Raw genomic sequence first — 144,179 nt, 5'->3', positions numbered from 1 at the left:
ATGTGTCACCCATGTAGAAGCTTGGTGAACTGCAACTACACTTAGGCTCAATATAAACAATTCCCTCCCCTCTCCCCGATGCCATTTCCCCACAACACGGTGGAGAGGTTAGTGCCATCTGACTTCCCAAGGATCCTTGATAGATGCCATTTCCCAAGGATCCATCTGATAGATGCCATTTCCCCACAACACGGTGGAGAGGTTAGTGCCATCTGACTTCCCAAGGATCCCTGATAGATGCCATTTCCCCACAACACGGTGGACAGGTTAGTGCCATCTGACTTCCCAAGGATCCCTGATAGATGCCATTTCCCCACAACACGGTGGACAGGTTAGTGCCATCTGACTTCCCAAGGATCCCTGATAGATGCCATTTCCCCACAACACGGTGGAGAGGTTAGTGTGCCATCCCTGACATTTCACCAGGTTAGTGCCATCTGATCCCTGATAGATGCCATTTCCCCCCACAACTGACAAGGATCCCTGATAGGAGAGGTTAGTGCCATCCCTGACATTTCAACCAGGTTAGTGCCATCTGATCCCTGATAGATGCCATTTCCCCACAACACGGTGGACAGGTTAGTGCCATCTGACTTCTCAAGGATCCTTGATAGCAAGACTATTTTACTTTCAGTTACGTCCATCAACTTCAAAACAGCCGTAAAAACAATATTTTTGGTAATTAAAAACCGATTTCACAGTGATTTAGATGGTACATTTTTGGTAATTAAAAACCGATTTCACAGTGATTTAGATGGTACAATGATTCCCTACACTATTCAGTGCTTGTTTTCTCACATATACTGAAATTGAGCATGGAATTTCAGTAACCAGGAAATGACAAAGCGATTTCTACATTGGCCGCTTGTCTCAGTCTGCCATTGTTCGTTGTGCTCGATGAGGAGATGACCACGCCTTTTAGTGACGTCGATGTAAAAGGGAGGGTGCAGTTTCCCATCTGGCTTTCATTGTCAAATAGCAAGTCTGTATTTTAGAATGCTATTTTGTATTGGCCCAAAATGTAAAAAATTGTGTGAAACACTATCATTCCATTATTAACTTAGATATATTATTATGGACATTTTCTGAAATTACAATGCAAAAACTCTACATGTAGTTGCTTGAAATAGCATTATTCATTGAAATCGCACACGTCACTGAAATAGCATTATTCACTGAAATAGCATTATTCACTGAAATAGCATTATTCACTGAAATAGCATTATTCACTGAAATAGCACACACCACTGAAATAGCACACTTCAGTGAAATAGCACGTGTCACTGAAATAGCATTATTCACTGAAATAGCACGTGTCACTGAAATAGCACACTTCAGTGAAATAGCACTATTCACTGAAATAGCATTATTCACTGAAATAGCATTATTCACTGAAATAGCATTATTCAATGAAATAGCATTATTCACTGAAATAGCACGCGTCACTGAAATAGCACGTGTCACTGAAATAGCACGTGTCACTGAAATAGCACACTTCAGTGAAATAGCACGTGTCACTGAAATAGCATTATTCACTGAAATATATTATTATATTATTATATAAATAGCACATGCAGCCATTGACATAACTAAATCCACAGCAGTAAAGACTGAGTTTCAAGCATGACACTATGTATTACTTTTAAGGCTAGGATTTTGCATCAACTCCAAACAGTCAAATCAATGTACTTAGCCGATATCTCTTCACACCAACAATTACTGATGCATAACTCTTTATATACACCAACCACATACATGCTACTGTAGATTCAAATGGGTCATATATACACCCACCTCCATTCAATGGGCCATATATACACCTACCTCCAGACAGATGATTCAATGGGCCATATGTACACCTACCTCCAGACAGATGATTCAATGGGCCATATGTACACCTACCTCCAGACAGATGATTCAATGGGCCATATGTACACCTACCTCCATTCAATGGGCCATATGTACACCTACCTCCAGACAGATGATTCAATGGGCCATATGTACACCTACCTCCATTCAGTGGGCCATATGTACACCTACCTCCAGACAGATGATTCAATGGGCCATATGTACACCTACCTCCATTCAATGGGCCATATGTACACCTACCTCCATTCAATGGGCCATATGTACACCTACCTCCATTCAATGGGCCATATATACACCTACCTCCATTCAATGGGCCATATGTACACCTACCTCCAGACAGATGATTCAATGGGCCATATGTACACCTACCTCCAGACAGATGATTCAATGGGCCATATGTACACCTACCTCCAGACAGATGATTCAATGGGCCATATGTACACCTACCTCCAGACAGATGATTCAATGGGCCATATGTACACCTACCTTCAGACAGATGATTCAATGGGCCATATGTACACCTACCTCCAGACAGATGATTCAATGGGCCATATGTACACCTACCTCCATTCAATGGGCCATATGTACACCTACCTCCCAGATGATTCAATGGGACAGATGATTCAATGGGCCATATGTACACCTACCTCCAGACAGATGATTCAATGGGCCATATGTACACCTACCTCCAGACAGATGATTCAATGGGCCATATGTACACCTACCTCCATTCAATGGGCCATATGTACACCTACCTCCATTCAATGGGCCATATGTACACCTACCTCCAGACAGATGATTCAATGGGCCATATGTACACCTACCTCCAGACAGATGATTCAATGGGCCATATGTACACCTACCTCCAGACAGATGATTCAATGGGCCATATGTACACCTACCTCCAGACAGTTGATATACAGAGAATACAGTTCATTCTTGTCTGATTCCTCCAAGATGTTGCTCTGTTCAACTGCTGTCAGGTGCTGCTGCAGGTAGTCTTTCACGTCATCAAAGCTTCAAAAACAAACATGAATTTAATCAAACAGTGAGGGGCATTTGAACAATTTTGATATATTTAAAATCATGAATGAAAGAGTAGTCTAGCAGTACTAGTCTCATAATCACCTGTATTTGAGCAGGAGTTTGAGAACAACCGACCGAACTACTGGGTTTTTGTCAACAGAGTCGTCAAAGGGGGAGAGGGCCTTGGTCAGAATCTGACGATGAGCTGGCAAAGAGGAAGAGGATTATGAGGACAACAACACACAACAAGACAAACACAGTGGCCCACACCCCCATCTCCACCCACTCACCACCTCTGATGATGGGCACAGAGTGGACCTCCACCATGAGGAAGGAGAGCAGGTGGAGGATGATGGCCCTGCAGGGGGGAGAGTTGTCCTTGAAGCAAACTGTTGAGACCAGGTCTATGAAGAAGGCGTTGCACTGCTTCCTGAAGCGGGCGTTCTGGTTGATGAGAACTCTGTATAATAATATGATTGACACAACCGTGACCAACAATGCAATGAACCCACACATACTGTATGTTAATAATTCAATTCCGTTACAATATTGATGGGTTCTGACTCTAAACTTGAAATCATGTTTATTATCAGGTATCCTTTTGAAATATTGAGTGCAAGAGTCTGGTTTCTACACCAGAAGTTTTGATTTATTTTACCTTAATTTAACTAGGCAAGTCAGTTAATCGTCCATGAGTTTTTACAAGGTTCATTTAGAACCTAACAGTATGAAAGCATTTAAAACTGGTGAGCCTAAAATGCATACACAAAAACGATATTAGGTAATTAATGAATGGCAGGGAAATGAATGAATGAATTGAAGCTTAATCAACAATAAAACATTCAAATAAGATTAAATCACAATAAAGTGAGTTATTTCCATGAGGTTATCTTCTTCACATAACAAACAGAGCCATCAGTATGTCTAATAACCTTAGTCATGTACTAATCAACATGAGAGGGTCCGCCCTCACCTTATGTCTTCAGAGGGCCTGAGAGTGAAGTCGTCTGGCACAGCCTGCATGCAGAGAGGACAGAACATCTGACCTGGGACCAGCCACTGTCTGATGCAGGTCAGGCAGTAGATGTGGTCACACGGCAGGCTCAGGGGGTCATGGGGGTCGCTCATACACACAGGGCATGGCTGGAGGCCAAACCTGGACACGGACAAGATAGCGAGTTATGCAAGTTAAGCATACAGCATGCAGGGCATTGAGCTTGTTAAATTATAGAGCTAGACACTATACACTATAATTAAGGCTCTGAGTTTTTCTTTGTTATGTGAATGTGACCAGGAAAAACTCCAGGTGCTTGTATATACCCACTATAAGTAAGGCCCTGAGGTTTGAGTGATCAGAGTCTAATCATGATCCAGCCATATGCTTCCTTTGTGGTATAATACCAGCCAATCTCTGCTTTGCTGGATCAGGATTCTAATAGAAATATACTTCCAGACAGATGAGGAAGGAAAGGGAATCCATACCTGAAAATGCGCTCCATTGCTCCGTCTTTGCAGGCTTTCAGTATACCGATCACCGCCTCAAACGGCTTCTTCATTTTCAGGTCAGAGTCCTTCTCCAGGATCTTGATAGAACAAATGACATTTTGAAAGGAAAGGAAAAATGACACTGAACAAAAAGATAAACTCAACATGTAAAGTGTTGGCCCTATGTTTCATGAGCGCAAATAAAAGATTGCAGACATTTCCCATTTGCACAAAAAGCGTATGTCTCCCAAATTTTGGGCACGAATTTGTTTGCATCCCTGTTAGTGAGCATTTACCCTTTACCAAGAAAATCCATCCACCTAACAGATGTGGCATATCAAGAAGCTGATTAAACAGCATGATCATTACACAGGTACACCTTGTGCTGGGGTCAATAAACCTGCACATTTTAGAGCGGCCTAATGTCATACAACACAATGGCACATATGTCTACAATTTTGAGGGAGCGTGCAATTGGCATGCTGATTGCAGGAATGTCCACCAGAGCTGTTGCCAGAAAATGTCATGTTCATTTCTCTACCACACGCCTCCTCCAAACTTGTTTTAGAGAATTTGGCAGTACATTAAAAAACAGCCGTAGACCACATGTATGGTATGGTGTGGGTGAGCGGTTTACTGATGTCAACGTTGTGAATAGTGCCCAAGTCGTTTGTGAAGCATCACAGCACAGTTGAAAAATATATGGCAAATAGAAATCCAAAAAGGATGGTGTTGAGAGATAGATGGGAGGGGTTGAATGTTCAGGTTGAATTTAAATATATATATATATATTTCACCTTTATTTAACCAGGTAGGCTAGTTAAGAACAAGTTCTCATTTACAACTGCGACCTGGCCAAGATAAAGCATAGCAGCGTGAACAGACAACACAGAGTTACACATGGAGTAAACAATAAACAAGTCAATAACACAGTAGAAAAAGAAAACAAGAGTCTATATTCATTGTGTGCAAAAGGCATGAGGAGGTAGGCGAATAATTACAATTTAGCAGATTAACACTGGAGTGATAAATGATCAAATGGTCATGTACAGGTAGAGATACTGGTGTGCAAAAGAGCCAAAAAGTAAATAAATAAAAACAGTATGGGGCTGAGGTAGGTAAATTTGGTGGGCTATTTACCGATAGACTATGTACAGCTGCATGCGATCGGTTAGCTGCTCAGATAGCAGATGTTTAAAGTTGGTGAGGGAGATAAAAGTCTCCAACTTCAGCGATTTATGCAATTCGTTCCAGTCACAGGCAGCAGAGAACTGGAAGGAAAGGCTGTCAAATGAGGTGTTGGCTTTAGGGATGGCTTTACTTAAAAATCATACAATGTGATTTTCTGGATTTTTGTTTTAGATTGCGTCTGTCACAGTTGAAGTGTACCTATGATAAAAATTACAGACCTCTACATGCTTTGTAAGTAGGAAAACCTGCAAAATCAGCAGTGTATCAAATACTTGTTCTCCCCACTGTATAGATTTACCCCAAAAATATATGGGGGATTGGAAATGATGCAGACAATTACATTGATGGAACCAATATTCTTTCCTCAATATTAAGCAGATCCACCCCTTTAAAAAGGCATAAGCTACAGACAATGTACACAATTGCATTTTATCAATGGCAATTTCAATGTACACAGATACCGTGACGAGATCCTGAGGCCCATTGTCATGCCATTCATCTGCCGCAATCACCTCATGTGTCAGCATGATAATGCACGGCCCCATGTCATTAGGATCTGCACACAATTCCTGGAAGCTGAAAATGTCCCATTTATTCCATGGCCTGAATAATCACCAGACATGTCACCTATTGAGCATGTTTGAGATGCTCTGGATCAACGGGTACAACAGCGTGTTCAAGTTCTGGCCAATATCCAGCAACTTCACACAGTCATTGAAGAGGAGTGGGACAACATTCCACAATCAACAGCCTGATCAACTCTATGCAAAGAAGATGTCTCACTGCATGAGGCAAATGGTGGCCACACCAGATACTGACTGGTTTTCTGATCCACACATTTTTTTAAGGTGTCTGTGATCAAGAGAGTCATATCTGTATTCCCAGTCATGTGAAATCCATAGATGAAATTAATTTATTTCAATAGACAGATTTCCTTATGTGAACTGAAACTCAGTAAAATCTTTGAAATTGTTGCATATTGCATTTATATTTTAGTTCAGTATATTATTCTGATAATAGCCCAGGCAAATCAGAGGAGTGGTGTGGTTACCTGTTACACTGAAGGGCACCATTTTATTTAACTAGGCAAGTCAGTTAAGAACAAATTCTTATTTACAATGACGGCCTACACTGGTCAAACCTGGGCCAATTGTGCGCCGCCCTATGGGACTCCCAATCACGGCCGGTTGTGATACAGCCTGGATTCGAACCAGGGTGTGTGTAGTGAAGCCTCTAGCACGGAGATGCAGTGCCTTTGACCGCTGTGCCACTATACAGTACTATACATACACTAAAAGGAGGATTCCCAGACAGATTAAGCCCAATCCTGGGTTTAAATCATTTTTGATGGAGATTCTCAATTGACATCATTATTCCTATAGATATGACCCCAGACCACACTGACCTGGCACAACCCTCTGGTGTGCTCCAAGACCAGAGGCTTCAGCTTCTTCTCCACCTCCTCGATGCCCAGTAACATGTGCTCCACAAACAGAGACAGGGTGACGACGCGGTTCCACCCAGTCCTACAGAAACCACAGAAAAAACAAGTCACAACAAAAAATACAACTTCCATTCTGTTGTTCTAAAGTTTTAGCAGCTACCAAATAATACAAAACTGCCCTTCAGATGACGGGACAGCTTTACACTTCTTTTAAATCAAAATGAAATAAAGGGACAATGCAACAAACAGAACATAACAGTTGATAAATAGAGTCAGTTTATATACTGGCCATGTCAATGTCACTGTGTCAACCTTGCCATTCAAGTTCCTGTCATTGAGATTGAATAGAATCCCTGTTAACTCACTGAACTCTGTGGACCATGGCCAGGCTCCTGTCCTTATAGTGTCTCAGATTCTCCTCAGAGCAGACCAGCTCGATGGGGACCTGGAGCCTCTTGACCTGTCTGAGCCAGACCAGCCGCTGGCCGTCTGTGTCCAGAGCCTGGGGCTCCAGGTACTCTACACAGGCCACGGCCGCATACACGTCCAGCACCTGGGGAGTTAACGCATGCTTTGAGGGGTAACGCAGTCTCGTGTCGCTAGACATTGCATTATCACATTGGCTCTTTTTTCCTGGCAGAGGAGAAAATGGATGCCAGGCACACAAGGCTATGGTCAATGCAACATGACACAATGCAGAGGAATATACTTAAGATATCCTTGTTCCTGAAAATGTTTTATATTAACACAAGTATTCGTGCCAATACAACACAAGCCACAAAGCATAAAGGAGTGATATTACAGCAAGCATCTCCCCTACGCTTGAGCTAAAACACAAATATTTGCCTTCCATTTAATCTCTAACAGCATTCAAAAGACTGGAAGAAAACAAATGTATCATTGCTTGAAATAAAATGAAGAATCCCTTTAACGCTGAACTGGCCTGCTATACTAGACTTCAGTGGAGGCTGCTGAGTGGAGGACGGCTCATAATAATGTGTGCTGCTCCTGGTTTTCATTTCAAGATGTTCACACCTAGAAGCCTCGCGCTCTGCTTGCGCTGGCCCACAGTTAGGACTCCAGTGCAGCAGGTATAGAACATAGTGTTTTCCCAACGTCCCAGTGAAGCTTCCCAGTAATACTGACCAGTTCATCCCCCTCTCTGGCATGCGTGTTCACCCGGAGGACCTGGGCCAACTGGGGCTCCATGCTGATCATCCTGGACAGGTTCTGCAGGCGGTTCTTAAACTCATGGTAGGCAGCGTGGACCCAGGGCAGCGAGGTCACTTCCTTCCCCATGACGTCATCGTGACGCAGCCGCAGCTCGTTCACACAACAGGTCAAGGCACCGCGAAGGAGCTGGATGATTGGTTAGGATGTATGGATGTGTACACACACACAAACTAATAATTAACACCTTGAAATAACAATTCAATTCATCTTTATTTAGGCAGGACTCTCCAGCCAGGAACAGACATCAATGTTTTCCAATGATTGCTGGGATCCATAAAAACAGACTAATGACATAATTTTATAAATGTTGACAGTAAAACAATGAAACTCATTACCTGCAGATCCTCCTGACAGGTCACATTCATGGTCATGGAGATGAAATCCTGCAGGTACCTGTGGAAGAACTCAGCCTGCATCTCCGGGTTTGCCTCTGAGATGTAGCGGCCCAGTGGGGTCTTCCTAAAGAACTCCTCAAACTGGCCCTGAGTGTGACCTGAACATCCCAGAAACACCATAACTAGGTTAAATGAAGAGAACATAACATCATTCCTAGATAGAGACCTAGTACTGAAGAATTATTGAACACAACACATAGACTACAACCAGGGATGTAGCAGTAAAACAATGCTGAACGTTGGTCAAAACGTAATGCCCTATTCATTAAATAAATTAACGATCCTCCAATACAACCTCTGGTTACAACATAACAGGGTTCCCAAACTGGAGGCCTTAAGGTTTTCTGATAAAAAAAATAGAATACTTTTTTATTTTTGTTGTTAGACATAAGACTGTAAAAACACCAGGACATCAGCTCCAAGTGATTTAAATGTAAGAAATCTGTTCCAAAGCATTCCCACGCATAACAGAGAGAGACGTGATTGTATACAAGTGATTTAAATGTAAGAAATCTGTTCCAAAGCATTCCCACGCATAACAGAGAGAGACGTGATTGTATACAAGTGATTTAAATGGAAGAAATCTGTTCCAAAGCATTCCCACGCATAACAGAGAGAGACGTGATTGTATACAAATGTAAGCAAGGTTTGAAATGATTATGTATTAGTCAAACATATCTGTTTGGGCTTTTTGCAGTCTACAAATGATTTGTAATTATGTTCCTGCCCCCCAACAAAAAAAGAAAATGGGCCCTCGGCTGAATCTAGTTGATGATCCCTGACATATAAGTTAGACGTATGAGGTATTGTCATAACCCACTACCTTCATGCTGGAGAGCATGGACCCAGAGTTCATCCAGGTAGTCCCTGATCCTCCAGCTGAAGGGCATGATACAGCCGATGTTCTTGTCCAGCCCAATGTAGTTCTGGACCAGGATGGTCTTTGACTCTGAACTGGGACAGGAAGGGAGGGGTTAATATAGAGTGGCAAGAGAAAGGGAGTTGTTGATTCACTGACATTCTAGAATCAGAGCTGACAGAAGACAACATCTCTAGTCTTGAACACAGAAATATAATTACTAGAAGGGACAAAGCCCCTCAGACCATGGTACTTTGAGTGGAATACTCAATATGGCCGCCGGTCCACCCATTGTAGAACAACAACTTGATTAGAAATGGCTGTTCTTGTCATTTTATTTCTATGCTCTCTAGTCCAACAGCATAACCATTGCTGTGACAGTACAGTACTTACTTGCGGTCCAGTTTTGTGTAGGGAACCTCGAGTAGTTTGTCGTTCCCAAAGATGTCCAACCAGAGTTTCTTAACCGCCTCTCCAGAGTTGGAGTCCTGCAGAATGTCCAGGTTGCGGTCGCGGTCGATGACAGAGACCAGCTGGGCCAAGAAGGGAATAACCACAGCCTGCACCCTTTTCCATAGGGTGTGTCTGGTACAAAAAAGTAGAAAATCTGTTTAGTAGAGCCGTTTATGGGCAATATGGTACAAGGCTAAATGTATGGTTATTTGGCCAATCAAAAATATCTTATGTCCCTTTTAAAGAGTTATCTTTAAAGTCCCTTTGAATTTACAATGAGGATTTGTACTGGCATAAGAGGTTTTGAAATCATAGTGGTCACTCACCTGAATGTCCCTCCTTCCTGCAGTGCGTCAATGTTGGACGCCTCCTTGATGACCCAGTTATTTGAGGACAGTTTGAGCGTGTTGTCATCATGGGTCGACAGCAACGAGTGAAGACGTCTCTTCACGGTCCTCAGAAATTCAGCTGTTCAAGAACATTCATAGTCTGAGTATGATCATTGAGAATGGAATGCATGTCAATGATGACCCATTGTTGTGCTGTATCCATGCAAGCTTGGATACAGAGAAGTATGGAGAGAAGTATGGAGATCGCTTGTAGAGTCTCTCAATTTTCAAACTTCTCCGGCGCTAACACGCACTACTGCTTAGATTTAGCACGCCAATGGGTAAACAGTTATTAAGAATTGGCCTAAACAGCAATAATAACAGATTTATTTTATATAGCACTTATTACTACAAGAAGAATCTCCAAGTCGCTTTAAAAATCTAAAAATAAACCATTAGTACTATAGTAGTTATCCTACCTCTTATTTGTTGGTTGTCAGTCAGGAGTGTGAGCAGGATCTCCACTCTCCTGGTACTACGGACTCCGCCCTCCAGCTGGTCTCTGAGCATGCCCACTGCGCTCTGCACACAGCTACGTACCAGCGCCGTGGTGTCCACAACACTCCCCCAGCTCTGCAGTAGGAACATGGTCAAGACATATGAAACACGAGGAAAACAACATGGTTTATGTACAGTAAAACAACAAGGGTTATGTACACATGATATGTAAATGGTGCTACAAACAGGATTGTTTTGAATTTTTGCAGTATTACTGTAATTTTTACAAGAGGAAGTCCATCATACAGAATGCCAAAACAATATTGTAGCAAATAATAACACATAAATATTAAAGGGCAGGGTAGCCTAGTGGTTAGAGCATTGGACTAGTAACCAAAAGGTTGCAAGTTCAAATCCCCGAGCTGACAAGGTACAAAATCTGTCGTTCTGCCCCTGAACAGGCAGTTAACCCACTGTTCCTAGGCCGTCATTGAAAATAAGAATTGTTCTTAACTGACTTGCCTAGGTAAATAAAGGTTAAAAATAAAAAATAAAAAATGTTAAAGTCTAACATCCAAAAGTGCATCCTCTTTTAAAGCATTAGATTGTATCTCAGTTTATAATGCTAAATAGTGTAGACCTGTCATATAGGACCTTTCAACCAAAACTATGATGATTTCTACACTGTTTGTGCAATTTCAGTGCTTGTTTTGTCACAAACTGAAATTGAGTGTGGAATTTTAGCAACCAGGAAATTACATTTGCGATTTGTACTAAATAACACAGCCACGAAGTCCCATTTTGACAACGGATGCCCCTCTGGCGAAGAGAAATCAATAGACAAATATCACAGCCAATCACAACACTGGCGGGTAAGTAATGGTGTAAAACTCACTGTTTGGTCTTCATGTTCCAATTCCTGTTGCTCTGTCTCAGTGTACATGTCATCTACCTCCATCGCTGTGCATAAACATACAAGGCTCTTTTAACTATGTCAACAGGTCATTTTTTCTGAAGAAGTGTATCAGTACGAAGACATTTTGTCATGATCATCAATACGAGTCTTAAAGGTCATTCACCTTCAGGCTCATCCTTTTTCTCCTCAAACAGTTGACTGATGGTAAGGTTTCTCAAGGCTTTGATATCTGACACAATATCTTTCGATCTTCTGAGGTCATCAATATGAACCGACCTCCAGGGATCTATATTGGATTTCGAAAAAATAATAACTTCATAAACGTTTTTTTTTTACAAAAGTTTTCAATCTCAGATGATCTTTTGAGTACGTATCCCATTTCAACATGTTCTAAAGTTGTAAAATGTTTGAACGAACGATAACTTCACCTCCATGAAATCCGACATAGGATGTCCCTCCTTCCATTCTTGGCAATTTAGTGATGAAGTAGACGAAGACCTTGCCTCCCATCTCCACTTGTCTTGATTTGTTGATTTCATTGATGGCAGAATATCTGAAATGAATTAGATAAATTATTAGATATAATCAGATTTCGGTTTTAAAATATATTTATTTCATTACATGTATTCCAGACTTCACTTACTTGGCGGAGGCAATGAGATTTGCACTGTGAGACGCTTCATCAAAATCTGACTGAATAATCAGTATTTTGTTGCCAGATGTATTCTCTCTCCCATTTCCAGATGTGAGGAAATGACTAAGAAGAGAGCAATGTTTTTAACCTGACCAAAAGGTTTCAACTCAACGGCTAATGGACAATCAATAAAGCATGATGAGGATGAACTAAGAGGTGTCAAACCTGATCTTCTTGAGGAAGGAGTGCTCAGTGTCAAACTGCTGAAGAGAGAGAAGCTCGACATTGTTCACGACCTCTTCCAGTGGTCCAACATCTGATGCTGTTAAAAGTCTGGAAAAGGTCGTCACCTTGGAAAGTAAAAAAAAAAATATAGGACTATATAATCAAACGATTAATAAGAGTAATATATTTTCATGTCCCAAAGTTGCCAGAGTTTTCAGAAATCCTGGTTGGAGAATTCCCTCCTGATTACGGGAATCCCCCAATCAATATTTCAGAAAAAACTAAGAATTATTGGAATATTGAAAGCCTACATTTGATTGTGGTCATTAAAAAAAAATATATATAACAAATTGTTACCTCTGTGAAGGAGGAATGGCACTGCTCGTCCTGTTGAGTGTGAGAGAAGATGAAGTCGGCCAAAGAGCTGTGCTTCTGGTCCTCAAAGTAGATCCTGGCCAGATGTTCACTCTCCACCCTGGGGAGAACAGTGCAGTCCAGCCGAACCACCGAGTCTGGAGTGGCACAGTTCAGAAGGATCAGTTTGGCCTCGTCCAAGACTCTTCTTTGGGGGTCGGAGATATCAGTCTCTCCCCTTTGCTTCTCTGTCATTTGGAGGACCACCGAAGCACACGTGTCGGAATGGTAGCCAATGAAAACGTCAGGAGGTAGGTACTTGTATGTCTGGGGGGCCATGGTGTGTTGGTTATTGAGGGCCACAAACTGCCCAACCCATTTCTCCAACTCCACAACAACTGCTCTTTGTTCCTCCTTGAGAACTGTATGGATGTCCAAATAGTGCTTCTCAAGCCTGTTGATGAGAGGGATTGGAAACTGTTTGTAGACCACCTCTTTCTCCTCAATGACAATGAGCCTGAAGTCTTTGTGTACTCTGCATTTGACACGATGTGTCCCCAGTCCCAGGTCAACGTACTTCTGTCCTCCCAAGCAGACATAGTACTGGTTCAGAGCATCGTAGAGACTTTCGTAGAGGTTCTGCAAGTTCAGGAGCACAACGGTTCGACCGGTTTCCATGCAGATCTTGACTCGGTTGATGTTGCGGCAGATCTGGGTGTACTCTTGGTCTTTGGGGAAGCTAGACCCGAAGATAATCTCTGGCTGGCAGCTCTCGGAGAAGAAAGTCTGCTGCAGGATCTGTAGTGCTGCATAGTTCTTGGTCAGAACTAGCAAGTAGCGGCACTCATCCTCCTGGCCAATCGCAGAAATGTTTTGTCTGACAAGATCGATGGTGCTGATGCTCTCCAGATTCAGGTTGATCTGTATCTTCTGGAGCCTTTGGGTGAAGACTGTGACTGCATCCACGTCGTCCCTGCCACTGAAGTTCCTGAGAACCGCCTCCACAATCTTCTCTGCACTAGGCCTCTGTTCGGAAACCTTGGTCACTGCGAAAATCATCTTGATCAAGCTGTAGTAGTCACGCAAACCAAAGAAACCTTTCCCTTGTTTACGGCAAATGTTTAGGTAGGCCCTGGCAAAGGGTTGGAAGAAATCCCTGACCTTCTCCAAAATCATTGTGTCAGACGAGCATATGCCTTTAGCGCTCTCAATAAGCTCTTTCTCGTCGGGGTCGCAACGTGAGACGAAAATGCCTCTATTCATCTTCGCAGGATCCAAAGCCCAGTTGGAGATGCCGATGAATCCAACCTTTTTGTGCGGTAGCGGCTCATCATCGATGCATCCCTCTTCTAGCAGAGGATGGAGGGTTTTCAGGGGCATTTTGGGAGAATCCTCAGCCAAGCCAATCTCATCCAGCACCACCACAGATATATACTCCTTCAGATTCTTCCCCTCCTGGAAGCGACCACATTGCTTGAATGTGTTGATGATGCCCTCCGGTGTGGAGTGAGGGCTGCACTGGAAGGACACCAGGTGAATCTGCTTAAGCCTTTTGTAGAGGTCAGAGTGTGCGGCTTGCCCCTGCATGGCGTCTGCCACCAATGTTTTAGACAGAGATTTTGAACTCCCAGGTTTCCCCACCAAGAAGAGGGGGATTCTCAGCTCTATACAGACCACCATCATGAATACATTCTCTTTCAGAGCGTTGTTTCGTGCAATAGTTTCGCCCAAGGGCACTCCGCTCAGAAGGAGATCCTGCATGAGGGAGATCTCCTGCATCACTTTTAATGGGGTGTAGGTTTCAGTGAGGTATTTGCAGATTCTCTGTCTGTACTTGTCCTTGTTTTCCAAACAGGCATGGTAGCATATTCCCAGAGCCATCACTACAGACCACAAGACTGGGTCTCTTGCTTCTGGCTCCCTCTGGTTCCTCTCACTCCTCTCTGCGTTTTGATTTCTCTGATACTGATTTAGCTCAGCAAGCAGCATTGCATGGTTTTTGTAGAACCACACAAAGGCTTGCATGCAACGTTCTACATCCCTCAGACTTACGAAGCTACATTCGTCTTTCCTTGTCCGCATGTACCTCTGCGAAGCAGACAGGACATCCGCGATCAACCTGGTGTATACTATATCAATTGTGTTGGTCTCAATCACCCTCTGGACAATCTGCTGGATGTACATTTTTTCAGTGTGATCATTGAGCTGGCCAAAGTCCCACACCAGAGGTATCATGCTGGGGGGCAAGGCCTGGACTCTGTACACCAACTGGCGGAGAGGGATGGAGCCCAGCTTCTCATCAGTCTCTTCAGCTCGGACTCGATATCCAAGTCCAGCAGATTCCAACCTCTGAATCATCTCGTCAGTGTGTTTTCTGTACGGGTTGCATGCGGCGATGATCTGCAAGCCGCAATGGGGCACCAAACACTCTCCCTCCACTGTATTATCGCAGAGGACTTCCTTGATACTGCTGATGGCTTCCGTGGTGTTGGCTTCGTCAAAGAAGAGGACAGAGTCAAAGTTGTAGTCTTGTTTGTTGGTGAACGCAATGGCTTCTGCTTCCCGGATTTTGGCGTAGATCATGTCTGAGCTGGTTCCACCATGAACTTTGACTAGCTTCATGTTTTCCGTGGCCACTCCGCTCCTCCTAAGCTCACATAGGAATTTAATGAGCCTTGTCTTCCCACAGCCTGTCTCGCCCATGATGATGACTGGGATGCCACACCTGAAACGCATGTGGATGGCCAGCATCTTCAGTATATTGTCAGTGGTGAGCTCATACGTTTCATCAGGATCAAGAGGCCACTGGATTCCCAAGACATTGCAAAGGCGTTCAATCTTCTCCCCTCTGGGCAGTTGGTCAAAGTCGATATTGAAAGGGACTCTCTGTAGCTTTAGACCCTCATACAGCTCTCTGGTCATGATGTCTCTTTTGATCACCCTTCTTGTGGCTGGATCGATGGCGTCAACAGAGTTCTGTTCGTTGGGCTGAAGATGGAAGCCAATGAAGGTCATGGACACATGGTCATCGTTGAAGAAGATGTACGGATGTGGTTCTGACTCCCATCTCTTCCTGATCCGGAAGGGTGCCAAGTCTTCATCGCTGACTCCAGTCAGGTCCATTTGCTGCCTCCCGGGGCTCTGGTCAGAGATGCTGAGGGACGGTGTGGCAAAGTCCTTGGCCATCAGAATCATGAAGTCCACCACAAAGTTCTTGAATCCCTGGAGGGTGTCCCCGGTGAAAGAGGCATCACAAAAGACTGACGTCTCACAGTCTCGTAGTTGAAGGTTTAGGAACCATGCGAAATTCCTTAACTCGGCCCACGATGGGTCCATTATGCCACAGAACATAAAGAGCATCTGCAGACATTCTACATAGGTGCCTTCCACCCCATTGTACATGAAGGTGTCCAGGTCGATTTGATTATGGAAACGGGTCAGATACTGGTAGGGTCGTTGGTATGCTTCACTCCTGAACTCTTTGTCATCCATGAATGGGTCTTCAAGCTTTACAAAGGAGGGGTCCTCCCGCATCCTCATTTCCAGATCTAGAACCTCTTTTGGTGGGCGGCAGAAGACATTTGGGAACACATCCAGGAATGTGGAGTTGGCACTTGCATTCTGTATATAAATAAAGTGTGAGGAACGAAAGTGTGAGTGTTCTTTTTCTCTTATCACAATGAAAATGTATGGGATTTAACACCAAGAGACTAAATATTTACCGTTCTTGGGCCATTTCTGGGCAAGTTTACTGTTGACTGTAGGATCTCAATGACATAAAGCTGTTTGTTGCTGCATTTCCACATCCTTCCCTCAGAATCCATCAAATATCCCAAGACCAACAGTTTAAAGAGAAACTCATAGAGGCCTTTCCGCACCTGTTGATAAAACATGTTTAAAAAATAATTTAATCAAAATATCACTAAATGAATCTAATTGGTAAACATTCTATCAAAACATATTTAAATTATCACTAAACAAATTATAATGGCCAATAGGCTACAGTATATTTACCGAAGATGTGACATCGAAGTGGAAGATGATGAGCTCTTTCGACTTGGGGGTATTCAGCAGAGACTGAAGAATAACATTCTCATCAACCCTTGGTTCGATCAAGCGGATGCATTTCAGCAGTGACGGCTTCTTGGTGGAGTGTTTCAGTTTTTCATACAGCCTCTTGATGTAAAGGGACTTACCTGAAAGTGTGAAGATCATGTCATTATTTTAAGCATAAATCCAGCGGATCAGTAGGATATATCAAACCACCAATTCAATGATCAACACAGGAGTTTACATAAACTGAAGGCCAAATATACTCACCAACTCCAGCTCTACTGGATGACACAACTCCAACAAACATCCTGTCCTTGAACACAGCAGCAGCACTGCTCTGATCTGACGGGACCGTGTAGTGTTTGTTGAGGTACCTCTGGATGCTGCTCAGGGGTTCCTGGGGCACCATGTGTAACCTGTACTGGCTGAAGGCTGAGGGAAGGTAGGCATGCTCTCTGTCCGAGCTGCAGATGATCACGAGCCTGTAGTCCTTCCTGCTCTGCATTTTAATTCGCTGGAAAAAGCTCTCCACCTTGGAGCTGACTTCGTAGCTAAGCTGATCGCCATAGAGCATGGTGTAAATCTTCTCTCCTCTGTAGCCGGCAGTGAGGCAGCGTCTGAGGAACAGCTCCACCTGCTCGTAAGGCGTGGAGGAGTTGCACAGTAGGACCTCATCGTATGTGGGCAGCGGCTCGTGTTTGCTGCTCATGTAAATGGAGATGCAAGACGTCAGGATCTCGTCGTGTGGGGAAACTATGAGGTTTGGACTTCCGATAGCCAGGCCCTTGGGCATCAATCTTTCAATGCTTTTGTATTTCTTCTCATCAGTCATGTCTCCTTCATTCTCATCACCTATGTTGGCCAGAATTTCTAGCAGTTTTCCGAAGCTTCGGACATCGAGAGTGTCTGGGAGGAAAGAATTCATGTCTCTCATGTAGGCGTTCCACATCAAGTCCAACTTTCCTGAGCCGCTAATGTGCTCCACAAGACTTGGAAGATTGTCTGAAGAGAGATTCAACTCTCCAATGAAATCCAGACCTCCCTGTACACCGCTCGGCACCTCAACAAAAGTCTGGAAGTCAATGTCCTCATTTTGCACAGGTGGGTTAGTGAGGATCTCGTATTGCAGTGTGTGCCAGGTTTGCCTAAGATCGGAAGCTGTGCAGTTGGGTTTGACAAAGGAGAGCATCATGAGAACTTGGTCCTCCAAATTCGACACATTCTGCTGAGTCAGCTTACAGCACAGGTACACAATCTGCTCGGCGGTGTAGTAGTTCAGGTAGTAATTGTGGGATCTCTGTTTGTCCATGAAGTCGTTCCAGTACTTCAGACACTTCTCCATCTTCCTGCACAGCTCAGGAAGCTGCTCCACGATGCTGCCCTCCACCATAATCACACTGACAACGCTGCCAAGGTTGAAGTCCATGATGATGCCGGCGTCTTGGCTGAGGGAACTACAGTTGATGTTGGCCTCCCAGTGTCTGAACAGGGGGTTCCCTGCCGTGAACAGGGCAATGAATGCCACAGCTAGCCTCTGGACACTGGCGAAAACCTGAGGAAAAGAACACAAAGTGAATCCTTGTTTATAACATCCCATTCCAAATGCTCCTCTCTTCTATAACTATATGACTACCAAGCTCACCCTGAAGAAGATGCTTCAACCTTAACTGACATGCATGGTTAAATAAAAGGTTCAATTAAAGAAAGAAAAATAGTACAGTACCTCTGCAAACTGGTCCACCTCACACTGGCCCTGGTCCCCTTTCCCAGACATGAGCATGAGTTTGTTCTGCAGTTCCCTCAAGTCCTCCAGGGAGTAACGGCGCATCTCATGGCCCTCGTCGTGCTCCTCTGGGATCTGCAGTTTCAGGGCCGTGTCCAGGCTCAACTGGAAGGACAAAAGACAAAAATTATGCTGAAGCATGGCACTGTAGAACTATGACAAACATTCTAATCCACTGAAGTATCATTCTACACGCTGGAGTTTTAACCAAACTTCAAAGTGTCGGTAAGCAGTTGGAACAAAGTTCTGGCTAAAATGAACATGAGTAACAGATGATAATTCTAAAGATGGTTGAAACTAACAACTGTATATTCGATGGATTGTTGTTCAGGCCTACCTTCTTTTGGTTCTGGGCACTGATGATGTAGATTCCTTTCCTGTTGATGGCTGATGCTAAGGAGAGAGAGGATAGTTCCACAGATCCATGGCTGTCCTTCACAGTCTTCAACCACTCCAGGTGGCGTGCTGTGTCACGCTGCAATACGGACATTCACAGTCAGGTAGTTTTCCACTTTTAAAGGGATAGTTATATTTTTGAAGTGTTGGCTTATTTAAGGTAGGTTGAAAGTAAGTTAAATATCATAAAACGTCCTCACCAGCTTCTTTGGGAGGTTGTTGTCATTGTCCAATGCCCTCCACAGCTTCTTCAGCACCTCCTTAAAGGCCTGGAAACCGGAGTCTGGCTTCAATTCGTACAGCATCGGAGAGTAACCCAGGACAGCATCATGGAAGCAGGCCACGCGGTCCACGTCGAGGTCATTCTCCCCAGCAGAGATGGAAGCCAGGTCAACAAACACTTTAAGCTCGTTTATATCTGGAATAGAGCACAACAGACTGATTAATCCAATAGCACTACATTTATCCCACAATAGGTAATTGTGCAGACAAGCAGTTCAGATACAGTATAAAAAATAACATGAGACCTCATGATAATCACATGAAACATAATTACACAAAACATGTCTGTCTATTTTCAATAGATACAGTTAGTGACTGATTACTGACAGGTTACTCTCTTGAAGGTAAAGATGATCACCCCGTGTACCTTCAAGAGCCTCTTTAACCCAGATGACAAAGTTTTTCCTGAGGCCGAGCTCCTGGAGACACAGTCTGCGGGGCTCTGTGATGTCCACCAGAACCAGCTTTGTCTGCATCAGGTCATTGTCAATACGATCCAGGTGCTCCCTCTTAAAGTCCTCATGTGTCTGACAACAGAGAAATACAGAATTTGTTTGAGTATTGTTTGTTCTACCAGTACTTGGCTGAATACTTGGTTCTGATTGGCTGAAAGGTTTAATACACAGTTTAGTTCCATACAGAAAAACGCCACGGGTGTCAGCTCAAATGTAAATTACCTTTTAAAATGCAAGTGTAGCGCGACGTCCGCGCGATGCAGTTTGTTAGCTAGCTAGCATTAATTTGTAAAACCAACTTTTCACGAGCACTGACATTTTCAGCAGTGGTGGCCAGGACAGTGATGGCTAGAAAGCAGATACAATGTTGCCTAGTGGCAAAAGCAAACTTGCTAACATTTTCTATGTTTGAGCGGTAGCTTAGGACAGTTGGCTGGCTAGAATAAGTTTATTACCAAGGTAACTAGCTAGCTAGCAACGTCAGTGAATGTGCACAAAACAAGATGACATTTGTTTTAAACCTGTGATAAATAAATGAAACGGCAATTCACACCAACTCACAACTTCTAGCAGTGTCTGCAGGACTTGGAAGTTGCCTTGAAGGTTGAGCGTCTGCTTGACCAACATGATGACCTGAGCAGACTCCACAGCCAGGTGAAGCTCGTGGTACTGCTCAATCTGGTGCACCCTTCTCTGGATCCACTGTTTGTTATCCGACTTGTCGTTTCTGCACATGATATCCAAGTCCTGCGCCAGCTCTTCGTACTTGCCCCTGTAAGCCTTGAAGAGAGTATCGACCTCTTCGAGCCGAAGGCTGCCGTTCTTCAGGCATTTGTAGATCTTATCGTACTTCGCGTAGCAAGGAAGAAAAATATCGCTGTGTATCTCGACTGGTCCTACAAAGTAGTCAACCGATTCCTCAGGGTCATAGTCTTCATCATATGCATCTCTTCTGGCAAGGTCTCGGGCCTGTTTCTCCCAGCACAACTTGAAGATGTAGCTGTCTTTAAATCTGTGCAGAACCTCTGCCATCTCTCTCACGTCCTCCTCAAGTTCGAAGAAGGTGACTACACCGGCCGTTGGAGAAGAGAGTTGGTCAAATGGATGGACCTCCATGAATTGGTCAAGGGTCATTGCTTCGATGTTGGTCTGTAGTCTTGCTTCCAAGCCTTCAAATTGAACTGCAACAGAGGGATAAAGCATGAAAACAATTAGGACCGCTGATCAGACTGGCCGAACGCAACCTTCCCTGGAAAGATTTTACTTTCATTCACCCATTTGACTTCTCACAAACACAGACCTGCTTAGGAGCTTTGTGTGGACCTTTGACTGAATACACACAAACAAACACACCTACCTACGACATGTTCCTGTAGTTTGCGGCTCATGGTAAGCAGGACTTCCACCAGCTCCTTCTCATGGTAGACAGCTTTCACCTCCTCCTGCCTACACATTAGCAGCCTTTTCATGGGGGCGCTGTCCTTATAGCGCTCATTCTCCGAAAGACAGTCTGCATTTAGATCAAAAACACACATTACATAAAGCAAACAGCACTAAGACTAATGAAAGATTACAGCCTTTATCTATATTATGAAATCCTTTCATATGAACAAAGAACTTGGGTTGCAAAATTATGGAAATGTTCCAAAAGTTGTATTCTTTAAAAACAATGTTTTATCCCGGTTGAGGAATTCTCAGAGGAAAGAATCTTCCAACTAGGATTTCTGAAAAAGATGAACATGTAATGGACGTTTTCCACCCTAAAAAACACAACCTTTCATTACCTATTTTCAGCAGCTCTGTGAAAGTATCCCTCTTCTCCAAGACGGAATTGAGCAGTTTGATCCGGATGTTTCCGTGGACCAGCTGGTTGGAGATGGCAGTGAAGGTTGAGATAGCTATGGCCATCCTGTCCCTGGCTTCTTCAGAGAGCTGCTCAATCAGCTTTTCATCTGCACCTAAAACCACATATGATTTACATTACAATATGGGGTAAAAGTAGCTGGATACTGAAACAAGATGGGTTAAATGGTTGAGACAGTTACAGGACTCTCAATTTGAAACCAGAAAAGTCTCATTGATATCACAAAAACTATTAAACACCACATACAATTGAACTCAAAAAAAACATCACCAGGGTTGGGACAGAGTGATGGCCAAAGACGGCCAGAGTCTTTCGGGACCATACGGCAGCCAAAATCATCAAGAAATCAGACCATACACTAAAACAGGTAAATAGACTGATTAAAGAACAGTAAATAGACTGATGGAAGAACAGTAAATAGACTGATGGAAGAACAGTAAATAGACTGATTAAAGAACAGTAAATAGACTGATGGAAGAACAGTAAATAGACTGATGGAAGAACAGTAAATAGACTGATGGAAGTACAGTAAATAGACTGATTAAAGAACAGTAAATAGACTGATGGAAGAACAGTAAATAGACTGATGGAAGAACAGTAAATAGACTGATTAAAGAACAGTAAATAGACTGATTAAAGAACAGTAAATAGACTGATGGAAGAACAGTAAATAGACTGATTAAAGAACAGTAAATAGACTGATGGAAGAACAGTAAATAGACTGATGGAAGAACAGTAAATAGACTGATGGAAGAACAGTAAATAGACTGATGGAAGAACAGTAAATAGACTGATGGAAGAACAGTAAATAGACTGATGGAAGAACAGTAAATAGACTGATTAAAGAACAGTAAATAGACTGATGGAAGAACAGTAAATAGACTGATGGAAGAACAGTAAATAGACTGATGGAAGAACAGTAAATAGACTGATTAAAGAACAGTAAATAGACTGATGGAAGAACAGTAAATAGACTGATGGAAGAACAGTAAATAGACTGATGGAAGAACAGTAAATAGACTGATTAAATACTGATTAAATAACAGTAAATAGACTGATGGAAGAACAGTAAATAGACTGATGGAAGAACAGTAAATAGACTGATGGAAGAACAGTAAATAGACTGATTAAAGAACAGTAAATAGACTGATGGAAGAACAGTAAATAGACTGATGGAAGAACAGTAAATAGACTGATTAAAGAACAGTAAATAGACTGATGGAAGAACAGTAAATAGACTGATGGAAGAACAGTAAATAGACTGATGGAAGAACAGTAAATAGACTGATTAAATAACAGTAAATAGACTGATGGAAGAACAGTAAATAGACTGATGGAAGAACAGTAAATAGACTGATTAAAGAACAGTAAATAGACTGATGGAAGAACAGTAAATAGACTGATGGAAGTACCGTGTAGCTGGAAGATGTTCTTGGCGGCTGTCCAGGAGAGCAGGTGTTGAAAGACCACGTCGTCGTCTTCGTGGTAATCACCACGCTCATCTCTCGGCCAGGACTTCTGGATGATGGTTGAGATGAGTTTGCCAAACTTATAGTTGATCTTCAACCGGTCAAAGAGTTTACCCTCAGACTTGCTCTGTGTGAGAAGAAAAAACATTGAAGAGATTGAGATCTGTACAGGATATGAATTACTAAAATAAGAGATTAGGTTTATGTCTTAGCCAACTTCTTCATCAAGGTTTATTTTCCATTTCATTCAGAAGCGGTTGAGTTTAATATGGGCTCATACCTGCTTATAAAATATAAAAAGTTTGGACACACCTACTCATTCATTTTTCTTACATTGTAAAATAATAGTGAAGACATCAAAACTATGAAATAACATTTAGAATCATGTAGTAACCAAAATAGTGTTAAACAAATCAAAATATATTTTAAAGTAGAGATTCTTCAAAGTAGCCACCCTTTGCCTTGATGACAGCTTTGCACACTCTTGACATTCTCTCAACCAGCTTCTCCTGGAATGCTTTTCCAACAGTCTTGAAGGAGTTCCCACATATGCTGAGCACTTGTTGGCTTCTTTTCCTTCACTCTGCGGTCCAACTCATCCCAAACCATCTCAATAGGGTGGAGATCGGGTGATTGTGGAGGCCAGGTCATCTGATACAGCACTCCATCACTCTCCTTGGTCAAATCGCCCTTACACAACCTGGGGGTGTGTTTTGGTACATTGTCCTGTTGAAAAACAAATGATCGCTGCAGTATGCTGTGGTAGCCATGCTGGTTAAGTGTGCCTTGAATTCTAAATAAATCACAGACAGTGTCACCAGCAAAGCACCCCCACACCTCCGCCTCCATGCTCATGGTGGTAACCACACACGCGGAGATCAACCATTCACCTACTCTGCATCTCAAAAAGACACGGCGGTTGGAACCAAAAATCTCACATTTGGACAGAATTCCACCGGTCTCATGTTTCTTGGCCCAAGCAAGTCTCTTCTTCTTACTGGTGTCCTTTAGTAGTGGTTTCTTTGCAGCAATTCAACCAAGAAGGCCTGATTCCCGCAGTCTCCTCTGAACAGTTGATGTTGAGATGTGTCTGTTACTGGAACTATGTGAAGCATTTATTTGGGCTGCAATTGGAGGTGCAGTTAACTGTAATGAACGTATCCTGTGCAGCAGAGGTAACTCTGAGTCTTCCTTTCCTGTGGCGGTCCTCATGAGAGCCAGTTTCATCATAGCGCTTGAAGGTTTTCCGGATTGACTGACCTTCGTGTCTTAAAGTAATGATGGACTGTCATTTCTCTTTGCTTATTTGAGCAGTTCTTGTCAAATATGGACTTGGAATTTGACCAAATAGGGCCATCTTCTATATACCCCCCTACCTTGTCACAACACAACCGATTGGCTTAAACGCATTAAGGAAAGAAATTCCACAAATGAACTTTTATCAAGGCATACCTGTTAATTGAAATGCATTCCAGGTGACTACCTCATGAAGCTGGTTGAGAGAATGCCAAGAGTGTGCAAAGCAGTCATCAAGGCAAAGGGTTGCTACTGTGAAGAATCCCCAAAATATTTAGATTTTTGTTTTGACACTTTTTTGGTTACTTCATGATTCCTAGTAGTTTTGATGTCTTCAGTATTATTCTACAATGTAGAAAATAGTGCAAATAAAGAAAGACCCTGGAATGAGTAGTTTTGTCCAAACTTGACTGGTACTGTATATTGAATCTGTATTTAGGTCAAGTGTAACCAGTCTACTTACCTGGCACAGTGAGGTGACAGCTTCTAGGGCACATTTCTCGATAGTCTTGGCTACGTGAGGGTGAGATTCATTCAGGACCTCAATCTTGGAACAGTAGATCTCTATCTGATCCAGAGGAGACTCCTAGAAGTGCAGAAAAGGTATTTCAGTCATTTCACCAATGGATATCAGAGTCTGGTCTCAATTCTACTGTATGTGTGGAAGTTTCATACCTGTTTCAATTTGCCCTCCAAGTCCCTAGTGAACGTTTGTCTCCATTCTTGTGTGAAATCGTCATTGGCGAACTTGAGAGAGATTATGTTGTTCCACATCTGGCAAATAAAAAAAGAGCATTGTCAGTAAAAAAAGACATTATAGAACTACACATGAAAAAAGAAAAATCAAGGTCACGATTTGCACAACAAAAATGAATAATTTTCTCACCTCTATCTCTGTGGTGACATTTACACTGAGGTACAAGGTGGTCACACTCCTGGCTAGCAACCGATCTCTGAAGGTTGTGCCGATCCAGGATCTGACGATCACCATCGCCTCGGATAGCAGATCCAGCTCCTTGGCATGCATATGCTCTCTTTCCACGTCCTTAGTTGCCTTGAAAGGAATGATAAGTTATTTCCATCCTTTTTTGGAAATGTCTCAACCATAGAAATACAACTACTAGAATGGACAAAGACCCTCAAACCACAGCAATTTGTCTGGAACACTCATGGGTACACTCAATATGGCCACCGGTCCACCCATGACAGAAAATTGACTTAAATAGGAATGTCCGTTCTAGTAAATATTTTTCTATGGTCTGAACTAGTCAGCTGTACATGCACCAAAACTCTGGTATTTCTCCTTTTAGAGCTTGTTCTCCATCTTCTTTTTAAATAGTGAACCAACATGTTTTGAAACTATTATTTCCCCGACTTGATCAAAACTCGTTTTTCTCATGCTCTCTCTTATCGCTCTGCAGCAGACATATAGTGAGCAATATGTTTATAACATAGAATCGCAATAAAGAATCATGATACATATAGAATCCCGATACATATCGTATCGGCACCTATGTATTATGATAATATAGTATTGTGACATCCCTGAAAATTCCCTGAAATAGAAGATAGTGGTCAGATTCAAAGACATCTTTCTTATTGTATTTTCTGTTTAATAAATAACCTTGTTATCTAGAGAGTCAGTACATACATACTGTTGGCCAACCGCTTATCTTGGGCAAAGTCTAAATGAGTCATCAGACATTTTCTACTTGAACTCCACATACCTGTGACTCAAAGGCCCGGGCAAACTCCGATATTGAGACAACCATGTTCATGCATGCCACAGGGATGTCTGTGAAGTTCTGCGTGTAGGTTGAAGTGGATCGGACTCCTTTGCAGATCTTCTCAAAAAGCTTCACTGCAGTTGCCAAGCACTCTCTGCCATACGCCTCACTAAAACAACTGCAACCACAAAAAAACAGTGGACGTTGTACAATAACTATCATCAAAGATCAAAAGGAAACGAGTGAACCAGATGAGTTACAGTAAGTCAATCACCTGTATTTCTCCTCGATGAGATTGCTTTGAATATGTGAGAGAGTGTCCGACACATACTGCAGGGCAGAAAAAAACACTTTGTTAAAAAACACGTTGATTTGAAACTTTCAATGCTCTATAATACTTTTAAAAACATTCTGGGTTTATTGGATAGAGATAGAGGAGAGAGGATGCTGAAAAAGCTGTGGGCCGGATTCAAACCCATGCTGCAGGAGTATATGATATGTACTCCTATATCTACACTCCTCTGTTCTGGAGGCAGCTAAACTACCATAGCCCACTCCTACAGGGTATTACTTCTTCAACTAGTTATAAAAACAACTGATTGGATTTAGCTATATAGCACACTTACCAGTAGCTCAATGGGCTTTACATACTGTGCCTTAAGAAAGTATTCACACCTGACTTGACTTTTTCCACGTTTTGTTGTGTTACAGCCTGAATTTAAATTATGATTACATTCAGATTGTCACTGGCCTACACATAATACCCCATAATATCAAAGTGGAATGATGTCAAATGTTTCACTAATTCATTAAAAATACAAAGCTGAAATATCTTGAGTCAATAAGTACAACCTTTGTGTTATGGCAAGCCTAAATAAATTACAGTAATAATTTGCTTAACAAGACACATTTAAATAATCAGCTGAAATGGAATGGAGGTAAACATCCTAGATTAAAAACTTGTTCTGTCTACTTTCCACCAGACACTGGTAAATTAATTCACCTTTTCAGCAGGACAACAACCTAAAACACAAGGCCAAATCTACACTGGAGTTGCTTACCAAGAAGACAGTGAATGTTCCGGAGTCGCCGAGTTACAGCTTTGACTTAAATCTACTTTCAAATCAATGGCAGGACCAGAACATGGTCGTCTAGCAGTGATCAACAACACATTTGACAGAGCTTGAAGAGATTTGAAAAGAATAAATGGGCAAATGTTACACAATCCAGGTGTGAAAAACTCCCAGAAAGACTCACAGTTGTAATTGCTGCCAAATGTGATTCTAACATGTATTGACTCTTGGGGTTTAATACTGTAATATATTTTTATATTTTTTTTTACAAAATGTTAGAATATTTTGTGTAGATCGTTAACAAGTAAAGTAAATCCATTTTAATCTCACTTTGCAACACAACAAAATGTGGAGTAAATCAAGGGGTGTGAATACTTTCTGTAGGCAATGTAGTCAGGGGGGAAACTAGTGTCCAGCTCACTTGCTTGTTGCTGTAGGTGACATCTTGAGGGGCCCTCAGAGTGAAGACTTGGAGCAGGTCCAGCAGTTCCACGTTGATGAGTATGCTGCATTCCACCAAGTCCTCTATGGTCATCAGACACATCCAGGACCGAGACACTAGTCTGTCCACCTCAACCAGATGGCCATTGTTTTTCATGAGATTCAACATCGCTCTAAAAAAAAAAAAATTAAAAGAGGGAAAAAAGATGGAATATCATCAATAAAATATCTAAATGATATACAGTGTTTTCAGAAAGTATTCAGACCCCTCCACTAGTTCCACATTTTGTTACATTACAACTTTATTTAAAAAATGATTAAATAAAAAAAATTCAAACTCAGCAATGAACACACAATAACCCATAATGACAAAGCGAAAACAGGTTTAGAATGTGTTTTTTTTACAAATGTATTAAAAACAGAAATACCTTACTTACATAAGTATTCAGACCCTTTGCTATGAGACTAGAAAATTGAACTCAGGTGCATCCTGTTTCTGTTGATCATCCTTGAGATGTTTCTATAACTTGATTGGAGTCCACATGTGGTAAATTAAATTGATTGGACATGATTTGGAAAGGCACACACCTGTCTATACAAGGTCCCACAGTTGACAGTGCATGTCAGAGCAAAAACCAAGCCATGAGGTTTTTTTAAATCCTCAGCAATCTACACACAATACCCCATAATGGCAAAGCGAAAACATGTTTTTAGAATTTTTGGGGTCACTTAGAAATCACTTAGAAATGTCCTTGTCCTTGTCCTTGTTTTTGAAAGAAAAGCACATTTTTGTCCATTAAAATAACATCAAATTGATCAGAAATACAGTATAGACATTGTTAATGTTGTAAATGACTATTGTAGCTAGAAACCGCAGATTGTTAATAGAATATCTACATAGGCGTACAGAGGCACATTATCAGCAACCATCACTCCTGTGTTCTAATTTATCATTTTAAAAGTCTAATTGATCATTAGAAAACCCTTTTGCGATTATGTTAGCATGGATGATAATGAAATAGTACCAGACAAAAAAAAGTGTTTTTCTTTCAAAAACAAGGAAATGTCTAAGTGACCCCAAACTTTTGAACAGTAGTGGGTTTTTTTTGTTGTAAATTTGCAAAATTCAAAAAGGCACTCGCACATCTGAGCAATCTAATTTGCAGGTTCATGGCAACAATTGAACAACAGGAAGGAAAAGGGAAACACACTGCTCTTGATAGTATCACTGATATATAATAAGCTTACGTATCGGCCTCACAGCCTTCTTCAGAGCTTTTGTAAAAAAAATAACATTTGCACCCTTATGTAGACCTGGTCCCACCCACATCCGTTCCACACATCGAATGGGGTTGGAGGCAAAGGAAAAACAAATAAGTGCTACCAAATATATCAATATGCATTTGTACATTTGCAAAAATTCTAAAAACCTGTTTTCGCTTTGCCATTATGTGGTATTGTGTGTAGATTTCTGAGGATTTTCAAAAACATTTTATCAATGTAACGTAACAAAATGTGGAAAAAGTGAAGGGGTCTGAATACTTACCCGGCGGCAATATGTATAATATATATATATCATTTTTAGGAAATTCTACAGGGTATTTAATTTCTTTGTTTGTTTACCAAAAAAGGAACAGGACATAAATACGAAAGGCCAAACCTTTAGCGTAATCTAGTGAGACAATAAGAATGATTTTCTAATACCACAGGGAGAATGGAAGTACTGTACCTCCTGTCCTGGCTGTTGTGTGTCATGTGGTCTGCTTTGAGGCCTTGGAGGCCCGCCCAGGACTGCTCGTACTTGAGGGTGACTGTGGTAGATATGGGTGTGAACGGTTTGGAGGATCCCTTGAGGAGGTGGAGCAGGGGGAGCACCAAAATCCACCGGGGCCCTTCAGTCTTCACACTGTTGATCAGAGCCACCAACATGTCTGGCAGGCTAGTGCAGAGAAAAATACAACAGGTTTATTTTCACACAAAAAGAAATGCATCAGCATTAACTCAGCGTCAACTCATCCACTAACTCAGCATCAACTCATCCACTAACTCAGCATCAACTCATCCACTAACTCAGCATCAACTCATCCACTAACTCAGCATCAACTCATCCACTAACAAGCACTTTGTTAGAAACTGTTTTGAGAAGATGTGTATAAAATATATTACTCAGTTTGACTAATACAAATGATTACATCTTGTATAAAAATAAACAATAATCATAATGTCTGCAATAGGCAAAAAATAAGCAGAAATCCTGACGCCAAAACCCACTTTTTGAGACCGGAGACGGCTTGGGCGAAGTCGGTCCAGTACTGCAGAAAGGAGTCTTTGGGCAGCTTGGGCAAGCACAGGGCACTGCAGAGCCGGGTGGACTCTCCGTGGTCCAGCTTGAGGCCGAACTTCTTCCACACGTACAGCATGACCACAGCTGCCCTCATGGGGTCCTGGATGAAGCAGCTCTTCCCCTCACCCTCCTTCTGCAGCTGAGGAACAACGTTATCCAGCATGAACTGCTTCAGCAGCTTCCTGACCTTGGGGAGGCAGAACAAACAGTGAATGTTAACAGATTTGTTTTGGGGACGGTTGCACACTGCAACTCAACACTCATCCATTTGCTTTTTCCTTCCACATACAAAAGAAATGTACAATAAGACAACCAAATGAAAAATACATGTGAAAAAACAACATCAATCATTATAGAAATGATCATTCCCACACACAATATTACCTCTATACATTTACAGCATTGTGCAGCGTCCACACGTTTATTGGGCAGAGTTAAAATCATATGAGTGGGTGTCATCTTTTCTACAAGTCAAGCAAATAGACACAGCGAAATGCTTGCTCTCATTTCCCTTCTAACAGCAACAAAATAACTGGGATAAATCAAAAGAGGGGAGGCAGGGCAGGAGACAGCAAAACAAGCAAAGGCCAAACAGACATTAACAATTTCACTTACATCTTTTTCGTCGTAGTCTAAGGAGTACCATTTCTTGTGTGTCTCCTCATAGACAAACGGGTTCCCGTAGATCTGGTAAAACTGATTCAGCTGATTGAGGAAACTCTTGAAGTTAATGTCAGTCCAGCTCCTGAGGAGGTCAAATATACTCTCCAGCATAACTTTCCCAGCAATTTCTCGGCCTTCAATGACACTTTTCCTTTGTTCCGGCCATAAAGCGTCTTTTAGCCGCTTGAGCACATTCTTGGATGGCTCCACACAGATGATGTCATCATACTGATGCCAGTCCCCTGAAACCAAACAAAATCATTGCTTAATATATTTGCATACATTTTAAACAATTTCCTCACATGTAAGACAGTGTGAGCAAAATAGACGAGCAATACCAAATAGATGTATGATAAAAATCAACAAGGTTTTGAACTTACATGAAGAAAATGGAACATTTTAAAATCAGTGACTTACAATAAAGAACTGCTATAGAAGTTGTTATAGCAACTGCACCCACCTTCTTCATTAAGCAGATGGGATTTGACAAAAAGACATCTGTTGGTGGTGGGGTAGTTAGAATCCAGTTTGTATATGTACTCATACTCGTACTTTTGCTTTTTAAGCTTGTAGACGAGGTACTTGTATGGTATGGACACAGTTGCATTAGATTTGCTTGTGATCAAGCTCCCTTCGACTAGGAACCCATGCTCTCCAAGATCCCTGTAGGATGTAATGCATTGGTTTATCCTCTGTTACACATCATATACATTTAACCCCCACCACGAGTAGGTTGTTTTCTATGTGAGATAGATGGGAACAACGTTGAACATTATAAGCAGGTTCCTATTGAATAAATATTCAACATATTTGGCTAAACTGTCTTGACGGCTGATACATGTATATAAAAACCTACTTAGACACAGTGAGCTCAACGGAATCGGTTTTCCAGTTCCCAATGTCCCCCCCAGCCCTGATGAAGATGCGATCCTCGTCCGGGTTCAGCTTGAAATCCTTCGAGAGGACAGCGTGGAAATAGATTGTGAGTCTCTCACTTGCAGAGACCTGTTTTTTCCCTGGAGGAATCCTGCAATTGGACCAAACAAAATGAATCAGAGTATAATCATGAGTATTGTATTAGCCAAGTGGCGGTATGCGTGATCGGTACTGATAAAAGGGATTTAAAATGTGCTGATCCATGGTCGAATGTGTAACACTCCCGGGCACAAGCACCTCCCCCACCAGAGACTGGGGTTCAATCCCCATCTCCACCCTTCCTCATACAGTGCACTCAGAAAGTATTCACACCCCTTTACCTTTTCCACATTTGGTTGTGTTACAGCACAAATTTAAAATGGATTCAATTGAGATTATGTCACTGATCCACACACACACACACACACACACACACACACACACACACACACACACACACACACACACACACACACACACACACACACACACACACACACACACACACACACACACACACACACACACACACACACACAATGTCAAAGTGGAATTTTGTTTGTAGAAAACAATAAAACATGTAAAGCTGAAATGTCTTGAGTCAGTAAGTATTCAAACCTTTTGTTATGGAAAGCCTAATTAATTTCAGGAGTAAAAAATATGCTTAAATTGCATGTACTCATTCCATGTTCAATAATAGTGGTGGTCATGATTTCTGTACCACACAATTGAGTACTGAATTTCAAACACAGATTCAACCACAAAGACTTGGGAGGTTTTTCAATGCACAGTGGTGGAAGCATCATTTTATGGGTATGCTTGTCATCGGCAAGTACTAGGGAGTTTTTGGGGATAAAAAGAAACAGGTGGCGCAGTGGTCCAAGGTACTGCATCGCAGTGCTAGCTGTGACACCAGAGACTCTGCGTTCGAGCCCAGGCTCTGTCGCAGCCGACCGCGACCAGGAGGTCCATGGGTCCTTGGGTTGTGTTTCGGAGGACATGACTCTCGACCTTCGCCTCTCCCAAGTCTGTACGGGAGTTGCAGCGATGAGACAAGACTGTAACTACTACCAATTGGATACCATGAAATTGGGGTGGAAAAAGGGGGAATAACATTATACCAAGACGCCATTGAATGTTCCTGAGTGACCTTGTTACATTTCGCTTAAATCATCTTTAAAATGTATGGCAAGCCTTGAAAATGGCTGTCTAGCAAGTAACGATCAACTCGACAGAGCTTGACAAGTGAAATGCTCTTAGAGACTTACCCATAAAGATTCACAGCTGAAATCGCCACCAACAGCGCTTCTACAAATTATTAACTTAGGGGTGTGAATAATTATGTAAATGAAAAATTTCTGTATTTACTTTTCAATCAATTTGCAAAAATTCTAAAAACATTATTACGTCATTATGGGGTATTGTTTGTAGATTGTTGAGACAAATACATGTATTTAAACCATTTTGAATTCAGGCTGGAAGACAACAACATGTAGAATAAGTCAAGGAGTATGAATACTTACTTTGCTTCTGTACTTGTAGTTAGAGTGGATTTCCTCTCTCAGAAACGTGTTTGGAAATAAACACAACATTGTGTACACAGACAACAGTGGATAGTAGCGCTGTGCGAGTCTGTATGTGTTTTTGAAAGTGCTTTTGTGCAGCTATAGATGTTGATCAATGCAAGAAACGTGTGCCTTTTAGGTTCTTCGTGTTATAATTGTGTGATTTCTGTTATGAACAACACAAGACTTGTAAATACCTTTTTGGCGGTGGAACATCCTGACCCTTGGTTTCAGAGTCTTCCCTTTTGTTGTCTTTCTGTTTCTCTTTCTTGACGCCTGGGTTCTGTGGTGTAGAGGAGGAGGCATCTCCCCCCCCACGGGAAGGCTGCTGCTGGACCTCCATGTTCTCCACCTTCACCTGTGGGTCCACACTGGAGCCTCTGCTCTCCACCTGGCATGAGGGGAAACAGACAGTTTGAGGATCAGTCTGCTCTCCACCTGGCCAGAGGTCAACCAAGGTACTCTTTGAAGAGACGGTCTCTCAGTACCTTGATTGACCTCCCTTGCACCCTACACCTAGGGGGAAAACAGAACACCTTACTACCTTACTCATCTTTCTCGTGTGAATACTGGAACTTATATTTTCTTACTAGCACGGATTTCACTGATACCTGCTTTTATGAGGAAGGTTTCACTTGAAATGACTCTGATATGTGCTTGTTATACCAATCTTAATTGAATGTGCTGATTGTAAGTCAAATGTTAAAATGTAAATAGTGTGTTTGAGGGGATGAGTTTGAGCAGGGTGAAGCACAGAATATAATTGCTCAAGACTAAAATTAGGTGATTTTTAGATCAGTGGTTCTGCGCAATCTGACGACAATGTGGTTGATCTCAAACACACACCACGTCAGGGAAGGAAACAAGCTCCCCCCACACCCTTAGGCAAAATAAACTCCATCAGCCATAATAACCTAGTCTAAGCAGTATTTTTGACAAATCTAGTTCATTAGCACACATGGTGGCAAATGTTGCCATAATACAGGTTTATAATACGGGCTATATTAAGTTAGGGTTACCCTATGGAAATAAATACTAGCCCGTATCATAGCAACACAAATATATTTGATTGAAAAAGAAAACCTGCTTCTCCTGAGTGGCGCAGCGGTCTAAGGGACCGCATCGCAGACCCGGGTTCATATTCCGGGCTGCGCCACAACCAGCCGTGGCCTGGAGTCCCAGAGGACGGCGCACAATTGGCCCAGTGTACAAAACATTAGGAATACCTTATATTGTGCCCTTAGAACAGCCTCAATTTGTCAGGGCATGGACTCTACAAGGTGTTAAAATGTCCAGCAGCCTTGCAGTTCTTGACACAGTCAAAACCGATGCGCCTGGCACCTCCTACTATACCCAAAGGCACTTCAATATTTTGTCTTGCCCATTCACCCTCTGAACGGCACACATACACACTCCATGTCACAATTGTCTCAAGGTTGAAGTGGATTTAACAAGTGAAGTCAATAAGGGATCATAGCTTTCACATGGATTCATCTGGTCAGTCTATGTCATGGAAAGAGCATGTTTTGTACACTCAGTGTATTTTGTAGTGTCAAGCAGCTACATTACCTCTGATTTCTTCTGAGTGCCAAACACCATCTTATTACCAGCGGTGGTTTGCTTCGAATCCTGGTTCTGCTGATCATCTGTCCCTTTCTGTTTGTCTTGTCTGGTCTGGTTCTGCTTAGCATTCTGGTTCACGTTCGCATTCTGGTTCAGGTTCGTCTGCTTTGAGTTGGCCACGTCTTTCTTGTTCTTAGTGCTCTTTGCGTCAGCAGCCTTTGGAGCTTTCTGGTCAGCGGTCTTTGCGTCAGCAGCCGTTGGAGCTTTCTGGTCAGCGGTCTTTGCGTCAGCATCCTTTGGAGATTTCTGTTCAGCGGTCTTTGCGTCAGCATCCTTTGGAGATTTCTGTTCAGCGGTCTTTGCGTCAGCACCCTTTGGAGCTTTCTGTTCAGCGGTCTTTGCGTCAGCATCCTTTGGAGATTTCTGGTCAGCGGTCTTTGCGTCAGCATCCTTTGGAGCTTTCTGGTCAGCGGTCTTTGCGTCAGCAGCCTTTGGAGCTTTCTGGTCAGCGGTCTTTGCGTCAGCAGCCTTTGGAGCTTTCTGGTCAGCGGTCTTTGCGTCAGCATCCTTTGGAGCTTTCTGGTCAGTGGTCTTCGCCGATACCACTGAGGCTGACTGAAGAGGGGGGATGGTGGTGGTGGTGGATTTGCCAGCCGAGTCGGTGAGAGAGGCAGGAGTGTCATTCGGAGCCGACTTGGAGGTCTGTTTTGTAGGTGACTGAGATCGGTCTTTGTCTTCACTGCGCTGTTGATCTTTCCCTTCGGCAGAAAGGCTCTCTGCGCTGGTCTCAGGCTGTGACGAGGTAGTGCTTGGAGGATCTTGATTGTCAGACGTGTTCCCAGATGGACTGATTGTACTGGGTGCTGCGGATGATGCTGATGCACTGGCTGGTTTCTCCACTAAGGCAGACGTGTCATAAAGTGAGTTGGGTGTCTCGTCCATGGCACTGGCATCGCTGTCGGAGGACTCTGCAACGTCCTGTTTCCTGCTATTCCCATGGCTGTCCATAAGGGAGATGTCAGACAGGTCAGAGGTTAGCTGGTCAGAGTCCTTCTTCTTCTTGGTCCTCTTCCTCTTTTTTCTCTGATTAAGCCAAAGGTTGAAAAAAGAGAACAAACCTTAGTATATCCACTCTTCTCTCAATCAACATTACTTACATTTTGTGTCTTATTAGGATTCCTATTAGCTGTTGCAGGAGCAGCAGCTACTCTTCCTGGGGGCCTACAAGCTAGGTGGTCAGTTTCTATACCTGGACAGTATTATTGACACAGTTTAGTGACTGATAAAACAACAATCTTCAGATAAAAATATTTTCAAACACAGAATCAATTTTAAAAATCAGAAATTAGAACGAGGAAGTTCTCAAAAACATGTTGGTTTTAATATCCACCTTTTTCTTAGGGTTGCTGTTGGGCTCTTCATTGGCCCGCTTCGGAGAAGTGTTAGTTTCCCGGTTATTCAGGGTTGACACATCACTCTCCATTTCAGTCTTCTCATTCACACTCTCCAGTGATGGATCTAACGGCTTAGGTGAACTTCCAGAAGTGTTGTCTGCATTTCAAAAACAAACAAAAAAATCATCAGTTGCATTAGTGCTTGTGAATTACATTGTCAACTTGATCAGAACTCCCTCAGTTGTCTGGTGTAGGCCAATGTTCACTCAAAACATTTTCGGCACTGAGCAAATTTCAGGTCTAGTGAGCACAAACTTGAACATTGGTGCGCGTTTACTGTGAACACTGAGGCTTAACTGCTTTAAGTTACAGTTAACAATTGAGAAAAATGCATCCCATAACATTTTAACATGGAAATAGCTGTACTATCATTCAGACTACAGAAGCAGCAAATGTGTGGTGTTCAATGTAGGCCTTCATTCCATGAGACTGAAAAAAAACATGCAGGGCTTGACATGAACCTGTTTATCCACTTGTCCTTCAGACAAGGAGGAGCCTGAAAAGGCTGTGTTGCTTGATGCAAGAAACCACTTTACAAAATACAACTCATTATTATTCCCATGCCATTTATTACAGAGAATCAGACAAAATTTGCTACACTCTGCCTACTTAGCTTATTCAAGACCATGTCAAAATACAACACTGCCCCTTTAAGACATAAAAAAAATGATCTTTACATAACTTGATTTTCAAAAATGGCTAGAAATGCACACATTTTGTGCTCTTGTAGGAAGCAACCACTCCCCATTGTTGACTAGAAATTAGCTACAACTGGGCTAATAACTCACTAACTAGAAAAGAATATGAACAAATGTGCACAGGTGGCTACATGCAGCTCTCACTTTGATTTCAAAACAAGCATATCTACTCAAGATAGCGGATGTTGTCCAGTTCTAGGTGAATTGCACAGATCCATATATGTCAATGGCTATTTGCATTTAGGCCTACTAAAGTGCTGATTGGTTATGACACACTGGTCTGTGTAGAGTACGGGCATAAGTTCTGCATTTCAGTGCAATCAAATCCTTCTCCAATGTGCACTGCCTAAAAGAAAATATCTCGCACTAACTCTTGCATGGTTCATTTTGTTTCGGTATGTTACATTGAAAGTGTCTAATATAGTGTTGATTTGAGCACAAGTCCCACGTTGATAGTGTTAACTAAAGAGGGAAACTCTTTAGAAAGTTGAGTGAAGTTCAATCTCGTGCTTTTCTGTGCGCACTGGTATTTCATCTGCATGGCAGTAAGAGGGGAGCTGCACACAGCTTAGAAGGAACATTGGTGTAGGCTATTGGGGCTCCCGAGTGGCGCAGAGATCTAAGGCACTGCATCTCAGTGCTAGAGGCGTCACTACAGACACCCTGGTTCGAATGCAGGCTGTATCACATCCGGCCGTGATTGGGAATCCCAAAGGGCGGTGCACAATTGGACCAGCTTCGTCCGGGTTTGGCCAGTGTAGGCCGTCATTGTTATTTACAATGTGTAATTGTATTGATTTAAATAAGCAAGTCAGTTAATAACAGGCTGACTACACCGCTTGTTGCAAAATAAATGTAGAAATCTATATTATTAAATGATTGTGCGCGCGCTAACAAGCGTCTGCGTTGCCAAGGGCTAACAGGCGGACTACACCGCTCGTGTCGCGTCCACAAGCGCTGCAAAATAAATGTAGAAATCTATATTATTCAGTTATTGCACCCACACCACTCCCGCACGCCAACGAGTGTCTGCATTGCCAAGGGCTAAAATAGAAGTTAGTTATATTTCTGACGCAGATCGCACTGCAAGTCCTGCCTCTCCCATCTCCTCATTGGTTTATAGAAGCAGGTACCATCTCCTCATTGGTTATACCCACGTGGGTGACTGAAAGATGAATGAGGTCAGTGGCGGTAACGCACCTCATTTATGAAAGTTGCCAATCACAATATAAAGTCAAGTGAAGAAAAAGCCTGGAATGGAGGAGGGATGACTAGAAACTATTCAGTTGACCGTTTTGTGTGTGGATTCATTGGCGAAGTAGAGGACCTTGTGCATTTCAGGTAAAATAACAACCCAATGTTTATATCCCAGGACAAATTAGCTAGCAAGTGCAAGCTGGTCAGCTAAATTGCCATGAATGTTTATTGCTTTTCAACCTGTCCCCAAATTAATATAGTTGGTTCAGAGTTTGTTTTGATATTTTAACCTGCGTGTCGTGATCGCGTTTGGTGTGGGGCGAGAAAATCCATTTATACAAGATGGCAGCCGGTTTGGCTGCCATCTTGCAAATATAAATTCTTATTAACAATGACGGCCTACCCCGGCCAAACCCAAATGATGCTGGGTCAATTGTGCGACACCCTATGGGACTCTCAATCACAGCCGGATGTGATACGGCTTGGAGTCGAACCAGGGACATCTCTTGCACCGAGATGCAGTTCCGTAGACCACTGTGCCACTTGGGAGACCTTAACTGACTAGCCTAGTTAAATAAAAGGTTCAATTTAAAATATATCCCCCTCTTTCTTCATTCACCATTACAGTTGTAAAATAAATCATATTTTGATGGTGTGTATTATTTGTATACTGCATCCTGATTGGCCATATGTTAATGAGGGCCTGTGGGAATGTAGGGTTCATGAGGAAAGCATCTCTCTCTCATGTGGCTTGCAAGTTAGCAATAAATGTGCCTTCATAAAGATACAGAGTTTGTAGTTATTTTACTCAAATACAGACAAGTTTGATTACATGACAGGAGGGTCGGAGTCAGATTTTTATTTATTTTTAATGACGACTGTATACAGGCAATTCCACGGTAACCGAGTGACAATGACAGATTTTTCATTTTTAAATGTATGTCAAACAAAAACCAATGATTGCAAAGTAAAACAAACCATACAACTCTATGCACAAGAATTACTTTTAACCATTTCCACAGACATTTTTACAAAACCCCATTTACTTTCTTCAAGTAAAACAGTAAGAAAATGTATATTTATATAACATTACAGGGCAGTACTGACCAGGCTCCTTGGTGACTGGTGGTGCAGCTAGTTGATGGCCACACTGGCTGCAGAATCTAGCCGTTTTCTCAAACGCAACATGGCCACAACCTGTGCACTTCATCTTGAAGTTTCAATGGCGTCTGTATTTCAGAGGGAACACTGTATGACAGAAATCGGGACAAAATATATATTTCACTTAAACGTTCTTGAATTTCAATTAAATATGAGAAACAACTAACCAGCTAAAGGTATAGTCACTTCCTTAAACTAAAGCCAGTCAAATATATTCTAGGATCTGTTTTGTGGCAGACTATAATAACTGCCCCATACATACAGTACGTTATCTTCAGTCCAGGCTATATATTCTGTTAACGTTATGGCTCTACCCCCAAACATATTTTTCATGTAGCTAATAAGTGAACTAGAAATTGCTTTTCCTTCCTAAATATTTTTTCAAAGTAGTTATAATATATAACATTGCAACCGAGCTAGCTCCTGTTTACCTTGGGAAAAGCCGAAAGTTGTCAGTATAGTGTTGGTGTTCCTGAAAGCGCAACTCTGCCCACCCAGCGATTGATACATTATCCAGTCCGAAACGAATCCTCTGCTACCCAGCCGATAACCACTTCCTCTTTCGTTTCTGGAGAACTACACAACAGCCTAGTGCCTGGATAATTAACTAGTCAACTGTATTACAATTGACGAATGCAAGAGCTCCTCGGAAATGACGATGAAATGCACTGACATTATCAATAACAAGCTTTCTAGCTGGCCTGGCGAGGCTCTGTTCAGCTATTGATTACAATCCACTCGACAAAGAGTGTAATGTTAGCTGAAACGACTGGTACCCAGATAGCGGCTAACAGCTAAACAAAAGCCCGGATGGTTAACATATAGCTAGCTTTCTCCCAAATAACGTTAAACGATTGAAAATGAATGCCAAAACCCCGTCACCGACATGACAACGTACAGCGGTTTGTTCTGTACTGCTATCTGACATTTACATCATTATTATGACAATGACACCAACCATTTACTGCCTCGATTCAAGCAGTGTGGTAAATAGCCTACACAGTTGTTAGCAACGTAGTAGCCATATTGAGTTGCCCGGCAAAGCTGTCCACACCACCTGACCTCAGTGCTCGTCTCTTGGCTCCGGGAATGTGGACAGGTCTCTCGGGGAGAAAAGGCTACCTCCGTGCTAACGTTGGCTAACGCTAGGTAATTGAAAATAGCTTTGCTACTGTATACATTTACCTGTGTTAATCACACGAGGGTCTGTTTTACCATTCCACGAAATGGGTGAAGTAGAATTACACTTTCGTTTTGTGAGAAATGGGCGTCAACAAGCTAATCCGTGTCCACTGTCCAACTATTTTATTTCAGTGAGTTCCCAATTTATCATATGTATGGCAAGCGAGGGCAGCTACATGGTGGGGGTTTTCCGAATGACATGGCATGTTCTTGCCCTTAAACTGTCCAACTGTAAAGGTCATATAATGTTTTGCCATTCTTCTTTCCCCCAAGTGAATTAATAAATGTTAATTGATTAATCAAGAACTGATAGCAGTTGCTGTATGTTTGGGCCCCGTGCCCATTAATTAAAGCAAACTTTTCTGGTTATTTGTCATCAACTTGCATGCCAAGTTAAATTTTGCAATGCTTTAACCACATTTGACATTTGCTTTTTTGTGCAATTATTTAATCATAGAATTTGAATGAGATTCAAGGTAATATGATATCTGACTTAATTGCATGAACATTATAATAACAATGTATTTTTTAGGCACAAGTCCTCCTCTACTGTAATGGTGAGGGTGAACACTGAGCAGCATCCACTTAAGACAGTGGATCTCACAGATCACGTTTCTAGCCCAGGGATTTCCCCATACACCCTGCGTGGATGGGGGTACTCTGTGTGCAGCTCCCCCAGACGTTTTCTCTACAATCACTGTGACTCAGCTGTCTCTACACCACCCTAATAGGCTACTACTACTACTGCACCCCCAGCCAAGTGGCCAGAGCAGGCTCTAAAGTGAGAACGTTACACAATGCTGGCATTACAGTAAATCTGCTCGTCGACACTGATGGGAAGTGAAGAGGAGTTTTTCTAACAAATAGGCATTGATTTATTAATGTACCTATTACTAGTATGGAAAAATCTGAACATTGCATCTTAATTGTGGGCAATTCCAGGATAACAGAGTTTATTTTTTTTTATTTATTTTACCTTTATTTAACCAGGCAAGTCAGTTAAGAACACATTCTTATTTTAAATGACGGCCTGCAGCGTTCGCCAAGAGGAAGTAGGTGGTAAACAGAAACTGCCTGTTCAGGGGCAGAACGACAGATTTGTACCTTGGGGGTTTGAACTCGCAACCTTCCGGTTACTAGTCCAACGCTCTAACCACTAGGCTACGCTGCCACCCCCGTAAACAGAAAGCAATGATTGACAAGTTAAACAACCTGTACAACTGGATGCACAAGGACTCTACTTTCAACCATTTCCACTGAATATTTGACAAACATACATTTACTTTAAGAACAGTGGAGATGCAAAGTTTGGTAACATCATTGCTGTTTGTGCTGTCATTCTTTTACTGTCATTCGAGTACCAGAATGATGAGGGTGGGGGACGAGGGAAAACTAATCTAGCTTTGTGTTTTATAACCACATGATGAGTTATCGAAAGAAGAGGTTGACCAGGTTCTTTGCCCTGACATTCTGCTGGACAGCCGGGCCATGGAGAAGATGCGTCCAATCTGCTCATCTTGAATGGAGGCTTGGTGGTCCAGCTCGACGCCATCCTGCAGGGTCACGAGGACACAGGTAAGCATGTGTTATTGACTGGGGTTCGAACTAAATCCTAGGCATTCATCTTCAGGGCTGGTATTGATAAAGCATGTCAGAGTGCTTGTGCTGGTCTAGGATCAGTTTTATCTTGGATCATAATGAGTAAGAATATATGGACAGGGAGGGATCTGATTCTAGATCAGCACTCCTCTGAGGCGCTTTATTAATACAGGTCCTGGTCTGAAAATATCCTCTGTCCTTGGTTCAGCACGATGTCATGAGTCATAATGTTAAGTCAAGTCCCTCCCAAACTTTTGCATTTTATATATTTTTTCAGAATGTGAGACTGGCAACTTCCTGTGAGTTGGAATAGTAGACTACACAAGACTCAATTACGAAATGTGTTTGTGCATCAGCAGTTCTACTCTTATGTCAGTCGCAGATAGTCGATTAGCCCATGTCAGCTAACATTCTTTACATTGCTAAGTTAGGGATTGGAAAGTTGGGGATTGGAAAGGCTTTTTGCAGCAGCGTTCGCCAAGAGGAAGTAGGTGGACTGTAAGAGGCAGGAGGTATATTTGAGACCCTCAGAAGGAAGAGATGGAACAGCAGGAAGGTGAGAATGTTCTCTATGGACGCACGAAGGAAGAGAGCAAGGTGGTTCAAGAAAAGAGGTGACGAAGATAAGAGTAGGTCCAGAAAAGAGAGAAAGAAAAGAGGTATCAAAAAGTAAGGAGGGAGGTAGAATAAGAAAAAGGGGATGAGCCAGACACTCAGGAGAACACTACTGCAAGGCTGAGGAAAGGGAACACAATGGGAACATTCAGCCCTACCTCTCTCAGTAGCACCCTGGTAAGATTGGGCTGTAAATGGACTGTGACCAGGGTCACCTCTCCTTCTTCTCTGTGTCCAGAGCCAGGGACTTCCGCGGTTTCGAGAAGGTGCCTTTCTATCCCCTGCACCCGGCCGTCTCGCTCAGGGAGCCGGAGAGCAGGATGACCTTCAGATGATGAGGTTATGGGTCAAGGGGTTATGCCATGGTGATGCTTCAGCTCAGAAAATGGAGAGTAGTCCTGGAAGTGGAATTATTAGAAAGAACATTCCATTCAAGTCGTATGTTCTGTGATGGATCTATTTCTATGAGGAAATCTGTCATTTAAGAGGGTTTCAGAGGAGAGTTTCTATGTCATCCCCTGTAGGTCACAGAAGGAGTGCACATGGAGAGTTGATGGATTAATGTTTGGATTTGCATAAACAAATACAACCTAAATAAATGAGATTGATACGCTTCATGTATTTATTTACATTTTTACTTAAGACTAAAGTATAATGGCTAAGGATAGCTATAAAGTACATACGATGAAATTAAAGTACTTTTTTCTGCAGTGGGTTAAATCAGGGTGTTAAGGGATTTTTTTTAAAATCTATAATGACTAATTATGTATACATTTCAATCAGGATGTACTAATCAGAATACTATTATGTTACTGTATATGTACTAATCAGAATACTATTATGTTACTGTATATGTACTAATCAGAATACTATTATGTTACTGTATATGTATGAATTTTCTTTCTTGATCCCAGTACTGAATATAATGTGTGTGAATGTGGTCAAGAGTTAGAACAATGACTATCTGTTCCTTGGTACAAATTAATCAGACTGGCTAGAATGCTTATCTACACGAGAAAACCTTGACTCGTAAATTATATTAAATTGGTAGGGAGACTGATGTGGGAAGGCTTGAGATACAGCCTTTGTACTGGAACGGAGATGGCACGGGTTGGGGCTGAAACTAAGGACGTCATCTTCAGTTTATAACCTGTGGTAAACTGTATCGTATTCGGTACTCTCGTGAATAAAGGCTGCTATTTGACTTTAAGACCGGGCTCTGTCTATTTCTATAAAATAAGGGTCATACAAATTCTTATGAATTGACAGAGTGTTTCATTTGAATTGGGAATTAAAATAGAGGAATTAAATTCCTTTAATACAGGGCCACGGTGTTTCTTGGTAGTCTTAAACAAATCTACTTTGAAACAGAAGTATATACATCACACACGGTTATGGGCTTAAAAACAGAAGACACCTGTACCATGTCACATATAGAGTTTAAATTTATTCAGTTTTGCATCTCAAGTTTACACTTTATATACATCATAGATGACTGAAATATAACCAAGTCATCTTTAAATAGAACACCGGATTATAATGTTTAAAATTATGAAATTAAAAAAAATATTTACATTCTACCAATAAGGGTGCTTTTGGTTGTTTGACTGCAGGAAAGGGTTATAAATGTCAAATGCATTGCCAGATGCATATGACCAGGTGAAATACATTGAAAAGGTAAAACAAAAGAAACAATGTCTCAAAATATTGGAGTCTTTATTCTTATGGAATATTTAAATGATTCGACTGCAGATATCCAAGGTGGCCATCTGCATTGTCTCCGGTGTACTGCAGATATCATACTCTCTTCCTCTGTTCACAGCTGTGGGTTCATTCATCATGCAAAGGCTCTGTTCTGACCTCTAGTGGAGTCTAATAGATCCTCAGGGTCCATTGTGTGAGGTTCACCATCTCAACATGCCTGACGACACAAGGTAACTGAAATCTTCAGCTGTTCTGTTTGCTACGTACTTCAGTCAGACGGACACAGTTGATGTCAAAATTAGGTCATCAGCAATTGGATAATCTCTAACCAATCAGAGTATCAAAGCCAATGAAGAATTTTAAAAGCGCCTTTGAGGGCTTCCACCATTTTAATGTAATCAACTGGATGGGACTTCCAACATTTATTGGCTGATCCCTCCTGGTGGCCATGTTGGAGTCATGTCCAACCGGGTCATCAGGAGGGATCAGCCAAACTGAAGAAGAAAATGAACTACTTCAAAATGAAGATAGCCTAAATGGTGCTGCACATGCTGTCACAGACGCTATGTCACAGATAAAAGGATGAGTCCTCTATCAATACGCTTTACCCACGTGTGTATTGGCTCTGGCCCAACCCATCAGTTTCTGGGACCAATCAGAGTGGTTAGAATGTGTTTGTATTGTCAGGAATTGTACTCCGATCCAGACTCAGAAGACACTAACATCTGTGGGCGTGGCATAGCGTTTGGCCGGATCAAGGAGTTTGGTTAGCCAGGCAACATCTCAACTACTGCCTGAAACCAAAATAAAGTCTTAGTTAAAGAAAGTATGAATGGGTCAATGTACACTGTAAAAAACAGATTTACTTCTGAAAATATCTGCCTTACGTTTATGGTAATGGAACTGTGTGATCATAATGTTTGTTTTATTTTAAAACACCAAAGCAAAGACTATGCTTAGCCAGGCAGCCCAATTCTGATTTTTTCACATCAGATCTTTTTCAGAGCTGATCTGATATGATTGGTAAAAAAAAACAATTAGTGAAGGGAAAAAAACATCAGAATTTGGGCTGCCTGTCTAAACGCAGCCAAAGTGACACAAAGTCTTAGTTGAGATGTGTTACCTGAACACAGTGCTGTAGATGACTGGGTCATCCTGGGCCTGTTTCCCCCTAGGAGTGGGTCTACAAACAAGAACACAGTCATTATCATGGTTGTGGAATTCTATTGTTGTTATCATTATCTTTTACATTATAATTGTTCTTATTCAAATCATTGTTGATTAAGACTGGTGTATACTAGGTCTAAAATCATGGCTGTAGACCATTAGAATATGAAGAAGTGTCGTTGGCAAAAACTACATTCCCTTTATACGCAGGCCTGTCATTGGGACGGTCATTGTCCTTGTTGCAGAGAGGATATAACAGGTTGGTACCTGGATACTACACTGTAGAGGTCCTCCTTGGCTTGTTGGTCCCTGAACATGTGGAAACAGAAACACACATTGTTATTGGTTATCACAAAAAAATGGAAATAAAATGTTCATATTAAGTGTATTTCTTTAAAGTAGCTGTCTTACCATATAGAGATGGCCGTAGTTTCCTCCTTCTGCTGTTCTCTAACAGAGGACGTGAACACAAACACAGTGCAGTTGGTTAAGGTAACATCACCCATTGATTTGTGTATTGTTTAATCAATTATCACTTTACTTACATGTTTGCCCTTTGCTTGGTGTTGATGTGCACTGTTGTATAGCTGACATCTTCCTGTTGCGATGGTTCCTCCTCTCTCCACTCTTCTGTCAGACTACAGTCTGATGTGAGACTGGTTACATGCACTTCTGTGGTCTAGACACAGTGAGATAGAGAAAATACTTGCAGTGAACAGCAGAACTTTCTGCACAATAGTTAAAAAATATTTGGGCAAAACAAAGTTCACCTACGATATTTCCACTTCCTTATTGTAAATGATCACACTTTCACATCAATTTCCACTGTGAATCTGCCAGTACACTTGCTCCTACCCACACACAGACATATACAATTACAGTCTATACTGGTTGCAGGATTTTCTGCTTGTTTCTCTCTCACCACGAACATTGTGGGTGTTTTTGTGGTGAAGACTCTAGGCATGCTGATGGCTGTAGCATAAATAGTGACTGCCTGCATTTTGTTCTGTACATGTGGCACATAGCTGTGGCACACTGTGCTGCAACTGCATTGGGTTCAAACATTGACCCTGCATGACTATCATCACAATTAGTTTGAGGATAAGGATGGAAGAATTATTGTTTGGTTGCAACACAAAAGCACAAATATGACATACGTGCATAGCCCAAAATAAATAGCTGGGAACAAATAGCTGGGAACAAATAGCTGGGAACAAATAGCTGGGAACAAATAGCTGGTAACAAATAGCTGGGAACAAATAGCTGGTAACAAATAGTTGGGAACAAATAGCTGGTAACAAATAGTTGGGAACAAATAGCTGGGAACAAATAGCTGGTAACAAATAGCTGGGAACAAATAGTTGGTAACATAGCTGGGAACAAATAGCTGGTAACAAATAGCTGGGAACAAATAGCTGGGAACAAATAGTTGGTAACAAATAGCTGGGAACAAATAGCTGGGAACAAATAGCTGGTAACAAATAGCTGGGAACAAATAGTTGGTAACAAATAGCTGGGAACAAATAACTGGTAACAAATAGTTGGGAACAAATAGCTGGTAACAAATAGCTGGTAACAAATAGCTGGGAACAAATAGCTGGGAACAAATAGTTGGGAACAAATAGCTGGGAACAAATAGCTGGGAACAAATAGTTGGGAACAAATAGCTGGGAACAAATAGCTGGGAACAAATAGCTGGTAACAAATAGCTGGGAACAAGTAGTTGGGAACAAATAGCTGGGAACAAATAGCCGAAAACACATAGTTGGGAACAAATAGTTGGAAACAAATAGCTGGGAACAAATACTTGGGAACAAATAGCCGGGAACAAATAGCTGAAACACATAGTTGGGAAAAAATAGCTGGGAAAAAATAGCTGAAACACATAGCTGGGAAAAAAATAGTTGGGAACAAATAGCTAAAACACATAGTTGGGAACAAATAGCCGGGAACAAATAGCTGAAACACATAGCTGGGAACAAATAGCCGGGAACAAATAGCTTAAACACAGTTGGGAACAAATAGTTGGGAACAAATAGTTGGGAACAAATAGCTGGTAACAAATAGGTGGGAACAAATAGCTGGGAACAAATAGCTGGTAACAAATAGGTGGGAACAAATAGCTGGGAACAAATAGTTGGGAACAAATAGTTGGGAACAAATAGCTGAAACACATAGTTGGGAACAAATAGCCGGGAACAAATAGCTGAAACACATAGCTGGGAAAAAATAGCTGAAACACATAGTTGGGAACAAATAGCCGGGAACAAATTGCTGAAACACATAGTTGGGAACAAATATTAATAGCCGGGAACAAATAGCTGAAACACATAGTTGGGAACAAATAGCCAGGAACAAATAGCTGGTAACAAATAGGTGGGAACAAATAGCTGGGAACAAATAGCTGGGAACAAATAGCTGGGAACAAATAGTTGGGAACAAATAGCCAGGAACAAATAGCTGAAACACATAGCTGGGAACAAATAGCTGAAACACATAGTTGGGAACAAATATTTGGGAACAAATAGCTGAAACACATAGTTGGGAACAAATAGCTGGGAACACATAGTTGGGAACAAATAGCTGGGAACACATAGTTGGGAACAAATAGTTGGGAACAAATAGCTGGGAACAAATAGCTGAAACACATAGTTGGGAACAAATAGCCAGGAACAAATAGCTGAAAACATAGTTGGGAACAAATGGTTTAAAACATATTGTCACCTGTCTGTTCTCTTCTGTGTGTGGTTTTGGTGCTGTAGTCTTTTTCCTGAGGACACACACATAGGCAGCATGATTTTGACTCATTTAGAATGCATAGTAAATCAGCTAAAAATATTAGTTTGAGGAAATAGTGGGTAAAACGTACCTGTGAGCAACAAGATGCCAAGCAACCATAGGCACAATGACAATCATTGGCACAACAGCAAGAACTGCAATAAGTATTGTGAGTGTCACAGCTACCATCCCCTTTGCATGATCTGCATATGAACACAAAAGCATTATAATTTAAAACACATTTAAATAATTTAGCAGACGCTCTTGTCCAAAGTTACTTACAATCAGTGCATTCATCTTAAGATATCTAGGTGAGACAACCACATATCACAGTCATAGTAAACTCATTTTTCCTCAATAAAGAAGTTATAAGAAAAGTCAGTGCTATTAGGAAAAGACAAGTGCATTTGTTTTTGCATTTAAGTTGTTCAGATTTCTGATTGTTGGAATTGTTACTCTTTGTAACCCGTTGTGGTTACAAAATGTTATTGTACTTTACCTTTGACTTTCAGAGATAGAATAGTGGAATTCTGTCTTCCATGCTCATTGCTGACGACACAGAAGTATTTCCCACTATTACCAGTGAGAGTAACATTAAACTGTAGCTCAGCCTGATATACCATTTCCAGACAACTGTCTCCATCTATTTTAAACCAAGTGTAGTTCAATGTTGGGTTAGCATTGCTGCTGCAGGTCAAAGTAACATCACTACCCTCCAAAACTTCAGACGACGGCCAAACTGAGACTGAGGTATTCCTAGGGCCATCTGAAAGAGATCAGACCACATCATCAGGTGTTCTTCCATCCGTGACTTTTTAGAAAACAGTGTTACTTGTTAATAAAACCTTCCTTTACTCACATTCAACATTGACCCTGATAACATCAGAAAGTGGTCTGTTGTAATGCTTTGGCGAACATGAGTAGTTTCCAGAGTCTTGAAAGGATATGTCACGGAGGTAAAGAGTTGAGGACTCCTCTTGCAGGGGTTTTCTGTTCTTGAACCACATAACTGCAGATGAACAGTTGTACATACAGGTCAGATTCACACAATCCCCTTCTTTTATTGGTTCGTGTACTTTGGGTGTTGTCATCGAAATGAACAACTCTAAAAGTGGAGAAAAAAACAACTGTAAATGTCCTAATCTATTGACAATGCAATGGTGACCTAAGAACATTTCACTTTTGAAGCAAAGGATGGAAAACAGACTTACCAGAAACATTCACGTTTGTAGCGTTCTTTCCCGTCCAGTTGCCGTTGTTAGTTTCAAATCTGAATGCATATTCTCCACTGTCTCTCTGCTCTACTTGGTGGATTTGCAAAGAACAATTATGAACTGTGTTACCAACGTACTCAAATTTGGTGCCGGTATGAGTTCTATTATTACTCTCAGTGATGAAAGGGCCATCAAAAAACTGTTTCCTCCCTTGACTCCACATGACTTTTTCCACTGTTAGGTTCTTGTTATCAAGCTTCTCAGGATAGTGAAATGTGCATGAAATGACAACAGAAGAGCCTCTTACGGCACAGATCTCTTTCGGTTGATATGCCACAAGCCAGTCGGTGCACAAAACCCCTGAAACAAAGATCTATGTTTTATTGATTTACACTCCCCTATGTATTTATGGCATCTTGCCAAATTATTCATACTCCTTGAATTGCTTCAAAAAAAATTGTGCTACAAAGTGGGATGAAAATTGAGTTAATTGTCACTTTTTGGTCAACAATATTCTCAAAGAAATGGAAGAAAAATTAAATAATTTTTTAAAGATTAATAAAAATGTCATAACTAAAATATCATTGTTGCATAAGTATTCCGCCCCTTTGTTTAAGTTCAGATTGAGTCAAATTTGGCTAAACAAATCACGTAATAAGTTACATGGACTCACTCTGAGTGAAAAAATAGGGGTTGACATGATTTTTGAATGACAAACCCTTCCTCTGTCCCAATGCATACAACATCTGTAAGGTCCCTCAGTCAAGTATTGGATTTCAAGCACAGATTCAACTACAAAGACCAGGGAGCTTTTGGAAAGCCTCATAAAGAATGGCAGTGATTGGTAACAATAAATCAGACATTGAATATATCTTTAAGCATGGTCAAGTTAATCATTATGCTGTGGATGATGGAATAAACCACCCAGACACAACAAAGATAGAGTTGTCCTTCTGAACTGAGCTGCAGGACAGGAAGGAAACTTTTCAGGGATGTTACCATGAGGCCATTTTTTATTTATTTTTTATTTTACCTTTATTTAACTAGGCAAGTCGGTTGAGAACAAGTTCTTATTTTCAATGACGGCCTGGGAACAGTGGGTTAACTGCCTGTTTAGGGCAGAACAACAGTTCGGGGATTTGACCTTCCGATTACTAGTCCAACGCTCTAACCACTAGGCTACCCTGCCGCCCCATTGGTGACAGTTACAGAACTTGCAGAATTAGTAAAATAATAATTGGCTAATATTTCACAATCCAGGTGGCTAAAGCTCTGAGAGACTTACCCAAGAAGACACATAGTTGTAATTGCTGTCAAAGGTGTTTATAACATGTATTGACTCAAGGAGATTAACACTTATATGAATAAAATAAATTCCACTTTGACATGTTATTTTGTTTAGATTGTTGACAAAAAAAAGGTTCAATAAAATAAATGTTAATCCTGCTTTGTAGTACCAATCCAAGGGGTATGAATACCTTTTCAAGGCACTGTATTTAGACAGTGAAGCTCTATACCAGAATTTGGGTCTGAGATCAAATGTTTTATGTTTTATGTGAGTTGACAATACAGAATGTCGCCTTTTATTTGAAGGTATTTTCATATATATATTTTACCATTTAGAAATGAATGCACTTCATGTATCTAGTCCCCCAATTTTAAGGTGTCAAGTATTTGGACAAATGAACTTATAGCGCAATATTGTAGAATTTTGAGGTCACTTTTTCTTATCTACACTTTTATTGTAAATAGACTATGTTTCTGAACACTTCTACATAAATCTGGATACTACCATGATTATGGATAGTCCTGAATGAATTGTGAATAATGATGAGTGAGAAAGTTACAAGTGCACAGATATCATACCCCCAAGACATGCTAACCCTTACAATAACCGGGAAGGAGTGGTATGATATTTATGTGTCTGTAACTGTCTCACTCATCATTATTCACGATTCTTTCAGGACTATCCGTAATCCTGGTAGCATCCACATTAATGTAGATGTGTTTAGAAACATATTCTATTCTTATTTACAATAAAAGTGACTCCAACATGACACAATACATTGTATACCACTAATTATAAATTACTTCCTAGTGTTATTTTTTTATTTCCTTCGTCGTTCTTACCTGGCAAAATGAGTAGAGCCAGAGCTATTTCCATACAGATGGGTTGTGTCAGCCCAACACTCATCTCTGTAGCCAAACAGAAATCTCTCTAAGGTCCTTCACTTGAGTCAGAGTTCTTAATATAGCAGTCAGAAATGCAGAGTGAACCTCAGTCATCTAGTTTAAAACACAGACGTTTAGTGTCAATTCATTTTGGGGCTTGGAGTTACTCATCAGAAGCTGCGCTGCAAAAAGGCAAACTGTCTTTGCAAGTGTCATCAAAAGACAAAACGTCTGCGTGTATCAGCAAGCTAATGAGCTGAGTGAGAGTCCTGTTGACATCAGAGACACTCTCCGCAACCAAATCAGGTCATTTTACCACAGGCACAACGTACCACCGACAGTGCCTTCGGAAAGTATTCATACCCCTTGACTTCTTACACATTTTGTTTTGTTACAGCTTGAATTCAAAATGGATTAAATTAGATTGTTTAGTCACCCATCTACACACAATAACCTATAATGACAAAGTGAAAACATTTATTTAGAAATTGTTGCTAATTTATTGTAAATTAAATACAGAAATGTCTAACATAAGTATGCACACCCCATAGTCGATACATGTTAGAATCACCTACAGCTGTGAGTCTTTCTGGTAAGTCTCTAAGAGCTTTGCACACCTGAATTACACAATATTTGCACATTATTTTTTTTTAAATTCTTCAAGCTCTGTCAAGTTGGTTGTTGATCATTGCTAGACAGCAGTTTTCAAGTCTTGTCACAGATTTTCAAGCCAAGTTAAGTCAAAACTGTAGCTAGGCCACTCAGGAACATTCAATGTTGTCTTGGTAAGCAATAATGGTGTATCTTTGGCCTTGTGTTTAGGTTGTTGTCCTGCTGAAAGGTGAATTTGTCTCCCAGTGTCTGTTGGAAAGCAGACTGAACCAGGTTTTCCTCTAGGATTTTGCCTATTCTAGTTCTTTTTATCCTAAGAAAATCCCTAGTCCTTGCCGATGACAAACATATCCATAACATGATGCAGCTACCACCATGCTTGAATATGAAGAGTGGTACTCAGGGATGTGTTGTATTGGATTTGTCCCAAACATAACATTTTGTATGCAGGACATAAAGTTAATTATTCGGCACATTTGTTGCAGTTGTACTTTACTGCCTTATTGCAAACGGGATGCATGATTTGGAATATTTGTATTATGTACAGACTTCCTTCTTTTCACTATGTCATTTATGTTAGTATTGTGGAGGAAGTACAATGCTTTTGATCCATCCTCAGTTTTCACCGATCACAGCCATTGAACTCTAACTTTTATTTAGGAAGGATGCCTGTATCTTTGTAGTGACTGGGTGTATTGATACACCATCCAAAGTGTAATTCATAACTTCACCATGCTCAAAGGGATATTCAATGTCTACTTATGTTTTGTGCCCTTCTGTGCCCTTCTCTGGGGGGCATTGGAAAACCTTGCTGGTCTTTGTGGTTGAATCTGTTTGAAATTCACTGCTCAACTAAGGGACCTTACAATTATCTGTATGTGTGGGGTATAGTGTGGGGTACAGTCATAAAATAAATAGCGTTAAACATTATTATTGCAGAGTGAGTCCATGCAACAGAAGACATTTTTTTACTCCTGAATTTATTTAGGTTTGCCATACCAAAGGAGTTGAATACTAATTGAAACAAGACATTTGAGCTTTTCATTTGTAATTAGTTTGTAATTAACTTTGACATGATGAGGTATTGTGTGTAGGCTAGTGACACAAAACCTCAGTCAATTTAACACAACATAATGTGGAAATAGTCAAGTGGTGTGAATACTTTCTGAATGCACTGTAAGTCATTTCCAATGATACTATATGTTAGCCATGAACAGAGACCTGTGGAGGTTGAGGGTGTTGACCCAGATTATACCCTCAGCTAAGTGCAAAAAAGTAGGCCTGCCAATCACAACTTCTGCTGTGGTCCAGACCAAATAAGGAGAATATTGTTACACTGAAGTGATTGTGTGTGTGATATTCTACATTGTCCACATGGTGGCAGACTACTGTGTATGACTCACATTTCCAGAAGTAAATTATTCCCAAATATATGCGTTATTCTACACAGAAGATGCATAGAATAAACCAACTATATGAACATGCACCATACATTTGTGAAACCTAAAATTAATAGACAAAACAGAGAATAGTTTATACTACAATTGAAAAAACTCAAACTGAGAAATCTAATTTTTTTAAAGGTTTACTGTAGGCTAGGTAGGCTATATGCTAAACTTCACAGTGGGCTTCCAATAAAATAAAAACATAACATTAATAAAAACACTGCTCAAAAAAATAAAGGGAACACTTAAACAACAATGTAACTCTAAATCAATCACCCTTCTATGAAATCAAACTGTCCTCTTAGGAAACAACACTGATTGACAATACATTTCACATGCTGTTGTGCAAATGGAATAGACAACAGGTGGAAATTATAGGCGTTTAGCAAGACACCCCCAATAAAGGAGTGGTTCTGCAGGTGGGGACCACAGACCACTTATCAGTTCCTATGCTTCCTGGCTGATGTTTTGGTCACTTTTGAATGCTGGCGGTGCTTTCACTCTAGTGGTAGCATGAGACGGAGTCTACAACCCACACAAGTGGCTCAGGTAGTGCAGTTCATCCAGGATGGCACATCAATGCGAGATGTGGCAAAAAGGTTTGCTGTGTCTGTCAGTGTAGTGTCCAGAGCATGGAGGCTCTACCAGGAGACAGGCCAGTACATCAGGAGACGTGAAGGAGGCCGTAGGAGGGAAACAACCCAGCAGCAGGACCGCTACCTCGGCCTTTGTGCAAGGAGGAGCAGGAGAAGCACTGCCAGAGCCCTGCAAAATGACATCCAGCAGGCCACAAATATGCATGTGTCTGCTCAAACGGTCAGAAACAGACTCCATGGGGGTGGTATGAGGGCCCGACATCCACAGGTGGGGGTTGTGCTTACAGCCCAACACCGTGCAGGACGTTCGGCATTTGCCAGAGAACACCAAGATTGGCAAATTTGCCACTGGCGCCCTGTGCTCTTCACAGATGAAAGCAGGTTCACACTGAGCACATGTGACAGACGTGACAGTCCGGAGACGCCGTGGAGAACGTTCTGCTGCCTGCAACATCCTCCAGCATGACCGGTTTGGCGGTGGGTCAGTCATGGTGTGGGGTGGCATTTCTTTGGGGGGCCGCACAGCCCTCCATGTGCTCGCCAGAGGTAGCCTGACTGCATTAGGTACCGAGATGAGATCCTCAGACCCCTTGTGAAGGTGGTCCTTCTGTAGCTCAGTTGGTAGAGCATGGCGCTTGTAACGCCAGGGTAGTGGGTTCGATTCCCGGGATCACCCATACGTAGAATGTATGCACACATGACTGTAAGTCGCTTTGGATAAAAGCGTCTGCTAAATGGCATATTATTATTATTATATTTGTGAGACCATATGCTGGTGCGGTTGGCCCTGGGTTCCTCCTAATGCAAGACAATGCTAGACCTCATGTGGCTGGAGTGTGTCAGCAGTTCCTGCAAGAGGAAAGCATTGATGCTATGGACTGGCCCGCCCGTTCCCCAGACCTGAATCCAATTGAGCACATCTGGGACATCATGTCTCGCTCCATCCACCAACGCCACGTTGCACTGTCCAGGAGTTGTCCAGGAGTTGGCGGATGCTTTAGTCCAGGTCTGGGAGGAGATCCCTCAGGAGACCATACGGAGCATCAGGAGCATGCCCAGGCATTGTAGGGAGGTCATACAGGCACGTGGAGGCCACACACACTACTGAGCCTCATTGTGACTTGTTTTAAGGACATTACATCAAAGTTTAATTTTGAGTGTGACTCCAAATCCAGACCTCCCTGGGTTGATAAATTTGATTTCCATTGATAATTTTTGTGTGATTTTGTTGTCAGCACATTCAACTATGTAAAGAAAAAAGTATTTAATAAGAATATTTCATTAATTCAGATCTAGGAAGTGTTATTTTAGTGTTCCCTTTATTTTTTTGAGCAGCATTGTGAATTGTAAACCTTGTAAATCGTCAGAATATTAGTGGTTAAAGTGTTTTGATGTGTGCAGAACCTGACGTTACTACTCTTCAGCAGTTTTATAAACAAATAGATTCGCTTAATCTAAATTAAACGTCAGATCATGTCTGACACCATACCCCCCTTCAGACTCCACAAGCCTACGTCCCTGGCTCTCCAACGCGTAAAACGGATCAATCCACACAAGATTCTATCAAGCGGAATATGAATCACCCACTATCGTAGCCTAGTTGACGAAATTTAAATACGATCACGAGGTCACTATATAAGAGAGGACAGTAAGAAAAAAAACATATACCAAGTTGTCATTGGGGTGAAGTAATAGGGAGAAAGGAGCGCAATAACGGGAACTTCACACAGTGTTCGACATGGAGAGGTCCGTTAAACTTGCTTTAGTAATTGTAGCCATTTCCATGCTGGTTTCTTGCAACCCAACCGAAGCATGGTACAAGCAGGTTTCCGGCCCAAGCTACTACTCGGTGGGCAGAGCATCGGGTTTGCTGTCCGGGATCCGGAGATCACCATATGTTAGGAGGTCCGAGACCGATTCGGTGGCGGACAGCAGAGAGTCTACGGTGAACACCATCCTCTCGGAACCGAGCAGTCGACTGAATTCGGTCCTGAAATCTATGGTAAGAGGCTATATTTGACATTACTTATGTCCAATTGAGCAATGCGCATTGGAAACAGGCACTTCCTGTGGTGCGTAAAAGTGCTTAAAGGTGCGTAAAAGTTAATCATTGCTCATGCCACAAGAATAATCAACAGTGCAATTATGTTTTTTTTGGTAGACTATTATATTTCAAACAGTTTTGACACCCTGAAACTGGATCATGAAGGAGCTGTCCATTCAGCACCAGCGCACCACCAAGTAGCCTACAGCCTCATTATACAGTCAAGTTTGGACTAGATTAGAAAAGGACATACTATAATCAGTTTAAAGTCATTGTGTTTTCAAAATCCACATTTTGGGGAAATTAATCTCAAACAGCCACAGGTCTTGAACATCAACGAACTTTCTCGTTAATGTTGCATTATGTTGATTAAAATGTCTTGTTTTTTTCCAGGCTATTTGTATCAAAGATATCACACCGAATCTGCAGAGCTGCGAACTTGTTCAGGATGGCTCAAGGTTATTTCAATGTAAAGCAGACGTGTTCGTATCGCTCGACTCATTGGACTGTGTGGAAGCATGATCAGCACCGCGAACGTGGATGAACTGATAATGTTCGATGGAACCGAATGTTTCTTATTTTCACATATGACACAAATGATGTTGTGTGAATGTCTGTTTTAGCATACTGCCATGCGCAGTCTGACTACTACTTCCCCTAACGGGTAAGAGCCTATTTGTCTGTTAAATCATATTATGTAATGCATAGCAATGTACATATGTATTCATTTTTGTTTAATGAATAAATACATCTTATATTGCACTCAAATTATTTTGCCCTTTCGGTCAAAATTCACCCTGCTTCACACATTTGTACAATTCTCATCCAGACACCTATTTGTATGTAAATGTTTTAAGACACATTTTAGTCAACTCAAATAGGTCATAATGCAAACCACTCAAGCTTGGCATACATCTGCTGCTATCTTAAAATAATTCTCAAAGACCAGAAGGCCTGTACAATATTTTATTGAATTAAAACACGTCATCACCAACATGATTATTGAAAAAAATTCCAAAATGAGGAATGTCCATCCATATTAGTAAATATTACCTATGTTAAATTATATAAAAACAAATATCCATCAATAAAATGTAGAAAGTCTTATAGCAACGAGACCGCCTCCAAGTTCTCCTTGACGATGGTGTCCATGACGACGTGGAAGACCACCCGTACGTTGTGGGTGTCCGTGGCGGTGGTGTAGTGGTGGAAGACACGGTTGTTGGGGGTCCTGTTGCATGCCACAAACATGGCAGTGATGTGACGCGAGGCAGCATCCACGTCCCAGTCGGCTCCTGTATAAGGGGACGTAGCAGAGAAGTCCCCTCAGTTAGTGACATATACCCAATTGAGTTAAGTATACAAGTTGAATTTCAAGTTCAATCTCCCACAACTGCCTGATGGGCTGGCCCATGTTTAAGTGAATTTAGTTTTTTGTGCTGTGATCATTTGGCTAATGAAGGGGGCCTCAAAAAAATTAAAAGCTGGTGTTACAAATTATCTGGCAAATATATTTTCTCAGTCCACCCCTGTCCATCTCTATAGGCTTGTAGCTTATTCCAGATCATCATCATCATCATCATCAACTCCATCACTCGATTACAAAGACTGCCTCTGGTACAAGAGTGCTGTAAGGAAACATGATTAGTAGCAATCATGCGTCAATGGGGTTTGCTGTCCTAAAAATGAAAATAACGGCAGAGTGTCTGCTGAGCCTTGCTCCTAGATTTTTTTTAAATGTAAAGGACTCACAGTATTAGTTAGGTGTGTGCATGTTTCAAAAGAACAACCCCTTGATGTCAACTGAATCACCTCCATTTTAATTACCACACCTCCAGTTCTGAGGGATGAGAGTGAAATATAGAAGACTGTTACTGAGCCCTGAGGACCAGAGAGGCTGTGTATAAGTGAGGTGTTATCGGTCTGCCATGATAACCCCCCTGGCAAGACATTCTGGCTCCCGAGTGGCTGTGTCTGAAATGGTGCCGTATAGACCTCTGGTCAGAAGTAGTGCACCATGTAGAGAATAGGGTGCACTTTAAACCCCAGCCATTGTCTTGTACCTTGATACTCCCATTGGGAATTCTAAGAGTAGGATTCCCCTCGTGCTGCAGGGAAAAGTGCAGTAGTTCCAGTCTAAAGAATGTGCCAGTGTAAACCAGAATGTGGATACTGGATGTATGTTGGAGGGGGATTCCCATAGAAAACACAGTAACACAGGAAAGCCTGCAAAGAAGGGATTATCCATATGGAGAAACCAGTCCCAGCTTTAAAATGACATGCAGCTTATAGCCTCTCTAAACACTATATAAATGTATAACGCATGTCATGCTCTATAAAGGGTTCATACAAGTGGCATAACTGTGTGACAACCACCAATGTCAAATATACCATGACCCACTGTTAAAATATTACAAACCTGTGCTTTATAAAAGGGTGGCAGAAGCACAGCTTAATAAATCATTAAATTGAGGCTTCACAAAGCATTTAGAAACTTGTCATGCATCTTGGTAGAGCATTGCAATGTCAGGATAGTGGGTTTGGGGACCAGCCATATGGTAAAATGTATGCACGCATGACTAAGTCCCTTTGGATGCAAACTTCAATGGCAAAATTATTATATTTCACTAAAACACTTCTAGGACGGCCCAACCGTTTTCCCTCTTGGGTGCATAGCCGATATTGACTTCGACATTCCGCAAAATGACAGGCTCTAAAGTCCTGTCATGCACAGAAAATGTTAGTGAAGCCTTTTAAAACCATTTCAAATTTGCCCAATTCTGGGGGTTTGTCTTTCCAAATTCCACAATTCTTTCCTGGTTTTCCCCTTGTTTTTTTCTCACACTTTAATACAAAACATTGGACTGCTTAAAACAATGCTTAAACCGAATCAGGGGGTACATTTTGAGCTCTAAAATATATAATCATAAAACCAGACATATACAGTGCCTTTCGGAAAGTATTCAGACCCCTTGACTTTCCACATTTCGGTAGGTTACATCTTTATTAAAAAATGTATTAAAGTGTTTTTTCCCCCTGATCAATACACACAGACAAACCAAAACAGGATTTTAGAAATGTTTGCCAACACTCCCACTGTCTGCAGACTTCTTTTCTCTTGTTTTATTTAATAGGATGTTGGTGGGCGGAGTGTTTTGGCACCTCTCATTATCACAATCTATGCACACATCCACTCTCACACATCCCATTGTTACTTGGCTATAGATGACTTTATTTAATAAATATATGTTCATTATTTCTGTCATGACGTTGGCCTGTTGGGGGAGATTTATGACCCCAATAAATACCTTTCCCCTTTTTCCCCCTCTCTACCGATGTGACTATTGAAAATCCCTTTGTTAACAGAGAGTCTGGGAACATCAAATGGTGGGAAACGGAACCCTATTTGGGTAATCTAACCAGTTGAAAATATGCGTTGGTACTTAAAGAATATGTCAGATCAGTTGGAGTCTGAGACATTATTACTGATGATAGGACGAAAAACTATCTTGGAAAGTCTACACATTCTAGTTATCAGATTCACATGGAATTGTTGTGCAATTTAAATGTTTAAATATGAAATGTAATTTTAGCTCCTAAGTGAGAGAAATGGTTTTCATGAGTGAACTATGCTCAACTCAGTGGCCCCGCCCATGTGAACAGACACCGGTTGTAAACTATGAAACACGGCCCTCTCTCCCAACCCTATATAAGCCCCTTTACGAAAATGTAACTTCCTGTTCCAAGGACGTGAGAACTTGCGGTCCCCGTGTTAAAAAGAACAAGGTCACCTACAGAACTAAGCCAACCTCAGCGTGAGCTCTGGTTGAACGACAAGAACATAACGAAATTAACATCGAATTTCAACGTGAAGATTACTGTCAACACGCCGAAAGGATGAAATTCGACTATACCAGCCAGAATATAGCATGAGCTTAAAAGTATGGCAACTTGGTATGAACTTTGAACTCTTATTCACTAAAGAAGTGATACCCTCTCCGTCCGCTAAACATGGGCTAGAAGAGGACAGACAGAGTAAAAGCATCTATATCCACAGTAAAATGAGTCCTATATCGACATAACCTAGAAGGCCACTCAGCAAGGAAGAAACCACTGCTCCAAAACCGACATAAAAAAAAGCCAGACTACGGTTTGCAACTGCACACGAGAACAGAGATCGTACTTTTTGGAGAAATGTCCTCTGGTCTGATGAAACAAAAATAGAACTGTTTGGCCATAATGACCCTCGTTATGTTTGGAGGAAAAAGGGGGAGGCTTGCAAGCCGAAGAACACCATCCCAACCGTGAAGCACGGGGGTGGCAGCATCATGTTGTGGGGGTGCTTTGCTGCAGGAGGGACTGGTGCACTTCACAAAATGGATGGCATCATGACGAAGAAAAAAATATGTGGATATATTGAAGCAAATTCTAAAGACATCAGCCAAGAAGTTAAAGCTTGGTCGCAAATGGGTCTTCCAAATGGACAATGACCCCAAAGAATACTTCCAAAGTTGTGGCAAAATGGCTTAAGGACAACAAAGTCAAGGGATTGGAGAGGCCATCACAAAGCCCTGACCTCAATCCCATAGAAAAAGTGTGTGCGAGAAAGGAGGCCTACAAACCTGACTCAGTTACACCAGCTCTCTCAGGAGGAATGGGCCAAAATTCACCCAATTTATTATGGGAAGCTTGTGGAAGGCTAACCGTAACGTTTGACCCAAGTTAAACAATTTAAAGGCAATGCTACCAAATACTAATTGAGTGAATGTAAACGTCTGACCCACTGGGAATGTGATATAAGAAAGAAAAGCTGAAATAAATCATTCTCTATTGTTATTCTGACATTTCACATTCTTAAAATAAAGTGGTGATCCTAACTGACCTAAGACGGGGCATTTATACCAGGATTAAATGTCAAGAATTGTGAATAACTGGGTTTAAATGTTTTTGGCTAAGGTGTATGTAAACTTCAACTGTACCAGAAGAATATACACGTGAAGAGGTCATTTTATTCTCTTCACAGCTTTATCTAAAAGCAATGGCGTTCACTAAATCATTTTAGGAATAAAACAGATGGATTATTTGAGGAATAATGCAAAAGGCATCATTTCTTTGACAAGTACAATTCCACGTTTTTGGTTTGACTGACTTGGACAACAGCAAAAACTCACTAGAATTGATACCAATATTATTATTTTACCTTTGTAAACAGGGAAGTAGAGTCGCAAATGCCTTCCTGAGTTTAAGATCTTCTCCTGGAAGAGGTCACTTTTGTTCATTAACAGAATCTGAAAAAGATTTGATGACAATACAAAAATGTATCATAGATAGATAGATAGATAGACTAGAGCTTCACTGCACAAGCATAAATGGCTAAATCAATGTCAACATTTGAACAATTTCTGAGGACAAAGATAATAAAATCAATAAAGCTGCATGTCTAAAAGTAAAACTTTAAACACTATCCCATACATTCCTTCTACGGTGTCACTCCTGACCTATACCAACTCACATGACACACAATATCTTCCTAGAAGAGAACCAAAAACACTGATATAGTTTTTCAATTTAGGGTCCACAGCTGGTGTCAAACCTGTGAAAAGCACAGTAACAAATAAACAGTGCATTCAGACCTTTCCCTTTTCCCACCGTTATGTTAAAGCCTTATTCTAAAAGGATTTTAAAAGGGTTTATCCTCCATCTACACACTACCCCATAATGACAAACTGAACAGGTTTAGAAATGTTTACATATATTTTTCTTTTTATAAATATTAAAGTATTCAGAGCCTTTGCTATGAGACTCGAAATTGAGCTCAGGTGCATCCTGTTTCCAGTCCACCTGTGGAAAATTCAATTGGACATGATTTGGAAAGGCACACACCGGTCTTTATAAAAGGTCCCACAGTTGACAGTTCAAGTCAGAGCAAAAGCCAAGCAATGAGGTCGAAGACAGAATTGTGTTGAGGTACAGATCTAGGGAAGGGTACCAAAACATTTCTGCAGCATTGAAGGTCCCAAAGAACAGTGGCCTCAATCATTCTTAAAATGGAAGAAGTTAGGAACCACCAAGACTGTTCCTAGAGCTGGCCGCCCGGCCAAACTGAGACCGAGAACCCGATGGTCATTCTGACAGAGCTCCAGAGTTCCTTTGTGGAGATGGGAGAACCTTCCAGAAGAACAACCATCTCTGCACCACTCTGCAATCAGGCCTTTATGGTAGAGTGGCCAGACAGAAGCCACTTCTCAGTGAAAAGCACATGACAAGCCCGCTAGGAGTTTGCCAAAAGGCTCGTAAAGGACTCTCTGGTCTGATGAACCAAGATTGAACTCTTTGGCCTGAATGCCAAGCATCATGTCTGGAGAAAATCTAGCACCATCCCTACGGTGAAGCTTGGTTGTGGCAGAATCATGCTGTGAGGATGTTTTTCAGTGGCAGTGACTGGGAGACTAATCAGGATCGAGGAAAAGATGAACAGATCAAAGTACAGAGATCCTTGATGAAATCCTGAGCGCTCTGGAGCAGGTTCTCAGACTGGAGCCAAGGTTCACCTTTCAACAGGACATCGAGCCTAAGCACACAGCCAAGACAACGCAGGAGTGGCTTCAGGACAAGTCTGAATGTTCTTGAGTGGCCCAGCCAGAGCCTGGACTTGAACCCGATCGAACATCTCTGGAGAGACCTGGAAATAGCTGTGACAGAGCTTGAGAGGATCTGCAGAGAATAAATGGGAGAAACTCCCCAAATACAGGTGTGCAAAGCTTGCAGAGTCATACACAAGCAGATTGGAGGCTGTGATCACTGCCAAAGGAGCTTAAACAAAGTCCTGAGTGAAGAGTCTGAATACTTATGTAAATGCGATTTCAGTTTATTTTTAATACATTTGCAAAAATGTAAAAAACAGTTTTTGCTTTCTCATTATGGGGTAGTGTGTGTTGAGTGATGTGGGGGGGGGACAATTTATTCATTTTTAGAGTAAGGCTGTAATGTAACAAAATGTGGAAAAAGTCAAGGGGACTGAATACTTTCCAAACGCACATCATTAGCTTGTAAGAGAGAAAGAGATACCAGTAACATAACCTAAAAATGTGAAAGACAAGAGAAATGAGTTTGGAGGTTGGCCTTGCCCTACGACAGAGACAGACACCAAAAATAAGACTTCACTGAGTTACAGTTCATAAGGAAATCAGTCTTGAAATGCCTTCATTAGGCACAAATCTATGGATTTCACATGTTAGTCACAGATACCATAAAAAAATGTGGGCGTGGCTCAGAAAACCAGTTAGTATCTGGTTCGAGCACCATTTGCCTCATGCAGAGTGACAAATCTCCTTTACATAGAGTTGATCAGGCTGTTGATTGCAGCTTGTGGAATGTTGTCCCACTCCTCTTCAATGGCTGTGTAAAGTTGCTGGATATTGGCAGGAACTGGAACACGCTGTTGTACACAATCCACAGCATCCCAAACATGCTTAATGGGTGACATGTTTGAGTATGCAGACCATGGAAGAACTGGGACATTTTCAGCTTCTAGGAATTGTGTACAGATCCTTGCAACATGGGGCCGCGCATCATCATGCCGAAACGTGAGGTGATGGCGGCAGATTAATGGCATGACAATGGGCCTCAGGATCTCGTCATGGTATCTGTGCATTCAAATTGCCATCGATAAAATGCAATTGTCTTTGTTGTCTATAGCTTTTGCCTGCTCATACCATAAACCCTCCACCACCATAGGGCACTGTTCACAACATTGACATCAGCAAACGCTCACCCACACAATGCCATACACGTGGTTTGCAGTTGAGGCTGGTTGGACGCACTGCCAAATTCTATAACGTTGGAGTTGGCTTATGGTAGAAAAATTAACATTCAATTCTCTGGCAACAGCTCTGGTGGACATTCCTACCGTCAGCATGCCAATTGCACACTCGATCAAAACTTGAGACATCTTTGGCATCGCGTTGTGTGACAAAACTGCACTTTTTAGAGTGGCCTTTTATTGTCCACAGCACAAGATGCACGTGTATAATGATCATGCTGTTTAATCAGCTTCTTGGATATGCCACACCTGTAGATGGATTATCTTGGTAAAGGAGAAATACTCACTGTAAATACATTTGTACACAACATATGAGAAAAAAGATTTTTGTGCACATGGAAATTTCTGGGATTTTTTATTTCAGTTCATGAAACTTGGGACCAACTCTTTACATGTTGCGTTTATATTTGAGTGTAATTAACGACAGAAAACACTCGATGACTGAAAACTGATTATGACTCACACATCCACAGTCCAAACGTCTTTTAAAACCTTTTACAGTCTAAACGAGACAAATTAAAACAAGCTCGTTACACGCTTTTTATAAACAGTCCTCCTGGCCTCAGAGCTGAACTGAGATCACCTCAATTATGACCCGTGTGTGGTAATTGCCTGTGTCTGAGGCAATTAGAGGCAGTTGTGCCGCCTGCGGCTGGCTGGGCAGAGGTGGTTAGCAGGAGGCACTCTGGGGACTCCATGGGCTTTTAATTACATCCACTGGGCTGCCCTCAGCAGGTCACAGCGTTGTGCTTTTATTTAACCTTTATTTATACATCTCAGTCAATGAAACACCATGATGCGATGGCAACATGTTTGAACGCTGTGGAAAGTTCAGAAGGAGCCGTGTCATGTGGAACAGGAAGGCCTCTGACGTGTAGAATAAGGAATCACGTCAGCTCCATATGTGATATGCCTGAACGTGGCCCTGGGCTCTGCCGCACCGCATAGACAGCCCCAACATCAAGCACGTGACATTGGGAGTACAGGAAGATGTTTCCTCTAAAACCACATAATTGAAATAAGGTAAGAATTGAGTGGTAGGCTAATCTGATGCTAGATCTGTCAACAAGGGCAACTTCTACCTGCAGCTGAATGTGGGTAACTGGAAGTGGCCAGAGGAGAAACCATCACGAACGTGGACAAAGTCATTTGTAACCTTGATTGAGTGTGTAATGGTTTTACTTAAGAGTGACAATGTTTGGGAAAGGCAATCAGTTCGGAGGACTGTGTTATGGCAGACATTTGTTAAGTAGGTGTTGTCAGACAATCTCCATGTGAAAACTTACCAATGAGGTACTTCTGAAAACTATGTTGGTGCAGATGGAGGTAAAGAGTTCAAGGCTCTCTTGTAGCCGGTTCTAAGAGGGAGAAAGAGAGAACAGAGAGAGATTTGAACAGAGCGAGACAGATAAAAGGGGTGGAGGGTTTAAGAAAATCAATGATACTGGACATAAAAGATCTAAACAAAGTTTCACTCAATCTGTCAGATACTACTTCAAATATTAGATGATACCATACACAGCTTTAGGCCATTCTACTGGTGTGTTACATTGTTCTGACGTAGAGAAGGTACTGTAGGGTACACCACATCCCCCTCTACTTTTTAATCAAAGCTGAGACTGAACAGCTCCAACTCCCTTACCTTCTGCTATATGGTATCTACTATCTATTACCATAGAGCGGTCCTCCGTCAGGGTCATGTCGTAGTCACTGAGCGCCACAACAAACAGCACGGCCCGGACACAGTCAAAGTAGCTGAGCCACTTCCTCCTCTTGGTCCGCTGGCCGCCCACATCATACATCCTGTAGGTAGGCAGACAGACAACTTTATTCACAACTTGGAGACATGAGGTGACAACACAAATTAACAGGCTACAGCTTCTGGTGTCAATCATTTAATTTCCAAAGACTTGTAAAATATGTACATCACCCTCCACGGGGGATATTGTAAGTTTGAGGTTGAAAAGGTTGAAAGCACTGAAGCAAAACACCATAAATAGTGTATGAACAGTGGACAGACTTCATGTAACTGATGTAAAGCTGAAGAAAGATTTGACAGATTGGTACAGTCACTTGGGGAGAGAGTTATTGGCAGCAGTGGCCAGATGCAACATGTGGTAAGAAAAACAATATTTATTTAATGTCGTTGTTAACAGAACTTCAATTTCACTAATTATATCCTGTGTCATCTTGAAATGTGATCAACATCAATGAAGCAAAGTAACTTACAGATCCATTCAAATGCATGAAAATAGTTCAGAATGTTGAACATAATTGACTGGAAAAATAAACAACTTCACACCCGCCCGTCACAAATGTTTCCAACTTCCACATTTCATTGATTTGTCCTTCTGTCCACACAAGGTGTCAGGCACAAGGGAAATGAGTTCCAAAATCAATGGGATTCTGGAAGACGCTGTCGTACACGTCAATCCAAAGCATCCCAAACGTGCTCATGACGACATGTCTGGTGAGTATGCAGGCCAAGGAAGAACTGGGACATTTCTCATCTTCCAGGAATTGTGTACAGATGCTTGTGACATGGGGCTGTGCATTATCATGGCGAAACATGAGGTGGAGTTATGGCAAGACAATATCAGGATCTCGTCACAGTATCTCTGTACATTCAAATTGCCATCGATAAAATGCAATTGTGTTCGTTATCCGTAGCTTACGTCTGCCCATACCATAAACCCACCACCACCATAGGGCACTATTCACAACGATGACATCAGCAAACCGCTCGCCCACATGACTACAAGCATTTCGCTACACTCGCATTAACATCTGCTAACCATGTGTATGTGACAAATAAAATTTGATTTGATTTGATGCCATATATTTGGTCTGCGGTTGTGAGGCTGGCTGGACGTGCTGCCAAATTATCTAAAATGATGTTGGAGGCAGCTTATGGAAGAGAAATGAACATTGAATTCTCTGACAACAGCTCTGGGTGGACATTCCTGCAGTGAGCATGCCAATTGCACCCTTCCTCAAATGTTGAGACATCTGTGGCATTGAATTGAGACAAAACCGTACATTTTAAAGTGGCCTTTTATTGTCCCCAGCACAAGGTGGACCTGTGTAATGATTATTCTGTTTAATCAGCTTCTTGATATGCCACACCTGTCAGGTGGATGGATTCTTTTGGCAAAGGAGAAACGCTCACTAACAGGGATGTAAACAAATATGTGCACTCAATGAGAAAGAAGCTTTTTGTGCATATGAAACATTTCTGTTCAGAGTATATTACACCCAGCGACACCAGCAAACACTGGAGCACAGGAATAGGCCTACTGTACTCCAGTCTCTAGGGAGGAACAACAAGATAGTAGCAGTCTGGTCCCTTATTGTATGTGCTGTAACCAACAACTGAGGATTGTCTAAAGCACAGAGTAGGAGTAGAGCATTCTGGGTAAAACATTTAAACTCTCGAACTGGAAAAGTAGTATTCCATGTTGAATCCCTGTGAAGCTCAGGGTCTTGGTGGCACAGGTCATTGTGATAGTGACCAACCTGCATCTGACTGTCGCCAGGAGTGTGATTACACTACCCTTGTCAGATAAACTTACGTCGTGTCTCTGGGGTCACATTCTGTTTTAAAACCGGGCAGCGCAAAGACAGCCTGGTCCCATACGGCATACAGCCTGGTCCCATACGGCATACAGCCTGGTCCCATACGGCATACAGCCTGGTCCCATACGGCATACAGCCTGGTCCCATACGGCATACAGCCTGGTCCCATACGGCATACAGCCTGGTCCCATACGGCATACAGCCTGGTCCCATACGGCATACAGCCTGGTCCCATACGGCATACAGCCTGGTCCCATACGGCATACAGCCTGGTCCCATACGGCATACAGCCTGGTCCCATACGGCATACAACTCTTCCATAGGTGTCATGTCATACAATGAACAAACACACATCACAGAGAGGAGTTAGCTAATTACTGGACTACCAGGCTACAGCAGCAATCCCTGAGATAAGTCATTGAGGTAGAGTATTTTTGGAACCATTACAAGACTGCTACATGACTGGGTCTCTGATACACATTCATAAAAGTTTTGCTTGTTGTGATCAGAAAAAAATTAAAGTTGACATTTAATGTTGCTGAAGTTCTGTTTCACAACCAACGGTATCCACGTCTAATACCTGGTAGTGTCATTGATCATGGTTCTACGTGGAATACACAAGAGTGGAGCTGAAGCATGATGACATGACGTGTTCAGAAGGCTGGAGACAAGGAGAATCAGCACAAGGAGAATCAGCACAAGGAGAATCAGCAAGGAGAGAAGGGGTGTGGAGGGGATTTAGTGGCCATTAGGAGGAAACCTCTTGCTATTCCTTCTCTCTCAGAAGCGCAGAGAGAGCGAGTGCATGAGCGAGGGACATCAATATCTCATGGGTCCGATTCATTCCTCAGTATGCCGCCTCCCTTGCAGCTGTGAGGGGGTGTCTGCTAGCACTCCTCAGGCACCCCTCGCTAAGTCGTGAGAAGGGCCAGATGGGGCCACCATGGGACATTAGAGCCCAGAGAGTAGGGAAATCAGCAGGGCTGGTTTATAACCCAACCCCTTCCCACCCTGGAGATCAGCATGCTCCTTTTGTGTACCAAGACACTTTGAGAAAAGTCCAACAAATGATTCTGAAAATCACAAGGCATACTCAACTGTTTACTACACTGAAACATACATTTGTTTTTCAGTCAAACAGAAGCCCCGCTCTTGGTTTGCTATAAAGCTGAAGGATAGAGGTGGTGAAATGTAACCACTCAAATTCATAGATGGAACTTGAGCTGCACAAATGCATCCCCACGTTTTTGTGAAATTGTTTTTCAATGGGCACAGTCATTTTGCAAGCGGGGAATAATATTTCACCCTCGGCTCTACAGTACTCATTACAATGGCAAACTCCACCTTCACTGCCCACGTAGTTTCCCCTGGCTATTATTCACATGTGAAACATTTGGCTACATTCATCATTCAATAAGACCAATTGAATAAAAACATTTGACTGGGAGGTTAGAGGCATTGATATTGCATGGAGATTTCAAGAAACGTCATGCAGATGTAAGGGGATTTGATTTAAAACGCATACATTTCATTATTGAAGAAATTAAACCGAGGGGGGTTTGGAAATTAGGGGTTTGATTTAAAACGCATACATTTCATTATTGAAGAAATTAAACCGAGGGAGGTTTGGAAAAGTAAAAAGAAATACATGGTTCCATAGAAACACAAAACTAAAACTATATATTAGCATATTACCAATAGAGTACAAAAATTCCTTAATTTTCTTAGCTACCTTCATCCATTTATGCAATGTTGTGCCCTTTGTCCATGGCATCACATTGTGGGAACAAAGTTATATGGCTGCGGTATGATTCACTAAGTTTCACCCACCCCTCCATGTCAGCCAAGCCAAGCCAAGCCAAGCCAAGCCAAGCCAAGCCAAAAAAAAGAACAAAGATTAATTCATGGCTCTGAGGAAGGTGTCTGACAAGCCAAATGTCTTCATTTCTGTTTGCCCCTGTAGTACATATTAAAATCACGGTAGACATCCGAGAGATCCTTTTATTTTTCGAGGAATAGTCACGTCATGCCCAACGGTCATTTTTGTAGTCACACTGGGGTGGAGCACGTCTGGGAACGCTTGTAGTTATGAATTCAAGCCTCTGGAAAACAGTACTGCATGTTGGGAAAGTGGTTCCCATCGGTTAGAACTAGAATACATGACATTCTCTTATGACGTGATAGTGATTCACCGACAATCTTCCTGCACAGTTCTCCTCTCTGTCCATCAGGAGACCAAGAAGCCAGGAAAACGGTGACAACTTGTCTGAAGCCATTTTTACAATCACACACAGCTGAAACACCAGACTTAGAGGCTTTTCATACACATACGTGATGCGAAGAGGGGACATCGTCTTGATACTACAACAGTTTACTAGAAATGAGTTAATACAGAATATTCTATTGGTTTGAGATGAAGCACTATGGACATTCATAATAATGCTCATTTGAAAATGGTCATACTCAAGGAACCACAAGATGACGATCAGAGGAAGTTGGCAAGCAGAATTATTTTTGAAATATCACCCCGTCGCCTGTAATCATGTAGTGTTGTCAGTATGACACAGACCCGCTCTAAACAGCCATACCACAAACCCATTCACAACACCACCCACAGATATAACACGATGACACTGAACTGAGAATGTATGATCACACAGAATATTTTCTCAAGGTATCAATGGGTGTCATGGTCTTATGACATATGGCGTCATTATAACAGAGTTGTTAGTTATACTCTGAAGTAAGACATTTAGAAAGCACGATGAATGTATTGAACAAGATTCATGGGTAGATGAATTATGGACTGGTTTAGACAAGGCAATTCTCACATGAGCCAGTGAAAACCATTCCTTACCTGAAAACCATGTGATTGACTGGAAACTGAGTCTCGATGATTCCGGAGGTTCGCACTCTCACCCGCAGGACGTCCGTCTCAGTGGGAATGTATCTGGGAGAGATGATCCGACTTATGTTCTCAAAGAAACTGGGAAAGGCAGATGGAGGAAACGACAGTCAAAAGAAACAAAAACAGCTTTAAGACTGTAAATGGTTTAACTGAAGAACAATGTTGATTTAAAAAATAATACCAACATTGTGAATTATGTTCAAAATTATATTTTATTGATGCATTAATCAGTGCATAACGGAGTAAAAATAAAATTACTACATTGAGATTACACTCCAAATGTTTGCAGTCACTTAGAAATGTCCTTGTTTATGATAGAAAAGCTCAACTGGCAGCTTCATTAAATAGTACCCTCAAAACACCAGTCTCAATATCAACAGTGAAGAGGCGACTCCAGGATGCTGGCCTTCTAGGCAAAGTTCCTTCTCAAACAAGACACTAATGTACTTGTCCTCTTGCTCAGTTGTGCACTGGGGCCTCCCAATCCTCTTTTGCTGTTCTGTGAAGGGAGTAGTACGCAGCATTGTACAATATCTTCAGTTTCTCGCATGGAATAGCCTTCATTTGTCAGAACAAGAATAGACTGACGAGTTCCGAAGTCAGTCAGTCTTTGTTTCTGGCCATTTTGAGCCTGTAATCAAACCCACAAATGCTGATGCTCCAGATACTCTAGTCTAAAGAAGGCCAGTTTAATTGCTTCTTTAAATCGGAACAGTTTTCACCTGTGCTAACATAATTGCAAAAGGGTTTAATGATCAATTAGCCTTTTAAAATTAGAAACTCGGATTAGTTAACACAACGTGCCATTGGAACACAGTGATGGTTGCTGATAATGGGCCTCTGTACGCCTATGTAGATATTCCATTTAAAAAGATCTGCCGTTTCCAGCTACAATAGTCATTTGAACGGTAGTGTATGCAAAAATGATGAGTTGTATGAGTATATGGTCTCCGAGGCAGTTTAATGAGTAACTTGTACTGAGCGACAGAGAGACAGATGGGAGAGAAATAACTAAATTAAGCAGTCATTTGGGAGTGTGGGAGATCAGAGGACAGTCCAAGTGGCTAGCTAGGTGGGATCCACCACCAGAGGACAGTCCACCAAGTGTCTAGCTAGGTGGGTTCCACCACCAGAGGACAGACCAAGTGTCTAGCTAGGTGGGTTCCACCACCAGAGGACAGTCCAAGTGGCTAGCTAGGTGGGTTCCACCACCAGAGGACAGTCCAAGTGGCTAGCTAGGTGGGTTCCACCACCAGAGGACAGTCCAAGTGGCTAGCTAGGTGGGTTCCACCACCAGAGGACAGTCCAAGTGGCTAGCTAGGTGGGTTCCACCACCAGAGGACAGTCCACCAAGTGTCTAGCTAGGTGGGATCCACCACCAGAGGACAGTCCACCAAGTGTCTAGCTAGGTGGGATCCACCACCAGAGGACAGTCCACCAAGTGTCTAGCTAGGTGGGATCCACCACCAGAGGACAGTCCAGTGGCTAGCTAAGTGGGTTCAGAGGACAGCTAGGTGGGTTCCACCACCAGAGGAGTGGACAGGTGGGTTCCACCACCAGAGGACAGTGTCTAGCTAGGTGGGTTCCACCACCAGAGGACAGTCCAAGTGTCTAGCTAGGTGGGTTCCACCACCAGAGGACAGTCCAAGTGGCTAGCTAGGTGGGTTCCACCACCAGAGGACAGTCCAAGTGGCTAGCTAGGTGGGTTCCACCACCAGAGGACAGTCCAAGTGGCTAGCTAGGTGGGTTCCACCACCAGAGGACAGTCCAAGTGGCTCGCTAGGTGGGTTCCACCACCAGAGGACAGTCCAAGTGGCTAGCTAGGTGGGTTCCACCACCAGAGGACAGTCCAGTGGCTAGCTAGGTGGGTTCCACCACCAGAGGACAGTCCAAGTGGCTAGCTAGGTGGGTTCCACCACCAGAGGACAGTCCAAGGTGGGTTCCACCACCAGAGGACTCCAAGCTAGGTGGGTTCCACCACCAGAGGACAGTGGGTTCCACCACCAGAGGACAGTCCAAGTGGCTAGGTGGGTTCCACCACCAGAGGACAGTCCAAGTGGTGGGTTCCACCACCAGAGGACAGTCCAAGTGGCTAGCTAGGTGGGTTCCACCACCAGAGGACAGTCCAAGTGGCTAGCTAGGTGGGTTCCACCACCAGAGGACAGTCCCAAGGTGGGTCCACCACCAGAGGACAGTCCAAGTGGCTAGGTGGGTTCCACCACCAGAGGACAGTCCAAGTGGCTAGCTAGGTGGGTTCCACCACCAGAGGACAGTCCAAGTGGCTAGCTAGGTGGGTTCCACCACCAGAGGACAGTCCAAGTGGCTAGCTAGGTGGGTTCCACCACCAGAGGACAGTCCAAGTGGCTAGCTAGGTGGGTTCCACCACCAGAGGACAGTCCAAGTGGCTAGCTAGGTGGGTTCCACCACCAGAGGACAGTCCCAAGTGGCTAGCTAGGTCCACCACCAGAGGGATCCACCACCAGAGGACAGTCCACCAAAGTGGCTGGCTCCACCACCAGAGGACTATGTGGGATCCACCACCAGAGGACAGTCCAAGTGGCTAGCTAGGTGGGTTCCACCATCAGAGGACAGTCCAAGTGGCTAGCTAGGTGGGATCCACCGCCAGAGGACAATCCACCAAGTGGCTAGCTAGGTGGGATCCACCGCCAGGGGACAGTCCACCAAGTGGCTAGCTAGGTGGGATCCACCACCAGAGGACAGTCCACCAAGTGGCTAGCTAGGTGGGTTCCACCACCAGAGGACAGTCCAAGTGGCTAGCTAGGTGGGATCCACCACCAGAGGACAGTCCACCAAGTGGCTAGCTAGGTGGGATCCACCACCAGAGGACAGTCCACCAAGTGTCTAGCTAGGTGGGATCCACCACCAGAGGACCAGCATTCTAATCTAGGTGATCAGACAAACGTCCACACAAAAATAATTCTGTGAGAGATTCTTTGTGTTGAACGTGTTCATGGAAAACTTACTTCATCCGTAGGATCCACGGGGACTTGAGTCAGAAGATGTCCATAGTGATAAGGGATCGTCAAAAACATCCAAAACTGTGATGGTGTTAAAACACACCAAGCCTTAGGGAAATGACCCGTCTTTACAATTATAAAGCATGTTCCGTGTCAACACACCTTCACTCATTGTATGCAAATCAGGTTCATGAGCTATCATATCAATGCAAGCTTCTTACTGGAATACTTTGAAGGTATAACGTCATAGCTGTGTTACCATAGTCTGACTGTTTGAGCAGAGCTCTAAAAGCAAAGTCCTTTCCATAAGAGAGAAAACTCATCATTAGAACACGTCAAAACAACAAGTCACTTCTCATGCCACAATAAAAAGGTACAGACAACCATTAGAAGAGAAAGGCCAAATGAGTAGTGTTGATCTAAGGGGGAGGAATAACATGACATATTGGAGCTGACCTTTTGATCACACAGCAATTAGCACTTTTCACAAAGCAACACACACAAGCTGGCGCAGTAGAGAATGTCACGAAGCGCTGTAAAGTGATACCTCCAGGGTGAGACGGAGAGGTTCCCGCCAACCACCTTCCTACCCACCCACCCACGCTGCACTACTCCGCCACGAGCCAGGCATTCCAGACATTCCGGTCCAGTCTCATTGTGTCACCCACCAAGGATGCACGCACACCCATCCCCTCCCTCCCTCCATTCCAATTGTGCAAGTTCTCCCACTTAAAAAGATGAGGCCTGTAATTTTCATCATAGGTACACTTCAACTATGACAGACAAAATGAGAAAAAAAAATCCCGAAAATCACATTGTAGGATTTTTAATTTATTTATTTGCAAATTGTGGAAAATAGGTATTTGGTCAATAACAAAAGTTTTCCACCATAATTTGCAAATAAATAAATTTAAAAATCCTACAATGTGATTTTCTGATTTTTTTTTCTCATTTTGTCTGTCACAGTTGAAGTGTACCTATGATGAAAATTACAGGCCTCTCATCTTTTGAAATGGGAGAACTTGCACAATTGGATGTTGGAGGGCCAGGAGGAGGCACTCTTACCTTGGTCTAAAAAATATCAATGTCCCAAGACAGTGACCGAGACATTGCACTGAGTAGGGATCAGTCTTTTGAATGGAATATTAGACGGGTGTCCTGACTCTGTCTTCACTAAATATTCCCGTGGCACTTATTGTTAAGAGTAGGGGGGGGGATTAACCCCGGTGTCCTGGCTAAATTTACAATCTGGCCCTCATTCTATCATGGCCACCTAATCATCCCAAGCTTCCAATTGGCTCATTAATTCCCCCCCTTCTCTCCCATGTAACTATTCCCCAGATCATTGCTGTAAATGAGAATGTTCAGTCAACTTACCTGGTAAAATAAGGGCACATTATATTAAATAGATTTTTTATCAAATAAAACTCACAACATCAGTATGAAAAATAACTAAAGAGAGCAGAATGCTACTGCCATTAACCCAAACCCACATCATCATAATCCACACTTCACTTGAACAACACCCCATTCAGCAAAGGTAATGTCCCTGAAAACAAGGCATAAAGAGGCACTAAATTGAGATTTGATGACACTTGAAACAAAATGTCGTAAAAACCCGCCGCGCTTCACATGAAGCGCCAAATTGCGTCCTCCCCAAGGACGTGGTGCTATGTCCCATCATATCACATGCTTAGAAACGCCTCTGATCAACCCCCACAAGAGAGGATGTGTGTCTATGCCACCAGAACAACAATAAAAACTATTCTGAGCATAACCTCAGTTCAGGGCAGGGGCCTGTTTTAGGAACATGTAAAACGCACACATACCTCCAACTACAGAGAATGACGCCATGGTGTTTAAGTAGCCATCTACATAAGCAGTCTACTATACAGGAGTATATTCAAAAAGAGGACAAATCGAGAATAAACTGGTGCAGATTAAATTGGAGCTGGGTAACGCCACAATACATGTGGATCCACCGCCAACCCCTCGGGCTGGCAAACCCATACATAGCCCCCCAATGCCACCTTACCCATACATAGCCCCCCAATGCCACCTTACCCATACATAGCCCCCCAATGCCACCTTACCCATACATAGCCCCCCAATGCCACCTTACCCATACATAGCCCCCAATGCCACCTTACCCATACATAGCCCCCAATGCCACCTTACCCAATGCCATACATAGCCCCCAATGCCACCTTACCCATACATAGCCCCCAATGCCACCTTACCCATACATAGCCCCCAATGCCACCTTACCCATACATAGCCCCCAATGCCACCTTACCCATACATAGCCCCCCAATGCCACCTTACCCATACATAGCCCCTAATGCCACCTTACCCATACATAGCCCCTAATGCCACCTTACCCATACATAGCCCCCTAATGCCACCTTACCCATACATAGCCCCCTAATGCCACCTTACCCATACATAGCCCCCTAATGCCACCTTACCCATACATAGCCCCCTAATGCCACCTTACCCATACATAGCCCCCTAATGCCACCTTACCCATACATAGCCCCCTAATGCCACCTTACCCATACATAGCCCCCTAATGCCACCTTACCCATACATAGCCCTCTAATGCCACCTTACCCATACATAGCCCTCTAATGCCACCTTACCCATACATAGCCCTCTAATGCCACCTTACCCATACATAGTCCTCTAATGCCACCTTACCCATACATAGTCCTCTAATGCCACCTTACCCATACATAGTCCTCTAATGCCACCTTACTGACAACTGCCCAACAGGTGGTGGGTAAAGTAAAGCTGAATTGCTGTGAAGCAGAACACTTGGCCGCTGCTTAGTTCATAACGCAGACAGTCAGGAATCTTTTAACCAATTATCCCAATCACAACACGCCAGTTATCATCTCCTCACTTGCTCACTAGACACACAAGCATTTCAAACTTAATTCTCATGTCTTTTTTTCCCCATGTCCTTTAACCAACCACGTTTACAAAGATATTCCGCAGGCATGACATTATAATGAACGACCAATTAAAAATGTCAATTCAGCAAAATGTCAGGAGAATAATTTCCTGTGACGGATGTATTTTTTGCTACAGTCCCATTATGTGTATAATCGAGGAGGAAGTAAGCAAAGGCTTCCCTTGTAAGACCTGGGAGGATCCACACGGTCCAGTCAGTCTGAATGAGGTGGGACGGCGCAGATAGAACACGCGTCACGACACCAGTAGCACGGTTCTTCATTTCCCATGGCAAAGAAGAAAAGCAGCCATGAGACAGACTATTACACTCTGAGCCTTAAAGAACCTGCTTTATGTCATATGCTTCCTGCTATACCTTCAATTATAGGATGCGAGTGACGACAGTGAAAAAGACAACACTGCCCCCACCTCGCTCTCCAACAGAGGTTGATTCAAATAGAAATTGATACCAAAACGCAGCATTTCTATAAACTTCCACTGTTTCATCATGAAATTCAGTGCGCTCCGTATGTTGGTTCCTTGCCATGCTCATACTTCAGAGAACTGTGATACTGAGTACAGTGACAACACTACATGTAAGTTACTCACTAGAGCGCCGAGTCGTTGAGTTGGAACTCGTAGCCCCTGGCAGCTGCAGCTTTCACACCCTGGTCGGCCCAGAGAGCACAGAAAGACAGGGCCACAGACTGCAGCAGCTCCCCGTCCTCCCCGAAACACTGGCCACAGGACAGCACAGAGCGGGCATGGGCCTGCATGGGGACAACAGGAAGAGGGCTTCATGGTCACCGATACTCCAGGGCAGTGGTTCCCAAACTTTTTATAGTCCCGTACCCCTTCAAACATCCATCTCCAGCTGCGTACCCCCTCTAGCACCAGGGACAGCGCACCCTCAAAATGTTTTTTTTTGCCATTATTGTAAGCCTGCCCCCCACACACACACAAAATGATACATTAAAACATAAGAATGAGTGTGAGTTGTCGTCACAACCCGGCTCGTGGGAAGTGACAAACAGCTCTTATAGGACCAGGGAACAAATAATAATCAATAATTTTGCTCTTTATTTAACCATCTTACATATAAAACCTTATTTGTTCATCAAAAATTGTGAACAGGTTAATGAGAAGGGTGTGCTTGAAAGGATGCACATAACTCTGCAATGTTGGGTTGTACTGGAGAGAGTCTCAGTCTTAAATCATTTTCCACACACAGTCTGTGCCTGTATTTAGTTCTCATGCTAGTGAGGGCCGAGAAGCCACTCTCACATAGGTACGTGGTTGAAAAGGGCATCAGTGACTTAACATTGCGATTTGCCAAGGCAGGATACTCTGAGCGCAGCCCTATCCAAAGATCTGGCAGTGGCATGTGATTAAAATCCATTTTCATAGAACTGCTTGTTGTAATTTCAATGAGGCTTTCTTGTTCAGTTTATCAGTAAGTGGACTGGAGGCAGGGCATGAAAGTTGTTTGTATCATCCGTATCGTGAAAGAACCTGCGTAATTATTCACCCAACTCACTCAGGTGCTTCGCTATATAACATTTGATAATGTCCGTAAGCTTGAGTTCATTTGCACACAACAAAAAAATCATACAATAATGGAAAAGACCTGTGTTGTCCTTGTTAATGCAGACAGAGAACAGCTCCAACTAGTTAATTATAGTCCCTTTAATCCTAGACTCAGATCATTCAGGTGAGAAAAAACATCACCCAGACAGGCCAGTCGTATGAGAAACTCTTCTTCGTGCAAGCGGTCAGACAAGTGAAAATTATGGTCAGTAAAGAAAACTTTAAGCTTGTCTCTCAATTTAAAAAAACAAGCGTGTCAATACTTTGCCTCTTGATAACCAGCGCACTTCTGTATGTTGTAAAAGCGTTACATGGTCGTCGCCCATATCTTTGAATAGTGCAGAAAATACGAGAGTTCAGGGGCTTTGCTTTAACAAAATTAACCATTTTCACTGTAGTGTCCAAAACACCTTTCAAGCTGTCAGGCATTCCCTTGGCAGCAAGAGCCTCTCGGTTGATGCTGTAGTGTACCCAAGTAGCGTCGGGAGCAACTGCTTGCACGAGCGTTACCACTCCTCTGTCTCCCTGTCATGGCTTTTGCACCATCAGTACAGATGCCAACATGAGCAGCAGCTACATACGACCGTTAATGGAATTCCTGCAAGAGAATAACGGTTAATGTGATTGGATGTTAATTATTTGACTAGGCTACCTGTATTTGACATTGTGTTGTTATTTTGCTGAACAATAGATTGTTTAATTTTATTTTTAGCAGTGAAACAAGGCTAATCAGGCGAGACAAAAAAAGAAAACTCATCCAAATGTATAGACCCCATTGGAAAATATAAATGGACTGTTTGAAAATGTGAATAAAATAAAATGTCAATCACATTTTTATTTGGCATACCCCCGATGGCATTGCTCTAGTTATATGATGAATATGTGCTGTCTTGGGTCTTGTTAATTAGGAAATGAAAGACATATGCTATTTTTATTTGAGTTTTGCTATGTGAAATTAGTGTTTCTTATTGGACTAGTCCAGGTACTCCCTCTCGGTTTCAGTCTTTTCTTCCATTTGGTCCTAATGAACAACCCAACTAAATCATAATGACAGATGTAGAAGATAAATTCCAGTCCCTGTGTCCACTTGTCGTTATTAGTGAGGTCAAGAAAGATGTGTGAGGCAAAGAGGCCTTTAAACTTCAATATATGGCTTGTGATCGTGTTAGGGACGTAGCTAGGAGAATACCAGAGCAAGGCTGACATCTAACGTGACATCTGAGCTCTACAGTTTCAGAAGGAGGAAGCTATGACTCAGGGCAGTAATATAAGTCTAAAACTGGGCTGACCAGTTACACTGTATGATCCTGTTAGTTCAACATGTGTTAAATGGGGGTACAGAATGTGTTGCATCATTACCAGAGGGTGTGAATAGAGACCATATTTCAATAATGTGGGCTGTATCCGTTTGATAGAAGACCACAAATAGTCTTCTGGCTAGTACCCTCTGCTAGTTGTGGTTTATGTATCCGTTTGATAGAAGACCACAAATAGTCTTCTGGCTAGTACCCTCTGCTAGTTGTGGTTTATGTATCTGTTGCCTGGAGTAACTACGTATTTTAAATGGTCAAATCAAAAGGTTCTAACAAGGTGGTCAGTAAGTATGACATGATGCTCCAAGACTAGCTACTAGCTCTTCTCCCTCACCCTGTTCTTCTTGTTGGCCAGATTAATCCTCAGCAGTCCCATGCCGCGCAGCACAAACTTCATGGAGGTCAGGAGGTTATCCAACACTGCAGCCTGTGACGGGAGGAGTTTTATTTCGGTATACATGACAGCTAAAATATGAAGTGTGAATACATCAAGACAGACATGTAAATCAATAAATGTTCGCTAATGGAGAAAGTTCAGTAGTCTGATGGAATCACTCATGGAGGGCTCAGTTTAAATACTTTGGATGGTGAGCCAGAGAGGGAGGGAGAGAGAGGGGTGACTATTGAGCACTGGGACTGGGCTATTCTTCACAACACTGCAGATAGAACAAAAATAATGATTCCCTATTCTACCAGACAGATATTCATGCCTGTTCTAAGTGAATGTAAAATGTTCAATAACGTAACACCCACCTTTACAGACCCCTAGCCAAGGACTGTACACAGTAAAAAAAAACATGGTTTGAACAGTATACAGCTACCATTAACCACACCTAACCTCTTCTACCTCCATGGTCTGATTGGGAGGAGGTAGAATCACCTTTCCCAAACCCCAGCTCCCATACCATACATCCAGACGCAACAACTCCCTCCCTAATCTCCCAAGTGGAGTCACTATCAGCTACATCAGGGCCCTGTCCAGCCAACACACTATTCGATTAAGCATCAGTAAGAGCATTTTCTTACATAATGGAAGCATACAGTATTAATGGAGGGCAGTATGTGTTGATCATGGTATCGTGACTGTTGAATACAGCCTTTTTAAGCCAACATCATAACAGGCTATGGACCTGTCTGGGTTCTTTAGAATAGTGAGAATGTAGTGTAACAAAGACAAGAATCCCCTTTAAAGAAAAAAAACATGGCAGAGATTCTCAAATGTGTTGTGACAAGGAGGGTAAAGTGTACAGCACCTTGAAGCAAATAAGCTCTGGCTTGGAGAAGCCATGACTGTGGATGATCTTCATCTGCTTGACCATGGTACTCTTACCACTCTCTGTAGCACCTGGAACAAAGTAGTCATCACATCAGTGCAATCTAATGGGAACTTAAATCACAAAACACATTAAATATATTCTGCAATGACATGGTTGGCCATATTTGTGATTTGTAACCAACCTGGTCTCAGAGCATTTCATATTGTTCTGTACATACATCCGAGACACCGCATTTACTATGATATGTTGCTTTTCGTATGGTATGTATTAATTTGTGGATGCCTATCACCCATTTACTATGATATGTTGCGTTTCGTATGGTATGTATTAATTTGTGGATGCCTATCACCCATTTCCTATGATATGTTAAGAATGACCATTTCTATTACATGTTATGAATTCATAAAAAGCATGCAATATGTTAGGAATCTACAAAACATTTGATATGTTATGAATTCCAGGTAGGTGGCTAAGGTTAGCTAGCTCGCTAACGTTAGAGGTAAGTTAAGGAATTAGGTTAAAGGGTTAGGGGAAGGGTTAGCTAGCTCGCTAACATTAGAGGTAAGTTAAGGAATTAGGTTAAAGGGTTAGGGGAAGGGTTAGCTAGCTCGCTAACGTTAGAGGTAAGTTAAGGAATTAGGTTAAAGGGTTAGGGGAAGGGGAAGGGTTAGCTAGCTCGCTAACGTTAGAGGTAAGTTAAGGAATTAGGTTAAAGGGTTAGGGGAAGGGTTAGCTAGCTCGCTAACGTTAGAGGTAAGTTAAGGAATTAGGTTAAAGGGTTAGGGGAAGGGTTAGCTAGCTCGCTAACGTTAGAGGTAAGTTAAGGAATTAGGTTAAAGGGTTAGGGGAAGGGTTAGCTAGCTCGCTAACATTAGAGGTAAGTTAAGGAATTAGGTTAAAGGGTTAGGGGAAGGGTTAGCTAGCTCGCTAACATTAGAGGTAAGTTTAGGAATTAGGTTAAAGGAAGTGTTAGGGAAAGGGTTAGGTAACATGCTAGTAGTTGCAAAGTATCAAGTAGTTCAAAAGTTGACAATTAGCTAAAATGCTAAAGTTGTACATGCTGAGATTCTAAATTATCTATCAACCGTTTGCATTATAAGGTTAGGGTTAAGTTTAGGAGTTCGGTTAAAGGGGTAAGGTTAGGCAAATGGGTAGCTAAAATGGTTAAGGTCAGGGTCAGTGGTGGAAAAATACCCAACGTTCATACTTGAGTAAAAGTAAAGATAACTTAATAGAAAATGACTCAAGAGTATTTGGTTTTAAATAGGCTTAATTATCAAAAAATAAATGTAATTGCTGTAACTATTTGGGTGACCTGGCCAAATTCACACTGTAGAAATAGGAGTTATAGTTCTATTACTCTACTTGAACGCATGTCTAAGAAGCGGTAGATCTGTTCTATGTGCACAATTTCTTTTGAGTCTTCAAAAGATTATGGAAAATATATTTCAAAAGGGTTTAGATGGTTGAATGATTCTCTACACTAGAGCAGCTTATTTTGTTACAAACTGAAATTAGGCAAACTACACAACTACAAAAAAACACAACAAAGTGTTGGTCCCATGTTTCATGAGCTGAAGTAAAAGATCCCAGAAATGTTCCATTTACACAAAAAGCTTATTTCGATGGAATTTAGTACATCCCTGTTAATGAGCATGTCTCCTTTGCCAAGACAATCCATCCACCTGACAGATGTGGCATATCAAGAAGCTGATTAAACAGCATCATTACACAGGTTCCCCTTGTGCTGGGGACAATACAATGGCACAAAAAAAAGTGCAGTTTTTGACACACAACAATGCCACAGATGTCGCAAGTTGAGGGGAAAGGGAGGATATTTTGTCAGTTGTCCAACAATGTATTCAACTAAAATATGTCCTCCACATTTAACCCAACCACTCTGAATCAGAGAGGTGTGGGGGGCTGCCATAATCGTCAAAGTCTTTGGCACCCAGGGAACAGTGGGTTAACTACCTTGCTCAGGGGCAGAACGGCAGATTTTTACCTTGACAGCTTGTAGACTCGATCCAGCAACCTTCCGGTTACTGGCCCAACGCTCTAACCACAAGTCATCCAATTGGGAGGGAGCGTGAAATTGGCATGCTGACTGCAGGAATGTCCACCAGAGCTGTTGCCAGAGAATGTAATGGTAATTTCTCTACCATAAGCCACCTCCTACAATGTTTTAAGAGAATTTGGCAGTATGTCCACCTGGCCTCACAACTGCAGACCACATGTAACCACGCCAGGCCAGGACTTCCACATCCAGCTTCTTCACCTGCGGGATCGTCTGAGACCAGCCACCCGGACAACTGATTAATTTGTAGGTTTGCACAATCTATGAATTTCTGCACAAACTGCCAGAAACTGTCTCAGGGAAGCTCAACAGCATGCTCATCGCCCTCACCGGGGCCTTGACCTGACTGCAGTTCAGCACCGTAACCTACTTCAGTGGGCAAATGCTCACCTTCGATGGCCACTGGCACGATGGAATTGTATGCTTTTCACGGATGAATCCCAGTTTCAACTGTACCGGGCAGATGGTAGACAGTGTGTGGGTGAGCAGTTTGCAGTTGTCAACATTGGGAACAGAGTGCCCCAGTGGTGGGGTTATGGTATGGGCAGTCATAAGCTATGGACAACAAACACGATTGCAATTTATCGATGGCAATTTGAATATGAAGAGATCCCGAGGCCCATTGTCATACCATTCATCCGCTACCATCACCTCATGTTTCAACATGATACTGCACGGCCCCATGTAGCAAGGATCTTTACACAATTTCTGGGAGCTGAAAATGACTCAGTTCTTCCATGGCCTGCATACTCACCAGACTTTACTCACCAGAAATGTCACCCATTGAGCATGTTCGTGATGCTCTGGATCAACAGCATGTTCATGTTCCCACCAATATTCAGCAACTTCGCACAGCCATTGAAGGGGAGTGGGACAACATTCCACAATCAACAGCCTGATCAACTCTAAGCACTGCATAAGGCAAATGATGATCACACCAGATACTGACTGGTTCTGATCCACGCCCCTACCTTTCTTTAAGGTATCCGTGACCAATGGCTGCAGATCTGTATTCCCAGTCATGCGAAATCCGTAGATTAGGACCTAATGAATTTATTTAAATTGACTGATTTCCTTATATGAACTGTAACTCAGTAAAATCTTTGAAATGGTTGCATATCGCATTCATATTTTTGTTCGGTGTATTAGAGTTTTAGCAACCAATGGCAGGGTGATTTCTGCAGTGTAACTAAGTATCAAAAGTATAAATAATTTTAAATTCCTCATATTAAGCAAACACAGCACCAACACTTTTACATTTACAAATAAAGTATTTGTGTTTAGTGAGTTCACCAGATCAGAGGCAGGAGATGACCAGGGATGTTCTCTTGATAATTGGACACTTTTCTTGTCCTGCTAAACATTCGAAACGTAACGAGTACTTTTGGGTGTCAGGGAACATGTACGGGGTAAAAAGTGCATCATTTCCTTTAGGAATGTAGTGGAGTAAAAGTAGTCAAAAATATAAATAGTGAAGTACAGATACCACAAACTACAGCAGGAGGGCCTACTTGAAAGTATATTTTCTTAAGTACTTCACATAATTGGGAAGGGTTAGTTAACACGCTAAGTAGTTGCAAAGTAGATAAAAGTAGTTCAAAAGTAGCCTAAATTATAATTATCCACTGTGTTTCTAGAAATGTGTGTTATACCCACCCAGACAAACTCCTTTCATTTTGGCATTAAGTAACCATCGGTCTCAAGTAACCATACCAAAGATAACATTGCATATTTAGGAGTCTCGGATTTCCATACATAATAATACGAAATTGTGTGAGACACGGTTGTTGCAACACACACAAACTTACCAAGTAGCAATATTTTGATCACGTTCACCTCAAGCTTGGCTTGTTCAAACAAATCTCGTTCTATATTAGAGCTTTGAATTTTCGCCCTTTTCTCATCCTCAGTAACGTCGGGTACGGGGTGAATGCAAATTGATCTCACGCACATCTAGGTTTGAAAAGTAAACTTTAGTCGAAGATACAGTATGTTCTATTAGAATGTCGCATAACGACTGTCCGGAGATGTTTGCTTGAAAAACAAATGAGGGGTACACGTTAACACAAACAAAAACAACATTTTGATATACCTGCAGAGGGGCTGGCAGAATATTGAAAAAGCGGAACATCTTTGCTACAAACTGGGGCTGAAAATTCAACACGCGATAAAGATAAATTAGGTAAACCTCAAGAACATTGAATATGTCCAATTAATTTCTATAGATTATACTACTCACTGGTCAAATCTTGCCGCTAACTGACCTAACAGATAACACCTGTGGATTATTAGTGGAGTAGACCCGTGCTCATATCATGAAGATACCAATCACGAGCGCGAGACTGAAGCAGAATTTAATTAAAGCCTACAAATACCTATTACAGTGTTCTATAACTAAGTTGATCGCTTTATTTAAACAAACACATGCATAGTGCTTTATAATACATTACGTGCTCTTGTAAACAAACATTATATAGCCTCAACATGGTTAAAACTAGAATGTTTGCATCATAGATGGTCATTCCTTTCATCCATAGCTGTCTACGAATTTGAGTGGTAACATTTCTCCAGCCTCATTCCTCAGCTTTTTACGAAAACAGGGGCGGGGATGTGTTTTGTTATTGTTTTAACTGCTGATTGCCACTGTAACGCCTCGATCACACGGATATAATGTTTGTGTTTTGGGACACCATAAGTACATTCATTTACAATGGAACTGTGTGTTTACCTTGGAGCATTGCGTTGCAGTGTGTCCTGTGTGGTGCATACATTGGATTTGGCGAACATATGCATCAAATTGTATGCGTAGACGGTTTGAAATGGTAGCAGGTGAATATAGAATTTTTGTTGCACACATCCAGATGATGCTGCGTACCATTTTTCGCAAAACGATGTAGGTGTGATCGAGGTGTTTAAAAACGAATTACAGTAGGTGTGATCCTGGCGTAAAGGCAAACACTCTACGCATTGTGCCAATAGAAACGGTGTAAATTGTAACCTGACTCATATAGCGAGGATCGCTACTCCAACCCCTCACATGTCCAGGCCCGTGAGCTCCGATGACCTCACATCCGCCATCCCACTTCTGACACCAGTGTAGCAGACATTGGTCTCAGACTGGCGTGAAACTCTATGCATTGCGTCAATAGGGTTAACTGAATTGGTGGGAATTGTAAAGTGGCTCATATAGCAGGATCGCTACAGTATAAGGCCTAATGTGTCTAAAAACTACATTGTCTGTGTTTCCAAACAAGTATAGATACAATAATACATTATAGCCTTATAACTCATTATAGTTCATTATCAATAAAAACATCATACAGAGTTTATCACCACTTCTGAGTTATTCCCTTTCCCTTCCCTATTATAGATGCTTACACTGAGTGTACAAAACATTAGGAACACCTTCTGAGTTATTCCCTTTCCCTTCCCTATTATAGATGCTTACACTGAGTGTACAAAACATTAGGAACACCTGCTGAGTTATTCCCTTTCCCTTCCCTATTATAGATGCTTACACTGAGTGTACAAAACATTAGGAACACCTGCTGAGTTATTCCCTTTCCCTTCCCTATTATAGATGTTTACACTGAGTGTACAAAACATCAGGAACACCTGCTGAGTTATTCCCTTTCCCTTCCCTATTATAGATGCTTACACTGAGTGTACAAAACATTAGGAACACCTGCTGAGTTATTCCCTTTCCCTTCCCTATTATAGATGCTTACACTGAGTGTACAAAACATTAGGAACACCTGCTGAGTTATTCCCTTTCCCTTCCCTATTATAGATGCTTACACTGAGTGTACAAAACATTAGGAACACCTGCTGAGTTATTCCCTTTCCCTTCCCTATTATAGATGCTTACACTGAGTGTACAAAACATTAGGATATTATAATATAAAGCATTGTACAAATGTTGTCCTACTTCATAGAAAGTGTTCATTCTCCACTGTATATTCAATATATCACTTTTCTGTATGAGGATATACTGCACACTAATTAGGCTCTGGCTAATAAAAAATGGTCAAAGTAATGAACTGACATTTCCTGACTTTGTAGTGTGAAGTGATTGATAGATGCAATTTGACCCTAATTTAGGCTGATCAAAGGTTCACTTATCTGTCCAACACATGACCTCATACTCTTTAATGAATGATGATGATTACCTTTATAATTCCTTTACCTATAAAGATCATTTTACTCAAACTATCTTCAAGTATTTTGCTAATTAGTCCACTGTAGATATGGTGCAAGACCCTAAGTTGTCAAGATAGAGCACTTTTAGTAAAATGCTAAAAGTGTGATGATGCAAATCGCACCATCATCACACTTTTATTTTTATCTAAAGTTCTCTATCTTGACAACTTATGGCTCTATTCAATCTGTATTGCAGAAGCGTTACAGATTGCCTGATCGAAATTCACAGGTAATTTCCGATTGAGCCAACATATGCAGCTTGTACCGTGAACTTTGCCTTTAAATTGCAACCACGCTGTAACACTGAATTTCAGTGATACTGATTGAATAGAGACCTTAACTGCTGATATGCATGGTCTAATTATCAAAATACCAAAAAAAAAAAAAAATTGTGGTAAATTGATCCTTTAAGAACAACGAGGCAGCGAAAATGATTGCCCTAACACAACTTCTATTAGTAAAATCATTTATTTAAATAAGGAGACAAGGTCAAGATGACCAACACAGTTTTTTAGATGGAGTTGTTATTATTGACAATGATAATATACTGTACCAAATTCCACAGCGTTTGTCATTTAGAAGATCAGAGTTGTCAATAACATACATAGGAGATCACTGTAGCCTATACAGTACATTGAATACATTCCAACTTTATAGACAGACAATATTTTATATGCTTTTGAAACATATGAAACCAAGTTTATGTTGAGGTGGTCTGACTGAAAAATATACATGTATGAAAAATATAGTATTTAATCCGATTAACGTTTTGAAATTATGATTTCTTATCCAGAGGTTTGATTAAGACTTTTGATCGTATGACAGTAAAAGGTCATTAGTTTATCTAAGTTAACAGCACCGTACATATTTCATCATCTCCTATCGTTTAAAATAATTTGCCATTAAAAGCATCTGGTGAAAACTCAGTTCAGTGCTCTACCAGAATGTACAAGGATAAGTTGTGTCTTTTACAGAGGAGGAGGGACCTGCTGTGGTTAAAACTCAGTTCAGTGCTCTACCAGAATGTACAAGGGTAAGTCGTGTCTTTTACAGAGGAAGAGGGACCTGCTGTGGTTAAAACTTAGTTCAGTGCTCTACCAGAATGTACAAGGATGTCTTGTCTTTTACAGAGGAAGAGGGACCTGCTGTGGTTAAAACAAGAACTGCGCTCAAAGGTTGGACAATGGGTCCTGGAATAATAGTTTGCATTTGTTATAGTGGAGAACCGTTCTATCTATATTATAGATTCATTCTATAACATAGAACAGTTCCAGTCAGTACGTTCTGGTAGTATTATCTACATGAGATCCCATAGGTTGGCCCATCTACACAAAATATGCTATATAGAACCGAAAAAGGTTCTTCAGCTGTCCCCATAGGATAACCCTTTGAAGTACCCTTTTTGGTTCCAGGTAGAAACTTTTTTGGTTGACAAAACGGTTTTACCTGGACTCAAAATGGAACCAAAAAGGGTTCTACTTGGAACCCAAAAGGGTTCTCCTATGGGCACAGCCGAATAAGCCTTTTGGAACCCTTTTTTCTAAGAGTCTAATATTCAATTCCGTTTCTCTTCTAGAAACAGATTAAATCTGTCCGAAAGCTGAGGGTAGTCTTTGATAGAAAGCTGTGGGTAGTCTCTGATAGAAAGCTACGGGTAGTCTCTGATAGAAAGCTGAGGGTAGTCTCTGATAGAAAGCTGAGGGTAGTCTCTGATAGAAAGCTGAGGGTAGTCTCTGATAGAAAGCTGAGGGTAGTCGCTGATAGAAAGCTGAGGGTAGTCTCTGATAGAAAGCTGAGGGTAGTCTCTGATAGAAAGCTGAGGGTAGTCTCTGATAGAAAGCTGAGGGTAGTCTCTGATAGAAAGCTGAGGGTAGTCTCTGATAGAAAGCTGAGGGTGGTCTCTGATAGAAAGCTGAGGGTAGTCTCTGATAGAAAGCTGAGGGTGGTCTCTGATAGAAAGCTGAGGGTAGTCTCTGATAGAAAGCTGAGGGTAGTTTCTGATAGAACGCTGAGGGTAGTATCTGATAGAAAGCTGAGGGTAGTCTCTGATAGAAAGCTGAGGGTAGTCTGTGATAGAACGCTGAGGGTAGTCTCTGATAGAAAGCTGAGCGTAGTCTCTGATAGAAAGCTGAGGGTAGTCTCTGATAGAAAGCTGAGGGTAGTCTCTGATAGAAAGCTTGAATCATTAATGACCTCAGCTTTTCCCAAGGTAAAATCGACCAATAGGCTCTCACAGAGATGGTACATTTTCAAACCCACCCCTGAACACCTCTAGTGGTTTCAACATCTTCCAGAGAGTTCTCCTGGTTAATATTAATTTATAATAAATACATACAGTACATATATACAGAGATAGATAAGATAGGACTGTAAGTTGTGAGGGGATCAGCCTATTGCCACGATGACAGCAGCAACAGAATGACTGAGAATGACAACGGCTGCATCTGAAATGACTTCCTATTCCCTATTTAATGCATTACTGTTGACCATCAGGTCCCTGTTAAACACTATATAGGAAAAACGGTGCCATTTTGGATGCATCCAATGTGTTGGTTGTTCAACAATCGCTGTGCGAGGAGCAGCAGAGGTGGTTGGATGGGTCTCCAAAGCAACAAGCCCAAGCATCGGCCGACAGACTTCAACCTAACCACACTATTTCTCACAGAAATGAATCATTCATAATTCTCCTGTTTAAATAAAGCTCAATCAACCCCAAGAAAAATAACTTGCGGTATGATAATTATTTAGAAAACAAATATTAGTCTGGCTTTAACTTGCACAGCCAGATTTGTTTAGAGACACACCTGTCTGGTTCCACAAGACTAGGCTGGGACTTCTGGTTCCCTGTCTGGCTGGCTATAACCCAGTGACTTCTGGTTCCTTGTCTGGTTATAACTCAGTGACTATGTTGGGCCTTCTGGTTCCTTGTCTGGTTATAACTCAGTAACCATGTTGGGCCTTCTGGCTCCTTGTCTGGTTATAACTCAGTGACTATGTTGGGCCTTCTGGTTCCTTGTCTGGCTATAACCCAGTAACCATGTTGGGCCTTCTGGTTCCCTGTCTGGTTATAACTCAGTGACTATGTTGGGCCTTCTGGTTCCTTGTCTGGCTATAACCCAGTGACTTCTGGTTCCTTGTCTGGTTATAACTCAGTGACTATGTTGGGCCTTCTGGTTCCTTGTCTGGTTATAACTCAGTGACTATGTTGGGCCTTCTGGTTCCTTGTCTGGTTATAACTCAGTGACTATGTTGGGCCTTCTGGTTCCTTGTCTGGTTATAACTCAGTAACCATGTTGGGCCTTCTGGTTCCTTGTCTGGTTATAACTCAGTGACTATGTTGGGCCTTCTGGTTCCTTGTCTGGTTATAACTCAGTAACCATGTTGGGCCTTCTGGTTCCTTGTCTGGTTATAATTCAGTGACTATGTTGGGCCTTCTGGTTCCCTGTCTGGTTATAACTCAGTAACCATGTTGGGCCTTCTGGTTCCCTGTCTGGTTATAACTCAGTGACTATGTTGGGCCTTCTGGTTCCCTGTCTGGTTATAACTCAGTAACCATGTTGGGCCTTCTGGTTCCCTGTCTGGTTATAACTCAGTGACTATGTTGGTCCTTCTGGTTCCTTGTCTGGTTATAACTCAGTGACTATGTTGGGCCTTCTGGTTCTCTGTCTGGTTATAACTCAGTGACTATGTTGGGCCTTCTGGTTCCTTGTCTGGTTATAACTCAGTGACTATGTTGGGCCTTCTGGTTCCTTGTCTGGTTATAACTCAGTGACTATGTTGGGCCTTCTGGTTCCTTGTCTGGTTATAACTCAGTGACTATGTTGGGCCTTCTGGTTCTCTGACTGGTTATAACTCAGTGACTATGTTGGGCCTTCTGGTTCCCTGTCTGGTTATAACTCAGTGACTATGTTGGGCCTTCTGGTTCCCTGTCTGGTTATAACTCGTGAGAAAGGGAGACAGTATGAGGTCTATACTGTTAAGGTGGTTTGTCAAACCATAAGAAATAAAGAACATGTAAATGCATACAGATATTAAGACAAATAAAACAGCCTCACCTAACATGTTACCATGTGGAACCTACAACAGAACTCCCATTGTAAGAATACTGCATGTTGATAACAAAGGCTCGCTGTCTGGCTGTCGGTAAGGAAACTGTGTGACCTGGAGGGTGTTGGTTGGGAGTTGGAACCCAGATGAGGTGGATTGACTGCGCTGCATTGGTGGTGGGGGTTAGATGTATTAGGTTTAGTCCGTCTCAGATTGACCCTAAGGGTGGTCAATGGTTCCTTGTGGTGGGAGTGCTCCTTCGGGCCTGTTGTCCTAAAGCACAGCCTGGGCCCTCTCCTTGCCCTTCTCCTCCTCTCTTCTCTTCATGGCCTGGATCACAGCCATCTCTTTGGCCTCTTTCTTCTGGTTCCTGGCCTCGAACAGCAGCCTACATTGCAGGGGACACAGAGGGGAGGTTTCAATAGTGTGCAGAGGGCTATTGGTTAAAACCATCATGGTAACGCATGGAATATTTACCCTTCTGTGATTTAGAGTATAGTATCATTGGAATGTGTTGGTAGCGCATGATGCTTGCAACGCTAGGATTGTGGGTTCGATTCCCGGGACGACCTGTACGCAAAATGTATGCGTGCCTGACTGTAAGTCGCTTTGGATAAAACAATCTGCTAAATGGCAGAGTGTTATTATATCATGTTATAGTGGGAGCTGAAAAACGCATACCCAAAATGCTGTGCAGGTTCAGACAAATGGTTCATACACTTACAAAGTAGAGAAAGGTTACTGGGAGTAATATAGTGTGTGACTTTCTTTACTTTCCCCCAATATTATCATGATGACGTGACCTTAGCATCATTTAAACTACAGCGATGTCATGATGACGTGACCTTGGCATCATTAAAACTACAGAGATATTATCATAATGATGTTACCTTAGCATCATTGAAACTACAGAGATATTATCATGATGACGTGACCTTAGCATCATTGAAACTACAGAGATATTATCATAATGACGTGACCTTAGCATCATTAAAACTACAGAGATATTATCATAATGATGTGCCCTTAGCATCATTGAAACTACAGAGATATTATCATGATGACGTGACCTTACAACTACAGAGATATTATCATAATGATGTGCATCCCTACAGAGATATTATCATAGCCTTACAACTACAGAGATATTATCATAATTGCCTTACAACTACAGATATTATCATAATGATATTAGCATCATTGAAATTACAGAGATATTATCATGATGACGTGACCTTACAACTACAGAGATATTATCATAATGACGTGACCTTAAAACTACAGAGATATTATCATAATGACGTGGCCTTACAACTACAGAGATATTATCATAATGACGTGACCTTAGCATCATTGAAATTACAGAGATATTATCATGATGACGTGACCTTACAACTACAGAGATATTATCATAATGACGTGATCTTAAAACTACAGAGATATTATCATAATGACGTGACCTTACAACTACAGAGATATTATCATAATGACGTGACCTTAGCATCATTGAAATTACAGAGATATTATATTATCTTAAAACTACAGAGATATTATCATAATGACGTGACCTTACAACTACAGAGATATTATTATCGTGATAGCATCATTGAAATTACAGAGATATTATCATAATGACGTGACCTTAAAACTACAGAGATATTATCATAATGACGTGACCTTACAACTACAGAGATATTATCATAATGACGTGACCTTAGCATCATTGAAATTACAGAGATATTATCATGATGATGTGACCTTACAACAACAGAGATATTATCACGATGATGTGACATACCAGGTTCTCACTCCTTCCTGCCCTCACCTGTTTTTGATGATCCTCTGAACAATACTATCAGTGGTGAGGCTGTTCATACTGTCCACAGTGTGCAGTATTCCTTTCTTCCTGGGCTCCTGCATTCAGAGAAACACAGTCCACACTTAAACATTCACTTAGACATTTCACGCTTAGGATAAAAGTTTGCAAAAAACGGTTATATGTTATTATATACAATACTGTATATTATATCAGTCTTCCAAATACATTGTAACCACTTAATAACCAAGTAACAAAGGCTTTTTAAATGAAGAAGTTCATCCCTACATTTTTCTTTGAGATTGCCTTGATGGGAAAAGTACTGTAAGCCCCATGATAAATTGTTCTACATTTCTCGTTTACTAAAGTGGTGGCTATTATCCCCTTTGGTTTTCTGCTAGTCATACACTACTCTTTCAAAGAGCATCTTATATGGTGGCAGGTAGTCTAGCGGTGAAGTGCATGGGCCAGTAATCGAAAGGTTGCTGGTTCAAATCTCTGAGCTGACTAGGTGAAAAATCTGTTGATGTGCCTTTGAGCAAGTCACTTTACCCTAATTGCTCTGGATAAGAGTGTCTGCTAAATTACAGTGGGGCAAAAAAAGTATTTAGTCAGCCACCAATTGTGCAAGTTCTCCCACTTAAAAAGATGAGAGAGTCCTGTAATTTTCATCAAAGGTACACTTTAACTATGACAGACAAAATGAGAAGAAAAAAATCCAGAAAATCACATTGCAGGATTTTTTATGAATTTATTTGCAAATTATGGTGGAAAATAAGTATTTGGTCACCTACAAACAAGCAAGATTTCTGGCTCTCAGAGACCTGTACAAACTGCTACTTTAAGAGGCTCCTCTGTCCTCCACTCGTTACCTGTATTAATGGCACCTGTTTGAACTTGTTATCAGTATAAAAGACACCTGTCCACAACCTCAAACAGTCACACTTCAAACTCCACTATGGCCAAGACCAAACAGCTGTCAAAGGACACCAGAAACAAAATTGTAGACCTGCACCAGGCTGGGAAGACTGAATCTGCAATAGGTAAGCAGCTTGGTTTGAAGAAATCAACTGTGGGAGCAATTATTAGGAAATGGAAGACATACAAGGCCACTGATAATCTCCCTCGATCTGGGGCTCCACGCAAGATCTCACCCCGTGGGGTCAAAATGATCACAAGAACGGTGAGCAAAAATCCCAGAACCACATGGGGGAACCTAGTGAATGACCTGCAGAGAGCTGGGACCAAAGTAACAAAGCCTACCATCAGTAACACACTACGCCACCAGGGACTCAAATCCTGCAGTGCCAGACGTGTCCCCCTGCTGAAGCCCGTCTGAAGTTTGCTAGAGAGCATTTGGATGATCCAGAAGAAGATTGGGAGAATGTCATATGGTCAGACGATACCAAAATATAACTTTTTGGTAAAAACTCAACTCATCGTGTTTGGAGGACAAAGAATGCTGAGTTGCATCCAAAGAACACCATACCTACTGTGAAGCATGGGGGTGGAAACATCATGCTTTGGGGTTGTTTTTCTGCAAAGGGACCAGGACGACTGATCCGTGTAAAGGAAAGAATGAATGGGGCCATGCATCGTGGGATTTTGAGTGAAAACCTCCTTCCATCAGCAAGGGCATTGAAGATAAAACGTGGCTGGGTCTTTCAGCATGACAATGATCCCAAACACACCGCCCGGGCAACGAAGGAGTGGCTTCGTAAGAAGCATTTCAAGGTCCTGGAGTGGCCTAGCCAGTCTCTAGATCTCAATCCCATAGAAAATCTTTGGAGGGAGTTGAAAGTCCGTGTTGCCCAGCAACAGTCCCAAAACATCACTGCTCTAGAGGAGATCTGCATGGAGGAATGGGCCAAAATACCATCAACAGTGTGTGAAAACCTTGTGAAGACTTACAGAAAACGTTTGACCTCTGTCATTGCCAACAAAGGGTAATTAACAAAGTATTGAGATAAACTTTTGTTATTGACCAAATACTTATTTTCCACCATAATTTGCAAATAAATTCATTAGAAATCCTACAATGTGATTTTCTGGATTTTTTTTCTCATTTTGTCTGTCATAGTTGAAGTGTACCTATGATGAAAATTACAGGCCTCTCTCATCTTTTTAAGTGGGAGAACTTGCACAATTGGTGGCTGACTAAATACTTTTTTCCCCCAATGTACGTGAATGTAAAACATACCAAGTCCCCATGGCCTTGTAGTTTGTATCAATTGGAGTGCACCAGCACATTGTTTTTTAGTAACATAGTTGTGTCAGAAAAAGGCACAGGGTACTCACAGCATAGGGGTCCGACCCGTCTTTGTCAGGATGCACCTCTGTCTTCCCATGACACACAAGGTCCACCTGCAGAAGTAGACCATGCATGATGAGACCCAACACTAACCCACTGTAGATACCATGCATGATGAGACCCAACACTAACCCACTGTAGATACCATGCATGATGAGACCCAACACTAACCCACTGTAGATACCATGCATGATGAGACCCAACACTAACCCACTGTAGATACCATGCAGGGTGAGACCCAACACTAACCCACTGTAGATACCATGCAGGGTGAGACCCAACACTAACCCACTGTAGATACCATGCAGGGTAAGACCCAACACTAACCAAATCAAATCAAATTGTTATATCCTTATATATATCCTTCCTGTTTGGCCCTGTCCGGGGTCGTCCTCGGATGGGGCCACAGTGTCTCCTGACCCCTCCTGTCTCAGCCTCCAGTATTTATGCTGCAGTAGTTTGTGTCGGGGGGCTAGGGTCAGTTTGCTATATCTGGAGTACTTCTCCTGTCCTATTCGGTGTCCTGTGTGAATCTAAGTGTGCGTTCTCTAATTCTCTCCTTCTTTCTTTCTCTCTCTCGGAGGACCTGAGCCCTAGGACCATGCCCCAGGACTACCTGACATGATGACTCCTTGCTGTCCCCAGTCCACCTGGCCATGCTGCTGCTCCAGTTTCAACTGACCTGAGCCCTAAGACCATGCCCCAGGACTACCTGACATGATGACTCCTTGCTGTCCCCAGTCCACCTGGCCATGCTGCTGCTCCAGTTTCAACTGTTCTGCCTTATTATTATTTGACCATGCTGGTCATTTATGAACATTTGAACATCTTGGCCATGTTCTGTTATAATCTCCACCCGGCACAGCCAGAAGAGGACTGGCCACCCCACATATGCTCTCTCTAATTCTCTCTTTCTTTCTCTCTCTCGGAGGACCTGAGCCCAAGGGCCGTGCCCCAGGACGACCTGACATGATGACTCCTTGCTGTCCCCAGTCCACCTGACTGTGCTGCTGCTCCAGTTTCAACTGTTCTGCCTTATTATTATTCGACCATGCTGGTCATTTATGAACATTTGAACATCTTGGCCATGTTCTGTTATAATCTCCACCCGGCACAGTCAGAAGAGGACTGGCCACCCCACATAGCCTGGTTCCTCTCTCGGTTTCTTCCTAGGTTTTGGCCTTTCTAGGGAGTTTTTCCTAGCCACTGTGCTTCTACACCTGCATTGCTTGCTGTTTGGGGTTTTAGGCTGGGTTTCTGTACAGCACTTTGAGATATCAGCTGATGTACGAAGGGCTATATAAATAAATTTGATTTGATTTGATTTGACCCAACACTAACCCACTGTAGATACCATGCATGATGAGACCCAACACTAACCCACTGTAGATACCATGCATGATGGGACCCAACACTAACCCACTGTAGATACCATGCATGATGAGACCCAACACTAACCCACTGTAGATACCATGCAGGGTGAGACCCAACACTAACCCACTGTAAATAGCATACAGGATGAGACCCAAAATTAACCCACTGTAGATAGTAGATACCATGCATGATGAGACCCAACACTAACCCACTGTAGATACCATGCATGATGAGACCCAACACTAACCCACTGTAGATACCATGCATGATGAGACCCAACACTAACCCACTGTAGATACCATGCAGGGTGAGACCCAACACTAACCCACTGTAAATAGCATGCAGGATGAGACCCAAAATTAACCCACTGTAGATAGTAGATACCATGCATGATGAGACCCAACACTAACCCACTGTAGATACTATGCATGATGAGACCCAACACTAACCCACTGTAGATACCATGAGGGTGAGACCCAATGCTAACCCACTGTAGATACCATGCAGGTTGAGACCCAACACTAACCCACTGTGGCCAGCAGCATACCACCCTGCATACCACTGCTGGCTTGCTTCTGAAGCTAAGCAGGGTTGGTCCTGGTCAGTCCCTGGATGGGAGATCAGATGCTGCTGGAAGTGGTGTTGGAGGGCCAGTAGGAGGCACTATTTCCTCTGGTCTAAAAAAAAATATCTCAATTCCCCAGCACAGTGATTGGGGACATTGCCCTGTGTAGGGTGCCGTCTTTCGGATGGGACATTAAACGGGTGTCCTGACTCTCTGAGGTCATTAAAGATCCCATGGCACTTATCGTAAGAGTAGGGGTGTTAACCCCGGTGTCCTGGCTAGATTCCCAATCTGGCCCTCAAACCATCACGATCACCTAATAAACCCCAGTTTACAATTGGCTCATTCATCCCCCTCCTCTCCCCTGTAACTATTCCCCAGGTCGTTGCTGCAAATGGGAATGTGTTCTCAGTCAACTTACCTGGTAAAATAATGGATAAATAAATAAATACCATGCAGGATGAGACCCAAAACTAACCCACTGTAGATACCATGCAGGATGAGACCCAACACTAACCCACTGTAGATACCATGCAGGATGAGACCCAACACTAACCCACTGTAGATACCATGCAGGATGAGACCCAACACTAACCCACTGTAGATACCATGCAGGGTGAGACCCAACATTAACCCACTGTAGATACCATGCAGGATGAGACCCAACACTAACCCACTGTAGATACCATGCAGGGTGAGACCCAACACTAACCCACTGTAGATTCCATGCAGGGTGAGACCCAACACTAACCCACTGTAGATTCCATGCAGGGTGAGACCCAACACTAACCCACTGGAGACACCATGCAGGATGAGACCCAACACTAACCCACTGTAGATACCATGCAGGGTGAGACCCCAACACTAACCCACTGTAGATAGTAGATACCATGCAGGGTGAGACCCAACACTAACCCACTGTAGATACCATGCATGATTTGACCCAACACTAACCCACTGTAGATACCATGCAGGATGGGACCCAACACTAACCCACTGTAGATACCATGCAGGATGAGACCCAACACTAACCCACTGTAGATACCATGCAGGGTGAGACCCAACACTAACCCACTGGAGACACCATGCAGGATGAGACCCAACACTAACCCACTGTAGATTCCATGCAGGGTGAGACCCAACACTAACCCACTGGAGATACCATGCATGATGAGACCCAACACTAACCCACTGTAGATAGTAGATACCATGCAGGATGAGACCCAACACTAACCCACTGTAGATACCATGCATGATGAGACCCAACACTAACCCACTGTAGATAGTAGATACCATGCAGGATGAGACCCAACACTAACCCACTGTAGATACCATGCATGATGAGACCCAACACTAACCCACTGTAGATAGTAGATACCATGCAGGATGAGACCCAACACTAACCCACTGTAGATACCATGCAGGATGAGACCCAACACTAACCCACTGTAGATACCATGCATGATTTGACCCAACACTAACCCACTGTAGATACCATGCAGGATGGGACCCAACACTAACCCACTGTAGATACCATGCATGATGGGACCCAACACTAACCCACTGTAGATACCATGCAGGATGGGACCCAAAACTAACCCACTGTAGATACCATGCATGATGAGACCCAACACTAACCCACTGTAGATACCATGCAGGATGGGACCCAACACTAACCCACTGTAGATACCATGCAGGATGAGACCCAAAACTAACCTTGCGAGTTTCCACAAATGTTAGCCTGTTCAAATGGCTCTGCAGAACAAGTGTAGTGTCTTGAGCCCTTACCTTGAAGTGGTCTAGTAACTCTCTCGTGACTGCGTAAGGCGCACCAATCACCACCTCAGAGACATACTGCAGACAGAAACAGAACAGAAGCACATTAGATTAATATACTCATCACTTGTCATTATTTTACTTGACCTTTATTTTAACAGTCCAATTGAGACCAAGGTCTCTTTCACAAGGGAGCCCTGCATACACACAATTTACAAAATAACACTTACAACAGAGATGTACAGTATCTCTTATGGAAGAGAAGGAGAGAGAACTTACCCGACAGGCCAGCACACTGAGTGTTCTCTCATGGACGTTCATAATGGGGTAATTCTTCCCTTTGTAGCGATTCACCTCCTGAAAAATTCACACAAAACCCAAAAGTAAGAATAAGATGATGCAAATGTCCACTATCAGTGTCAGGATGTCATTTGACAGTGGGTTGGTTATAGGCATTGTGGGTTTTAAAAGGCCATTTTTGATTGAGTTGAAATATGCAGCGTTTACCGTGAATGGGATCACTGAGAACATTGAGGGAACATTGCCTTTGAAAGCCACATCACCAGGCGGGAAATTGGTCAATAGACCAATAACAAAGAGTTCCAAACCTCTCTGTCAATAACAGCTACTTTTACATGTTCCTCTCCCCACTGAGACCACTCCTAGACAGTCCTTGCAAAATTCTTGCTTGAGAAATAGTTTTTTGGTAAAAAGCCATTTTTGTCCATTTTAATGCACAATTATTACAGTAATTGTTACCCATAATTTATACTTATTGATATATAAATGGCTGTATTCGACCTACAAATCCCAGCCTAAATTATCTATTTTACAGCTCAACTGAGGAGACAATAGACCAAAGTGTAACCCCACTATAACATATGACTTGTCAGACTCACCTGGTCAAAGTGTAACCCCACTATAACATATGACTTGTCAGACTCACCTGGTCAAAGTGTAACCCCACTATAACATATGACTTGTCAGACTCACCTGGTCAAAGTGTAACCCCACTATAACATATGACTTGTCAGACTCACCTGGTCAAAGTGTAACCCCACTATAACATATGACTTGTCAGACTCACCTGGTCAAAGTGTAACCCCACTATAACAGACTCAGACTCACCTGGTCAAAGTGTAACCCCACTATAACATATGACTTGTCAGACTCACCTGGTCAAAGTGTAACCCCACTATAACATATGACTTGTCAGACTCACCTGGTCAAAGTGTAACCCCACTATAACATATGGCTTGTCAGACTCACCTGGTCAAAGTGTAACCCCACTATAACATATGGCTGTCAGACTCACCTGGTCAAAGTGTAACCCCACTATAACATATGACTTGTCAGACTCACCTGGTCAAAGTGTAACCCCACTATAACATATGACTTGTCAGACTCACCTGGTCAAAGTGTAACCCCACTATAACATATGACTTGTCAGACTCACCTGGTCAAAGTGTAACCCCACTATAACATATGGCTTGTCAGACTCACCTGGTCAAAGTGTAACCCCACTATAACATATGGACTTGTCAGACTCACCTGGTCAAAGTGTAACCCCACTATAACATATGACTTGTCAGACTCACCTGGTCAAAGTGTAACCCCACTATAACATATGGCTTGTCAGACTCACCTGGTCAAAGTGTAACCCCACTATAACATATGACTTGTCAGACTCACCTGGTCAAAGTGTAACCCCACTATAACATATGACTTGTCAGACTCACCTGGTCAAAGTGTAACCCCACTATAACATATGGCTTGTCAGACTCACCTGGTCAAAGTGTAACCCCACTATAACATATGGCTTGTCAGACTCACCTGGTCAAAGTGTAACCCCACTATAACATATGACTTGTCAGACTCACCTGGTCAAAGTGTAACCCCACTATAACATATGACTTGTCACCTGGTCAAAGTGTAACCCCACTATAACATATGACTTGTCAGACTCACCTGGTCAAAGTGTAACCCCACTATAACATATGGCTTGTCAGACTCACCTGGTCAAAGTGTAACCCCACTATAACATATGGCTTGTCAGACTCACCTGGTCAAAGTGTAACCCCACTATAACATATGGCTTGTCAGACTCACCTGGTCAAAGTGTAACCCCACTATAACATATGGCTTGTCTGAAAGCCTGGAAACCGCCTCCAGGAAGTCCACATGGCCAATATCTGAGAAGACATTGGTCAAGGCCGACAACAACAACTATAGTATCTACAAACTAGGCCTCTGAGTCTAGTCTATAATTTCAAACCTCTCCACACACTGTAGATGACTGGGCCCAGGTGTTTTGGCTGACCACAGGACTAGAAATATAGAACATCTACGTCAAATAAGTGTAGTGCAGCTAGGTAGTGTAACAGTATAGCTTCCATCCCTCACCCCTACCTGGGCTTGAAGCAGGGACCCTCTGCACACATCAACAACTGCCTCTCACGAAGCATCGTTACCCATCGCTCCACAAAAGCCACCGCCCTTGCTGAGCAAGGGGAACAACTACTTCCAAGGTCTCAGAGCGAGTGACGTCATCGATTGAAACGCTATTAGAGCGCACCCCGCTAACTAGCGAGCCATTTCACATCGGTTACACTAGCATGAGGGGTATTTGTCTTTCTATGGCACAGTTTTTCTTGGTCAGGTCACATGGTCAGAAAAGAACAACTCTTTGCTCTAACATGGTAGGTATGAGTGTATAGAGTCACCTGACATTGATGTGTCCTACCATCAGGGCCTTCAAAGCTGTCAGAGAAGGCCTTAGTAACAAGTCAAACCGTTCTTATGTACATGTAACTGCCAAAATAAAGGAAAACCCTGACTAAATGAGGGATACAAAGTATATTGAAAGCAGGTGCTTCCTCAAAGGTGTGGTTCCTGAGTTCATTCAGCAATTAACATCCCATCATGCCTAGGGTGATGAAAAAAATGCTGGGTAAGCCATTATTTTTGGCTACCATGGCAATGCCACCATAGGATGACAATGTCCCCATCTACAGGGCACAAGTGGTCGCTGAATGAGCAGGGAAACGATGTAAACCATATGCCATGGCTGTCTCAGTCACCAGATCTCAACCCAATTGAACACTTATGGGACATTCTGGAGCGACGTCTGAGAGGGGAATGAAGCTGTTCTGGCTCGTGGTGGCCCAACACCCGATTAAGACACTTTATGTTAGTGTTTCCTTTATTTTAGCAGTTACCTGTATCAACACACTTCATATTATAGATATGGTCAGGAAAATCTCCTGGCACCAGACATGGTAAATATGAGGAGGCTGGTGGAGGGAGACATCACCATGCAGGATTCCAGCCATGGAATGGTATCAAACACATGCAATTGAAAGTAGTGCGTTCATGGAGCCACCAGACAGAGGATACGGAAGAGGTCGAAGGCTCCAGCCACATAGATGATGGTGTCCCCAGGCTGAGGCTCCTGTCCTGAGGCAAACTGGATAATCTTCTGGGACGTCTGGAGGAACTGGGACACCCCCGTCCACGGACTGTGGCCCTTAGGACCCTGCAACACCCATAATGCACAAAGTATAAATACAGTGTAGCACTTGACAAACCACAACTAAATGTTCATTCCAAGCCAGCAAAGGAATGATATCATTACACTGAGTAATAGATGATGCTGTATGATATTCCTTACAGAGGCTATACAGGTGGAACCTCTGAGGGAGCTATTGTGCCAAAAGATTTAAAGTCCCCTAAATGAAATGAAGTATTGTCCATAAATGTGTTCATTGGGCAGAAAGGGGAACAACACACCATGCCAGTATGTGGCAGCTTGACTTATTAAAATCCTATAGCATTTGGTATTCAAAGTTGGTATTCAATATTCACTATGGTCTTTTCTCATAGGAGAAAATGATCCCACTGCGCCACCCAGTGGCCAAATGAGTAAAACCCCATCTGAGATCCCTCTTCTTGAACATCCAGTAGCCAGTCAGCACTGTGAGGTATATCTCAATGTCCGTCAGAGCCCCCAACACATTTATTCAACACTGGCCAAATATATTTTTTCTCTCTCTTTCAACGTTTGAAAAAGAGAACATTTGTTACGTAACAGTGATCATTCCGTTCTCTTTCCCCATTTGGAATCTAAACGTTGTTCAAATGTAGATCCTCTGATCACTTTCTGCATTCAGAGGGAACAGAGCTGGTATTCATTACCACCTGGCCAGGCCCACAGTTTTGATTATCAACTGGGCACCACAATAACACCCTTTGTTTCAGAGAGAGAGTTGGCGAGAGTTGGGGGGGTACTAAAGCTGTAGCAGAGAAAGTCTACCCAGGATTTGGACACAAATAGTAGACGATGACAAAGCAGTTGCTATGGTCAAGTGCACTCTTTTTTAAAGGGCACTTCTTTATTTAAATGATCAAAAACAGACAGCTGTGCATTTCACAGAGTGAGCCTTTGTGGGATTTAAAAAAAAAACTTTTCTTAAAGTGGTACATGTATGAGAGTAGACATGGGACCTACCTTGCCAAAGTTGTCTGTGTGCTGTTGATAGTCTGAATGGCCCTGAGGGGACATAGGAGAGGAAACAGGCTTCAGTTCATCTATTATTCAACTGTAACAATAGGAGCTCGGAGACATGACAGATAGGAGCATATCATTACTTCTACATTTTTGATGTCAACAGGAGACTAAGTGGAAATTCAACTGAAGTGGAAGAACTCCTAACCTATGAGGGGTTTCTATACTCACTATGGTAACCTATGAGGGGTTTCTATATTCACTATGGTAACCTATGAGGGGTTTCTATACTCACCATGGTAACCTATGAGGGGTTTCTATACTCACCATGGTAACCTATGAGGGGTTTCTATACTCACCATGGTAACCTATGAGGGGTTTCTATACTCACCATGGTAACCTATGAGGGGTTTCTATACTCACCATGGTAACCTATGAGGGGTTTCTATACTCACCATGGTAACCTATGAGGGGTTTCTATACTCACCATGATAACCTATGAGGGGTTTCTATACTCACCATGGTAACCTATGAGGGGTTTCTATACTCACCATGGTAACCTATGAGGGGTTTCTATACTCACCATGATAACCTATGAGGGGTTTCTATACTCACCATGGTAACCTATGAGGGGTTTCTATACTCACCATGGTAACCTATGAGGGGTTTCTATACTCACCATGGTAACCTATGAGGGGTTTCTATACTCACCATGGTAACCTATGAGGGGTTTCTATACTCACTATGGTAACCTATGAGGGGTTTCTATACTCACCATGGTAACCTATGAGGGGTTTCTATACTCACCATGGTAACCTATGAGGGGTTTCTATACTCACTATGGTAACCTATGAGGGGTTTCTATACTCACTATGGTAACCTATGAGGGGTTTCTATACTCACTATGGTAACCTATGAGGGGTTTCTATACTCACTATGGTAACCTATGAGGGGTTTCTATACTCACCATGGTAACCTATGAGGGGTTTCTATACTCACTATGGTAACCTATGAGGGGTTTCTATACTCACTATGGTAACCTATGAGGGGTTTCTATACTCACTATGGTAACCTATGAGGGGTTTCTATACTCACCATGGTAACCTATGAGGGGTTTCTATACTCACCATGGTAACCTATGAGGGGTTTCTATACTCACCATGGTAACCTATGAGGGGTTTCTATACTCACCATGGTAACCTATGAGGGGTTTCTATACTCACCATGGTAACCTATGAGGGGTTTCTATACTCACCATGGTAACCTATGAGGGGTTTCTATACTCACCATGGTAACCTATGAGGGGTTTCTATACTCACTATGGTAACCTATGAGGGGTTTCTATACTCACTATGGTAACCTATGAGGGGTTTCTATACTCACCATGGTAACCTATGAGGGGTTTCTATACTCACCATGGTAACATATGAGGGGTTTCTATACTCACCATGGTAACCTATGAGGGGTTTCTATACTCACTATGGTAACCTATGAGGGGTTTCTATACTCACTATGGTAACCTATGAGGGGTTTCTATACTCACTATGGTAACCTATGAGGGGTTTCTATACTCATCATGGTAACCTATGAGGGGTTTCTATACTCACCATGGTAACCTATGAGGGGTTTCTATACTCACCATGGTAACCTATGAGGGGTTTCTATACTCACCATGGTAACCTATGAGGGGTTTCTATACTCACCATGGTAACCTATGAGGGGTTTCTATACTCACCATGGTAACCTATGAGGGGTTTCTATACTCACCATGGTAACCTATGAGGGGTTTCTATACTCACTATGGTAACCTATGAGGGGTTTCTATACTCACCATGGTAACCTATGAGGGGTTTCTATACTCACCATGGTAACCTATGAGGGGTTTCTATACTCACCATGGTAACCTATGAGGGGTTTCTATACTCACCATGGTAACCTATGAGGGGTTTCTATACTCACCATGGTAACCTATGAGGGGTTTCTATACTCACCATGGTAACATATGAGGGGTTTCTATACTCACTATGGTAACCTATGAGGGGTTTCTATACTCACCATGGTAACCTATGAGGGGTTTCTATACTCACTATGGTAACCTATGAGGGGTTTCTATATTCACCATGGTAACCTATGAGGGGTTTCTATACTCACTATGGTAACCTATGAGGGGTTTCTATACTCACTATGGTAACCTATGAGGGGTTTCTATACTCACTATGGTAACCTATGAGGGGTTTCTATACTCACCATGGTAACCTATGAGGGGTTTCTATACTCACTATGGTAACCTATGAGGGGTTTCTATACTCACCATGGTAACCTATGAGGGGTTTCTATACTCACTATGGTAACCTATGAGGGGTTTCTATACTCACTATGTTGCTGTGGTGGGCTTTGGTCATCAGTAGCATGCGACCGACCAGGTCTGTGGTAGAAACTCCCTGGGTTCGCTTGCACTCCCTGGAACCACACCAGGCCATGAGATAAAATTGTACAATTATAAACAGAGCATAACAACAGCAATAATAATATGATAATATATAAAATAATATAAAATATACTATAGAAAATATAAACGCAAAATGCAACAATTTCAAAAATTTTGCAGCTTCAATTCATATAAGGAAATCAGTCAATTGAAATACATTCATTAGGCCCTAATCTATGCATATGACATGACTGGGAATACAGATATGCATCTGTTGGTCACAGATACCTTTTTTTAAAGTAGGGTCATGAATCAGAAAACCAGTCAGTATGTGGTGTGACCACCATTTGCCTCATGCAGCACAACACATCTCCTTCACATAGAGTTTATCAGGCTGTTGAATGTGGCCTGTGGAATGTTGTCCCACTCCTCTTCAATGGCTGTGTGAAGTTGCTGGATATTGTCGGGAACTAGAACGCGTCGTATATGTCGATCCAGAGCATCCCAAACATGCTCAATGGGTGACATGTCTGGTGAGTATGCAGGCCATAGAAGAAATGGGACATTTTCAGCATCCAGGAATTGTGTAACAGATCCTTGCAACATGGCGCTGTGCATTATCATGCTGACATATGAGGTGATGGCGTCGGATGAAAGGCACGACAATGGGCCTCAGGATCTCATCACAGTATATGTGTTCATTCAAATTGCCGTCGATAAAATGCAATTGTGTTCATTGTCTGCAGCTTATGCCTGCCCATACCATAACCCCACCATGGGGCACTCCTTTCACAGACGCACTGCCAAATTCTCTAAAACGACGTGGCTTATGGTATAGAAATTAACATTCAATTCTCTGGCAACAGCTCTGGTGGACATTCCTGCCATTACCATGCCAATTGCACACTCCCTCTAAACTTGAGGCATCTGTGGCATTGTGTTGTGTGACAAAACTGCACATTTTAGAGTGGCCTTTTATTGTCCCTAGCACAACGTGCACCTGTGTAATGATCATGCTGTGTAATCAGCTTCTTCATATGCCATACCTGTCAGGTGGATGAATTTTCTTAGCAAATGAGAAATGCTCACTAACAGGATATAAACAAAATGGAGCTCAAGATTTGAGAGAAATAAGCTTTTTGTGCAAATGGAACATTTCTGGGATTGTTTATTTCAGTTCATGAAACATGGGACCAACACTTTACATGTTGCCTTTATATTTTTGTTCAGTGTATATTATTAACGACAGCTTTAGTTCAAGGTTCATTCCTGCTTGAGTAACTCTCACCTGTACCTCCCTGACCTCTTCACCTCTTCGTAAGTGTCCTTCCCATCCACTGTTAGTGTGATGTCATCTGAAATGACACATTCAACATGTCTGCTATATTCTGATCAAGTTGACAGACATGAGATACTTTACAGGAGGTCAAGGGGCAAGATAGAACCATTAGATACTGGGAAAACACAAAACAGGATATTACCCCCAAAAATATTAAAACTAAATCAAATAAGTGTATTGGTCGCGTAAACAGTTCAGCAGATGTTATAGCGGATGCAGTGAAATGCTTGTGTTACTAGTTCCTCACAGTGTTACTATGTTAATATAATATGTTAATGGGTTAATAAGTTACTATGTTACTATGTCACTGTGCTATTATGTTACTATGTTACTGTGTTACTATGTTACTATGTTACTGTGTCACTGTGCTATTATGTTACTATGTTACTGTGTTACTATGTTACTATGTTACTATGCTACTGTGTCACTGTGCTATTATGTTACTATGCTACTATGTTACTATGTTACTGTGTTACTATGTTACTATGTTACTGTGTCACTGTGCTATTATGTTACTATGTTACTGTGTTACTATGTTACTATGTTACTGTGCTATTATGTTACTATGTTACTATGTTACTATGTTACTATGTTACTATGTTACTATGTCACTGTGCTATTATGTTACTATGTTACTGTGTTACTATGTTACTATGTTACTATGTTACTGTGTCACTGTGCTATTATGTTACTATGTTACTGTGTTACTATGTTACTATGTTACTATGCTACTGTGTCACTGTGCTATTATGTTACTATGCTACTATGTTACTATGTTACTGTGTTACTATGTTACTGTGTCACTGTGCTATTATGTTACTATGTTACTGTGTTACTATGTTACTATGTTACTGTGTCACTGTGCTATTATGTTACTATGTTACTGTGTTACTATGTTACTATGTTACTATGCTACTGTGTCACTGTGCTATTATGTTACTATGCTACTGTGTTACTATGTTACTATGTTACTGTGTCACTGTGCTATTATGTTACTATGTTACTGTGTTACTATGTTACTATGTTACTGTGTCACTGTGCTAATATGTTACTATGTTACTGTGTTACTATGTTACTATGTTACTGTGTCACTGTGCTATTATGTTACTATATTACTGTGTTACTATGTTACTATGTTACTGTGTCACTGTGCTAATATGTTACTATGTTACTATGTTACTATGTTACTATGTTACTGTGTCACTGTGCTATTATGTTACTATGTTACTATGTTACTATGTTACTGTGTCACTGTGCTAATATGTTACTATGTTACTGTGTCACTGTGCTAATATGTTACTATGTTACTGTGTCACTGTGCTAATATGTTACTATGTTACTATGTTACTATGTTACTGTGTCACTGTGCTAATATGTTACTATGTTACTATGTTACTATGTTACTGTGTCACTGTGCTAATATGTTACTATGTTACTGTGTCACTGTGCTAATATGTTACTATGTTACTGTGTCACTGTGCTAATATGTTACTATGTTACTATGTTACTATGTTACTATGTTACTGTGTCACTGTGCTATTATGTTACTATGTTACTATGTTACTATGTTACTGTGTCACTGTGCTAATATGTTACTATGTTACTATGTTACTATGTTACTGTGTCACTGTGCTATTATGTTACTATGCTACTGTGTTACTATGTTACTATGTTACTGTGTCACTGTGCTAATATGTTACTATGTTACTATGTTACTATGTTACTATGTTACTATGTTACTATGTTACTGTGTTACTGTGTCACTGTGCTAATATGTTACTATGTTACTATGTTACTATGTTACTATGTTACTGTGTCACTGTGCTATTATGTTACTATGCTACTGTGTTACTATGTTACTATGTTACTGTGTCACTATGCTAATATGTTACTATGTTACTATGTTACTATGTTACTATGTTACTGTGTCACTGTGCTAATATGTTACTATGTTACTATGTTACTATGTTACTATGTTACTGTGTCACTGTGCTATTATGTTACTATGTTACTATGTTACTATGTTACTGTGTCACTGTGCTATTATGTTACTATGTTACTATGTTACTATGTTACTGTGTCACTGTGCTAATATGTTACTATGTTACTGTGTCACTGTGCTAATATGTTACTATGTTACTGTGTCACTGTGCTATTATGTTACTATGTTACTATGTTACTATGTTACTGTGTCACTGTGCTAATATGTTACTATGTTACTGTGTTGCTATGTTACTATGTTACTGTGTCACTGTGCTAATATGTTACTATGTTACTATGTTACTGTGTCACTGTGCTATTATGTTACTATGTTACTATGTTACTGTGTCACTGTGCTAATATGTTACTATGTTACTGTGTCACTGTGCTAATATGTTACTATGTTACTATGTTACTATGTTACTGTGTCACTGTGCTAATATGTTACTATGTTATTATGTTACTGTGTTAGTATGTTACTGGGTTACTATGTTAATATGTCACTGTGTTAGTATGTTACTGTGTTACTACTGTTACCATGTTACTGTGTTACTATGTTACTGTGTTAATATGTTACTATGTTACTATGTTACTGTGTTAGTATGTTACTATGTCACTGTGCTAATATGTTACTATGTTACTGTGTTACTATGTTACTATGTCACTGTGCTATTATGTTACTATGTTACTGTGTCACTGTGCTAATATGTTACTGTGTTACTGTGCTAATATGTTACTGTGTTACTGTGTTACTGTGTTACTATGTTACTATGTCACTGTGCTAATATGTTACTATGTTAGTATGTTACTGTGTCACTGTGCTAATATGTTACTGTGTTACTGTGCTAATATGTTACTGTGTTACTGTGTTACTGTGTTACTATGTTACTGTGTTACTGTGTTAGTATGTTACTATGTTACTGTGTTACTGTGCTAATATGTTACTGTGTTACTATGTTACTGTGTTACTATGTTACTGTGTTAGTATGTTACTGTGTTAGTATGTTACTGTGTCACTGTGCTAATATGTTAATGTATTACTGTGTTACTATGTTACTGTGTTACTATGTTACTATGTTACTATGTTACTGTGTTAATAAGTTACTGTGTTAATAAGTTACTGTGTTACTACTGTTACTATGTTACTGTGTTACTATGTTACGGTGTTACTATGTTACTGTGTTACTATGTTACTATGTTACTGTGTTCATAAGTTACTCTGTTAATAAGTTACTGTGTTACTATGTTACTGTGTTACTATGTTAACACTGTTAGAGTGTTAATATGTTTCTATGTTACTGTGTTACTATGTTACTGTGTCACTATTCCACTATGTTACTATGTTACTGTGTTACTACTGTGACTATTTTACTGTGTTACTACTGTTACTGTGTTACTATGTTAATATGTTACTGTGTTACTATGTTACTATGTTACTGTGTTACTATTGTTACTATGTTACTGTGTTATTGTGTTACTGTGTTACTATGTTACTGTGTTACTACTGTTACTATTGTTACTGTGTTATTGTGTTAATACGCTACTATGTTACTGTGTTACTATGTTACCACTGTTATTGTGTCACAATGCCACTATGTTATTATGTTACTACTGTTACTGTGTTACTGTGATACTATGTTACTAATGTTACTGTGTTACTATGTTACTATGTTACTATGTTACTGTGTTACTATTGTTACTATGTTACTGTGTTATTGTGTTACTGTGTTACTATGTTACTGTGTTACTACTGTTACTATTGTTACTGTGTTATTGTGTTAATACGCTACTATGTTACTGTGTTACTATGTTACCACTGTTATTGTGTCACAATGCCACTATGTTATTATGTTACTACTGTTACTGTGATACTATGTTACTAATGTTATTTTATTAATACACTACTATGTCACTGTGTTACTATGTTACCACTGTTACTGTGTTACTATGTTTCTGTGTTACAATGTTTCTACTGTTACTGTGTTATTGTGTTACTACTGTTACTATGTTACTGTGTTACTATGTTACTGTGTTACTATGTTTCTGTGTTACTATGTTTCTACTGTTACTGTGTTATTGTGTTACTACTGTTACTATGTTACTGTGTTACTATGTTACTATGTTACTATGTTACTGTGTTACTATGTTACTGTGTTACTGTGTTACTGTGTTACTATGTTACTGTGTTACTGTGTTAGTATGTTACTATGTTACTGTGTCACTGTGCTAATATGTTACTGTGTTACTATGTTACTGTGTTACTATGTTACTGTGTTAGTATGTTACTGTGTCACTGTGCTAATATGTTAATGTGTTACTGTGTTACTATGTTACTGTGTTACAATGTTACTATGTTACTATGTTACTGTGTTAATAAGTTACTGTGTTAATAAGTTACTGTGTTACTACTGTTACTATGTTACTGTGTTACTATGTTACGGTGTTACTATGTTACTGTGTTACTATGTTACTATGTTACTGTGTTCATAAGTTACTGTGTTAATAAGTTACTGTGTTACTATGTTACTGTGTTACTATGTTAACACTGTTAGAGTGTTAATATGTTTCTATGTTACTGTGTTACTATGTTATTGTGTCACTATTCCACTATGTTACTATGTTACTGTGTTACTACTGTGACTATTTTACTGTGTTAATAAGTTACTGTGTTACTACTGTTACTATGTTACTGTGTTACTATGTTACGGTGTTACTATGTTACTGTGTTACTATGTTACTATGTTACTGTGTTCATAAGTTACTGTGTTAATAAGTTACTGTGTTACTATGTTACTGTGTTACTATGTTAACACTGTTAGAGTGTTAATATGTTTCTATGTTACTGTGTTACTATGTTACTGTGTCACTATTCCACTATGTTACTATGTTACTGTGTTACTACTGTGACTATTTTACTGTGTTACTACTGTTACTGTGTTACTATGTTAATATGTTACTGTGTTACTATGTTACTATGTTACTGTGTTACTACTGTTACTATGTTACTGTGTTATTGTGTTACTGTGTTACTATGTTACTGTGTTACTACTGTTACTATTGTTACTGTGTTATTGTGTTAATACGCTACTATGTTACTGTGTTACTATGTTACCACTGTTATTGTGTCACAATGCCACTATGTTATTATGTTACTACTGTTACTGTGTTACTGTGATACTATGTTACTAATGTTACTGTGTTACTATGTTACCACTGTTATTGTGTCACAATGCCACTATGTTATTATGTTACTACTGTTACTGTGATACTATGTTACTAATGTTATTTTATTAATACACTACTATGTCACTGTGTTACTATGTTACCACTGTTACTGTGTTACTATGTTTCTGTGTTACTATGTTTCTGTGTTACTATGTTTCTGTGTTACTATGTTTCTACTGTTACTGTGTTATTGTGTTACTACTGTTACTATGTTACTGTGTTACTGTGTTACTATGTTACTGTGTTACTATGTTACTATGTTACTGTGTTATTGTGTTACTGTGTTACTATGTTACTGTGTTACTACTGTTACTATTGTTACTGTGTTATTGTGTTAATACGCTACTATGTTACTGTGTTACTATGTTACCACTGTTATTGTGTCACAATGCCACTATGTTATTATGTTACTACTGTTACTGTGATACTATGTTACTAATGTTATTTTATTAATACACTACTATGTCACTGTGTTACTATGTTACCACTGTTACTGTGTTACTATGTTTCTGTGTTACTATGTTTCTGTGTTACTATGTTTCTGTGTTACTATGTTTCTACTGTTACTGTGTTATTGTGTTACTACTGTTACTATGTTACTGTGTTACTGTGTTACTATGTTACTGTGTTACTATGTTACTATGTTACTGTGTTACTGTGTTTCGGTGTTACTATGTTTCTACTGTTACTACTGTTACTATGTTACTGTGTTACTACTGTTACTGTGTCACTATGTCACTATGTTACTACTGTTACTATGTTACTGTGTTACTATGTTACTGTGTTACTCTGTTACTGTGTTACTGCTGTTACTGTGTCACTATGCCACTATGTTAATACTGTTACTATATTACTGTGCTACTATGTTACTATGTCACTATGTTACTACTGTTACTATGTTATTGTGTTACTATGTTACTGTGTCACTATGCCACTATGTTACTGTGTTACTACGTTACTATGTTACTGTGTTATTGTGTTAATACGCTACTATGTTACTGTGTTACTATGTTACTGTGTTACTATGTTACTATGTCACTATGCCACTATGTTACTATATTACTGTGTTACTACTGTTACTATGTTACTGTGTTACTACTGTTACTGTGTTACTGTGTCACTATGTCACTATGTTACTACTGTTACTATGTTACTGTGTTACTATGTTACTATGTCACTATGCCACTATGTTACTATATTACTGTGTCACTATGCCACTATGTTACTACTGTTACTATGTTACTGTGTTACTATGTTACTATGTTACTACTGTTACTATGTTACTGTGTTACTATGTTACTGTGTCACTATGCCACTATGTTACTATGTTACTACTGCTACTATGTTACTATGTTACTATGTTACTGTGTTACTATGTTACTATGTTACTATGTTACTATGTTACTGTGTTACTATGTTACTGTTTTACTACTGTTACTATGTTACTGTTTTACTACTGTTACTATGTTACTGTTTTACTACTGTGGTCCTTCTGTAGCTCAGTTGGTAGAGCATGGCGCTTGTAACGCCAGGGTAGTGGGTTCGATCCCCGGGACCACCCATACGTAGAATGTATGCACACATGACTGTAAGTCGCTTTGGATAAAAGCGTCTGCTAAATGGCATATAAATGGCATAAATGGCATATACTACTGTTACTATGTTACTGTTTTACTACTGTTACTATGTTACTATGTTACTGTTTTACTACTGCTACTATGTTACTATGTTACTATGTTACTGTGTTAATATGTTACTGTGTTACTATGTTACTGTTTTACTACTGTTACTATGTTTTTGTGTTACTATGTTACACTTCACATTAAAACAATACAATGAAAATAAGTGAAGTTCTACTCTACTATTTTTGAGTCTACACTACGTGGTGTTACAGTCAATTAAAATGTTCTGTTTCAAAGACATGGGGGGGGGGAGTTCCTCTCTCTCTCTACACAAACAGTTGCTGAGTGGCCTATCCTGGTTAAATAAAGATGAACTGAATATTCAGAACCGGCCCACCCATTCAAGTATCTCAGCAAACTCACCTCCATGCACACAGAAGTCACTGGTGTACTTGTCCAGGGTCTCCAGCGTGGTGACGTAGGGCGCTCCCTCCACTATCTCATCCACCCACTTGATGGCTCTCACCATCTTGTATCGTTCATCCTGGGTGAAGACCGGGGGACCCTTGTGCTGTGAGATCTCACCTACAGGGTGAGGAGGTATTATTACTAATGGTCACTGATATCTATCACAACACACCGACCACCAGAAGCTAATAGCTGTAGAGAGTGTTTTCACCTGGCATTAAAGGGAGACTTCATCTTTTACTATTTTGTTCATTAGAACACTGTTAACATGATCCCCCAAAAAGTGTCCATATCAGCAGTTAAGTTTTCAAGATAGAGCACTTTCAGTACAGAGAAAAAGCTGTGATGATGATGAAATGAGTTGAGTGAACTATCCCTTTAACAAGTGTCCTGTGATCAGTTCCGGTCCACATTTAGATCCATGTCTGCACATTCACAGCTGACGGTAAGAGACACATTTTATGGCCATGTTTACTATCGACGAGTCATGTTGACCATGTTTACTATAGATGAGTTATAATGACCATGTTTACTATAGATGAGTCATAATGACCTTGTTTACTATAGACGAGTCATAATGACCATGTTTACTATAGATGAGTCATAATGACCATGTTTACTATAGATGAGTCATAATGACCTTGTTTACTATAGACGAGTCATAATGACCATGTTTACTATAGATGAGTTATAATGACCATGTTTACTATAGATGAGTCATAATGACCTTGTTTACTATAGACGAGTCATAATGACCATGTTTACTATAGACGAGTCATAATGACCATGTTTACTATAGATGAGTCATAATGACCATGTTTACTATCGACGAGTCATGTTGACCATGTGTTTACTATAGATGAGTCATAATGACCATGTTTACTATAGATGAGTCATAATGACCATGTTTACTATAGATGAGTCATAATGACCATAATGATGTTTACTATAGATGAGTCATAATGACCTTGTTTACTATCATAATGACCTTGACTATAGATGAGTCATGTTTGACCATCATGTTTTACTATAGTCATGTTGACCATATTTACTATAGGTGAGTCATAATGACCATGTTTACTATAGATGAGTCATAATGACCATGTTTACTATAGATGAGTCATAATGACCATGTTTACTATAGATGAGTCATGTTGACCATATTTACTATAGACGAGTCATAATGACCATGTTTACTATAGATGAGTCATAATGACCATATTTACTATAGATGAGTCATAATGACCTTGTTTACTATAGACAAGTCATAATGACCATGTTTACTATAGATGAGTCATAATGACCTTGTTTACTATAGGCAAGTCATAATGACCATATTTACTATAGACGAGTCATAATGACCATGTTTACTATAGATGAGTCATAATGACCATGTTTACTATCGACGAGTCATGTTGACCATATTTACTATAGACGAGTCATGTTGACCATATTTACTATAGGTGAGTCATAATGACCATGTTTACTATAGATGAGTCATAATGACCATGTTTACTATAGATGAGTCATAATGACCATGTTTACTATAGATGAGTCATAATGACCATATTTACTATAGACGAGTCATAATGACCATGTTTACTATAGATGAGTCATAATGACCATGTTTACTATAGATGAGTCATAATGACCATATTTACTATAGACGAGTCATAAACAGATAGTGTCCTGAACGTCTTGACAGGATAAGGTACACTCAGCAAGACGTTGCAACCAACAGCACCACAGATATTAAGACAAACGCAACGCTAGACTTTGCTCTCACATAGTCTCTGTGTGCTTCACAACGGTCCTGCCCCCCCCCACACACACACACATTATTATCTGAATCAGCTGTGTAGTGCTAGGGCAAAAAAGTGCACCCAGGGGGGACCCAGGACCGAGTTTAGGAAACCCTGCTATACTGCATGCGCTGTAGCCAACTGTCATGTTGTTGTCAACCATTGTCATGACAACGAAGAAAGAAAATAGTAGGCTAGAGCATCAAAAGACTGGACCACCAGGCTGCTACAGTAGATAGTGTGATGGACTCAAACGATAACAAAGTGTGTACAACAACATAGGGATGGATATACTGTATGACCGCCAACACTTGGTTGACTGTGAACTTATTTCAATAAAGTGAAACAATCCAGCCAGGTCCCAGAACTGTTTGTGTTGTCTGCCAAATTAACCCCTGTGCTCATCGGCATGCCTTGCCATAGAAGTTGGCAAGACAGCACAAATAGATCTAGGCCCAGGCTAGAAATGATCAACATGGGTATGACAAAGGCTTTACAGTCTGTGTATATCTTTTAGCAAAGTCAACAAAACTGGATGTGACAATGACCTTGTCTGTTATAAACCTAAGGGGGGGGAGTAGAGAGAAATACATGACCAGCTGTATAATAGTTTTACACTGACTGTACAGTACATTATCCACACTGTAGCAGAGATAATCCATTATCACGCCTCTCGCCTCTCGCCTCTCTCTCACCCCCCCCTCTCTCTCTCACCCCCCTCTCTCTCTCACCCCCCGTCTCTCTCTCACCTCCCCCCTCTCTCTCTCACCTCTCCCCCTCTCTCTCTCTGTGATAGAGAGGTTATAGCCTACTATATATGTGCTCCTTTGTCCCTGACAGACCACAGTGTGTGAGGCTCTATTGTTTGAGTTAAGCCATGTAGTTCTGGGTTATGGTAAACACTGACATGGCGCCCGTCGCACAGTGTGTCTGTCGGTCCCAGTGTCAGTGTGCCCTAGTGTGCCATGGGAGGCTGTGATGTGTTGTTGGGCCCCTGTGTTACTACTGTCACAACAGTCGCAAGATCTTACAGCACACAAGTGGCTCGTGTTCATTAGGAAACGCAATGAAAAACAGGTAGTCCATCCAGGTAGTCCATCCTTGTTTCAGGCTGTTTTTATTTAATTTAGTGCCTAATGAACACAACTCTGGTGTCTGATGGTGATGAGTTATTAAAGCAGTGGGAGGCTGGCCACCCGACACCTCCCCATGTCAGGCTGAAGGGTTTGGGAGAGAAGGAGGAGAGAGATGGGGTCTGGTGGGAGATGCTTTGGTGTGTGTGTGTGTTTAGGGGGTGTTGGCTCTGTGTTGAGGTGATGCAGGTCAGGTCTGGTTGGGGTCTTGGTTGGGGTAGGAGATGTAATGGGGGACTGGTATTGGCAGTTGAGGGCTGAAAGGATGAGGTCACTATGCTGGGTCTGGGCATCTGAGGGGATTGGTAGGTGGTGGTTATTCCATGGAGGTCAGGGCCACATTCATTAGGGCCCACAACGGAAATTAATAATTCTTATTGGACAAGGTAACGCCTGGTATTGGTCCAGGTAACTCCTCCCTGTTTCCATTCATTTTCTTACGTTGTGCTGAATGAATACAACCCCTGGTATGATGGAGACTCTCCTGTTGCATGTTGGGACTGGAACCCAACCCTGGTGTGATGGAGGCTCTCCTGTTGCATGCTGGGACTTGAACCCCAACCCTGGTGTGATGGAGGCTCTCCAATTGCATGCTGGAACTGGAACCCCAACCCTGGTGTGATGGAGGCTCCTCTGTTGCATGCTGGGACTTGAACCCCAGCCCTGGTGTGATGGAGGCTCCTCTGTTGCATGCTGGGACTTGAACACCAGCCCTGGTGTGATGGAGGCTCCTCTGTTGCATGCTGGGACTTGAACCCCAGCCCTGGTGTGATGGAGTCTCCCCTGTTGCATGCTGGGACTGGAACCCCAACCCTGAAGCTCTTACCGTCTGTGTGTACTCCAACGATGAGGTAATCTCCCATGGCCTTGGCCTGCCGCAGCTGGTTGGAGTGACCATAATGGACCATGTCATAGCTAGAGGAAGGATAACAAAGCCACAGTTAATACTAGGGAGCTGGGGTTCAAGTCCCAGCATGCAACAGGAGAGCCTCCAGACACAGATTGAGCCTATTCCTGGACTGAGAATGTTTTGCAAAATAGGAGTAGGCTTAATCTGGTTCTGGGAAACCTGTCTAAAATGTACATCTAGTACCACCAAACTAACAGTCAGAGAAACATAGTCACTACATCCACAGTAGCCATGGAGACGAGCACTGAGCACTCCATCTGTAGCTGATTAGATTATAGCCCAGATTGGGACTCAGGTTGGTACAGAGTAATCTAGCACGGTGATGACTAACAGGTGGACATTAGCATTAGCCTGCTATCACTCAAACTGCGGACATGACAGGCCCTGCAGTGGTTTAGTGTCTGTTCCAGCTCCTCACTCAGTGGTGGTCGAGGTACAGGTACAGTGAGAATTAGCACAGCAAGTGGTAATGTTATATTGTAGGCCCCCTGATGTATGGATTTATAAAGCCTTTATAACAGCTACATAAGACATACCATCTGTCATAGTCAGTCATAAACATGATGAACCATGGTAGTAGATACAATGAAGCTTGTCATACTGGGTACTATAGATGACAGGACGCTGTTGTCCTGTGTAGAGGTCGACCAATTATGATTTTTTTAACGCCGATACCAATACCGATTGTTGGAGGACCAAAAAAAGCTGATACCGATTAATCGTCCAATTTTGTTATATATATATTTGTAATAATGACAATTAACACTGAACACTTATTTTTTAACTTAAAATAAAACATAAATAAAATCTATTTAGTCTCAAATAAATAATGACACGTTCAATTTGGTTTAAATAATGTAAAAACACAGTGTTGGAGAATAAAGTAAAAGTACAATATGTGCCATGTTAAAAAGCTAACGTTTCAGTTCCTTGCTCAGAACATATGAAAGCTGGTGGTTCAATATTCCCACTTCTTCAATATTCCCACTTCTTCAATATTCCCAGTTAAGATGTTTTAGGTTGTAGTTATTTTAGGAATTATGAAGCATCGACTATTTCTCTCTATACCATTTGTATTTCATATACCTTTGACTATTGAATGTTCTTATAGGCACTTTAGTATTGCCAGCCTAATCTCGGGCTTAAAGTCATAAACAGCCTGCTGCTGCCTACCACGGCTCAGTCAGACTGCTCTATCAAATATCAAATCATAGACTTAATTATAATATAATAAACACAGAAATATGGTCATTAATATGGTCAAATCTGGAAACTATCATTTCGAAAACAAAACGTTTATTCTTTCAGTGAAATACAGACCGTTCTGTATTTTATCGAACAGGTGGCAACCCTAAGTCTAAATATTGCTGTTACATTGCACAACCTTCAATGTTATATCATAATTATGTCAATGCAGAAGCATGGAGTATACTACGTGGGAAGAAATCGACAGGTGGGCGGCCGACCCAGAGCGAGTGCAGGAGCCCGCCTGGGATTCGCTTCAGCAGTGCGAAGAGGGCTAGAGGCTAATGGAGTCTAAGAGGAAAACACGGTGACGCAGAGCGAAAACCGAAAGTAACGGGGGAGAGCACAGAGAGAGAGTGGCTGAGTCAGGAGTCAGACCTGAGCCTACTCTCCCTGTTAATTGTGAGGAGCAGCAATATGAGTACTTCTGGTCTTGGGAGATTATATTAGACGGTAAAGGACCCTGGGGGCAGCCGGGAGAATATCGCCGTCCCAAGGATGAAATAGACGCGGGTAAAGCGGAGAGGCGCAGGTATGAGGAGGCAGCACAGCGACACGGTTGGAAACCGGAAAAACAGCCCCAAAAAATTATTGGGGGGGAGGCTAGAAGGGAGAATAGTTATGCCAGGTAGGAGACCTGCGCATACTCCCTGTGCTCACCGTTGGGCTAGAGAGACCGGGCAGGCACCGTGTTATGCTATGGAGCGCACGGTGTTTCCAGTGCGGGTGCAGAGCCAGCTGCGGCACATACCAGCCCTTCCTATTGGCCGGGCATCGAGCCAGGTAAGCTTGGGCAGGCTCGGTGCTCAAGAGCTCCAGTGCGCCTGCACGGTCCGGTCTATCCAGAGCCACCTCTACACACCAGTCCTCCGGTAGCAGCTCCCCTCACCAGGCTTCCTGTGCGTGTCCTCGCGCCAGTAACACCAGTTCCAGCACCACGCACCAGGCCTCCAGTGCGCCTCGCCTGTTTAGCGCAGCCAGCGCTTTTCTCCTCTCCTGCGCTGTTGGAGTCTCCCGCCTGTTTAGCGCAGCCAGAGCTTTTCTCCTCTCCTGCGCTGCCGGAGTCTCCCGCCTGTTTAGCACAGCCAGAGCTTTTCTCCTCTCCTGCGCTGCCGGAGTCTCCCGCCTGTTTAGCGCAGCCAGAGCTTTTCTCCTCTCCTGCGCTGCCGGAGTCTCCCGCCTGTTTAGCGCAGCCAGAGCCTTTCTCCTCTTCTGCCCTGCCGGAGTCTCCTGTCTGTCCAGCGCCGCCATTGCTCCCAGTCCGGCCCAGCGCGGCCAGTGCTCCCAGTCGGCCCAGCGCGGCCAGTGCTCCCAGTCTGCCCAGCGCGGCCAGTGCTCCCAGTCGGCCCAGCGCCAGTGCTCCCAGTCTGGCCCAGCGTCTGCCCAGTCTGCCCAGCGCCGCCAGTGCTCCCAGTCTGCCCAGCGCGGCCAGTGCTCCCAGTCTGCCCAGCGCCGCCAGTGCTCCCAGTCTGCCCAGTACTCCCAGTCTGCCCAGTGCTCCCAGTCTGCCCAACGCCGCCAGCGCCGCCAGTCGGTCCAGCGTCGCCAGTCTGCCAGGATCCGCCAGAAGTGCCAGTCTGCCAAGATCTTCTAGATCGGCCAGACAAACTGAATCATCCAGTTCCACCAGCCAGCCAGGATTTACCGGAGCCTACTACCTGCCTGAGCTTCCTCTCAGTACTAAGCTTCCTCTCAGTACTGGGCTTCCTCTCAGTACTGGGCTGCCTCTCAGTACCGGGCTTCCCCTCTGTACCGGGCTTCCCCTCTGTACCGGGCTTCCCCTCAGTACCAGGCTGCTTCTGTCCCGGGCTGCCCCTCTGTCCCGGGCTGCCCCTCTGTCCTGAGATGCCCCTCTGTCCCGGGCTGCCCCTCTGTCCCGAGATGCCCCTCTGTCCCGAGCTGCCCCTCTGTCCCGAGCTGCCCCTCAGTCCTGAGCTGCCCCTCTGTCACGAGCTGCTCTTCAGTTATGTGGGGATCTGGGTGAGGACTATTAGGCCATGGTCGGCGGAGAAGGTGGATGATCCCAGGACGCAAAGGGGAGGAACTAGGACATTTATGGAGTGGGGTCCACGTCCCGAGCCAGAACCGCCACCATGGACAGACGCCCACCCGGACCCTCCCTATGCTCTTGAGGTGCGTCCCGGAGTCCGCACCTTAGGGGGGGGTTCTGTCACGCCTTGGTCATTGTATTTTGTGTTTTTGGTATATGTTTGGGTAGGCCAGGGTGTGACATGGGTTATATGTTGTATTCGTATTGGGGTTTGTATTAATTGGGATTGTGTATGATTAGGGGTGTGTCTAGTTAGGCTTGGCTGCCTGAGGCGATTCTCAATCAGAGGCAGGTGTTTGTCGTTGTCTCTGATTGAGAACCGTATTTAGACAGCCTGCCTTTCGCTGTGTATTTTGTGGGTGTTTGTTCCTATCTCTGTGTTGTAGTCACCAGATAGGCTGTAATAGGTTTCACGTTCCGTTTGTTGTTTTCGTATTTCAGTTATTTCATGTACCGCAATTCCTTCATTAAAGTCATGAATAACCTACACGCTGCATTTCGGTCTGACTCTCTTCATTCAACAGACGAACGACATTACAATTAGAGAGAAAGTTGAAACCTGGAGATTTCTTATCGCCAGTGTATTGTGTCAATAAAACGTGTGTTAATGGTACATCAACTGTAGTAATTTGACTGATCATAAAAATGGATCAAATCAGTCATAAACCATTTACAACGACTGTACATGACCTGATTGCTATCGCTGCTATAAAATGTCATCGAAATAGAGCTGTCACGATTTAGAGATGTCCAGCCCAGAGCAGTAAGAGAATCTCATGTTGCTAAGTAGCCTGCCTGTCTAAGGGGTAGGGCAGTGATGACACAGTGAACCCCTGAACCATGGTGTGATGTGGTCGTATCACTATACACTGCAGACTGCTCTTGTTCCTACTTCCTACTGCCCTTAAGTGAACTTTCAAGATGGACCACTTAATGTTATCACTTTTTTATCAGCTTTCTTTCCCACGTGGCTGTTCTTAAAAACATTTTTTATTGTATATTTATTTAACCTTTATTTAACTTGGCAAGTCAGTTATCAACGGTATTGAATCTTAAATGAACACGTTGTATGGTGCGACCAAAAGGACATTGTTTTGTGTGTGATGACTGAACAGTATAAGCAGTCCCTGACCGTTCAGACGTTTTGTTCACACTGTCTGTTAGAGGAATGGAATCCACATGCTTGTTCTAAATAGGGGGCTTAATGTGACTACTGAGTGGGGCTGGTCTGGCCAGAAGTGAAGTGTGTGTGTGTGTGTGTGTGTGTGTGTGTGTGTGTGTGTGTGTGTGTGTGTGTGTGTGTGTGTGTGTGTGTGTGTGTGTGTGTGTGTGTGTGTGTGTGTGTGTGTGTGTGTGTGTGTGTGTGTGTGTGTGTGTGTGTGTGTGTGTGTGTGTGTGTGTGTGTGTGTGTGTGTGTGTGTGTGTGTGTGTGTGTAAGGAGACTGAGACAAAGGACTAAGGGTTACATAAGAGACTATGCTTGTGAGAGAGGCCCTGCAGTCCTAGGCTTGGTGTCCAAGTCTCTCTGCCTGCCTGTATATCTGCCTGTCTGCTTGCCTGCCCTTGGGCAGTGTAACCCAGGAACACTAGGTGGCTTGAATGGTGGCCTGGCCTGGGGTGATGCTGCTCCTGTTGTTTTTTTTAGCAGGGTAGGAATCACCAGAGGATCACAGGACGTGATGAAATATTAAAGTAGTGTGGCAAGGTCAGCTAGCAGACAGACACCCAAATAACACCAGAGCTGTTTGACAATAACGCCAGCTAGGTCCTAGTAGAGAATGGTAGAGTGGTACAATAACACCAGCTAGGTTCTAGTAGAGAATGGTAGAGTGGTACAATAACACCAGCTAGGTCCTAGTAGAGAATGGTAGAGTGGTACAATAACACCAGCTAGGTCCTAGTAGAGAATGGTAGAGTGGTACAATAACACCAGCTTGGTCCTAGTAGAGAATGGTAGAGTGGAACAATAACGCCAGCTAGGTTCTAGTAGAGAATGGTAGAGTGGTACAATAACACCAGCTAGGTCCTAGTAGAGAATGACACAGTGGCATTGAGACAACAACAGAGAGCACTATCAGAGGAAGTAGACAGACAACAGAGAGCACTATCAGAGGAAGTAGACAGACAACAGAGATCACTATCAGAGGAAGTAGACAGACAACAGAGAGCACTATCAGAGGAAGTAGACAGACAACAGAGAGCACTATCAGAGGAAGTAGATAGACAACAGAGAGCACTATCAGAGGAAGTAGACAGACAACAGAGAGCACTATCAGAGGAAGTAGACAGACAACAGAGAGCACTATCAGAGGAAGTAGACAGACAACAGAGAGCACTATCAGAGGAAGTAGACAGACAACAGAGAGCACTATCAGAGGAAGTAGATAGACAACAGAGAGCACTATCAGAGGAAGTAGACAGACAACAGAGAGCACTATCAGAGGAAGTAGACAGACAACAGAGAGCACTATCAGAGGAAGTAGACAGACAACAGAGAGCACTATCAGAGGAAGTAGACAGACAACAGAGAGCACTATCAGAGGAAGTAGACAGACAACAGAGATCACTATCAGAGGAAGTAGACAGACAACAGAGAGCACTATCAGAGGAAGTAGACAGACAACAGAGATCACTATCAGAGGAAGTAGACAGACAACAGAAGAGCACTATCTGAGGAAGTAGACAGACAACAGAGATCACTATCAGAGGAAGTAGACAGACAACAGAGATCACTATCAGAGGAAGTAGACAGACAACAGAGAGCACTATCTGAGGAAGTAGACAGACAACAGAGATCACTATCAGAGGAAGTAGACAGACAACAGAGATCACTATCAGAGGAAGTAGACAGACAACAGAAGAGCACTATCTGAGGAAGTAGACAGACAACAGAGATCACTATCAGAGGAAGTAGACAGTCCCAAGATCACTATCAGAGGAAGTAGACAGACAACAGAGAGCACTATCAGAGGAATTAGACAGACAACAGAGATCACTATCAGAGGAAGTAGACAGACAACAGAAGAGCACAAGCCCCCCCCAAAAAAGTCCCAAGACCATCTAATTTCCATTACTGGCTGAGACCCCTCGTCTGGCTGATACCAGTCCTCCTGACTTCAGAGTCTGGCTGATACCAGTCCTCCTGACTTCAGAGTCTGGCTGATACCAGTCCTCCTGACTTCAGAGTCTGGCTGATACCAGTCCTCCTGACTTCAGAGTCTGGCTGATACCAGTCCTCCTGACTTCAGAGTCTGGCTGATACCAGTCCTCCTGACTTCAGAGTCTGGCTGATACCAGTCCTCCTGACTTCAGAGTCTGGCTGATACCAGTCCTCCTGACTTCAGAGTCTGGCTGATACCAGTCCTCCTGAATTCAGAGTCTGGCTGATACCAGTCCTCCTGACTTCAGAGTCTGGCTGATACCAATCCTCCTGTCCTTCAGAGTGTCTTCCCTTGTTTAACAACCGTTCAGGTCTTTCAAAGTCCTCCTGACTTCAGAGTCTGGCTATTTTTTTAAAGAACCAATCCTCCTGACTTCAGAGTCTGGCTGATAAAAGTCCTCCTGACTTCAGAGTCTGGCTGATACCAGTCCTCCTGACTTCAGAGTCTGGCTGATACCAGTCCTCTGACAATGAGGTGCTGGTGGGTCAGTCCTCCTGACTTCAGAGTCTGGCTGATGACCAGTCCTCCTGACTTCAGAGTCTGGCTGCACCAGTCCTCTGACTTCAGAGTCTGGCTGATACAGTCCTCCTGACTTCAGAGTCTGGCTGATGGGTCCTCCTGACTTCAGAGTCTGGCTGATACCACGTCCTCCTGACTTCAAGTCTGGTCTGATACCAACTCCTGGGTCTGGCAACGTGGGTCTCCTGACTTCAGAGTCTGGCTGATACCAGTCCTCCTGTCTTTCTGGGTCTCACCAGTCAATCAATATGCTCCTTCAGAGTCTGATACCAGTCCTCCTGGGTCTGTACAACGTGGGTCCTGTCATGGGTCTGGCTGATACCAGTTTCAGAGTCTGGTCTGATACAGTTCCTCCTGTCAGGTCTTACCAGTCCTCTGACTTCACGTGGGTCTGTACAAGTGGGTCTGGACAACGTGGGTCTGGACAACAAATATCAGACAACTGGGTCTGCAACCATTGGGTTCACCGCACTGGACAATGTGGGTCTGTACAACATGGGTCTGCACAATGTGGGTCTGCACAACGTGGGTCTGTACAACATGGGTCTGTACAACGTGGGTCTGGACAACGTGGGTCTGTACAACGTGGGTCTGTACAACGTGGGTCTGCACAACGTGGGTCTGTACAACGTGGGTCTGTACAACGTGGGTCTGTACAACGTGGGTCTGTACAACGTGGGTCTGGACAACGTGGGTCTGTACAACGTGGGTCTGGACAACGTGGGTCTGGACAACGTGGGTCTGGACAACGTGGGTCTGTACAACGTGGGTCTGTACAACGTGGGTCTACATGTCAGCCAGGCTAGCAACCCTCCAGCAAGACGGCCCAAACATTTGTTCTCGTTTTTCTTGTTGTTCAAATCTTTGTTTGATGCCTGTGTCTTATGGTTTCTTGTATTTACCACAAATACTTCATATGATATCGCTCTCAGAAAGATCATCTATGCTGTTATTAAAATGTGCTTGGATATACTATCTATACATGATATACCATGTACCATAGATACATGACACAGGCCAATAAAGGCTTCTTGTGCTATCTCTCTCATAAAGATAATCTATGGTGTCATTACATCTGTTAGGATTGGAGATATTGACAGACATCACCTCAGAATGCCTCTTCCCTGAATGAGATTATTATACTGACAGACATCACCTCAGAATGACTCTTCCCCTGAATGAGATTATTACTACTGACAGACATCACCCAGAATGACTCTTCCCCTGACTGAGATTATTACTACTGACAGACATCACCTCAGAATGACTCTTCCCCTGAATGAGATTATTACTACTGACAGACATCACCTCAGAATGACTCTTCTCCTGAATGAGATTATTACTACTGACAGACATCACCTCAGAATGACTCTTCCCCTGAATGAGATTATTACTACTGACAGACATCACCTCAGAATGACTCTTCCTCTGACAGATTATTACTACTGGGGATATACTGACAGACATCACCTCAGAATGACTCTTCCCCTCTGAGATTATTACCTGACAGACATCACCTCAGAATTACTCTTCCTCTGACAGATTATTACTACTGGGGATTTACTGACAGACATCACCTCAGAATGACTCTTCATGTGACTGAGATTATTACTACTGACAGAACTCTTCCTCTGACAGACAGATTATTACTACTGGGGATTTACTGACAGACATCACCTCAGAATGACTCTTCCTGACTGAGATTATTACTACTGACAGACATCACCTCAGAATTACTCTTCCTCTGACAGATTATTACTACTGGGGATATACTGACAGACATCACCTCAGAATGACTCTTCCTCTGACTGAGATTATTACTACTGGGGATATGCTGACAGACATCACCTCAGAATGACTCTTCCTCTGACAGATTATTACTACTGGGGATATGCTGACAGACATCACCTCAGAATGACTCTTCCTCTGACTGAGATTATTACTACTGGGGATATGCTGACAGACATCACCTCAGAATGACTCTTCCCCTGACTGAGATTATTACTACTGACAGAAATCCCCTCAGAATGACTCTTCCTGACTGAGATTATTACTACTGGGGATTTACTGACAGACATCATCTCAGAATGACTCTTCCTCTGACTGAGATTATTACTACTTGGGATTTACTGACAGACATCACCTCAGAATGACTCTTCCCCTGACTGAGATTATTACTACTGACAGACATCACCTCAGAATGACTCTTCCCCTGACTGAAATTATTACTACTGACATATTATTATTATTATTATTATATTATATTATATATAGAAATCCCCTCAGAATGACTCTTCCTCTGACTGAGATTATTACTACTGACAGAAATCCCCTCAGAATGACTCTTCCTGACTGAGATTATTACTACTGGGGATTTACTGACAGACATCATCTCAGAATGACTCTTCCTCTGACAGATTTTTACTACTGGGGAAATGCTGACAGACATCACCTCAGAATGACTCCTCACCTGACTAAGATTATTACTACTGGGGATATGCTGACAGACATCATCTCAGAATGACTCTTCCCCTGACTGAGATTATTACTACTGACAGAAATCCCCTCAGAATGACTCTTCCTCTGACAGATTATTACTACTGGGGATATGCTGACAGACATCACCTCAGAATGACTCTTCCCCTGACTGAAATTATTACTACTGACATATTATTATTATTATTATTATATTATTATTATATATAGAAATCCCCTCAGAATGACTCTTCCTCTGACTGAGATTATTACTACTGACAGAAATCCCCTCAGAATGACTCTTCCTCTGACAGATTTTTACTACTGGGGATATGCTGACAGACATCACCTCAGAATGACTCCTCACCTGACTAAGATTATTACTACTGGGGATTTACTGACAGACATCACCTCAGAATGACTCCTCCCCTGACTGAGATTATTACTACTGACAGACATCACCTCAGAATGACTCCTCCCCTGACTGAGATTATTACTACTGGGGATATGCTGACAGACATCACCTCAGAATGACTCTTCCCCTGACTGAGATTATTACTACTGGGGATTTACTGACAGACATCATCTCAGAATGACTCTTCCTCTGACTGAGATTATTACTACTGGGGATATGCTGACAGACATCACCTCAGAATGACTCCTCACCTGACTAAGATTATTACTACTGGGGATTTACTGACAGACATCACCTCAGAATGACTCCTCCCCTGACTGAGATTATTACTACTGGGGATATGCTGACAGACATCATCTCAGAATGACTCTTCCTCTGACTGAGATTATTACTACTGGGGATTTACTGACAGACATCACCTCAGAATGACTCTTCATCTGACTGAGATTATTACTACTGGGGATTTACTGACAGACATCACCTCAGAATGACTCTTCCTCTGACTGAGATTATTACTACTGGGGATATGCTGACAGACATCACCTCAGAATGACTCTTCCTCTGACTGAGATTATTACTACTGGGGATATGCTGACAGACATCACCTCAGAATGACTCCTCCCCTGACTGAGATTATTACTACTGACAGACATCACCTCAGAATGACTCCTCCCCTGATAGATTATTACTACTGGGGATATGCTGACAGACATCACCTCAGAATGACTCTTCCCCTGACTGAGATTATTACTACTGGGGATATGCTGACAGACATCACCTCAGAATGACTCTTCCCCTGATAGATTATTACTACTGGGGATTTACTGACAGACATCACCTCAGAATGACTCTTCCTCTGACTGAGATTATTACTACTGGGGATATGCTGACAGACATCATCTCAGAATGACTCTTCCTGACTGAGATTATTACTACTGGGGATTTACTGACAGACATCACCTCAGAATGACTCTTCCTGACTGAGATTATTACTACTGGGGATATGCTGACAGACATCACCTCAGAATGACTCTTCCCCTGATAGATTATTACTACTGGGGATTTACTGACAGACATCACCTCAGAATGACTCTTCCTCTGACTGAGATTATTACTACTGGGGATATGCTGACAGACATCACCTCAGAATGACTCTTCCTCTGACTGAGATTATTACTACTGGGGATATGCTGACAGACATCACCTCAGAATGACTCTTCCCCTGACTGAGATTATTACTACTGGGGATATGCTGACAGACATCATCTCAGAATGACTCTTCCCCTGACTGAGATTATTACTACTGGGGATATGCTGACAGACATCATCTCAGAATGACTCCTCCCCTGATAGATTATTACTACTGGGGATATGCTGACAGACATCACCTCAGAATGACTCTTCCCCTGACTGAAAACTGATTATTACTGACAAAAAGTCACTGGGGATATGCTGACAGACATCACCTCAGAATGACTCTTCCCCTGATAGATTATTACTACTGGGGATTTACTGACAGACATCACCTCAGAATGACTCTTCCTCTGACTGAGATTATTACTACTGGGGATATGCTGACAGACATCACCTCAGAATGACTCCTCACCTGACTAAGATTATTACTACTGGGGATTTACTGACAGACATCACCTCAGAATGACTCCTCCCCTGACTGAGATTATTACTACTGACAGACATCACCTCAGAATGACTCCTCCCCTGACTGAGATTATTACTACTGGGGATATGCTGACAGACATCACCTCAGAATGACTCTTCCCCTGACTGAGATTATTACTACTGGGGATTTACTGACAGACATCATCTCAGAATGACTCTTCCTCTGACTGAGATTATTACTACTGGGGATATGCTGACAGACATCACCTCAGAATGACTCCTCACCTGACTAAGATTATTACTACTGGGGATTTACTGACAGACATCACCTCAGAATGACTCCTCCCCTGACTGAGATTATTACTACTGGGGATATGCTGACAGACATCATCTCAGAATGACTCTTCCTCTGACTGAGATTATTACTACTGGGGATTTACTGACAGACATCACCTCAGAATGACTCTTCCTCTGACTGAGATTATTACTACTGGGGATATGCTGACAGACATCTCAGAATGACTCCTCACCTGACTAAGATTATTACTACTGGGGATTTACTGACAGACATCACCTCAGAATGACTCCTCCCCTGACTGAGATTATTACTACTGACAGACATCACCTCAGAATGACTCCTCCCTGACTGAGATTATTACTACTGGGGATATGCTGACAGACATCACCTCAGAATGACTTTTCCCCTGACTGAGATTATTACTACTGGGGATTTACTGACAGACATCATCTCAGAATGACTCTTCCTCTGACTGAGATTATTACTACTGGGGATATGCTGACAGAATCACCTCAGAATGACTCCTCACCTGACTAAGATTATTACTACTGGGGATTTACTGACAGACATCACCTCAGAATGACTCCTCCCTGACTGAGATTATTACTACTGGGGATATGCTGACAGACATCATCTCAGAATGACTCTTCCTCTGACTGAGATTATTACTACTGGGGATTTACTGACAGACATCACCTCAGAATGACTCTTCATCTGACTGAGATTATTACTACTGGGGATTTACTGACAGACATCACCCAGAATGACTCTTCCTCTGACTGAGATTATTACTACTGGGGATATGCTGACAGACATCACCTCAGAATGACTCTTCCTCTGACTGAGATTATTACTACTGGGGATATGCTGACAGACATCACCTCAGAATGACTCCTCCCCTGACTGAGATTATTACTACTGGGGATATGCTGACAGACATCACCTCAGAATGACTCCTCCCTGACTGAGATTATTACTACTGGGGATATGCTGACAGACATCATCATCTCAGAATGACTCCTCCCCTGATAGATTATTACTACTGGGGATATGCTGACAGACATCACCTCAGAATGACTCTTCCCCTGACTGAGATTATTACTACTGGGGATATGCTGACAGACATCACCTCAGAATGACTCTTCCCTGATAGATTATTACTACTGGGGATTTACTGACAGACATCACCTCAGAATGACTCTTCCTCTGACTGAGATTATTACTACTGGGGATATGCTGACAGACATCATCTCAGAATGACTCTTCCTGACTGAGATTATTACTACTGGGGATTTACTGACAGACATCACCTCAGAATGACTCTTCCTCTGACTGAGATTATTACTACTGGGGATATGCTGACAGACATCACCTCAGAATGACTCTTCCTGACTGAGATTATTACTACTGGGGATTTACTGACAGACATCACCTCAGAATGACTCCTCCCCTGACTGAGATTATTACTACTGGGGATATGCTGACAGACATCACCTCAGAATGACTCTTCCCCTGATAGATTATTACTACTGGGGACATGCTGACAGACATCACCTCAGAATGACTCTTCCCCTGACTGAGATTATTACTACTGGGGATATGCTGACAGACATCACCTCAGAATGACTCTTCCCCTGATAGATTATTACTACTGGGGATTTACTGACAGACATCACCTCAGAATGACTCTTCCTCTGACTGAGATTATTACTACTGGGGATATGCTGACAGACATCATCTCAGAATGACTCTCTGAGAATTTACTGACAGACTCAGAATTCCTGACTGAGATTATTACTACTGGGGATTTACTGACAGACATCACCTCAGAATGACTCTTCCTCAGAGGACTGAGATTATTACTACTGGGGATATGATTTACTGACAGACATTCTACTGAGGATTTACTGACAGACATCACCTCAGAATTCTTCCTGACTGAGATTATTACTACTGGGGATATGCTGACAGACATCACCTCAGAATGACTCTTCCCTGACTAGATTATTACTACTGGGGATTTACTGACAGACATCACCTCAGAATGACTCTTCCTCTGACTGAGATTATTACTACTGGGGATATGCTGACAGATCATCACCTCAGAACAGACTCTTCACCTCTGACTGAGATTATTACTACTGGGGATATGCTGACAGACATCACCTCAGAATGACTCTTCCCTGACTGAGATTATTACTACTGGGGATATGCTGACAGACATCATCTCAGAATGACTCTTCCCCTGACTGAGATTATTACTACTGGGGATATGCTGACAGACATCATCTCAGAATGACTCTTCCCCTGAGAGATTATTACTACTGGGGATATGCTGACAGACATCACCTCAGAATGACTCTTCCCCTGACTGAGATTATTACTACTGGGGATATGCTGACAGACATCACCTCAGAATGACTCTTCCCCCTGATAGATTATTACTACTGAAGATTTCTGAGAGACATCACCTCAGAATGACTCTTCCTCTGACTGAGATTATTACTACTGGGGATATGCTGACAGACATCACCTCAGAATGACTCCTCACCTGACTAAGATTATTACTACTGGGGATTTACTGACAGACATCACCTCAGAATGACTCCTCCCCTGACTGAGATTATTACTACTGACAGACATCACCTCAGAATGACTCCTCCCCTGACTCAGATTATTACTACTGGGGATATGCCAGACATCACCTCAGAATGACTTCCCCTGACTGAGATTATTACTACTGGGGATTTACTGACAGACATCATCTCAGAATGACTCTTCCTCTGACTGAGATTATTACTACTGGGGATATGCTGACAGACATCACCTCAGAATGACTCCTCACCTGACTAAGATTATTACTACTGGGGATTTACTGACAGACATCACCTCAGAATGACTCCTCCCCTGACTGAGATTATTACTACTGGGGATATCCTGACAGACATCATCTCAGAATGACTCTTCCTCTGACTGAGATTATTACTATGGGGATTTACTGACAGACATCACCTCAGAATGACTCTTCCTCTGACTGAGATTATTACTACTGGGGATATGCTGACAGACATCACCTCAGAATGACTCCTCACCTGACTAAGATTATTACTACTGGGGATTTACTGACAGACATCACCTCAGAATGACTCCCCCCTGACTGAGATTATTACTACTGACAGACATCACCTCAGAATGACTCCTCCCCTGACTGATTATTCACTGGGGATATGCTGACAGACATCACCTCAGAATGACTTTTCCCCTGACTGAGATTATTACTACTGGGGATTTACTGACAGACATCATCTCAGAATGACTCTTCCTCTGACTGAGATTATTACTACTGGGGATATGCTGACAGACATCACCTCAGAATGACTCCTCACCTGACTAAGATTATTACTACTGGGGATTTACTGACAGACATCACCTCAGAATGACTCCTCCCTGACTGAGATTATTACTACTGGGGATATGCTGACAGACATCATCTCAGAATGACTCTTCCTCTGACTGAGATTATTACTACTGGGGATTTACTGACAGACATCACCTCAGAATGACTCTTCATCTGACTGAGATTATTACTACTGGGGATTTACTGACAGACATCACCTCAGAATGACTCTTCCTCTGACTGAGATTATTACTACTGGGGATATGCTGACAGACATCACCTCAGAATGACTCTTCCTCTGACTGAGATTATTACTACTGGGGATATGCTGACAGACATCACCTCAGAATGACTCCTCCCCTGACTGAGATTATTACTACTGGGGATATGCTGACAGACATCACCTCAGAATGACTCCTCCCCTGACTGAGATTATTACTACTGGGGATATGCTGACAGACATCATCTCAGAATGACTCCTCCTCTGATAGATTATTACTATGGGGATAACTGACAGACATCACCTCAGAATGACTCTTCCCCTGACTGAGATTATTACTACTGGGGATATGCTGACAGACATCACCTCAGAATGACTCTTCCCCTGATAGATTATTACTACTGGGGATTTACTGACAGACATCACCTCAGAATGACTCTTCCTCTGACTGAGATTATTACTACTGGGGATATGCTGACAGACATCATCTCAGAATGACTCTTCCTGACTGAGATTATTACTACTGGGGATTTACTGACAGACATCACCTCAGAATGACTCTTCCTCTGACTGAGATTATTACTACTGGGGATATGCTGACAGACATCACCTCAGAATGACTCTTCCTGACTGAGATTATTACTACTGGGGATTTACTGACAGACATCACCTCAGAATGACTCCTCCCCTGACTGAGATTATTACTACTGGGGATTTGCTGACAGACAACCTTTGTTTGACTCTTCCCCTGATAGATTATTACTACTGGGGATATTGACAGACATTCAGAATGACTCTTCCCCTGACTGAGATTATTACTACTGGGGATATGCTGACAGACATCACCTCAGAATGACTCTTCCCCTGATAGATTATTACTACTGGGGATTTACTGACAGACATCACCTCAGAATGACTCTTCCTCTGACTGAGATTATTACTACTGGGGATATACTGACAGACATCACCTCAGAATGACTCTTCCTGACTGAGATTATTACTACTGGGGATTTACTGACAGACATCACCTCAGAATGACTCTTCCTGACTGAGATTATTACTACTGGGGATTTACTGACAGACATCACCTCAGAATGCCTCTTCCCCTGAATGAGATTATTACTACTGACAGACATCACCTCAGAATGACTCTTCCTCTGACAGATTATTACTACTGGGGATATGCTGACAGACATCACCTCAGAATGACTCTTCCTCTGACAGATTATTACTACTGGGGATATGCTGACAGACATCACCTCAGAATGACTCTTCCTGACTGAGACATCAGACCTCAGAATGACTCTTCCCCTGACTGAGATTATTACTACTGGGGATTTACTGACAGACATCACCTCAGAATGACTCTTCCTGACTGAGATTATTACTACTGGGGATTTACTGACAGACATCATCTCAGAATGACTCTTCCTCTGACTGAGATTATTACTACTGGGGATATGCTGACAGACATCACCTCAGAATGACTCTTCCCCTGACTGAGATTATTACTACTGGGGATATGCTGACAGACATCACCTCAGAATGACTCTTCCTCTGACTGAGATTATTACTACTGGGGATATGCTGACAGACATCACCTCAGAATGACTCTTCCCCTGACTGAGATTATTACTACTGACAGAAATCCCCTCAGAATGACTCTTCCTGACTGAGATTATTACTACTGGGGATTTACTGACAGACATCATCTCAGAATGACTCTTCCTCTGACTGAGATTATTACTATTTGGGATTTACTGACAGACATCACCTCAGAATGACTCTTCCCCTGACTGAAATTATTACTACTGACATATTATTATTATTATTATTATATTATATTATATATAGAAATCCCCTCAGAATGACTCTTCCTGACTGAGATTATTACTACTGGGGATTTACTGACAGACATCACCTCAGAATGACTCTTCCTCTGACAGATTATTACTACTGGGGATATGCTGACAGAAATCCCCTCAGAATGACTCTTCCTGACTGAGATTATTACTACTGGGGATATGCTGACAGACATCACCTCAGAATGACTCTTCCTCTGACAGATTATTACTACTGGGGATTTACTGAAAGACATCATCTCAGAATGACTCCTCACCTGATTGAGATTGTAAACTGAATGTTTATCGGCTGTGTTCTGGGTCGTCTTCATTAGGGCACACATGTTTTCAAACATTTTGCAACGGTAAATGAAAATGAGCATCCAGGTAGTCCCTTCCTGTTTCAGTATGTTTTTTTTTCCCTTCTGATTGTTGCCTAATGAACACAACACAGCCTGGCAGCAGCTATGTGAAAGCCTGAGTGAGGAGTGTCAGTGGACTTTAGAGCTCAGTTGACGATGTTGCTAACTTGGACCCTGGCTAACTTCTGTCACTGGAAACCAATTAAGAACAGAATGTCTCAAACTTCAACCCTAAAGGCAGGACAGGGTCTAGATTAGGATTGCAAAATAAATTCCCTGATTTTCCAGAAACCCTGTTTGAATTCTGGATTTCCTGTTTCTTCCCTCCTGATTCCATGAATCCTCCAACAGGGATTCCGGGAAAACCAGAGAATTTATTGAAAGTTCACAGAATTTTGCAACCTTACAATATCTAGTCCGGATAGATAGTCAAACAGACAAGGTCTCACTTACACTGACAAGTAACACTCCAACAATTGATAGTTTAGCAGATTTAAGGCTAGATTCAATCAGATCAGTGTCGGAAGTGTAACTGCATTAGAGCCGTCAAAGCAGAATGTCTTCTTGTGTGGTCATTGTCACACAGCCACACCCCTCCCACTCGCGTTACAAGTTCAGAATGAGTAAATGTAGGCAATTTTGGGAAAAAATTACACTCAAATTGAAAATCACAAAACAAAATTGAGGATTTCTATCAGCCGAATAGAGGGGCAGATTACAGCTCACATTCCAGTGCTCAAACTTCTAAACCAGTTAGGATTTCTCTTAATGCCAATCCATGCAGCCAATGGCAATGTCCGCTTGTGGATTTGACAGCTCTCACTTCCAACACTGCCAAAACAACCGCCATGTTGGTCTTGGCTAGCGCAGATCTGACAGAATCTAGCCTAAAGTCTCACTGACAAACAAATATATATTTCCTTTCCTGAGTCAATCTGCCCAGTGCCGCTCCTAGGGCCTGCTACAGCTGATGCTGATGGTGCTAGATGTCAACAAGAATATGGTGATGCTGCTGCAATGTATGGCCAAACAATGTACTGCATTTAGTGAGGACAGACGAGTGAGTCCGCAGGGCATGAACTTTCATGGACATGGCAGGTGTGGGCCGAGGGGTTAGAAGGGTTCGTGAAATGAGCTCTGTGAACACAGGCACGCTTTGGGAACTCACCGCACCGATTAATATTCTGGCATCCGAAACATTCTGCAACATTCCATCTAACCACGGCTAGGTGGCTGCACCCAAAATGACTGGAATTCTCCCAGAGAAAGCCACCGTAATGCTGATCTTCACACGCATGAATTCAAAGCGTGTTTTCTTTCCTACTTTCCTGACGTGGGTGAGGTTCATGTCCTATAGCTTCTGACTCTGCTCCAGGGGGAGATTGTGTGTGGCGGTGTTTCTCATGGCAGAAACAGTCGACAATGTCAGTGTTTAGTTTCCACACACTACCACTCCGTTTTGAAAGAAACTCTGACCACGGAACAATGGCAGGCTTGTTAGTGTTTCCGCTGCCAGTGCGCTCGGCTGCTTCATAAGCAGGTTACAACACTGAGGAAGAGGGTGCTGTGGTTTACACGCCTACAGCACAACACAGTGGCTGTCAGGGAGGTGGAGTGAGTTATAGTGCAGGTCTATGTGGTGCTGTTTGTAACATGCTGTATTTTGTGAAAACTATGAATTCCGTGCAACAAAATACAAACATGCAAAGAAATGTAGCATGATGCAACAAACGCCCTTGTTCCTGGAAAGAGGGACAGATGTAGAAGACTGACACTGTACCCTGAAGTGTGTTGGAAGGAATGTGGACTGTTGACACTGGGTATTATCTCAGAGGTCCCTCTTCCTGTCTTGAATTACCTTTGGTGGTATTTAGGTGGTATTACCTGCACTGTGTACATGAATCTACAGGCGCAATTCGGGGCATTCCTGCATGTGGGCAATCCTATAACTGCAGGAACCCCCCCCCCCCAAGCATCCCATTGGTTCCTTCATGAACATCCCCCCATCGAACATCCCATTCATTCCTGCATGAACGCCCCCCTTCGAGCACCCTATTGGTTCCTGCATGAACGCCCCCTTCGAGCACCCTATTGGTTCCTGCATGAACGCCCCCTTCGAGCACCCTATTGGTTCCTGCATGAACGCCCCCTTCGAGCACCCTATTGGTTCCTGCATGAACGCCCCCTTCGAGCACCCTATTGGTTCCTGCATGAACGCCCCACTTCGAGCACCCTATTGGTTCCTGCATGAACGCCCCCTTCGAGCACCCTATTGGTTCCTGCATGAATGCCCCCTTCGGGCACCCTATTGGTTCCTGCATGAACGCCCCCTTCGAGCACCCTATTGGTTCCTGCATGAATGCCCCCTTCGAGCACCCTATTGGTTCCTGCATGAACTCCGCCCTTCGAGCACTCTATTGGTTCCTGCATGAACGCCCCCCTTCGAGCACTCTATTGGTTCCTGCATGAACGCCCCCCTTCGAGCACCCTATTGGTTCCTGCATGAACGCCCCCCTTCGAGCACCCTATTGGTTCCTGCATGAATGCCGGGAGGATAGGGCAACACTGTGTGCTAGAGCAACACTGTGTGCTAGTTAAATAACTAGTTAGCGACACTGTGTGCTAGATTGCTAGTTAGCTTGTACATGGTGTCGCCCCCGCCTGCTGTGTACCAGATAAAAAAAACGTGCTTGGCAGGAGGGGTTTGAAGGACACGATCTACCGGTCGTCCAAGCCTCCCCGCTAGCACAGCAGATTGGGAACTAGGGCAACACCATGTACTAGCTAGCTTGATATTCTGAACAAAAATATAAACACAACATTTAGTGTTGGTCCCATGTTTCATGAGCTAAAAAAAAAAGAACCAAGATTTATTTCATACGCACAAAAAACATATTTCTCTCAAATTTTGTGCACAAATTTGTTTACATCCCTGTTAGGGAACATTTCTCCTTTACCAAGATAATCTACCCACTTGACAGGTGTGGCATATCAATAAGCTTATCAAACAGCATGATCATTACACAGTCCCCTTATGCTGGGGACAATAAAAGGCCACTCTAAAATGTGCAGCTTTGTCACACAACACAATGCCACAGATGTATCAAGTTTGAGGGAGCGTGCAATTGGCATGCTGATTGCAGGAATGTCCACCAGAGTTGTTGCCAGAGAAATTAATGTCAATTTCTCTACCATAAGCCGCCTCCAATGGGGTTTTAGAGAATTTGGAAGTATGTCCAACTGGCCTCACCACCACAGACCACGTGTAACCACGCCAGCCCAGGACCTCCACATCCGGCTTCTTCACCTGCGGGACCATCTGAGACCAGCCACCCAGACAGCTGATGAAACTGAGGAGTATTTATGTCTGTAATAAAGCCCTTTTGTGGGGAAAAACTCATTCTGATTGTGTAACAGAGTCCTCCTGCTGTGTAAGGGAGTCCTGGCTAAACTAGCACACGGTGTACTTCTCTCCCACCTGCTGAACACCTGGGCCTCGCCGTCGTTACCTGAACTGCGGGAAAACAGTGGCTGTCAGGCAAGGGGAGAAGGACACGAACTACCGTTGTCACCCCACCCCTTCTGTGGCGTTTATCGGTGGCTGGCATCCAACGTTATTGTGCATTAACGCCACCAACTGTACTGGAGCCCCCTACATCTCCCAAACGTAAACATTTACACAGTCCCCTTATGCTGGGGACAATAAATATAAAGAGAAGTTCCTGCAGATGTAGGAACATCCACATGCAGGAACACCCCAAATTGCCAGGCACAATAGCACCCTTCTCCAATTGTATTATTTTACCTTTATTTCACCAGGCAAGTCAGTTAAGAACAAATTCTTATTTTCAATGAGGGCCTAGGAACAGTGGGTTAACTGCCTGTTCAGGGGCAGAACGACTGATTTGTACCTTGTAAGCTCGGGGGTTTGAACTTGCAACCTTCCGGTTACTAGTCCAAAGCTCTAACCACCCAATGTATGTATGCACACTATGCGTGAATGCAGTTCGCCTAGGCTACGGTCGCCGTGCATAGCCTACCCTATCGCTCGAATAAGATGCAAAGTGAATACCGTGGTGGCATGTCGCCATTACTGAGAGTAAGACTGGTAGGTAAACATACCTGGCATGTGATGCGGCAGCCTATTGAAACACCTTTTTGTTTTGACAGGCGGGATGCCGACGGAATGGAACAAGCATGTTTATGGCAGTATTTGTAAGAAGTGCATATTGGCTATGGACAGTTCAGTGGACATCAGATACATGGTGAAATGATGCTACGTTTCCCCACATTAAAATATACAATCTTTGAAATATACTATATTTGTGTAAGTATCATAGAGGTGGGCATGCCTCATTTAATTGTATGCATGCATGCACAGGACAACAATGTAGCCACACAGGCCTTATATCTAGCTGTCACTGTAATGTTATTCTGTATCACTCACCACCCGTCACACCACACCCGGATGGTTCGTCTTCTCTTCTCCGGACTGCAAGCTGTAGCGCCGACGTTCGTCCCTGCATCTTTCCCTGTTGTGTTCATTGGGTGATGTCCGTTCTTGATCATTTTGTGCACGAAAAGACTACGATTATATTATATATGATATTTCAACGTAGCCTATATCCTGGACAAGCAACCCCTAATAATAGCACGAACGTAGACACAAAAATACCTGCACCGTTCGATTGTATGTATAGGCTTTGTCTAGTGTCCCTTTGCAGGATAGCCGGTTTCTGCATAGAAGTGACGGCTGAGCAGCAGAACCGTGGGACAACGCCTCCTATCCCGGGGAAGTGGCGTCACATGGCATTGGATCGTACGATGACTGCTAGTGGATAGCCGACATATTGTTACATAATAGAGGCATGCTCCACTGTCATGTGATTAGATCTGGATTTACATGTAAGGCTAACCACATTAAGAATATAGTTACAGTGTGAAATTCAAATGAAATAGAAGAGGACATCTGGTCCCTGTTCTTCACATTCATTGTTTAACATATAGGCTACAATAGGCTACATCCATAATCCATCAAATAGCAGGTCCCAGAGCCTGCAAGTCCCTTAGAATAGAATATAACCTACATATATACAACAGAATAGACACATGTCGAATAGAAAAGTAACGTATATAATATAATAAACACTTGTAAAATAGAACTGAATATACATGTATAGAATAGAATACAATATACACCTATAGAATAGAATATACACATATTCCTGTAGAATAGAATAAACACGTATAGAATAGAATACAATATACGCCTATAGAATAGAATACAATATACGCATATGCCTGTAGAATAGAATAGAATATACATGTATAGTATAGAATCAAATATACACATATAGAATAGAAAATACACATATACCCGTAGAATATAGTATAGAATATAAACCTATATAATAATATATAAACATATGGAATAAAATTGAAAATACACACATAATATAATATATAAATATAGAATAGAATATACACTTATAGAATCAAATTGAATATATACGTATAGAATATATAGGTACAGAATAGAACATACACATATACCTGTAGAATAGAATATAATATACACCTATAGAATATACATATATTGAATAGAATATACACATATAGAATAGACTAGAATCTACACATATACCTGTAGAATAGAAGAAAATATATACGTAAAAAATAAAATGTATAGAATAGAATATACACATATAGAATAGAATATACACATATAGAATAGAATATACACATATAGAATATACAGATATAGAATAAAATATAGAATATACATATACAGAATAGAAAATACATGTTCAGAATAAAATATACACATCTAGAATAAAATAGAATATACATATATAGCTGAAAATAGAATATTCACATATAGAATAGAATAAACATATAGAATATAATGTACATATGTAGGCTACCCAAAACATTTGCCCCAAGTTAAACATTTTAAAGGCAATGCTACCAAATACTAATTGAGTGTATGTAAACTTCTGACCCACTGGGAATGTGATGAAAGAAATAAAGCTGAAATAAATCACTCTCTACTATTATTCTGACATTTTACATTCTTAAAATAAAGTAGTGATCCTAACTGACCTAAAACATGGAATTTTTTACTTGGATTAAATGTCAGGAATGGTGAAAACCAGAGTTTAAATGTATTTGGCGAAGGTGTATGTAAACTTCCAACTTCAACTGTACACGTATAGAATAGAATTTACACATATAGAATCAAATAGAATATGCACATATAGAAAGAATATACACGTATAGAATAAAATAGAATATACACATATAAAATAGAATATACACATTTAGAATAGAATATACACATACAGAATAGAATATACACATTTAGAATCAAATATACACATATAGAATCAAATAAAATATACACATATACCTGTAGAATAGAATAAAATATACACGTATATAATGAAATAGAATATAAACTTACAGAAAATAATATACACGTATAGAATATACACATATAGAATAGAATATACACGTATAGAATAGAATATACACATATATAATAGAATATACACATATAGAATATACACATATAGAATCAAATTTACACTTATAGAATAAAACATAGTATAAACGTATAGAATAGAGTATACACGTATAGAATATACAAATATAGAATAGAATATACACATATAGAATAGAATATACACATATAGAACAGAATATACACATATAGAATATACACATATAGAATAAAATATACACTTATAGAATAAAACATAGTATACACGTATAGAATAGAATATACACGTATAGAATATACAAATATAGAATAGAATATACACATATAGAATAGACTATACACATATACCTGTAGAATAGAATATAATATACACCTATAGAATATACATATATAGAATATAATATACACATATACAATAGAATATACACATATACCTGTAGAATAGAATAGACAAAGAATAGAATACAATATACACGTATAGAATGGATACTTAAATGTCCCCCACACAACCTCGAAATACACACATGTTGAGAGGCACAGGGTCAGCCAATGAGCAGAGCCCCTGGCTGGAGAGCAGTTTAGTGGTGAGTGCCTTGCTCAAGGGCATAACGACAGGTCAATAGATGATTCAATAGCCTGTTTCTCTCTATTAGTTTCTAAGCCCGGATGGGGATGCTTTTCATTTTCTTATCCATGGTGTCTTCACAACTAAACAAGTGAGGATTTGCAGCAAAACAAGTGATACTTGTGCTACAGTGTGTAGCAAAACGTTTTTGCAAAGTAAAAACTTGTCATATTGGACAAATTAAAGATAGTCCCTCCCTGTTCCGCAAAAAACAAAATAAATTGGTACCTAGTTAATACACCCCATGGCCCAGCCCACCGTTGTCACGTTCTGACTATAGTTCTGTTATTTTATTCTTTGTTTTAGTATGGTCAGGGCGTGAGTTGGGGTGGGCAGTCTATGTTTGTTTTTCAATGTTGGTTTTTGTGTTCGGCCTAGTATGGTTCTCAGTCAGAGGCAGGTGTTGTTAGTTGTCTCTGATTGAGAATCATACTTAGGTAGCCTGGGTTCCACTTTTGGTTTCTAGTTAAAACACCCCAGGGCCCAGCCCACTGTGTTTCTAGTTAAAACACCCCAGGGCCCAGCCCACCGTGTTTCTAGTTAATACACTCCAGGGCCCAGCCCACCGTGTTTCTAGTTAATACACTCCAGGGCCCAGCCCACTGTGTTTCTAGTTAAAACACCCCAGGGCCCAGCCCACCGTGTTTCTAGTTAATACACTCCAGGGCCCAGCCCACCGTGTTTCTAGTTAATACACTCCAGGGCCCAACCCACCGTGTTTCTAGTTAATACACTCCAGGGCCCAACCCACCGTGTTTCTAGTTAATACACTCCAGGGCCCAACCCACCGTGTTTCTAGTGGATACACTCCAGGGCCCAGCCCACCGTGTTTCTAGTTAATACACTCCAGGGCCCAGCCCACTGTGTTTCTAGTTAATACACTCCAGGGCCCAACTCACCGTGTTTCTAGTTAATACACTCCAGGGCCCAGCCCACCGTGTTTCTAGTTAATACACTCCAGGGCCCAGCCCACTGTGTTTCTAGTTAATACACTCCAGGGCCCAGCCCACCGTGTTTC

At 42.1% G+C, this 144,179-nt stretch overlaps 5 protein-coding genes and 1 long non-coding RNA gene across 17 annotated transcripts in view; 2 read left to right on the top strand and 4 right to left on the bottom strand.

The window, feature by feature from the left end:
- rnf213a (ring finger protein 213a) overlaps positions 1-40,642 on the bottom strand; it is a 61,654-nt gene extending 21,012 nt beyond the window's left edge. For 5 of the 7 annotated variants that reach the window (XR_006835707.1, XR_006835708.1, XR_006835710.1 and 2 more), the window contains exons 1-46: positions 39,742-40,533; positions 39,257-39,397; positions 36,191-36,351; positions 34,807-35,883; positions 33,435-33,628; positions 31,614-31,784; positions 31,218-31,420; positions 30,710-30,999; positions 30,022-30,281; positions 29,480-29,689; positions 27,731-27,923; positions 26,511-26,566; positions 26,237-26,414; positions 25,396-25,563; positions 25,185-25,283; positions 24,973-25,095; positions 23,157-23,340; positions 21,665-21,838; positions 21,238-21,390; positions 20,442-21,061; positions 19,793-19,952; positions 19,344-19,561; positions 19,085-19,222; positions 18,688-18,852; positions 17,232-18,516; positions 16,926-17,107; positions 16,634-16,789; positions 12,915-16,532; positions 12,558-12,682; positions 12,342-12,455; positions 12,127-12,251; positions 11,862-11,984; positions 11,678-11,742; positions 10,764-10,917; positions 10,282-10,423; positions 9,896-10,087; positions 9,467-9,597; positions 8,584-8,741; positions 8,162-8,374; positions 7,381-7,568; positions 6,977-7,097; positions 4,378-4,478; positions 3,869-4,051; positions 3,186-3,355; positions 2,998-3,100; positions 2,772-2,886 (exon numbers count right to left, since the gene is read on the bottom strand). Coding sequence is in view for 2 of the 7 variants with exons in the window: in XM_046334280.1 (XP_046190236.1) it covers positions 2,772-2,886; positions 2,998-3,100; positions 3,186-3,355; positions 3,869-4,051; positions 4,378-4,478; positions 6,977-7,097; positions 7,381-7,568; positions 8,162-8,374; positions 8,584-8,741; positions 9,467-9,597; positions 9,896-10,087; positions 10,282-10,423; positions 10,764-10,917; positions 11,678-11,742; positions 11,862-11,984; positions 12,127-12,251; positions 12,342-12,455; positions 12,558-12,682; positions 12,915-16,532; positions 16,634-16,789; positions 16,926-17,107; positions 17,232-18,516; positions 18,688-18,852; positions 19,085-19,222; positions 19,344-19,561; positions 19,793-19,952; positions 20,442-21,061; positions 21,238-21,390; positions 21,665-21,838; positions 23,157-23,340; positions 24,973-25,095; positions 25,185-25,283; positions 25,396-25,563; positions 26,237-26,414; positions 26,511-26,566; positions 27,731-27,923; positions 29,480-29,689; positions 30,022-30,281; positions 30,710-30,999; positions 31,218-31,420; positions 31,614-31,784; positions 33,435-33,628; positions 34,807-35,883; positions 36,191-36,351; positions 39,257-39,359 (13,062 nt within the window). In the remaining 5 variants the exon portion in view is untranslated. Of the gene's footprint in view, positions 1-2,771; positions 2,887-2,997; positions 3,101-3,185; positions 3,356-3,868; positions 4,052-4,377; positions 4,479-6,976; positions 7,098-7,380; positions 7,569-8,161; positions 8,375-8,583; positions 8,742-9,466; positions 9,598-9,895; positions 10,088-10,281; positions 10,424-10,763; positions 10,918-11,677; positions 11,743-11,861; positions 11,985-12,126; positions 12,252-12,341; positions 12,456-12,557; positions 12,683-12,914; positions 16,533-16,633; positions 16,790-16,925; positions 17,108-17,231; positions 18,517-18,687; positions 18,853-19,084; positions 19,223-19,343; positions 19,562-19,792; positions 19,953-20,441; positions 21,062-21,237; positions 21,391-21,664; positions 21,839-23,156; positions 23,341-24,972; positions 25,096-25,184; positions 25,284-25,395; positions 25,564-26,236; positions 26,415-26,510; positions 26,567-27,730; positions 27,924-29,479; positions 29,690-30,021; positions 30,282-30,709; positions 31,000-31,217; positions 31,421-31,613; positions 31,785-33,434; positions 33,629-34,806; positions 35,884-36,190; positions 36,352-39,256; positions 39,398-39,741 lie in introns of all 7 variants that reach the window. The other 2 variants (XM_046334280.1, XM_046334279.1) reach the window with 2 other exon arrangements.
- Positions 39,860-43,834, top strand: LOC124018952. The gene is made up of 3 exons (XR_006835712.1): positions 39,860-40,459; positions 41,974-42,067; positions 42,945-43,834. It is a non-coding gene; the product is annotated as an uncharacterized LOC124018952 (long non-coding RNA).
- Positions 43,835-44,133: 299 nt separating this feature from the next.
- LOC124018944 (sialoadhesin-like) lies at positions 44,134-51,967 on the bottom strand. 3 transcript variants are annotated; one of them, XM_046334272.1, is made up of 11 exons: positions 51,700-51,967; positions 49,567-49,929; positions 49,215-49,460; positions 48,855-49,121; positions 48,447-48,558; positions 48,302-48,347; positions 46,123-46,256; positions 45,989-46,027; positions 45,845-45,886; positions 45,534-45,593; positions 44,134-45,204 (listed from the first exon to the last, which is right to left on the bottom strand). In XM_046334272.1, exons 1-11 carry the CDS (start codon positions 51,761-51,763, stop codon positions 45,198-45,200), a joined length of 1,380 nt encoding a protein of 459 aa, XP_046190228.1. In that variant the 5' UTR covers positions 51,764-51,967; the 3' UTR covers positions 44,134-45,197. The 3 variants fall into 3 exon arrangements, with proteins under 3 accessions (XP_046190228.1, XP_046190230.1, XP_046190229.1); XM_046334274.1 differs by having other exon boundaries at positions 49,068-49,121; XM_046334273.1 differs by having other exon boundaries at positions 49,215-49,364.
- Positions 51,968-56,021: 4,054 nt separating this feature from the next.
- Positions 56,022-57,198, top strand: LOC124018958 (neuropeptide B-like). The gene is made up of 2 exons (XM_046334291.1): positions 56,022-56,396; positions 56,832-57,198. Exons 1-2 carry the CDS (start codon positions 56,133-56,135, stop codon positions 56,958-56,960), a joined length of 393 nt encoding a protein of 130 aa, XP_046190247.1. The 5' UTR covers positions 56,022-56,132; the 3' UTR covers positions 56,961-57,198.
- Positions 57,199-57,393: 195 nt separating this feature from the next.
- Positions 57,394-85,296, bottom strand: LOC124018956 (guanine nucleotide-binding protein G(o) subunit alpha-like). Of its 3 annotated transcripts, XM_046334288.1 has the most exons (11): positions 85,171-85,296; positions 85,024-85,080; positions 84,740-84,884; positions 80,831-80,922; positions 79,912-80,004; positions 77,287-77,447; positions 70,694-70,822; positions 65,934-66,063; positions 65,547-65,618; positions 61,639-61,726; positions 57,394-57,733 (listed from the first exon to the last, which is right to left on the bottom strand). In XM_046334288.1, exons 2-11 carry the CDS (start codon positions 85,060-85,062, stop codon positions 57,543-57,545), a joined length of 1,140 nt encoding a protein of 379 aa, XP_046190244.1. In that variant the 5' UTR covers positions 85,063-85,080; positions 85,171-85,296; the 3' UTR covers positions 57,394-57,542. The 3 variants fall into 3 exon arrangements, with proteins under 3 accessions (XP_046190244.1, XP_046190243.1, XP_046190245.1); XM_046334287.1 differs by having other exon boundaries at positions 85,024-85,189; XM_046334289.1 differs by lacking the exons at positions 84,740-84,884; positions 85,024-85,080; positions 85,171-85,296 and adding an exon at positions 83,700-83,730.
- Positions 85,297-87,583: 2,287 nt separating this feature from the next.
- LOC124018948 (ethanolamine-phosphate cytidylyltransferase-like) lies at positions 87,584-140,830 on the bottom strand. 2 transcript variants are annotated; one of them, XM_046334277.1, is made up of 13 exons: positions 140,482-140,830; positions 118,348-118,436; positions 114,542-114,703; positions 107,241-107,307; positions 105,900-105,984; positions 103,528-103,569; positions 102,417-102,564; positions 101,130-101,212; positions 99,300-99,377; positions 99,033-99,098; positions 95,293-95,358; positions 93,004-93,092; positions 87,584-91,566 (listed from the first exon to the last, which is right to left on the bottom strand). In XM_046334277.1, exons 1-13 carry the CDS (start codon positions 140,601-140,603, stop codon positions 91,452-91,454), a joined length of 1,212 nt encoding a protein of 403 aa, XP_046190233.1. In that variant the 5' UTR covers positions 140,604-140,830; the 3' UTR covers positions 87,584-91,451. The 2 variants fall into 2 exon arrangements, with proteins under 2 accessions (XP_046190233.1, XP_046190234.1); XM_046334278.1 differs by having other exon boundaries at positions 102,417-102,555; positions 140,482-140,827.
- Between the last annotated feature and the right edge of the window lie 3,349 nt (positions 140,831-144,179).

This window comes from Oncorhynchus gorbuscha, unplaced genomic scaffold (assembly GCF_021184085.1).
Source record: "Oncorhynchus gorbuscha isolate QuinsamMale2020 ecotype Even-year unplaced genomic scaffold, OgorEven_v1.0 Un_scaffold_591, whole genome shotgun sequence".
In the NCBI taxonomy this organism is placed as follows: domain Eukaryota; kingdom Metazoa; phylum Chordata; class Actinopteri; order Salmoniformes; family Salmonidae; genus Oncorhynchus; species Oncorhynchus gorbuscha.
This window is presented reverse-complemented; position numbering and strand designations above follow the sequence as displayed.

Excerpts from the sequence above, each read along its gene's own strand:
- LOC124018956 (XM_046334288.1), bottom strand. The coding sequence starts at position 85,062 with ATGTTCCGCTTTTTCAATATTCTGCCAGCCCCTCTGCAG. Across the intron at positions 77,448-79,911 it reads TGGCCAACAAGAAGAACAGG|GCCCATGCCCGCTCTGTGCT; the intron begins GTGAGGGAGAAG and ends GTCCCCATGCAG. Across the intron at positions 61,727-65,546 it reads TTTTCAGAAGTACCTCATTG|ATTCTGTTAATGAACAAAAG; the intron begins GTAAGTTTTCAC and ends AATCTTTTTCAG.
- LOC124018958 (XM_046334291.1), top strand. The coding sequence starts at position 56,133 with ATGGAGAGGTCCGTTAAACTTGCTTTAGTAATTGTAGCCATTTCCATG. Across the intron at positions 56,397-56,831 it reads ATTCGGTCCTGAAATCTATG|GCTATTTGTATCAAAGATAT; the intron begins GTAAGAGGCTAT and ends GTTTTTTTCCAG.
- LOC124018944 (XM_046334272.1), bottom strand. The coding sequence starts at position 51,763 with ATGAGTGTTGGGCTGACACAACCCATCTGTATGGAAATAGCTCTGGCT. Across the intron at positions 48,559-48,854 it reads TCTATCTCTGAAAGTCAAAG|ATCATGCAAAGGGGATGGTA; the intron begins GTAAAGTACAAT and ends GTTCATATGCAG. Across the intron at positions 45,594-45,844 it reads CTCTACAGTGTAGTATCCAG|ACCCACTCCTAGGGGGAAAC; the intron begins GTACCAACCTGT and ends TCTTGTTTGTAG.
- LOC124018948 (XM_046334277.1), bottom strand. The coding sequence starts at position 140,603 with ATGATCAAGAACGGACATCACCCAATGAACACAACAGGGAAAGATGCA. Across the intron at positions 107,308-114,541 it reads TGACTTCTGTGTGCATGGAG|ATGACATCACACTAACAGTG; the intron begins GTGAGTTTGCTG and ends GTGTCATTTCAG. Across the intron at positions 93,093-95,292 it reads ACGGGTCGGACCCCTATGCT|GAGCCCAGGAAGAAAGGAAT; the intron begins GTGAGTACCCTG and ends CTCTGAATGCAG.